At 34.7% G+C, this 144,179-nt stretch overlaps 1 pseudogene; it reads left to right on the forward strand.

Moving 5' to 3' along the window:
* Positions 1–3,279: 3,279 nt before the first annotated feature.
* LOC131857488 (sesquiterpene synthase Cad-like) lies at positions 3,280–5,040 on the forward strand (annotated as a pseudogene).
* The last annotated feature ends 139,139 nt before the right edge of the window (positions 5,041–144,179 follow it).

The following is a 144,179-nucleotide window of genomic DNA, read 5'->3' on the forward strand; positions in this document are numbered from 1 at the left end:
GAATTATCATATATATTATAATACTCTTTAAATAGTTAATCAAACTTGGATGACAATAATTAACACTCTATTTTGCATATTGAAGTTGTGTCAAAATTGTAATATTCTACTTAATTTTTAAATATAGAAAAATCATTAGAATTATAGTAACAAATCATTGTAAACAGAACCAAAATATACTAAAATTTTGAGTATTTTCAACACCAAAATAGATTCAGTTGCAATAAAATAACATACAGAATCATACATCCACTTGTACACAATTTTAGGGAAGGTGGGTGTGGGATGTTGTTTGGACTCATTCATAAACTTTCTTCATGCACATTAAATCATCAATTTATTATTTAAATATTTTGATACTTACATGCCTCTCATCTTGGAACTCTACACTTATATGGATATTTCATAATATATTTGATCTATACAATTAAAATCATAAGAAATTGTGTTAATCTTTAAAAATTACTTAAATAAATTAACAATTGCATGAAAGAAATAAACACCACAAGTTGAAACAATAAATGGAGCCTCCTTCAAGGATTTACTCTTTATCCAAGTGTTAAGATCACTTAACTATTACATGACAAGTTGAGAGGTCAAAGTCAAAAAAATTGACTAACTTGTTATATTAATTAATTATAGGAAAATTTTCTTGTTCAAACTAACTCAAACATATATCCCACATCAAAATGAAACTTAACAAAAACACTAATTGTTTATGCTGAATTTGAATCTATCTATAAACCCTAACAAAGCCAACCACCAACCTAGATCTACAAACAAATTCAACATGAAATCAATAGAGATCTACCATGCATGTAAATAATAATGAAATGCCAAATATTATACCATTCACAAATAAAGGCTTGTCTCCATTGTTCTCCTAGTATCCTCCATGATCTTGTATTTGATGTTGTTGCTCTTAGATTTGTGTTGCACTTGCACAAGAGCTTAATGAAGAACATATCATGTGATTGAGATGATGTTAAGCTATGATACAAAGATGATATGATGATATATGCTAGTGTGATTTTTTATGAAATTTAGGTGTGTTCTAAGTATGCTATATGAAAAAAGAGAGGAGGAAGCCTCTCTTATAGAGATCGCCCTAAGAATGGAGGGTTTAGATTAAGAGGTTAAAGATGAAATGAATTGGTATTTAGGGAGGCGTGTTGTCATGTGGATAAGAAAAAAATGTAAATGAATTAATTAACTGAATAATAGTGTTTGTTTAGTTAATAGAACAAAAACCACATAAGTTAAATAAATAAAATGTTAATTTAATTTGGGAAAGAAGGATGAGATTAAATAAATAATAAGTATTTATTTAAACTAAAAAGAAGAGGTTTGGTATATTAATTAAATAAACTAAAATATTTATTTAATTAATAGTAGAAAAGGTTAACAAATTAATTAAATAAATAGAAATATTTATTTAATCAATAGAGGACATAAGGCTAAAAGAATTAAATAAATTATAACTATTTATTTAATTAGAAGACAATTTAGGTGTCTACACTAATGAACATGCAATCTAAAGTTTTATCTATGTATACAACAAGCCTAACTACTAAATTATATTATTATAATCTAGTTAAAACTCTAAATTTTGCATGTCACAATCCTTGAGTTCTATTGATATTTTTATAACATTATTTCTTATAATGGGCTATTAAAGTTATTTGTAATTAATAGAATTGTAATCTCGATTAGAAGGTATGTTTTTTCTATTAACTTCTCATTTCTTCAATTTTTTAGTAGGTATGTAGAAGCACATTGCTATTCTCATTTGAAGATCTTCTCCACTTGAAACAAAATATGTAATAATCAATATAAATTCAATTGTTTTCTTAATTTGGATTTTTCTTCTTCAAAGTTCTCAAGATAAATGCATTATCTTGAGAGTTTTAAAAGCTATTCCTTGAGTAATAATATTATAATTACATATGGATAGATTAAAAAAATTCCTAGTTGGTTTGAGATCCTATGCTTGTATATAATGGAAGATGAAGTAAACATAAAGATGATAAATAATAAATAAATAAATAAGTATTATGATAAACATTTTAACATAATAGTTATTGAGATAAAGAATTTGAAATTTTAAAATAATATTATTGAGATTATTAATAAGATTTTCTATCTCCCAAAAAATACCCATGACCATATAAAATCATATGCAATATTTACGAGTCACATTTTAACAAATTTTAATTATAGACTTCTCATTTAATATAATAACTAAGAAATATGATGAAATGTTCTGATTATCTATTAAACTACTAGGAGAGGCCCAAACCATTGCATAACCACAAAAGCAAAGAAACCAAGGGTCTCACTACGAGTGAGAACCCCGAACTAGAGAACAAATTGACAAAAAGGAACAAAATCCAACTGACACCCAAAGCCAGACAACCAAAAAATGAGACTAAAGACTAGACTATAAGCCAAAGAAAATAAAAAGTAAACAACCACACCCACCACCAAAGACACGAACCAGTTGTCTACTTGGTGAGGCTCTTTTCAATTTTCTACTCTCATCTCATCACTTTCACTTTCTCAGAGAAGTACAACGTCTTGTTCGTTCCTTTTGCAGAAGAAATAGTAGGGGAGTACGACGTAGCTTTCACATTGGAAAACAACTACTCTTCACACTAGCAAGAGAGGATTTTGTTTGTCATTTCTTTTTATCATGCCTTTTGTCAATTTCCCCATTAATGGCTTGGAGAGTTGTAGAGTTCTTTGACACTTGGTTGTTCAAGGTCATCATCTCCTCCATCTTCCATTTGAGGGTCACCAAGTTATCATTCAATGGTTTTGGCATTCAAAATTTAAGCATATTACTAGATTATGATAATATAAAAATAGGAAGATTTATCATAGAAAATTCTTTAGATGACATATTCATTTGTGATTTTTATTAAGTTTAATCTTGATAGAGAATAATTGATAGTTATTATATGTGCATGAAGGTACTTTTAATCTTTGAATTAGTTAACAAAATTTTTATTTCTAAGTGATCCATCATCATATTAAAAGTTTGATATTGTAATGTGATTAGATGTGGATTTTCTTTTTAATAAAAAAAAATCAATTATTTTCTGAGAGCTTGAACTTTTCACCTTGTTATACTAATCAATTCATCTTACCACTTAACCAAATAAGAGGTCCTTAGATGAGGCTTCATTAATTCTTTCAACTTGTAGTTTGTAAATGTTTTCTTGAGTTATTAATTTAGTTTGATCATTGTTAAAATTAATATAATCTTATTTAATTTTGATTGTATAGGTTGAATATGTTATGAAGAATCCATGGAAGTGTAGAGTCCCTAGATGGGAGGCATGGAACTATATCAAAATATTTAGACAAGACATTAATGCTTCAATGTGCATGAAGGGAGTTTATGAGTAAGTCCAAGCATCATTTCATATGAACCTTTCTAAATAATTTACACAGTAAGCTTTCGTTCAATTATGCTTAATATAAATTTATTTATTTTTTCTAACTAACCAAGAGTATCATATTGTCTAACTAACCAAACGTAATCTAATTAGTAATAATATTTTTTACTTTGTCTTTCAGAATGTCAAGTGACAAAAGGAAGAAGATTTTGAAATTGGCAATACTAGATTTTAATATTTTGCAAAATCAACACCATAATGAGCTCAAAACTTTATCCAAGTAAGGGAACTATATAGAACTCTATCCTTGTTTTAAATAAATTTTAAATTAATCTATTTAAGGATTTCATTATGTTCCTTATAATGCTAATAGGGTCAAATATTTTGGTTTTTGGGATACAAATAAATAGATGGTGGAATGACACAAAAGTAAAGGAACTAAATTTCTTTAGGCAATGACATGTGGAGTTCTATTTTTTGTATACATGTGGACTTTATGAGAAAGAACTCTCTACAATTAGGCTTTGCTTTGCTAAATTGGGTACACTCATTACTCTTCTTGAATGACATTTTTGACACTTATGGAACCATCAATGAGCTTGTACCTTTTGCATCAGCTTTGATCAAGTATGTAAATATATTATACAATATGTTATTATGATAACCTTTTCTTGTATATGTTGGTATTATTTATGTATATATTATTTATTATAATTCCAATGTTAGGTGGGACATTTCAATGATGAATCAACTTCCATAATATATGAAAACATGTTTCCAATTTGTCCACGAAACATACATGGAAATAGCTATTGAGGCGGAGAAGATACATGGTCCACGTGTGCAAAAGTGGATGCTTGATAATGTAAGTTATTTGAATGTAACAAAATCTAATTTAGAGTTTAAATATCTAAAAAATATTAGTTCATTTGGATTTTGTTTGAAATTATTTTTTACCATAAATCTAATGGTATATATTTTTATTTTAAATTGAAGTGAAAGACTATTATTCAGGGACAACTTCAAGATGCCGAGTGGATCGCTAAAAATTATCATCCAAGTTCGATTGAATATTTAAAGAGTTATGTACCATCTACAATAGTTCCAGTGCTCTCATTATTTCCCATGCTTTTAATTGACACATTTTTTCATGATAATATTATTGAAAAAATGAATAAGTTCTAAAGTTGTGTTGCATGGGGATGTCGACTAGTTGATGACTCCAAAGATTTTCAGGTACATATCCACTATTATGTAAATAGTGTTGATTCATTATTTATTCAGTATACATTCTAATTAAAAAAGACATAAATATTTATTTCAATTATTTTTTGAAGGATCAAAAAGGGCATGGAGAGAACGCATCATGGATAGAGTGTTATATGAAGGACAATCCTGGAACAACAAGGGAGTAAGCTTTAGATCATATCAATATGCTTATTGAGTTAAATTTTGAAGAATTGGTGAAATGCCATATATTCTATGAGTATGACATACGAACTACTTATAAGAGATTATAATTTGATATGTATTGGTCAGTAGCTTTCATTTTTAGGGATATGGATAGATTTTCAAAATCTAGCAAGGGTATTAGGGACGACATAATGAAAATTCTAGTTGAACCTATATATTTTTAGAGTATAAGTGGGAAAAAATAATAGATTTTTTTAGTACCATAGATATTTGTGTATGTTGTATTATATGTATGAAAAATATTTGATAGATATAAGTTTTAAGATTGTAAAGGAATGTGACAATTATGTAATCATTAGCATATATTGTTCTTAGAAGAAAATCTTGTTTATCGCAATTGAAATCTATGGAATGTTTATTTTAGATATTATTTATTGAAATTTTTATTATTTAATTAACCTTATTTGAGCCTAACATATTTTCTTATTAATGAGATTTTTAATCTAAAATTGATAAATTGTTTTAATAAACCTAAATACTACATCATAAATAAAATATAACATAAATCATATTAGATTTAAAAAATATATTTTAAATTAATTCATTTATTATAATAAATAAATTAAATTTGAAAATAAGAATCTTTGATATAAATAAAAACTATATAAGGAGCATAAATTTTGAAAAAAAATCATTTGAATACAATATTGTTAAATAATTTTTATATGCTTTTTTCACATGGTCATAACTTTACATTTAATAATTCATTTTAATTATTTATAGTGTTTCTTGTCAACTTCTCAAAAATTGCTCACAATTTTGTTCTTATTATTAAATGTTTATTGTATAGTTATTTTTTTAATCATAAGAAGCATAAAGGGAGAGTACCCGATATAACAAAGAAAAAATTTGGAAGTGCATGCCCTAAGAATAGGATGCATAAAATAGCCAAAGCATGCAATCTAACAATTTGTCATTGGAACATATGACAAATTAATGTTAACATGAACACTAGAATTTATTGAAATTCAAGATTTTTTCATTTTCTAGGATGATCTGGCTTCAAAATGACTCACTAAGCTTCGTCAATCTTGGTATCATCAGCCTTGAAGATACTACAAGTCTTGACTTACTATCTAGAAAATGGTTATCCAACCCTTAATATGTACCAAAGATATATTATAATGAATTTGTAATGTATAAAAGATAATGATACCTTAATGCATTCTAGAAACTAAATAGCCATTCCCTTCTATCTATTCCAAGCCCCTCAGAACAATAACAGACTTGGAGAAGTTGTAGAGCCAAGGAATTATCTATCCCTATCACATTTGGTGAGTGCCCTGCGTTACCACCATTACAATCATCGTCATGAGAAGGTCTTGAAGATGGATCCTACAAACCTGCCAAAGGAGGATAATCTAATTTTGTTGTAGCCTTAGGAGTATCTGAGTGTGCTGAAGTAATATTTTGACCCTGAGGGGAGATGAAATAAAGGTGAGGTTCCATCCCCACCAACCAGATGGGTCCATCTCTTGAGGTCAGATCCCCTTGTGTAGAGGCCATTTTGTTACATTGTGGTGTGGTATGATTTATAGAGAAAAAAATTCTACATCAGAAAGGGATTCTCCCATATGCTACAGGCTGCCAACAATTTCTGTTACCTCCCTTTAAATCTATCTCAACAGGAAGACCGATAGAGAGGTCCACCATTTCAACACATAAGCTTGCACAGGTTGGGCTTGCATAGTTAATTGTTTTAGCATAGCAAAAATACTTCCCAAGGCTATTTCCCATTTCTCATAGGCTCTCCAATTCCCAATACTGTAGAGGCTAGTAAGCGAGTCAAACCCAAAAGCAAGTTGTGGAAAAAGACTCTAAACATCGATCGAAGGAAGGTAACCGACATTTCAGACATAAGAAATCTTCATTGAGAGACCATGGGCCCATATTCAACACCTTCCTCCAGTCTTCCAGTGAGTAAAATTCAAGGATAGGAAAACCGTTGGCACAAAGATAAATGTAAACTTCTTCTTCCATACCTCCTCACACAAATTTTGCCAAAGTCTTTTTAAATTGTAGATGAGGGCATGATCCTTTAGATAATCATCCCCGTCAAAAGTCTTTTTAAATTGTAGATGAGGGCATGATCCTTTAGATAATCATCCCCGTCAAAATGATCCCAAACAGACCTTTGGTATTACTTTTGATAAATGAAATGCTAAAGAGTCATCCATGTTGGTAGTCATCCCTGTGAGCTGAGGAGGAGAGACATCATAGGAATGGTGGGGCAGGAAACCAATTTGGCTTGCATGGGGAGAACTTATGCACCTTTTCTGGGCACGAAACATCCCTTAAAAAAACTCTTTGTATTTTTACATAAAAGTTTACCATTGTGTAGTTATTGAGTATGTAGCTATTAGTGAGCAATATGAGTCATAAATATATTAATGGTGGGGTAGAAAACCAATTTGGCTTGCATGGGAAGAACTTGTGCACCTTTTCTAGGCACGAAACATCCCTTAAAACTTTTTGTATTTTTACATAAAAGTTTACCATTGTGTAGCTATTGAGTATGTAGTTATTAGTGAGCAATATGAATCATAAATATATTATTATCATATTGTATGTAGTGAAAGTATATAACATGATTGATATTTATATTTTAAGTTGTTGAGTGGATAAGTGGAATCTATGAAGCAAACTCTCAACACATTGCTATAGTTTTCATTCACATGGGTTTCTCTTCATCCATGTGGGGGTAAATCTAAGTGAACGAGACCTACCATCATCATTTTTGTTTTCCAACAATTTGACCATCTAATGTATCCTTGAGAACTTCCTATAAATATGATTTCATGAATTTGTCCATAAAAGAACGTATTCGATTGTAAAACACTACACATAAATAAATATATTTTATCATAATGATCTATATATACAATAATATCATTAATTCTAACACTATTCAAAAGAATAGTAAACTTTAATTCAATCATGTGACATAGTAATTTAAACAATATATTTATATTGCATTTGACAATAATGCTAACGGTATACACATGACTTGACAAATATTGAATGAACTATTTCTATTATAATTAAAATAATAATATAAACAATATATGTTCAATAATAAAATTCTAATTTAATAAAGGACATTTTAAAATTTTGTTATTCTTAAATATGAGGACTAATATTAAATAATATGCCTATAGTGTGAAAAAAATTAATAATAAATCATAAGGACAACAACTTGAGCTTGCATGGGAGTAGACACCATTATCAACCACCATTAAGTTCAATTGAACATCAAACATCATCCACAAAATAGAAACAAAACAACGTGAGGCACAACAACACATCCCCTCTATGTTGTAAGAGTGCTAGTAAAACAAGAAAACGTGAAATCTCTCAAAAGTTAAGAAGGATCCAAGAATATTAAAGATGCATTTTTTAAGTATATCTCTATTTTTCTCTAAATTTCAGAATCTATAAGAAATGAGGGAAGATTTACATTTGATATTTAGAGAATAATTATAAATAATAATAGGAAAAAAGTTCATTAAATTAAAGATATTATTTTAGTTTTGCATTTTAAAATATTTATTGTTGGAGTAAAATTAATATTTTTAAATTACAAGATATTATTTTGTTATCATAGTGATTAATATAAATAGTATATTTAATTCACATTTTTGTGTAATATCTTTATGTTAAATGACTATATCTAATGTTTAAATTATTTGCAACCATATGTTTGTGACATTAATTATATAAATTGTCATAAAAACTTAAAGATATATGTTTTTCAAGAGATAAGAACCCCTACATGTAGTACCCCTCCTCGGTTGAACTTATTTAGGCTCATATTTTACTATTGCTTACTTTCAGTGGATACATTACTATGATGTGTTATTCAGACTTATATGACATTATTTCATGCTTTTATCTAGATATGAGATGCATAATTTAGTTGCGGTATTTTAGTACTTGTGATTTATGGCATTTTATGGATTATTGCTATGTACTGACGCTTTACTTTATCTATGCGATGTGAAATTATATGTTGTGTGTCTCTGAGTGTATTGGATGCAGGGGGACGATTTTCCTTCACTCATTCCGGTGAGACAGGGAACATCGTGATTCTCCTTCATCGATGTGCATGCCATGTTTTCTATATTGTATATATGCATGTGTGGTTCAGTGATGCAGGATATTGCAGGTACAAGTACTGGGTAGGTATGGGGTATCGTTTCCACCTGGCTCCACAGGTCTGAGCGTGCCTTATAATTGTCCGATGGAAGTGGAGGAGGTAGTAGTTGACCCTATTTTACCCTGTTACACTCTTGTGAGCGTCGTCAGTTGGTCATCCTGTCAGTTTGTTTGGCCTTCGTATTTTGTCGTTTGACTTCTTCTGGGTCTTTGCTTGGGGTTTGCTCAGTTTTTGTGTTTAGTGGATTTAATTAATTAATTAAATTTATGGAGTTATCTCATGGTTGGTATTTTTGAATATTGTATTTTATGCATTGTGATTTTAAATTTAATTAATTAAAAGAAATTATTAAATTAGGTTGCAAGTTGCATTGTATTAGAAATATATCTTTATTAAATTTTAGTAAAAAAATAAATTAGATTAATTTCATTTATTGTTTCCCAGAATTTTAAATAATAAATGAATAAAAGAATAAATGAGAATTAAAGTATTGCTTTATTTCTTTTTTAGAAAATTAATTATTTAGCATGAGAAAAGAAAAGGAAAAAAAAAAGAAAGAAATAAAGGGATTATGATTTTTGCATATTCATTTTAAGTATCTTTGTGGTGGGAATTAGAAAAGAAAAGAAAAGAAAATTTCTTTTTATTTAATAATAAAATATTAGGTTTTAAAAAATAATGTGCAAACCTAAAAGTTTAGGTTAAATGGTTTTTATCTTTTTCTTTTTGGGGTTTCACGGGAAGGAGGCAGCTGTGCATGAAAGGAATTTTAAAATTTTTTCGGAGTGCCTGTTCTTGAGAAGGGGAAGATTTTGGAGTTGTTTGGAAGAAGGCTAGGACTTTAGGACTAAAAGCTTGTTGAAGGATAGAATCTTTGCAACAAAGTTCTTCCAAGAAAGCTATATAGGTTGGGTGGCCTCTTTTGGTTGTTTTAAAGAAAATATTTTAGTTCTTCTCTCATTCTAAATGATGTGTGTGTTTTAAAAAAAATAAAAATAAATAGATGTTTAGAATGCATGCAATAGTTTTGGAAATGAATATTATGAAAGTTATAGAAAAATTTTAGCCTCTGTGTGTTAAGATTAAATTTTCAAATCTAAAACCCCTTTCTGGTTATTTCATGTTTTGGACTAAAATCCTTTCTTGAAAATTATTTTTAGTTTTTGAAAAGAAGTTATTTCCATGGGTGATTATAGATTTAAATATTTTGAGGAATTTGGAAAAGTTATTCTGGCAAAATTTTGCCAAGAAATTTTACTATGCATAAAAAGTTGCAAGTTTTGGGAAAAAGTGGGATTTCCCAGAGAAAACATTTCTTCTTGTTTTGGTATTAGTTTCGATAATTTTTTACCGCGATTGAGTTTTTCTCTTCCCTGTACTATCTCAGAGTTTTTTTTTAATCCAAAGATTTGATTATCTCTGTTATTGGCTATGGTTGTTCTTTAAATAATTATGCATCTCCGTGAAAATTGATTTTAATCTCTATGGAAACTGTTTTTTTTTTAAACCTTTGTGAAAATTGATTTATACATTTTGTGGAAATTGGTTTTTATATTCTCTGTTGTAAAATTTTCCTTTTTTTTTTAAAAAAAGAAAGGGGCTTTGTAAATTGGAGATCTAAGTGTTTTATTAAAATTTAATTTAAATTTAAAAAAAAAAAAATATTAAGGTGGGGGGGGGGGGGGGGGTCAGTAGTTGCTACTGACGGTATCAAAGCTACTGAACGGTAGCAGTACTACCAGCGGTAGTACCTGCTACCATAAGGTAGTAGTGCTACCTACGGTAGTATCTACTACCATGGGATAGCAGGGCTACCATTGGTTAGTATAAGTGCCATGCCAAAAAGTTAACTCGCCCCTGTGTTTATGCGTGCCTCTTGTACAATTCATGATTCAATTTCTTTTATTTATTGAAAATATGTATATATTTATATTTATATAATTATGTTTTAAGAAATGGCATCTTATTAATTGGGAATTATCGAATATTCTGCAAATAGTTATGTTTAATATATAATTATTTCAGAAATTAGTTTATTTTCAGAAAAGCATATAATTAGATTCCTGATTAATCATGGCAATATGTTAGGGGTTTATTTCAATGTGATAAATTTAGCTTTTGTAGAAATGGCAACTTGGAATTCCTTTATGATACAATGTATTATCTTACCTTCTGAAATCACTTAAATTGCAAGTTATTTATGCTTTCGGCTATTTTATGAAAAGATTGTCTGTTTTAGAATCTTAGTGTTAACGATATTTTCAGTCAAGCATTATTTCATTGCAATTTTGATTAATTTGTCATCATGTCATATATGGATATACCCCTTGGTCAAATGTTGTTGTGTAAACCTGTCGATGTGAGCCATAGTGTGTTCTATTCCTTATGGTCAATCCTGGTTTATTGATAGTGTACCTTTCACTTGTTATTTGGTCAAGATTAGTTATGGCTATCAGTTTCACCATAGTGTTCTCATAGAGAGAGACATTTCCTGTTAGTGTCCTATGAGAGAGAGTGGCTTTCAAGCGGGGGCCACGCCCAAAGTGGATGGCAGGATAACCCCTTGAAAGTCATTTAAGAAGTGATAACCTAATAATTGATTAGGGGGTGGGTAGCTAAAATATTAATTAAGATAATGTGGCTGAATGCTTGTATAGGCTCAGGATGTGGTGAGAAGGCCTAGAATGGAAAACCTACCACCTTGTCTTCGTGAAAGGATTGGTAGGGTCTGCATGATGCTTAGATGGGGCCGAGGGTTCAGGAGAAGTTACCAAGATAACCCAGGATGGGGGCCGGGACCTATGGAGCCCTACCTAGGGTAACCACCTTAAGCCATGCAATGACACTCTCTCCTTAGAATCACTAGTGTTTATGAGTTGAGTCACATGGATGTTTGTGGAGTCATGTAGTTTTGTCGTACTTGTCTTATTTTTCTTGCTTGAGGGTCTTCTACTATCTCCCAACATAGTGGGGTGCTTCCCTTTCAGAATCACATGGTCGAGTGGTAGTGCCACTTCCCATTGAATGTTTTGGATTGTATCTTTAGGCGAGGAAAGGCTTCACTAGTGTTTTTTAGTTCGTGGTTCATGTACAAGGTCTTGTTCATGATCATTGTTCAGTTAAGAGAATGCGTCATTGTATCAAACAATTATGTAACCTTGTAATCCATGGTATTATTGGAAACCATGTATTGATGGATATTGTAATATTTGATCATTGGAATGTATGTTAATTCAATTGGTTTAAATCTTATGTATAAATGAATTATGGATAAATAAATGCATTTGATTACTTTAATTCTTTCATTATGGAATTTAGATGTATGTGTAGGTTTTATCTTAAGCATTTAATTTTCCTAATTAGATGAACAATTAGATTAACCATGGTGTTAATATAATTTGTGAATTAATCTTCGTTGGTAAACCTTAGGAAATATGGTGTTAGACTTCCGTTGTGTTATTAAATATGCTATTGTTATAATTAATGCACTTAAATAAATAAATAAAAAAAAAAAAAAATTTCACCCATTAGTTGCATAGTTGTGTTGTTTTCCTTAAGGGTTTCTAGCGGGGCATTACACTACATCCAATAAAATGGATTCTAAAACTCCATAAGTAACACTTTCTAAATCTTATCTATTGAGAGGTAATAATTATTCTTCTTGAAAGAAAAAAGGTTCAAAATCAACTTGACTTTGAAGATTTGTAAGACATAAGTTTTAGAAACATCAATAAATGTGACTAATATAGAGATAAGAGGAATTGGTATGATAAACCCAATTAGAAGGTTGAGAGTTACTAATAATATTTTTTTTGTGTTTTAGATGAATTTTGTCTTCAAATTTACACATCCACAATTTCCAAAGCAATTTATAATCTCCTCAAGACAATATATATTTCCAAAAATAAGAAATAAATTGAAAAACGATTTTATAAGTTTTAAATATTAGGATATTATTGCAAGTTTAATATAGTAAATTATATCCCTTTACAATTTCACACTCTATTTGGGACCGACTTAAGTGCATTTTTCCTAAATCATTTTAAGCCTATTTGGGCCCTATTCTACTCTAGAACTTAATCATTAATTTTACAGTTTAACTATTGTTAAATACGTAAACTAGGACTAGATATAACAAAAAAAAAACCTTAAAATTTGTGTCTTTCTCTTGGGGATCCTATTTTGATGGGACCTAGGTTCCTAGATCACCAATCTTATCAAAATTCCCTAAAAGTATAGCTAGTGCAAATGTTTGCTTTCATAATTTGAATTTTGGTCTTAATTTTTGTACTTGACTATTTTATTTCAATTCTTTTTTAATCGAAAATACCTTGTTTTTATTAAGGGAAAATAGGTTTTGAGGGGACTAGAAACCATGCACATCAAGTTTTCAAGGGACCCGAAATCCTCTAATTTTGCTAGGATATAGAACCTACAAAGAAACTTCTGCCATAAAGATAGACAAATAAGATCAACAGACTAAAACAACAGATTTTGCTAGAACTAGCCAAAAGCTAGCACAACAAAAAATAGAAAAAAAAACAATGCCAAACCACCTTGCAGAACAACCTAAAGCATTAGATGAAGTCGATAGACTCCCACAGCTAAACATCAAGGATTTTCTGGGATTCCCTACTCATATTCTAAAAAAATAGGGAGCAAAAGGCTAGCCCATCTCTTAACCAAAAATAGCTATAGTCTGTGTTGGGCCCTTGAAAACTATTAGCATCCAGCTAGAAGTGATTACATAAAAGAAGCATTAAAATTTGAATCGAGACATAGGGGTTTTGAAAGGCTCCCATAACCTTCAAGAGATTGGGTTTTGCATGACTCCCACAACTAGAGGGTATATCAAGGCCCCTGCAAACCACAATGGGTTTTGAGAAAGCTCCCGAAACCAGCAACAAACTGAGTTTTGGGAAAGGTCGCAAAACCCACAGGTTAAAGCCAACAGAGAAAAATGAGCTGAAAATAATCTCCCTTTTGTCAGAGCACTTTTCCAGCTTTGAAACCCTAGTCCTACTCCCGCTCGCCATCGAAAATACCTTGTTAAGCGTATATGAAGAAAACCATTTATCGTTCATAAAGATAAGTACTAAGAGAAAGCATTATCCAATCAAATGAAATCAACATGTTTATGATTTATGTCTATCATGTTATTTCACTAAGCTTGCAAGACTTGTTCAAAAAAAATTGCATCATCACCTTTGTGTGAGATATCATGAGAGCATTTAATTTCTAAAGTATAATCATTTCATTTTAACATGCCTCTTGTACAATTCATGATTCAATTTCTTTTATTTATTGAAATATATATATATATATATATATATATATATATATATATATTTATATAATTATGTTTTAAGAAATGGCATCTTATTAATTGGGAATAATCGAATATTCTGCAAAATAGTTATGTTTAATATATAATTATTTCAGAATTAGTTTATTTTCAGAAAAGCATATAATTAGATTCCTAATTAATCATGGCAATATGTTAGGGGTTTATTTCAATGTGATAAATTTAGCTTTTGTACAAATGGAAACTTGGAATTCCTTTATGATAGAGTGTATTATCTTACCTTCTGAAATCACTTAAATTGCAAGTTATTTATGCTCTTGGCTATTTTAAGAAAATATTGTTTGTTTTAGAATCTCAGTGTTAATGATATTTTCAGTCAAGCATTATTTCATTGCAATTTTGATTAATTTGTCATCATGTCATATATGGATATACCCCTTGGTTAGATGTTGTTGTGTAAACTTGTCGATGTGAGCCATAGTGTGTTCTATTCCTTATGGTCAATCCTGGTTTATTGATAGTGTACCTTTCACTTGTTATTTGGTCAGGATTAGTTATGGCTGTCAATTTCACCATAGTGTTCTCATAGAGAGAGACCTTTCCTATTAGTGTCCTGTGAGAGAGAGTGGCTTTCGATCAGAGGCCACAACCAAAGTGGATGGCAGGATAACCCCTCAAAAGTTAGTTAAGAAGTGATAACCTAATAATTGATTAGGGGGTGGGTAGCTAAAATATTAATTAAGATAATGCGGCTTGCACATGGTTGAATGCTTGTATAGGCTTAGGATGTGGTGGGAAGGCTTGGAATGGAAAACCTACCACCTTGTCTTCATGAAAGGATTGGTAGGGTCCGCATGATGCTTAGATGGGGTCGGGGGTTCTGGAGAAGTTACCAAGATAACCCAGGATGGGGGCTGGGACCTATGGAGGCCTACCTAGGGTAACCACCTTAAGCCATGCGATGACACTCTCTCCTTAGAGTCACTAGTGTTTATGAGTTGAGTCACATGGATGTTTGTGGAGTCATGTAGTCTATTGTGCTTGTCTTATTTTTCTTGCTTGAGGGTCTTCTACTATCTCACAACACGGTGGGGTGCTTCCCTTTCTGAATCACATGGTCAGGTGGTAGTGCCACTTCCCATCGGATGTTCTGGATTGTATCTTCAGGCGAGGAAAGGCTTCACTAGTGTTTTTTAGTTCGTGGTTCATGTACCAGCTCTTGTTCATGATCATTGTTTAGTTGAGAGCATGTGGTCATTGTATCAAACAATTATGTAACCTTGACATTGCAACCTTGTAATCCGTGGTATTATTGGAAACCATGTATTGATGGATATTGTAATATTTGATCATTGGAATGTATGTTAATTCAATTGGTTTAAATCTTATGTATAAATGAATTATGGATAAATAAATGCATTTGATTACTTTAATTCTTTCATTATGGAATTTAGATGTATGTGTAGGTTTTATCTTAAGTATTTAATTTTCCTAATTAGATGAAAAATTGGATTAACCATTGTGTTAATATAATTTACGAAGTAATCTTCATTGGTAAACCTTAGGAAATCTGGTGTTAGACTTCTGTTGTGTTATTAAATGTGCTATTGTTATTATTAATACACTTAAATTTTTTAAAAAATAAAATAAAAATATTTCACCCTTTAATTGCCTAGTTGTGTTGTCTTCCTTAAGGGTTTCTGGCAGGGAATTACACTACATCCAATAAAATGGATTTTAAAACTCCATAAGCAACACTTCCTAAATCTTATCTATTGAGAGGTAATAATTATTCTTCTTGCAAGAAAAAAGGTTCAAAATCAACTTGACTTTGAAGATTTGTAAGACATAAGTTCTAGAAACATCAATAAATGTGACTAATATAGAGATAAAAGGAATTGGTACGATAAACCCAATTAGAAGGTTGTGAGTTACTAATAATATTTTTTTGTGTTTTAGATAAATCTTGTCTCCAAATTTACACATCCACAATTTCCAAAGCAATTTATAGTTTCCACAAGACAATATATATTTCCAAAAATAAGAAATAAATTGAAAAACTATTTTATAAGTTTAAATATTAGGATATTATTGCAAGTTTAATATAGTAAATTATATCCCTTTACAATTTCACACTCTATTTGGGAACTACTTAAGTGCATTTTTCCTAAATCATTTTAACCCTATTTGAGCCCTATTCTACTCTAGAACTTAATCATTAATTTTACAGTTTAGCTATTGTTAAATACGTAAACTAGGACTAGATATAACAAAAATAAACCTAAAAATTTGTGTCTTTCTCTTGGGGATCCTATTTTGATGGGACCTAGGTTCCTAGATCACCAATCTTATCAAAATTCCCTAAAAGTATAGTTAGTGCAAATGTTTGCTTTCATAATTTGAATTTTGGTCTTAATTTTTGTACTTGACTATTTTATTTCAACTTTTTTTTTAACCGAAAATACCTTATTTTATTAAGGGAAAATAGGTTTTGAGAGGACTAGAAACCCCGCACATTAGGTTTTCAAGGGACCCGAAATCCTCTAATTTTGCTAGGATATAGAACCTACAAAGAAACTTCTGCCATAAAGATAAACAAATAAGATCAACAGACTAAAACAACGGATTTTGCTAGAACTAGCCAAAAGATAGCACAACAAAAAAGAGAAAAAAAAATCAGTGCCAAATCACCCAGTAGAACAAACTAAAGCATTAGATGAAGTCGATAGACTCCCACAACCAAACATCAAGGATTTTCTAGGATCCCCTACCCATATTCTAAAAAAATAGGAAGCAAAAGGCTAGCCCATCTCTTAACCAAAAATAGCTATAGTCTATGTTGGGCCCTCGAAAACTATTAGCATCTAGCTAGAACTGATTGCATAAAAGAAGCATTAAAATTTGAATCGAGACATAGGGGTTTTAAAAGGATCCCCTAACATTCAAGAGATTGTGTTTTGCATGACTCCCACAACCAGAGGGTATATCAAGGCCCCTGCAAACCACAATGGGTTTCGAGAAAGCTCCCGAAACCAACAACAAACTGAGTTTTGGGAAAAGTCCCAAAACCCACAAGTTAAAGCCAACAGAGAAAAATGAGCTGAAAATAATCTCCCCTTTGTTAGAGCACTTTTCCACCTTTGAAACCCTAGTCCCGATCCTGTTCGTCATCGAAAATACCTTGTTAAGCATATATGAAGAAAACCAATTATCATTCATAAAGATAACTACTAAGAGAAAGCATTATGCAATCAAATTAAATCAACATGTTTATGATTTATGTCTATCATGTTATTTCACTAAACTTGCAAGACTTGTCCAAAAAAAATTGCATCATCATCTTTGTGTGAGATTTCATGAGAGCATTTAATTTCTAAAGTATAATCATTTCATTTTAACATTTTTATTACTGTTTAGTATTTATCGTCCCTAGGAAAAGCTTGCTTTTGCATCGACCATAGTTTATGTAGAGTTTCAAACACTTACACAAATTTTTATTTATGCAATCCCCTAGATAGTAGAACCATTCTTTCTCATTTTCATTTGTGTAGATTTAGATCTGAAAACAAAAAGTGTTACATGAATGCAAGGAAGATCATTATGGATAGTCCCATATTTTGAAAAGGTGAGAAACCATGGACTAGGGTGCTCAACATGTGTCCCAATTTTTTTGTGCTATGTTTTTGGGAGATAGGCCTACAAGACCTTCTAAATGTATTTACTCTTCATTCTATCAATTTGAAGACCCCTTGAACTAGGGCATCCAATTTACCAATCTACCATTTTTAGATCCAAATTCCTCTTTGTGTCTTATATCTAGATTTGGCCTATGTTGGTTTTATGTTATGTATCTTATTATTGTTATTAAAAATCACCACTTTTCTATAATTTAATCTATTTAATTCACACACACTTCGCAATCTTAATTTCATTGCAATAAACTTGAATATACACCCAAGTGTTCATCTCTCCAATTAGGAACTTAGTTGAACATATTTTTTGATTTTGATGCAGTAATCTAATCTATTTGTATAATATTTTTTATTTAGATGCAATTATTTATAAAAAAGATATTATGTACTTGCATTGGTTAATTAACCATAACATTTCTACACCAAAATTCTTAATCAATTGGTTAATTAATGACAACATTTCCTATTACTATTTTATAATGCTTAATTGGCTAACTAATTACATATATGATAGTTTAGAGAAATGTTGTTTCTTTGAATGTTCCCTTGTGTATTTAATTAGTTGATTAAATTAATTTCATAATGAATACATTGCATGGATGTGATGTTTTCTTATCTATTAATATGTCACTCCATCCCTATCATGAAATTCATCTTAGGTATAAAGACATTTTAAAATAAGAGGATGATAGCACTAGCACTTTTCTCAATTCTCTCCCTTATATAGATATAACCATTGATGGATCATGATTTTATATCTCCCAAAATTTCTCTACCCATGATAATATTTTAGAATAGGAGGATGATACCATTAACACTTTCCTTAATGACACTTTACCTTATATTCACTCCGATGATCTACCTTATAGAGATAAAGAATTGATGTATCATGCTTATCTCTCTCCAAAAATATTATCCTTCTTATGAGGATATTTTGATGCAAGAGGATGATATCAATTTCACTTGTCTCAATAATCTCCCATCTAGAGATGAAGCACTGTGAATAAAGATCCTATTCAATATCTAGTGAACACAATTTATATTTCCCAACCTCAAAATAAATGTTTTATTACTGTTAGAGGAATCCCAATTCCCCAACCAAAAAAGAAACCAATGGTTGTTGTCAAAGGTATTAAATACTCACCTATACCTCCTAGTGACTACTTAAACTTTGAAAAACAACCCACTCAAAGTAGTAGACTTAATCAAAAACTTTCACAATAACCTCATTATCATGTAGTTATTCACACATATAACACTCATAACAATAAACATGACACAAATTTTCTTCATCCTTCTCAACCTTTTCTTCCTCCTGATAGTTCTGATACTTAATATAAGTACAGATCCAATAGCCAACAAGATGAGAGGGGGGGGGGGGGGGGGGAGGGTGAATCATACAAACTTAATCATCCCTAAAAACATCAGATTCAACCTCGGTAACATATATTTCAGTAATAAAACCAGAACTGTCAAACATGCAAACTCAAAAGCATATAAACATCATAAACCTCATAATACCAGATTTAACATGGAAACCCAAATAGGGAAAAACCATTGTGGGATTTCAGGCCCACTAAGAAATATACACTTCTAGAGTATGCTCGGTTAAAAGCAAATCCTGTTAAAGATTACAAACACATTGCTAGATGTGACCCGATTAAGGGATTTCCCTCAGATCTGTTAGGATCTTCACTTTGTTAGAAGTGACCTTGTTAAAGGATTTCAAACACTCAATCAGAATGTCACCTTGCTAGAGGGTTTTACAAATAAGACTGTTAAGTCCACTTGGTTAAGAGATTTTCTATCACTTTCACAAAATAACAGTAATAAAATCTATCTGCAACTTCACATCTAAAATGCTAAAGTAGATTCCTATTTGTTCAATACAATCTAGACATAGAATTAATCTTGTCTATCTACTGGGCTTCTATACTCTATTATTCTAACAGGTCTTCAAGCTTCTGTGCTCGGTAATCACTATGTAGCATCCCTATGCATACACTTGCCCACATACATTGTTTATCAACAGTTTCCTATTTATAAACAATCAGGTAACCGCTTAATCTCCCTGATCACATTTCCCATGATCAATCATAGCCATCAGATCTTCAATCTTGTCCAGGTTCAATACATCTTTCAATCTAAAAATTCTTTACCCCACCTTGGAACTTGCATATTAGTCTTGGAACTTGTGCCAAGGTATTGTGGTTCAATCTGAGCTATAGATCTTCATGCCAACTTTTCATTGCCTTAGATTAGTTAACAAACTTCATTCACGGCTCACCAATCATTGATCAGTTCTAGCTCATCAGCTTCCTTCATTAAATACCGCATGTAAACATTTAATGCATTATGTTATAGCTCGATTACAACTCGGTAACAACTCAGTGAATACTAAACTTCACTCGGTAGACATTCCGTCTTCATTAATTGATAGTGATAACCTTAGGGTTTACCGACTAGGTTCCTTAGGGTTTACCGACTAGGTTCTTTGCTTGATAACATAGTATAGTATTAACCTTTATATTTTACAACATATGTATGATGTTAAAACAATCTAAAACATCATGATCTCATCATTTTCTGACTCGGTACTAGTTGCCCATTGAATACCTTATTCATCCCCTTATTCATCATATTCTTTCCTATGTCTTTTACCAACATCTTTATAATCTTCATATCATACTTCTCAAGATATGGAAACATCATACTGAATTAGAAAATCAATTTCTTGACATCAATGACAAAATAATAATATCAAGACAGTAAACATCTTTAGTCAGTTATATCCATAATCATCAACAACCTTCTTAATATCCTTATTGAAATGCCAACAATCTTTCATTGTCTATTATAAAGCTATGTTGCCAACAATCTCCCCCTTTGGCATTGATGGAAAAAACCAATTGATTTGACCTTAAAAGATTCAGATTGCTGTGATTCTGAAATGCTGAAATGCTCTCCCCCATACATTAGACTTCTCATGGTTTCAGTCTTCTTTCTAATATGTAGTCTGCTTAGTTTTCTTTTAGTCTTCTCCCCTAATAGATCTTCTTCCTCTATATTAATCTTCTCCCCTTTATAGTAGTCTTCTCCCTCTTTGACAACAATGCCAAAAAGTAAAGAACTAAAACATAATTACTTTATGTAAGAAGTTATTTCCAGCTGTTGTGTATGAATTGAGTCTCGATCAGAGCATTTGTCTTCAATTCCTGTTCCTTGTAATATTTCTTGTACACCTTTAGAAAACATCCTAAAGTGTATAAATCAACATCAACTCCCAAAAGATATTCATTAGAGTCATCGGATTGATGTTTTCACCAAACTCGGTCAGTGAGTAGAAGATAGGGGTAGGACCCCTAACCTACTTCTAAGATATTCAAAAGTGTCCCTTGGTAGTGGCTTGGTGAAGATATCTGTTATTTGTTCCTTTGTGCTAACATACTCCAACACCACTTTCTTCTCTTGAGCTTCTTCTCTAAGATAATGATATTTGATAGATATGTGCTTTGTCTTAGAGTGCATAATAGGATTCTTTGAAATATTAATGGCACTAGTATTGTCACAGAATATAGTTACTGGCTTGGTAACTTTCTCATTTATACCTTCCAACAGTTGTTTGATCCATGCAATGTTGGTACAATTCAATGTTGCAGCAATGTATTTAGCTTCTGCTATTGACTATGAAACACATCCTTGTTTCTTGCTAAGCCAACTCACTAGTCTTTCTCCTAAAAAGAAAGCTCCTCCACTTGTGCTTTTTCTGTCATCAATGTTGCCTGCCCAATCAACATCAATATAAACTTTTAAACCAAAATCATTTCCTTTCTGATATACTAAGCCATAATCCTCTATGCCTTTCAAGTATCTAAAAATTCTTTTGATTGCTGTCATGTGTGTTTCCTTAGGATCTGCAGATAATCTTGCAACTATACCTACTGCATGTGCTATGTCTGGTCTGCTATGAACAACATATTGTAGCTTTCCAATCATGGATCAGTAAAGTGTCTCATCAACAGATGCAGATTCATCATTCTTTGATAATTTACAGTTGGTAGTCATAGGAGTACTTACTGGTTTTGAATCCTCCATTCCAAATTTCTTCAAGATTTCCTTTATGTACTTGGATTGAGTAATGAAAATCTCATTTTTTAGTTGCAGTATCTGTAAACCTATAAAATACTTTATCTCACCGATTAATGACAACTCAAATTCTTTGCTCATTTCATTTCCAAAGTTCTTGCATAAAGAGTCATTTCCACAAAATATAATATCATTAACAAATATGGCTGAGATCAGTATTCCATTTTCATCATTCTTCATGTACATGTTGCTATTCTCACTTGTCCTTATTAAACCAATCTTAATCAAATAAGAGTGCAATCTTTCATACCATGCTCCAGGTGCTTGTTTCAAACCATATAAAGCTTTGTTCAATTTACATACCTGATCTTTATTCTTATCTTCAACAAATCCTTCGGGTTGTTCAATAAAAACTTCTTCTTCTAATATTCCATTCAGAAATGCAGATTTGACATCCATTTGATATACCTTGAAGTTTTTGAAAGAAGCATATGCCAACAATGTTCTTACTCCTTCAAGTCTAGCAACAGGTGCAAAAGTTTCACCATAATCAATTCCTTCTTCTCGAGCATAACCTTTGCAAACTAGTCTTGCCTTGTTTCGAATGACCTCTCCTTTTTCATTTAGCTTGTTTCTGAAAATCTACTTTGTACCGATTGCATTTTTGTCCTTTGGTCTTGGGATTAGTGTCCATGTGTCATTCTTCTTGATTTGATTAATCTCTTCTATCATAGCATTTATCCAATCTTCACTGTTAAATGCCTCTTTCACTATTCTCAGTTCAAATTCAGATATCAAACATGTGTTCTGTCTCAGTTTGTTCCTTGTCATCACTGGATCATCCTTATCTCCTATAATCTGACTTGGTGCATGATGTCTTCTGACATACTTGGCTAATACAGGCTCGGTAGGCTCTGTATGATCTTCTTCATCACTTGGTAATTACATATTCTCTTCATTTTCTTCAATAGTCTTCTCGGTAGGACTTCTCAGTTCAACATAGACAAATTCATCATAGTCTTCTGGTTCCTTGGAATTTCCTTCATCATTTCTTTCTGCAAATTCATCAATTTTCACATTTGCACTTTCTACTATTTTGTTAGATGATTTGATCAAACATTTAAATGCTTTGCTTCTAGAAGAATAACCTAGAAACGTTCCTTCTTCACTTTTCTGATCAAATTTGCCATTTCTATCATCTTTATGAACATAACATCTACTTCCAAAGATTTTAAAATAACTTACATTAGGTTTCTTATCATACCAGATTTCATATGGTGTCTTCAAAGTACCTTTCTTCAATTGAACTCGGTTCAAGGTGTAAACTGCTGTGCTTATTGCTTCTCTCCAAAATGTTTGTGGCACCTTCTTTTCAATCATCAGTGTTCTAGCACAATCCACAATATATCTATTTCTTCTCTCAACTATTCCATTCTGCTGCGGAGTTCTTGATGCAGAGACTTGTCTTTTAATACCATGATCATTGCAAAATAAGTTGAACTCATCAGATGTGAACTCTCCTTCTCTATTTGATCTAAGACATTTCAGTTGTCTTCCTGTTTCATTTTCAACTCTTGCCTTGTACCATTTAAACATTTGAAAAGCTTCTAATTTTTCTTTTAAAAACATTACTGACATCATCCTTGAATAGTCATCCACAAATAATATGAAATATTTATCACCATAATAACTTTGAACTTTCATAGGACCACAAAGATCAGTGTGGACTAGATCTAAAATTCCCTTAGAAGTGTAAGACTTACTTGTAAAGCTTGATCTTGTTATCTTACCCATCTGGCATCCTTGACACATAGCATTCTTAGGTTTTTCAAGACTCGGTAGACCTCTTACTCGGTGCTTCTTACTTATTTTGATCAGATTATCAAAATTGACATGACAAAACCTTTTATGCCATAACCAGGTATCATCTAACTTTGCATGCAAACACTTATTCCGAGTTGACTCAAGGTGTAATGTATTACCTTTTGTATGTGTCCCGGTAGCAGCTAACTTTCCATTCTTGTCATGAACTTTGACAATTCCCTTCTGAAATTCTATTTGGTAACCTATGTTGTTTAGCTATGCTACACTCAACAAATTGTATTTCAAACCTTCAACACAATAAACATCATTGCATCTTGCATTATCAAGAAGTGTTATAGATCCTTTACCTCTCACCGAACATGGTGCATCATTACCAAATCTAACATAGCCTCCATCATAATCTTCTAACATAACAAACTTGTGTTTATCTCCTGTCATATGATGTGAGCATCCACTATCTATAATCCAAGAATCATTAGTGTTTATGTGAGATATTAGGTCATACCTTTCTTCATCTGATCCATCCTTGATAGCCACATAAACTTCTTCCTCTGTATCAGTCTCATCTGATTTATCATCGTTGGATTCCTCATCAGCTATTAGGCATGTCTTTCTATCTCTTCTTTTGAAGTCTCGGTGTCCTCTATGATAGTCATCTTTTTGTTTGTCATCTCGGTAATCTCTCTTTTCAGTAGAATCTTTGTCAGGATAGTTAGAAGCCATATGTCCTATTTTATCACAATTGAAACATTTCAAAGGTAGTTTTCCTTTATACTTACCTTTGCCTCTCGATAACCTTTTGGCTAATATTGCTTCAAACTCTTCTTGCTTTCTGATTTCGTCATACAGTTTGTGTACTGCCTCCATGTTCTTACAGAATCTTTCACTTGCTCCACTATGATCTCCTTTAGAGTACTTATACTTTCTTTCATCGAAATCATTAGATTCATCAAGATGAAAAGAACTAAATGCAGATTCAACTTTATTTACCCAAGATCCACTGTTATCAAAATTACTTAACTCAAATGCATGTAGCTTACCAATAGTAGCATCTAAAGAAACTAGCATATTAGGTACAGACCTCAATTCATTGATTGTAGAGACTCGGATTTCCTAAGCTGGTAGAAGGGTTCTTAACAACTTACTTGTTATATCCTTTTCTTCAATAGTTCCACCCACTCCTTTGATTTGATTGACAATCTCCTTTAGTCTTGTTCTGTACTGAGTTATGTTCTCACCTTCATTCATCCTCATAGATTCAAGTTGGCCTCTTAGACTATCTACTTTTACTCTTTGAACATGTTCATCTCCTCCATATACTGATATGAGCTTATCCCACATTGCCTTTGCATCATTGCAGCCTTCTAGATCATTAAACTCTGAATCGATCAATGCAGATATTATTTCAATCATTGCTTGAATATGTTCTTGCTTTGCTTTTATCTCTTCCATAGTCAATGGATAGGTGCTCGGTGTGACAAAATCATTCTCCAGATAGTATACCGCATACTCTCCAATTCCCGATAGATGTAGCTTCATCCTTTTCTACCATGTAGAGAAACTTGACTTGTTCAACTTTGGTGCATCCCTCTTATACATCTTTGGATCTTTAACTCAAGTGCCTTTAAGCTTTCCTTCTAAAGTCCAGAGCTTTGATACCAATTAATAGTTTTGATACTTAATATAAGTATAGGTCCAATAGCCAACAAGATGAGAGAGGGGGGGGGGGGGGTGAATCATACAAACTTCAATCATCCCTAAAAACATCAGATTCAACCTCGGTAACATATATTTCAGTAATAAAACCAGAACTATCAAACATGCAAACTCAAAAGCATATAAACATCATAAACTTCATAACACCAGATTTAACATGGAAACCCAAATAGGGAAAAACCACTGTGGGATTTCAGACCCACTAAGAAATATACTCTTCTAGAGTATGCTTGGTTAAAAGCAAATCTTGTTAAAGATTACAAACACATTGCTAGATGTGACCTGGTTAAGGGATTTCCCTCAGATTTGTTAGGATCTTCACTTTGTTAGAAGTGACCTTGTTAAAGGATTTCAAACACTCAATCAAAATGTCACCTTGCTAGAGGGTTTTAAAAATAAGATTGTTAAGTCCACTCGGTTAAGAGATTTCACAAAATAACAGTAATAAAATCTATTTGCAACTTCACATCTAAAATGTTAAAGCAGATTCCTATTTGTTCAATACAATCTAGACATAGAACTAATCTTGTCTATCTGCTGGGCTTCTATACTTTGTTATTCTAATAGGTCTTCAAGCTTCTGTGCTCGGTAATCACTATGTAGCATCCCTGTGCATACACTTGCTCGCATACATTGTTTATCAACAGTTTCCTATTTATAAACAATCAGGTAACCACTTAATCTTCTTGATCACATTTCCCATGATCAATCATAGCCATCAGATCTTCAATCTTGTCCAGGTTCAATGCATCTTTTGATCTGAAAACATTTTACCTCACCTTGGAACTTGCATATTAGTCTTGGAACTTGTGTCAGGGTATTGTAGTTCAATATGAGCTGTAGATCTTCATGCCGACTTTTCATTGCCTTAGATTCGTTAACAAACTTCATTCACGGCTCACCAATCATTGATCAGTTCCAGCTCATCAACTTCCTTCATTAAATACCACATGTAAACATTTAATGCATTCTATTATAGCTTGGTTACAACTCGGTAAGAACTCGGTGAATACTAAACTTCACTCGGTAGACATTCCGTCTTCGTTAACCGATAGCGATAACCTTAGGGTTTACCGACTAGGTTCCTTAGGGTTTACTGACTAGGTTCTTTGCTTGATAACATAGTATAGTATTAACCTTTACATTTTACAACATATGTATGATGTTAAAACAATCCAAAACATCATGATCTCATCATTGTCTGACTTGGTACTAATTGCCCATTGAATACCTTAATCATCCCCTTATTCATCATATTCTTTCCTGTGTCTTTTACCGACATCTTTATGATCTTCATATCATACTTCTCAAGATATGGCAACATCATACTGAATTAGAAAATCAATTTCTTGACATCAATGACAAAATAATAATATCAAGACAGTAAACATCTTTAATCAGTTATATCCATAATCATCAACAACCTTCTCAATATCCTTATTGAAATGCCAACAATCTTTCATTGTCTATTATAAAGCTATGTTGCCAAGACCTCCACCCCCATATCTTCCACAACATTTCAGTAAGAAGTATGATCTTGTTGAGAAACTTGGTGCTACCCTAGCTAAGATCTCCCTTTGGGAATTGATTCAAATTTCACCTACATACCACAAGATGCTCCACTAAGCCTTGTAGAAGATAGTTGTCTCACCTTCTACAAGGACAAATAATGTAGCACTTGTGTTTGATTGTATGCATGACACAATGTCAAATATTGTGTTCTTGCAACATGAATTTCCTTTTCTGGAAGTTCAAAATAAATAGGGAGCTACTCTCATCATTAACTCTACTACCTATAAGTTCACCCAATTTCCCAAAACATAACAACTTCATAAAAGAAGATCCAAATTGATAAAAGTTGAAATTTCATAAATGAATTTATAATTCCACATAACATCCCATTGGAATTTCACCAAAATTACACTTTAAAAAAGTTCCAAAATTTATCAAAAACTAAGTGAATAGTGAAATCCACCTTTAAAGGAGTTTCAAAAAGTCATAAAATTCAAAGTTCAAAATTTACAAATTTAAAAGTTTAATTTTGATAAATAATTATTTAAAAAATAATTTAATAAAATTATATATAAATAATTACATGATTGTCACCTTCATTTATAGTCTTACAACTTATGTTTTCTAAATAAATTTCACTAGGGTAATATGACACATACTTATCGATAGCATTAAATTAACATATTATTGTATCTTTTTCTCTAGAAAAAGATACGTTCAACTAGAATTCTCATTATGTCATTTTTAATACCCTTGCTAGAATTTGAAATCTCATCTATATCCCTACAAATAAAAGTTGCTTACCGGTTGATTGCCGCTTAGCAGTTTGTTGTTCATCTCAATCTGTTACTGATTAGACTAAAATTAGATAACTTAGATGACATACCAAACATAAACAAACATGGTTGCCATCAATGACAACACAAATAACTACTCATAAAGCATCATATCACAATTATATCATCACCAACAGTCCATCCATATACTTATATTAACCTTTACTGGTATATCATCATCTCCATCAGTTATGCCAACAAGCCATATATATATATATATATATGCGCAAGTAGCATCCACTTGCACAAGTCAAAATAAATTAAATACAGAAACATTTATTAATTTGTAAGTATAATAATTTATTTAAATATTAGAATTAGTTCTAATGTATAGCCATTAAAATAAACTTTTAATAAATCAAATTTAACATTAAAACAAATATTGATAACTTGAATTAAACTAAACCAAATTGAACCCTAAAAACAAAGAAAATTGAATCTTAATAAAATTTTCATTCAATGTTAAGGATTAGAGTTTAAATAACACTATTAAGTAATTAGGATTAGAATTCAACCAATTTTGGTTATGGCTGAATTTGATTTTTGTGCTAGATCGAATGTTAAATTTCATTTATAGTTACAATTTAATTTGGTTTATTGTTATGGTTAAGATTTCATTTAAAATTAGAGTTAGGCTTGGTATTAATACATTAATCCTACCCTTTATTGGTTCTAGATTCGTGAAAAATCTATGGGTTTGAGGTCCCTTCAAAAGCTGTTGTACAGGGTTTCTGGTTCCCTCAAAACTTGCTTATCCTAATAAAAAATACATTAATCCTACTTTAATAATGGTTACAATTGAATTAGGTTTATTGTTTAATTATATTTAACTTTGGGATTCTATTTTGTATAGGGTTAGGGTTATGACTATTGTTAAATTTGATTATGGGTTAATCTTGTTTTGTGTTAGGATTAAATTTGGTTATGGGTGGGGATTAAAATTTAGTTTGGTTTTCTGTTAGTATTTAGTTTTGTTTAGTCTTAACTCAGGTTAAGGTTTAGTCTTCAATTATGTTTAAAGTTAACTTTTAATTTTGTATAGTTTAGGCTGGTGGTTAAATTTTGTTTGGTGTTAGTGTTAGGGTTAAATTTGGTTATGGGCAGGGATTTAAATTTAGTTTGGTTTTTGTGTTGGTGTTTAGTTTTGTTTAGTATTGACTCAAGTTAAGGGTTAGTGTTCAATTATGTTTAAAGTTAGCTTTCAATTTTGTATAGTTTCTAAGGTTGGTGGTTAAATTTGGTTTAGTGTTAGTGTTAACTTTTTTTATATGTTAGGGTTAAGGTTAAAATTTACTTTTAGTTTTAATGTTTAGTTTAGTTTTGTCTTAAATTACATAAAGGGATAGCATTTAACTTTACTTAGTTTAAAATTATGTTTAAAGTTAGGATTAAATTTTGCATTGTTTTAGGGTTAGATTTCAATTTGATTTAGTGTAAGGTTTGGGTTAATTTTTTTATTTTAAGTTACTTCATTTAAATTAACTATAATATCTCTAAACATGTTTAATTTAAATTAACAGTCAATTAGTATTATAAATAGTTTAATAGTCTCATTAATAAAGGTAAAATTTATTTGTCATGATAGCAACATTTATCAAATTTATGAAATTTTTTATATTATCAAATTGCACAAGGATAACTAAAATAAAGATATAAAAGATTTAAATATTTACTTATAGATTCAAAATAATTTGGAAAGAAAACTAAAAACATACTAAATATTATTTTGATGATCTAAAAGTTTGCCTAAAAAATCTCATGTAAACAGTGGATTTGAAAAATCCCATAATAAGATGCAAATTGTTTGAGCCAATTAGATTGAAGGAAAATAATTTATATAAATTGAAAACTTAAAAATCATGCATCTAACTATTGAAAAATTAAAAAATAAACATCAAAACAAAAAAATCATTGATATAATTGATGGAAAGGCAATTGAATAATAACTAGTTAATGAAAATTGGATGCAACCGATTGCTATAGTACTAGCCTAACGACAAGTGCTAACATGGAGACCTACTTCCGCCATTAAGGAACAACAAATATATGAAACTTAGAGACTCAATTCAGAGTGAATTATGGGAAAGAAACTTCACCTTGTGAGCCTTATATAGAAGAAAGTTGTAAGTAATATGTCATATCAGTCGAAGAGATTTTTTTGTAGAGATTTTGTGTGGTTCTTATTCATCAGAATTATCATGTAAGCAATCATTGTAAACAGGCGACTTAAGAAAAAAAAAAGTTCTTAGGTAAGAATTTATTGTCAGTTGGTGATTAAGGACAATTGAACGAATTAACTTTTATTTCTTTTTTCTTTTTTACTATGTTTCTTTCCTTTCTTGTAGCTTGTGTTGGAATGTGAAGTCTAAATTGGATTTTCATTTAGATGTGGTTGAGTCATCATGGATTCTCATTTAGTGCGCCACTAGGCACTTGCTATTAGGAAACATGCTGAAGGTGCAAATTTATTTAAGAATTACTATCGATAGTAATTTTTGTTAGGAGACTTATTAGAAATAGTAATTTCAACATGTGTTTAACATGTAGTTGTGCAAGTCATGCTTACTATATTTACTAAGATATCTTCAATTAGGACTTTGCAACTCATTTTTTTATGCAGCTAGAAGTCGTGTTTTGATTTATAGTTTAAATATTGTTGTAACTCTGTAAAGTTCCTAAGAATCAATATGAAAAATATTTGCCCATGGTTTTTACTTGTATAATTTTACTAGGTATTTCCAGGTAAAATCTATGTGTTATGTGGTATTGGTCTTCTCTGTAATTGTCTACACTTTTTAATTTTCTTATAGTTTATAAAATTATTTAATAATAACATGAAAGAGATGTTTGAAAATTAGATAAATCTATTAAATTTGACATCAAGTTAAGTAATACTAATAGAGTTATAGTTATGGGTAAAGGAAAACATTTTAACCTGTAAAGAGTAAGTGGTGAAAGAAGGTACATTTTTCATGTTATATTCTTGATGTTTTAGATTGTGTACAAATCCTAACATAATTTAATAAGAATGAGATAATTTGTGCAAAAATAATATAAATTTTATTTTGATGATGGAAAACACATAATAAGATATGGTTGAATAATTTAATTGAAAAGATTAGCATAAAAATTATAGAATGTTTCTATTAAGATTCAATGTGAAATTTAGGAAAAAGGAGAGTTCTTTGTTTGTGATAATTTAGAATGGGTTTGTATTAGATTTGGTTTCATAGCTTAGTTGTAGGAATGAACATGATTATAAAGGAATAGATGGTGGGGAAAGAAATCAAGAACACAAGAATGAAACAATGTCCTTAAACTATTTTCTTGGATTGGATATCAAACATGGATTGAAGTAAGAAAGAGTTCAATGAGGATATGGTGCTAGTCTAACAACCTCTCCATGATGCACAAGAAAACCATGTGCTACTACAAATACTATAATTTTAAGTTTCAATGCCTTGTGCATGTGAGAGATAGAAAATCCAAATGTTTCCAATGTGCACCTTCACCAACGAATTATGCAATGTGAAGTACTACTATTGAAGACAAAACTAAGGATATGCACCAAGTTTTTAGGTGAAAAAGCATATTCCATGGGCTAATGTACACAATAAAATGAAATAGGTCCCATCATGAATGAATTCACAACACTTTAGTCAATGGAAAACCAAAATATTATTATCAAATTTACAACATCTTGTATGTGTGGAAATCATTGGCTTAAGTAATGTATCAAACAAATCCATGGGACTAAGAATTTGTGAGTGTAAATCTTGTTAAATGCCATGAAACAAGTTCTATAACCTAGCAAATAAAAAAAGAGTAAAACAAGATATGCACATAATTGAGATTCTGGCCAATATGTTATGAGATCTCATTGCACCTTGAATAAAGGATTCACAAATAAAGGATATGCTGCAAAAAAAAAAATAAATGCTAACAAACATACATAAATGGGACAAAAAATAGCTTGTAAATTTTAAACCATGTGGAGAAATTAGGCACAATGGAAAAAACACAAGGATATGCACAAAATATGCATTGAGGTACACATGAGAAGAATCCCATATTGACTGTTAATGGATAACCTGAGAACTAAAAAAAGAGAAGGAATATCTTAATAATGCTTCATGTACTAGGATTCAAATATAAAATTAAGGATCTAACAAACAACCATTTAAGATTTCTCTAATTTTATCTATAATTAGCAATGTTGTTGTTATGCACCAAAAAAATAACAAAACATCAAAATTTCTCACATTCTTACAATGGAATTCACCTATTTTATATAGACATTTTCCTAATAACATAATGAGGAGTAAACTAACATACCCATATAGGTCTCCTAGTATTGTAATATAATACTTTACCCACTATAACTAAGATAAGGAGTTTATGTCACATGTTGGAATCTACAACCATCAAACTATACTATATTATCATATCCCCAAACACCATTCCATCCCTCAACATATTATGTTTGTAAAATCATAATAGACCAAATATTATGACCATACAATCCATTACAAATATGATCTTGTAACATGTAAAAGTTATACCTTTAAACCTCTATTATGTCAAAAATCAGTTGGGTCGTAAAATTGAAGTTTATAGGAAATTGATATACAAAATTGACAAACTGAATTCAAATTTGTAAATAACAAAAAGAAAGAAACTAGACACTAGAGGATCTAATTTACAACTTGATATAACTTTAGAGGCTTGTACAAATCACCAAGATAAGGTTCTAGAAAAATCATCATCACAACTAGATTCGACTTGGAATCATATTTCCAACAATATATGACTCATGTAAATCAAAGTTGTTAAGCCTAAGATATACCCATGTCGTAAAATTTGGCCACAAAAGAAAATAAAGGGCTAAAAATAGCTCATGTCACCTAGGAGACCACCACAAGGAACAAAGGGCTAAATTGACCCCCTAGTTTCTAATATAATTAGGAGCTAGTGTCTAGGGACCAAAATAGAAAGCATAGTCATGTAGGGAACCGATTCCAACAAACAAGTGGTAGAGGAGAAAGTGAAGGAGACACTGAAGTGGTGAGTGACAAGTGATAGGTGCTAGGAGATATGCATGTGTAAATATTCTTGGGAAAATTCTTGAATGAATATTCCAAGGGAATATATCATGACAACAACAACAAAAAATCATGACAATGCTCTAGCTTTTGTACATGCATCAAAATATAATGTAGATAGGCCAAAAATTGATGCCAAATCTCAAAAAAAAAATGCAGAGGACAATGATGGTATACAAATAGGTACCCTATATGAATCAAAATGATTATACACATTGCTATGATTGTACAAAATTTTTTATTTCTCTTCTCTCCAAAAAGATCACCCAAAACCAAATTCTCAAGTTATTGTGAAATGTTAATCGATCTTACATTTTTTGTCCCTTTGATTATAGTGGCAAGGTCTATTTATCTCTTGTATATAATTATTTATTTATCAATTCTATATCCCTAAAAAAATAGAAACTCGTAAATTTGGAGCTTGGATACCATGTTGCATTGATAGTGACCCCATAGCTCCTAGAAATCACCTACAACCAAAATACTTATCACAACTTAAGATAAAAATTCATTATTTTATTTTTGATAAAGATAAATGGGTTTTACATGGATCCGAAACCAAAAGTTTTACAATAGTCGGCCATCAGCCAAACATACATGAAACGACATCAAAATAGGGGAGCAACCTTGAGCAGTCACGAAAACAAAGGAAACACAGACAAACAAGACAAAACAAAAGAAAAATATTTGAGCTAAGAGAGAGAACCAGATCCTTGTTCTTTTGGATGGAAGTCTTGTTGATTTCCTCCAACTCCTCCATAATGAATCTGGAGGTACCCTTGTTGCTACTTCTACTCCTGGTTTTGGAACTGGGTCCAGTGGTTTCGCTGTCTCCAACCACCATATCATCTCCTCCAAGATCCTTCACTGGTTCATTGTGGTAGGATCTATAATCAACAACCATGGCATTAATCTTTACAAGCCCCTCAATACTGTTGTCCATGGCTTCTTTGCTTATCTCGACCAAATTCCTTGAGATTTTTCTTAATCTCTGCCATGGATTGCTCCACCATATCAATCCTTTGTTCGTGATTTCATTTCATCACCTCAACATCCTGGGAGAGTTTTTGTGCAATAATAATGAGTTTCTCTGGTTTGTTGGGCCAAGGGGAAGCATTGAAGATATCAATTATCTCTTTAACCCCCATTTTGAGGGTATCAATTTCGCGCTCAAACAAATTCCAATAGATCTCCTAGCTTTTGTTAGCTTCCATAACCAGATTCATCAAATTACCAGTCTTTTGGTTCCCACTGTTCTCTTCATTGGCTATGGTCCCTGTTTTTCTTTTAGGACATTGATAGGAATATCTAGTTTAATCCCCTAGTCTGTAATCTTCGGGTTGTGGTCCTTAGATGCCAAATTTTTTTTTTGGAGAGGGGCTCAGCCTTGGAGATCAATTTGCTTGTGGTTTTTTTATTTGCTAGCCGCCCATCTGGGAGGATTCTTGCCGCTGAACATCCCAAGGGTGACCATCATCTCCCCTTCATTTGCAGGTTCATATTCAGGATTTTGTTATAAAACCTTTAGAGATAAATAGATCCACAAAATCATCTTATATTTATATTAACTTGGATACAATTGGGTTATTAGAATGTATAATTGAATTCTTCTAAAAGTGACAAGATGAAACCCTAAGCAAGGATTAAGATAGATCAAGACAATTGTACTCATCTTATGTAATTGAGACAACATGACTTATTATTAGCTCAGTATAAATATAAAAAAACAATTCTAAGTTTATCTTAAGTGAATAAAGTAATAAAGAACCTAAGTAACCAATACATTAGTATACAAAATGGATTGTGGAAATCTCATAGCTTTAACCAATACATTGTCGATTAATTATTAGGTTATTAGCATATTTAGTCTTATAGATAATAATGGTCAAGCTCACAGTTTGGTCTTTCAACCTTCTGATGTATTCATATAGAAAATGGAGATTATAATTTTATTCTCTATAATCCTATGTCCATTTAGGAATAAGAACAACAAATTAGTTTAGTAAAACTATGAATATCAAATCCTAGGTCAACAAGGATTGATATACTATAGATTGTGTGTATAATATTTGATAAAAAGTTGGTGGTACTAACCAATAGATTTATCAAGGAGGATAGAGATAAATTGTATAGAAAGAAAATAATCACTATCAAAAAAAGAATTGAAACATGCTTAATAACATTACCAACCAATTGATGAAGAAAATATTGAGGGCATGTAGAGATGCTAATTCAATGTAATAATATTTTTTCTTGAGCAAGCCACAACAATGAAGTGTGCAAATAAGATATAAAATGTAAGAGAGATTTTTATTGTTATTGTTAATGGTAAGGAAGAAAAAATAAAATTATCTTGATAATGTTTACTAATTTTGAGATAGTAAGAGAGCTAGAGAGATTTTTATTGTTATTGTTAATGGTAAGGAAGAAAAAATAAAATGTAGTTTTGCAAAGAAGTTTCTTGGACTCTAAATGATAAGAGTCAAACGTAGCAAGACCTTTTTAAATAGATGAGTATTTTAGTAGATGATGGTAAGTAGATGAGTGGAAGAAATTATTAATATTTTATAAATTCCTGGGATGGTAGTGCATCAAATTCACCTTCACATATTGCATTGAATAGCCATTAATACCATGATACCACTTATTTTTATAATAACTTCTCTAATTTTGTGGCAACTTATTTTTGGATTAAGTTGACCAAGGCATTTTTAAGTAACTATAAACTTTAAATACTTTGATATTTGTTTGAATTATAATATAAAAAATGTATTGTTTATATTTATGCTATGATTATTTGTGTTAAAGAAAATGAAATTATCAATTAGATGTTGATTGAAAAGATATGCTTGTGAATTTATTATCTTGATAATGTTTACTAAAAAAATTATATTGCGTTATGACCCTATTGATTAATGGACTAACTACCTTGATGGTTGGAGGAGGTGGTTGTAGGAAAAACTAGTTCCCCTCTTCAAAGAGGAGGGAAAGCATCATCGAAGATAGGGAAGAAATTTCTATAGAATGACATGTGCATCACACGACTTAGAGAACTCATGCACATGCATACACTGAATGATGTCTTTGTGCATATATTGTTTTGATGTGCACCACGAGTTAGGTGAGATCACTTTGAATTTGGATTTTATTTGTCTCTTTTGGTCATGTTATCTTGATAAGTAATTTTTTACAAGTCTTGTCTTGCATATTTTCTTGTCATGTATGCATATAGATATAAATATACATATACATATACATATACATATACATATGTACATACATATATATGTATATACAAATGTATATATAAATGCATATATGTATGTATATATATCTATAGATACGTATACACACACAAATATATACATGTATGTATATATGCATGCATGTATATATATATATATATATATATATATATGTGTGTGTGTGTGTGTGTGTATGTACACGTACATGTATATACATATGCATGTACACACACATATATATATAGACATATACATATACACATACACACATATACATATACATATATAAATTTTGTTCCTTCCTTATAACATAAATTTTTACAACTTTTTCTTTTATGAATCATATTTATCCAATAAATACTAACTTTCCAAATGTCCCCTAGTACACCCATCCACTCAACATGAGTGAAAGATATATTTACATTTGATGACCTGCCCATTAAGTAAATGTCATTCTCATACGAGTCTAAGTCACTGCCAGTGGCAATTTTCCTGACCAAGCAACCTATTTAACCTATCCGCACACACAATCTTAGTTTTTTTAACACTTGCAAAACCTATAGAAACCTAATTCTTAAGTCTTAATCAACTACCAAGAAACAACAAAAGCTCTTTATCCTGATCGCAGACGTGCAAGAATTGCTTATCCAATAGAACCAAAAGAAATCTCCGAAAAATTAGGACGCAGAAAATTAGGGCACCGTGTCCACTTATAATGCCAGTGGGACATGCAGGTGTTACGTAATGGCTGAAGTAGGCCTCGACGATAATTCATATGTCATATGGGCTGGGTGACCGAGCTGTAGGTATTTCCTTCTGTTTTTTATCTACTGCTTCCATGCTAAAATCTCATATTGGCGCCTTCGTACTGCGAGAGAATTAAAACATTTACTGAGCAGATTAAGATAGATAAAATTATGTAAGAATAGTGAAATAAGAGACCCATATGCGTCATGTTTCTATCTTGTTTCTGTCGGTGATGTTGTTGATATTGTTTTGCTATTTTAAATGCCAGTGGGACATGGTGTTACGTAATGTCAATTTCGTCACCATGTGGTGTTACGTAATGTCAATTTCCTTTTGGTTTTCTTTGTGTTGTTTCCAGGCTAATATTTCATCTTGAAGCCCTCATACTGCGAGAGAGATGGATACATTTTCTGAGCAGATTAAGATGGATACATTTAAGGGTCTCCTTGACATTTTCGTGTGGTTGTAGTTCAGTCATTTTTGTATTTTTCGGAGATTTTTTTGTTTTTAGTAAGCAATTGTTATTGTCCATAGATACTTTTCAGAGTATTGGGTTAAGGGAAAAAAATTATATATGTAATTGGTGTATCTGTTAATTCATTCTTATTTTTTATATATTTCTTCAGGATAAAAATTTAGTTCTATTTTATATCTGTATACAGTGACCAAGACAAAAGGTGCCTGTTTCTTCATGAATGTCCTTCTATCACATTATGGTAGATTCTTTTCAGAGAATAGAATTAATGATTTAAAATTCTTATAAATGAGTGTGTATGCCCACTCATTTCTATTTTTAAGATATTTATTTTTTATCTATCAAGTATTGGTGTTTCTTGATGAACTGTTTTCTATCTTATGGTAGTTTTTTTCGAAGAATTGGATAAAAGATTTGCATTTCTTGATGAACTGTCTTCTATCATATTATGGTAGATTTTTTTGAAAAATTGAATTAGAGATAAAAATATCTTAGATAAATAATTGTTATATCTTTTAAATGAGTGGACGTGTCTACTCAGTCTTATTGTTGTATTTCTAGGAAGTTTCCTTTGGTTCTACTTAATAAGAAATTATTGTATGCATGTGATTGGGACAAAAGGTGGTTGTTTCTTGATAAATTGTCTTCTACCATATTATGGTATATCCTTTTTAGATAATTGAAGTAAGGATAAAAAAATATTATATAATTAATTGTTGTAACTTTTAAATGAGTGTGTATGCCCACACTCCTATTTTTGTATTTTTAAGATTTTTTTTTTCATTCTACTTATTGTTGTAATGACGAGGACAAAAGATTGATGTTTTATAATGAATTGCTTTCTATCATATTATGGTAAAAATTTTCAAAGAATTAAATCAAGAATAAAAAAATCTTGTATAAGTAATTGTTGTATCTTTTAAATGGCTGAACATGCCTACTCCGTCCTGTTGTATTTATAGGAAGTTTCTTTTGGTTTTACTTAATAAGTAATTATTGTATGCATGTGATCAGGACACAAAGTGGTTCTTTCTTGATGAATTCTCTTCTAGCATATTATAGTATATTCTTTTTAGATAATTGAGTGAAGGATAAAAAACTATTATATAGGTAATTGTTGTATCAATAAATGAGATGTGTCTGCTCAATTCTTTTATTGTATTTATAGGGAGTTTCTTTTGGTTCTACTTAATAAGCAATTAATGTATGTCAGTGACTAGGACAAAAAAAATTGCTTATTGACGAAATGTCATATATCATATTATGGTAGATTCTTTACAAAGAGCTAAATTAATGATTAATAACTCTTATAGAAGTAATTGTTGTATCTTTTAAATGAGTAGGCATGCTCACTCAATCTTATTTTAATATACAATCTTTTCTAAATTTTTATTTAATATTATTTTAAATTAATTGTATACATAATTTTTTCAAACTATCGCAAGTTTTAAAAGTTGTTTTAAGATTAGACATTAGGTAAATAAGACTAGAAAAGATGATTGATTTGAGCATCAATAATTTTCCTATATAAGTGAGTTATGTACCCTTCCATAATTTTAACATTTTGCTACATTTGTTGATGAATATTCCTAAAGGGAGGCCTTACTATCTCCACAAAATAATGGGAATTCTAAATGAATAATCTACAATGAACTGATTTTGTATCCCAAATAGCTTGACAAAGATTTATTCATATATCTAATGTAAAATTAGAGAAAAATGTTGATTAAATGAGAGGAGAATTTTATGACTTTAGATACCTACAAATTTTTATCCAAACAAATATCTTCCTCTTATCCATGAAAGAGGTCAAAAAATTCTAAGACCACTAGAGGCCCTAATTGCTTCTAAAAATCCTCAAATCCAATTATTTTATATTCATAACAAAGTCTTCACTTTTTTCATATCAATGTTTGTTTCAATATTATAAAATTATGATAAACACTTTGGATATATTTAAATTATGCTTGAATAAGACCCTAACATTCCATATGGGGGGAAATTGCGAAAAAATATACAAGATGATGTAGGAGCATCACTTGTTTTTGGCAATTTTGGATCAACCAAAAACATTTTCATTTCAATTTGATTTCTATTTTAAAATTTCAACATTTCTTTCTATGTTTCATTGAATTTGTTCACCCGATCCTGTGGAGATGGATTTTATTATTAGATATGTTTATCTACTTTATCCTAAGTTCACAAGATGTTTGAATCTTTTCTTAGCAATTTATTGCTTCCAGAATGTAAGACTATTTTTGACATAAACTCTGGAGCCTCTTGGACCTATCTATTAATGGGGAATCTTGTGGATCATTTATGTATCTTGCAGAGTCTAATTTCGTAGCCTCCAACATTTCTTGGTTTGTGACCGACCTTCCCTTGGGTCCACACCTCATTCTATGTATTTTTTGGAGGGATTCCTTTGGTAGAGGAAAACCTTGTTGTTTCACACGTTACAACTTCATAGTTATTTCTATCTTGGGCCGACATGGATCATCCTTGAGATATGAATATTGTATAAATCAATATAATTGAGCATCTTAGAGAAACTAAGCTAGAACAAGAAATATATAGGAGATTATTTTTTTAAGATTAGGAGATCCAAAGTTGGCTCACTTTCTTCCTTGAGCCTGGATACTGTATTTTGAGCATGTTGGTAATCAGACAAGCATGCTGAATCTCAAGCTTTCATGTTGTCAGCCAACTTGTATTTGAATTCCTTGATACAATCAAAGTCTGATTCTACATTGCCTCCATCACATTGTGTTGCTTTTGTTGTGTTTCTCTTGATACATTGTCCAAACTATTCTCTTTAAGGACTCTTTTCATGACTGCACCACAAGAGATATGCATGATCAATGTTGCCAAGTAAAATAAGATTTGCATTTTGTGGGTCTCTAATAAGCCCTAAATTAGGTGTGAAGTCTATTGTCTTACCCTAAATGACTACAAATAAAAGTTATAGTTGAGTAATATTAATTAAATAATAACCATCTCAAAAACTAATATCTAAAATAAATATTCAAGATTTTTTTTTTTGATAAATAATATTTTCTATTTATTTAGAGATAATTATAATACTAATGATTATACGTAACAATCACCTTCATTTATAGTCCCATAAACTATTTGTGTCATATACATTTCAAAAACTTAATAAGACACATAAATATTAATAGTACTAAATGTTAGGCCCAATATGGAAAGCTAATGTACTGAGAGGGGAGGGGTGAATCAGTACTTCAAAACCTTTCTTGAATAATAATCTTACTATTATGCATAAATAGAACAGTGTAGTAACATAAAATAAAGTTAAAACAAACAGACAACAATCATACATGATTCACTCCATAACACATATATTTTGGTTACGCAGAAACTCTTGGTTAGAGAGAAAAACTACAGTGGGGATGGCACCCAAAACTTCACTACTGCAATAATAAAGAATGCTTAGTTAGAGCTACATTTAGCTATTTTTGATAGCTTACCCTATTAGGAGTAACAAGATCTGTTAGATCTACCTTGCTAAAGGATTTTACAACATTTATTTTGAATCCTGCACCTAGTTAGAGGCTTTACAATTTATAGACTTGGTTAGAGTCTTTTACCCTATTAAAGGTTTCTCTTTCAACTTAACAATATTACAATAAAATCATTACAAACATCTGTAACTTTACATCTGAAATGTTATAGCAGATTCTATGTGCTCAGGATAAGATTACCTTGCTTATAGCATACCTCAGTAACTCATATAGTAACTTGGTAAACCCTTCTGTTTACTCTGTTCTTCGACTGTTCTCTAAAAACCTTCTCTATGACCTCTGTGTCTCTGTAACAGTCTTCCTTCATACATATATGCACACACCTTGGTCTTAATTCATGCTGTATAAATAGATTTCTTAAAACGGTGATCTAATTCATTGCTTTGATCTTACAAACAAGATTCCTCGAATGAATAACTAAAAAAAATATTTCATTGGTTAGATTGACCTCACAATCATACACAATCTTCTAGTGCAATTTCCAATGTAATAATAGTTAGATGTGCTTCGATCTTGTAACATGTTTTCATATGCATGTCCAGGTTCAATGTATCTGGTAACATGTTTCACTTGGTGAATATCAACTCAGTGTGTTAACTTTACTTCTTGGTAGCCATAGAAAAATACTCAGTAGACAGCTCGGTGAATACTGCATTCTGTAACTGCTTTCTTCTGTAACCGACTAGACTGTGCATACCGACTTCTCTGTTTATACCGATTGCATGATTTGGTAGTGCTAACCAACTAGAATATAAAGTATGACTTTGAATATAAAAACTAATGGCAACTTGATAAGTAGTAACAATCTCCCCTTTTGACATTAGTTGAGATGTTTGACAAAAACTACTTTCAAAGTCATAACTCAAAAATCTATATACTTTGCAAAATGACTACACTTGACAATATATACAATAGTCAATGAAATAGTATATGTAGATATACTCCCCTTATCATTATTATGTATATAACTTGGATTTTGCATGCTCGGTTTTGTTCTGTGCTTGTGTGCTCTGCTTTCTCTGTATGCTCTGCTCGATATACTCCCCTGTATACAATACTCAAAACTATATTACCAAAACTATATCACTCTCCAAGTATATTATTTCCCTTATGTAGTATTACTCCCCTTTTTTGACAAACATCAAAAACTTAATTTCCATCCAGGGGCTGTAACTGATCAAAAATAGATTTATACTTGTTCCGGGAGTCAGTGAGTGTGACTGAGAGTGCATCCTTTACACTTTCCATTAAAGAATTTTGCGCTTGAATATCAGCCAATAGTGATATTAAGCCATCAAGAGTGCTTCCCTCTTGTGTAGTAGATAGGCATGTAGCACGGTTAATCTTCTCTTGAAGTGATGATAGATGAGGAAGGAATAATGTTTGGAGGGTCATTATATCCATCCTGATCTTATGCTCTTCATTTCTGAGTTCTAACTACTGAGCCATGAGCTGTTGAAGCTTGGTATAAATTTTTTGAACTAAATTAGGCTCGGTGGTCAACTTAGTTGAGAGATCGATGATCTCTTTCTCAATTGCATCAGTTTTATTCTTGATATCTTTAATGAATAAGGAAAATGTACAATGTTTCTGAAATAAATAAAGAATATGCTTGAGTTGAGGGGACAACTCAGCAATGAATTTGACAAGCTTTACTTTTCCTATAGTGAGAGATTTTTGTACCTCTTCTATCATCTTTGCAATAAGCTCTTTATCTTTTAGCTTGCTCAAGTACTCAAATGCATCAACTCCAGATGTTTCGATTTGAGTAAGGAGTTCATCCAGTTGAATTTGGATGGCTGCATCGGTTGACACTATTGCTGAAGGTAGCATATCTGTTAGTAGTATCTTTACCTTCTATAGTACTTTATTCTTCTTTTGAATGGCCAATTGTTTTTCTTGTTTGACCTTTGCTTTGCATAGTTCACCGAAATCAATAAGTGCTTGCCCTTTTAATTTTGAGATATCCACATTGGGAAACACTATCAGTTTAGTTAAATCAACTTTCAAACTATGCTTTCTCACCTTCTTCTCTTTACCTTTGATTGGTTGTACTAAGACAAGTGCTTGTGAGGCTTGCTGACCCTCAGTAGGTTGCTTGGTAGATGCAACACTTTGGTCGATTCTTGTAGCCATTGTGGTGTCCTTGGGTGTCTTGGTACCAGGGGTCTCACCTATAATATTTTCAGTGCTTGATGGTGCTTGAGACGTCTCATCTTTAGTTGTATCTTCTGCTGCTTTAGACTTGTGATCTTTAGTGCCTTGTTTTGTATCCTTAGGAGCTTTGGTAGAGATAGGTGGCTTGACCAGCGGATAAGGCTAAACTTGTTCTAAGACAGATTCACTAGATACAAGTTTTGCATAGGTAGTGCCTTCAATCATTTCTTGCTCTGGTGCTTCTTCATCCATGGCATCTTCATCAATTTGAATAGTGTCAGTTGGGTTTTGCTTGATAGCATCAGGACCTTGCTCGGTGACATCAGGATCTTGCTCGGTGACATCAACAATTTCAACTTGAGATTGTTCACTGATATCCTTTATTTTGACGATTTCCTACCACTTGGATTTTGTCTCATTTTCTACATCAATTTATAGCCCATTCATCAATTTTAAGGCTCTCTGTTTGACAAGAAATTTAGAATTGTATGTTGTCAAAGGCTCCTTAATTTCTGCTATAGACATATCAGGAAATAGATGGACTAGACTTCTTTCTCTTATTTGTTTCTCTGAGTCCATTGCATATTTCCATCTGTTATCAATATGTAAGTATAATTCACTCGGAAGTGACTTTACTAGTTCTAATGGAGCTAGCCGAAACTTTAGAAGTGCACAGATGACAGCTTCTTCAATTTGTCGCTTCTCATCATTATTCCTAGTCTCATACTTGACATATCTAAATCCTGCAAATCCACCATATTCTTTAAGATTGGCACAAAAAATTTCAACACTATGAATGTTTACCTTCTTGCTTTTTACAATCTGAAATTTGTTTGCATCATCAGATTCTGTATCACTAGACTCTTTTGCCAAAATGAGTCTCTGAGTAGATTTCTTGTAGGTCTTGGTTACCTTGGGTATAGTAACACTCTTTTGTTTCTTACTCGGTGATGCAGCTGATGCTCTAGTGTTAGGTCTCTTTGTTGGTGGAGTCGGTAGGGCCTTTGAAATGTCTTGTTTCTTTCTTTTCAAAACTTTACCCTTAGGCAACTCAGTACTTAATGTTATTGCTGCCTCTTGAGCTTCTAATTCTTCTTTGGTAATGGCAAGAGTGCCTTTGACAGGTGTAGAGGAGGATTCTTCTCTGAATTTCTCAGATAAAACCTTTATAATCTTTGTAGCTTTTCTTGTAGCCTTGGGTACTACAATGCTCATTTTTACTTTTTCTTTCACCTCTTCATAAGTTCCATATCTTAGTTCGGTAGCATGCCTTGGCAATGATAGATAGGCATCCATTTTCTATTGTGTTATATCATAGTCAATCTGATAATTCATTGGTGGCAAAGATTAAGTCCTTGGTTAAACAACATTCATATAACAGTAATCGGTGTCTACCTCAAAACATATATCATCCTTATATTTCTCTACCAGCTATGGTAGAATCTGGTACCTGTTGTGCATCTTCTCTTGAAATTTGCTGAAATAGTCATCCATGATATCATTAAAATTATCTCCCAGTTTCTTGATAAAATCATTGATTTGATGGGTGATAGGTCGGTGTAGCTCTCAAACTACTTTACCGACTGAGGGAAAGAACTTCTCAAAGTAGAAAAACATGCATACAAGAAGTGAACTAAACTTCAGTGTGTTTGCCAAGTTGTTCTTCTTCGGCTTCCTTATTGTGTTCAGGTTCTCAAACAAGTTCTTTAGTAGTACTTTACATAAATCTACTTTCATTCCCTTTTTCACTATTTTATAGGGTAAGTCAACTGCGGCACATGGTACACTATTTTCCCTTGCTGATTGGAAGAAACAGTAACCAATTACTCTAATTGCAAACTTAAGTTTTGCATCAGTGACATTGTTCAATTTCAGTCCTCGGTAATCATATTCTACTCCAGTTAGACTGATTCACTCCTTCTATGATATCATTTTCTGCACTCGTGCATGATCATAGATAGGATACTCGGTGATCACATGAATGATTTCCTTGGTGATTTTGAATGGTTGCTCCTCTAGCCACATAAAATCATCATGAACTCTGCTTAAAACAAACTTAACCCACTGGGGTTTGAACACACGCAGTTAGGCTAGGGCTTCAGTTAATCCCTTGATTTTGATATGCTCGTACTTGCTATCCATTTTACTATTTGTACAAAGTTCATCATATGTGTCATTGATCTCAACATGACCGAGTTCTTCAACACGACATTTGGTGAAGAATCTAACATCTTCGATTAACAAGACTCGATCAGGGATGAGTGAAAATGTAGTTTTGTCATCTGGTTTAAAGATGAATTTAGGAGTCAAAGAGTACTTCAGCGAGGGCTTCTCCACATTTTTGATAACTACGGGATCTTGAATCTTGGGCGCCATTGTAGGTTTCAGGTAAAAACTTAGCAAACTATCCTTAGGGTTTGATGGTTTACAAATGACAGATGCTTCACACTCGGTAGATAATAGCAATTTGACAAGATCAGAAACTAGCTTAATAGTGTGAATAGATTTGATGTCAATACCTTGAAATTCGCTCTGAATGAAGTTTGATTGCCTTGATTTGCTCTACTCTGCTCTCTTGAAAACTTGGTGAATGAAAATGACTGTGAAAATACCTTTAAGTACAAAATACCTTATCGGGTTTCGCGCGAGTTAGGTCAAAACATTAAATGCACTCAGTTCACCTTTAACTGATTTACTCCCTTTTTTTTTGTTTTAACCGACTAACCAAATTTCCTTCATTTACCGACTTGATAGGCTTCCTATATACACTGACTTGATAGGTTTCCTGTAAAGTACTTTGATAGAATTTCAAACTTACTAATTGCATCTTAACTATGCAGATTTTGAATTTTGTACATAATAGAATAGGAACTGTTATGATTTAACCTTTAGAGAATGCAGTCCCTTCATACCTTTTTTGATTAATTTGGAATTGGTGCACCTAACTTGGTAGGTAAGGTGCTTTCTTCATCTGACATGTTTTCCTTCTTTTTCCAAATCATCTTAAATTTTTCTTTTATCTCTTCAGTGTCTCTTCTAGGTTGATCTCTGCAATCTTCAGCTAAATGTCCAACTTTGTGACAATGAAAACATGTCATACCAGGATTTCTCCATGATCTTCGGTTGTTCATTCCAAACCTTATAAAATAGTTGGCATTAATATGTCCATATCTTCCACAACATTCGCACCATATCCTTGTATTGTAATCCCATGGTACTATTGCATATTGTTGGTAAGAATCTATGTGAGTTCGGTAACCTCTAGTGTTTGCTCGGTGTGGACACCACATGTAGTTCTTTTTCTTAGACAAGCACTTCTTGGTACTATGTCCATATCTAATGCAGTTTCTACAAAACCCTTTGAATTTTGCCTTTTGATAGTTGTTAACAGACTTTGTCCTACATTGATTAGATGTGTGACCATATTTATTGCAATTGTAACAATATCCATTGGACTTAGTGATATTCAGTTGCTTACCTTTTCTAATCTGGCATATGTTGGTAGTATGACCTTGATTTCCACAGTAGTAGCAAATAGGCTTCTTCCTTTTGACGTTATTCTTGTTTCCAGCTTGCTTTGATGATTCTCCTTTCTTGATAGTATGAATTCCTTTCTCGGTTGATTCTTTTCCTTTGTAACCGAGTCCTGCATCTTTATTGGGTCTTCTTGTATTTAGTTGCTCATCCAACATCTTTGATGCATCATAACTCTTCTTCAATGTTTCTTTGGATTTCTTCTCTGTTTCAAATTCATTAGTCAACCTTGATACTTCAAGTTTCAATGCTTGATTTTCATCATTCTTTAGAATTGCTTCATGATGTGCATAACTGAGTTGATCTGTCATATTTTGCTGAATCCCAGTTAACCTTATGATTTCATCATTCTTATCAGATACCAAGACTTCAAGTTGTTGTTTCTCTCTTTGTAGATCTCTTGCTTTATCCTCTGCTGTCCTTAATGCATCTAGGTTTTCAGTTATCTATGTACTGAAATGTTCATGTTCTCTTTTCATTGCTTTTAGTTGATTAGCCAATGCTTTGTTCTTTTCTTTCAATACTCCAATAATTTCTTCAATTTCTTCAGATATACAGTTCTCAGATGATGTCTCAATTTGTTCCACTAACTCTTAAGAATCCTGCAAGTCATCGGATAATCTTCTTCTTACTTTTAGAGATTTTTGCATTTGCCTTTGCATGCCTGCAATCACTTGATTTGCATGATCCATCTCTTCTTGCAGATACACAATCCTCCAAGATTGTTTATAGCCTTCCATTAATAAGATCTTTCTCTTTAGGTAGTTAAACCATTTTCCAAGATTGAGGCTCTGATACCAATTGTTAGGCCCAATATGGAAAGCTAATGTACTAAGAGGGGAGGGGTGAATCAGTACTTCAAAACCTTTCTTGAATAATAATCTTACTATTATTCATAGACAAAACAGTGCAGTAACATAAAATAAAGTTAAAACAAATAGACAACAATCATACATGATTCACTCCATAACACATATATTTTGGTTACGCAGAAACTCTTGGTTAGAGAGAAAAACTACAGTGGGGATGGCACCCACAACTTCACTACTGCAATAATAAAGAATGCTCGATTAGAGCTACATTTAGCTATTTCTGATAGCTTACTCTGTTAGGAGTAATAAGATCTGTTAGATCTACCTTGCTAAAGGATTTTACAACATTTATTCTGAATGTTGCACCTGGTTAGAGGCTTTACAATTTATAGACTTGGTTAGAGTCTTTTACCCTGTTAAAGGTTTCTCTTTCAACTTAACAATATTACAATAAAATTATTACAAACATCTGCAACTTTACATCTGAAATGTTATAGCAGATTCTATGTGCTCAGGATAAGATTACCTTGCTTATAGTATACCTCAGTAACTCATATAGTAACTCGGTAAACCCTTCTGTTTACTCTGTTCTTCGACTGTTCTTTGAAAACCTTCTCAGTGACCTTTGTGTCTCTGTAATAGTCTTCCTTCATACATATATGCACACACCTTGCTCTTAATTCATGCTGTATAAATAGATCTCCTAAAATGGTGATCTAATTCATTGCTTTGATCTTACAAACAAGATTCCTCAAATGAATAACTAAACAAAATATTTCATTGGTTAGATTGACCTCACAATCATACACAATCTTCTAGTGCAATTTCCAATGTAATAATGGTTAGATGTGCCTCGATCTTGTAACACATTTTCATATGCATGTCCAAGTTCAATGTATCTGGTAACACGTTTCACTCGGTGAATATCAACTCGGTGTGTTAACTTTACTGCTCGGTAGCCATAGAAAGATACTCAGTAGACAGCTCGGTGAATACTACGTTCTGTAACTGCTTTCTTCTATAACCGACTAGATTGTGCATACTGACTTCTCTGTTTATACCGACTGCATGATTCAGTAGTGCTAACCGACTAGAATATAAAGTATGACTTTGAATATAAAAACTAATGGCAACTTGATAAGTAGTAACACTAAATAAATCTATTGTTCATCTCTCTTTTGTTCTAAATTTATGGGTTCAACTAGATTTTGAAAGTACATTTATACCATTATGGCATCCCTCCTAGTGAATATTATTTATCTATATATAACAAAATATAAATACCCATAATTTTTTTCCTCAATTATTCAAAATTTAACTCAATAATCATGTTGACATGATCTAAATCTGACTACCAAGTACTTCTAGGATTGTTCTTCATACAACCCTATATTTATGATGCATTCTCTAAATGCTCTTTTGAATCCTTAAAAGTTCATTGAAAATAAATAATAATATCATGTTTTATTGGAATGTATACTTTATATGCAGTGAATCAAAATTATTTATAAAATACTATATCTATATTGGAGTCGTCAACAAATCAACAATTCCATACTACATGACTTCAGAATTTTTTAATTTTTTTCAATAATATAATCGAGGAAAAATATATGAATTAAAAGCATGGGAAAGAGATTGACTTATATAATTATCTTATGTATTATTATACTCTTTAAATATTTAATCAAACTTGGATGACAATAATTAGTGCTCCTTTTTTCATCTTGAAGATGGGTCAAAATTATAATTTTTCTCTTTAATTTTAAATAATAGATAAATCATTAGAATTAGAGTAACAAATCATTTTGAATATAACCAAAATATACAAATATTTTGATTATTTTGAACACTAAAATAGATTTAGTTGCAACAAATAACTTACATAATTATACATTTACTTGTACACAATTTCAGGGAATGTGGGCATGGAATGATATTTGAACCTATTCAAAAACTTTCTTCATGTACATTAAAACATCAATTATTATTTAAATATTTTGATACTTACAAGCCTTTCATCTTGGAACCCTACAATTATATGGATATTCTATAATATATTTGACCTATACAATTAAAATAATAAGACATTGTGAATTTTAAATATTACTGAAATTAATTAACTTTGGAAGACATAAACACAAGTTGAAATAATAAATGTAGCCTCATTAAAGGATTGTCTCTTTATCCAAGTGGTAATATCACTTAACTATTATGACAAGGTGAGAGGTCAAAGTCATAAAAATTGACTAACTTGTTATAATAAAAAATCTCATATATTATAACTTTTGAATACCTGCTTTCATGATGATAGATCAATTAGAGGGAAATTTTATTGTGAACTAACTTAAAAATACTAAGAGTCATTGTTCACATGGAATCACTAATATTTATCCCACATAAAAATCAAATTTAAGGAAAAGCACCAATTGTTTAATATGAATTTGAACCTATTTGTAAATCCTAGAAAGACAACCACAAACCTAGATCTACAAACTAATTCAATGCAACATCAGTAGGGATCTACCATGCATGTAAATAAAAATGAAATAAAAAATCTTAAACAATTCACACACAAAGAGGGATTGTTTCCATTATTCTCCTATCCTCCATGATCTTCTATTTGGTGTTGTTGCTCTCAGATTTGTGTTGCACTTACACACGATCTTAATGAAGAAGGATTGTGGTTGTGATGATGTAAAGATATGATCCAAAGATGATCTGATGATATATGATAGAGTGATTTAAATAGAATTTAAGTATTCTCCAAGTATGTTATATGGAAAAAGAGAGAATAAAACCAATTTTATAGAGATCATCATAAGAATGGAGGGTTTAGATTAAGAAGTTAAAGATGAAATGAAGGGATAAAATAAAAAAGTAAGTATTTAGGAAAATGTGTTGTCATGTGAATAAGAAAAAAGGTAAATGAATTAATTAAATAAATAAAAGTATTTATTTAATTAACAGAAGAAAGACTGCATAATTTAAATCAATAAAATATTTATTTAATTTTAGAAAGAATGATGAGATTGAACAAATAATAAATATTTTATTTAAACTAGAAAGACGATGCTTAGTGAATTAACTAAATAAATAAAATATATCTTTAATTAATAGTAGAAAAGCCTCATGAATGAATTAAATAAATATAAATATTTATTTAATTAAAAATTAATTTTAGGTGTCTACACTAATAAACATGCAATTTGAAGTTTTATCTATGTACACAAAAAGTCTAACTACTTTTATATTATTATAATCTAGTTATAACCCTAAATTTTGCATGTCAAAATCATTGAGTTTTACTATTTATATGTTCAAAACATTAAATATTATAATCGGTAATCAAAGTTATTTGTAATTAATAGAATTGTAATCTCAATTAGAAGTTGTGTTTTATTTGTTAACATATAGATTTATCAATTGTTTAATAGGTACGTATAAGCACATTATTTTTTCTCATTTGAATATCTCCTCTACTCAAAATGAAATAATTGATGATCGATATAAACTCGATGAGCTTATTAATTTGGATTCTTCCTCTTCAGAGTTCTTAAGATAAATGCATTATCCCTTTTTATCTTCAAAGTTGTAAAAGTTGTTCCTTGAGTAATAATATTATAAATACATATGGATACACAAAATAAGGTCTTCCTATCTGATTTGAGTCCTATACTTATTTATAATGTAAGATGAATTAAACATAAAGAGGATACATAAAAAAAAAGTTTTTTTTTTTTTTGATACTAAGGGTATTCTCATGACCCAACCCAATAAACAAGGTGAGCTGAGGCGAGACTAGTCCCTGATGGTAGGATCCATAGCTCACAAGTAGTTCCCCCTCTTAAATTCGAGATGAGATTCGAACCTGAGATCTATGGGAAGAAAACTTGCTAACGAAACTTGGAACCCACCCGCTCATTCAAGATAATAAATAAATAAGTTTTATGATAAATGTTTTATCATAATAGTTATTAAGATAAAATATTTAAAATTTCAAAATAATAGTGTTGAGATTAATGATAAGATTTTCTAATCCCAAAAACTACCCTTTCCATTAATTTGTTATCTATGTAACAATATAAAATCATGTGAAAGATTTATGAGTCATATCTTAACAAATTTTAATTATATAATTCTTCTTTAATATAATAGCTAAGAAATATGATGCAATGTTTTGATTAGATTAAATTGGGAGAGGTATGAACCATTACATAACCACCAAAGAAAGGAAAATAGCGGTCTCACGGGGAGTGAGAACCTTGAACTAGAGAAGCAGTTGACAAAAAGGAATAAAACCCAACTAACACCTAGAGCCAAACAACCTAAAAACTAGACCATAAGCCAAAAAAAATAAAAAGTAAGTCACATTTCCAATTGAAGACATGGACTAATGGTCTATCTAGTGGAGGTGTTTTCAATTTTCCAGTCCCAACTCTTCGTTTTCACATTCTCAGAGAAGGAGAGCCTCTTGTTTGAACTTTTTCCTAAAGAGACAATAGGGGACTCTGTAGTAGCTTTTACCCTCAACATTGATGACTCCATCATAGTAGTAGGAGACGATTCCATGTGTCATTTCTTTTTAGCATGCCTTCCATCGATTTCATCCTAAATATCCTAGAGAGTCATACAACTCATTGACATTTCATTGTTCAAAGCCATCATCTCCTCCATCTTTCTTGATGCAACTATGTCCAGTGGATCCTCAAAGAGAACAAACTGGCTCATGCAGCAAGAGTTACACAATGGAGGCAATAGGAAAACATAGAAAGATCACAAATTTAGATCATATTATCATCATATAACATCCGGTAACCAACTGATTATCATCATACACTCATAACAAAACATCTGGTAACAACTGGTTACATGTCAGCTAACACGCTAGGTTACAACCCTACTAGAACTCTCAGAGTCATCCAAATTGTTGATCATGAAAAACTACCTCTTAATCTTAATAATTCTCTTTTCCCTCCAAATGATCACATAATAACATATATATACTCTCTGGAACATTTCTGGGTTGGACACAAAAGATTACATTCACCAATGTAGGAAAATGAAATGTGTAACTAGGTCAGACCTAAGAATGAAATAAATTCCTTCAGAAAATAACAACCAAGAAGTATGGATCAACAAAAAGGTTGGCCACCTACCAAAGAACATCGAACAAGACCCCAAATAGATCGACATGCTAGGAAACCACTCCGGAAATGAAGGAAAACCAACTAGTAAGGTCAAGAACTATCTCAGAACCCAAAAATAGTCAAATTGGGAGTGATAACTAGCGGGGAAAGAATCCAAACAAAATGAGAATCAAGAATTAAGAAAATGAACCAGCCTGGAAACTGAAACTATGATCTGCAATGAAAAGTAAGCAACTACCGACACCTACGAAAAGGAATAGAAAAAACTACACACTGAACTGAACAAGAACTAAACAAAAAAGAAATATTTTTGGTTGATGCAAGATTGCTCATAGACCGGGGATGCTCCTGCATTAGACACTCTAGGTAGAAAGAGATGTTCCAATAGAGGAAACTCATGAACATCGAAAAAGATTCAGGATATAGATCCCATGCTTTTTCCTAATCCAAATATCCTCCTTATCTGCAAACCTCTTCCTTAGCTCCTTCAGAACCTCCACCAGATTTTCTAACTTATGTCTCTCTATATTTCTCTTCCATAGCTTTAGATCTACACACTGTCTATCCTTAGTGCTCTTTTTCTTCTATAATTCTGACTTATTTCTGCCACAAGCCTTCATCTATGGTGCAGGAGCACCTAGTTGAGTAAAACTCCCATTTTTGAGTTTTTAATGCTTTCATGTTTGTAATGTCTTGTGATAAGTTTTTTATTTTGTTTTAGGTTGTTATGAGTAATGTGTAGTGGTTTTGATCTCGTTTTGGGCCTAAGAGATCAAATCTTGGATTTCAAACCTTGAGTTGACAAATTTTGGCAAAAATGTGCAAAGTTGCCAAAAAGGTCTTCTAATGCTTTCCAAAGAATTGTAAAATGTTTTTTAGGTGTTTTTAGGCATTTCTAAGTTTATTATACAAGTTGACAAGGTTAGATTGTCAAAAATGCCTTTTTGAGCAAGAAATGTTGTCATTTGGCTCAAAAAGTTATCAAAATTCTCAATTTTTGTGTTTTTCTTGCAAAACATGGTTATGGAAGCTTTCTATCCATACTGAGCTTGATAACCACCTTAGTGGACTATAAAAACACCTCTCTTTGCTTTGAAAATGGTTGGTTATTGTTAAAACCAAAGTTTCTTCAATAAAATTAGAAAATAATGACTTTATGACTGGTTTTTTTTTGTATCCTTTAGTGAAATGGTCCATACTATACCTTCTTAATCTGTATTGTACCTTTGGGGAAGTGTTAATGGTACTTGTTTAATGCTTTTAATTTTATTGTGGCATTGGTTTCTTCAAAAAATTTGATTTTACAAAATTATTTCTAAAACTGGATGCTTGCTGCCCTGTCAAGGGTTTGAAGCTCCAAAATGACTCCACTTGACTAATCCATGCTTGGGATCCCACAATATGGATTAATTAAAGTTATAATTCATTTATATACTGTACATATTCTTTATTTTGTTCCAAGAGTGTGGTTGGAAGAAGAACCTGAGTGAATACTAGGCAAATATTGGTTATTTGGCTACTAGCATGAACAAAAACTCAAGATTTGCACCCAAAAGAAAATTGGAGTGAACAAATGAATGAGGCAGAGGTCTGGACATGTGACTAAGGGTGTTGAGAATCATTTTTGTTTATTATAGTAGCTTTTCCCTTTTAAAAATATTCTCAATTTGTAAGCAAACAATGAGTTCACTGTTTTTGCAACTATGTTTGTCAAAATGCCAAATGGAATGCTTCAAAAGCATTATCCAATCCTTGTAACTTTAAAGGAAATTTAATAGGAAGATTGATTGTTTTTTTTCAGACCTCATTGAGATATATCTCCAGTACAAACTCCTTGATATTCAGGTCCAAAGAAGTGGCAGCAGCTGACTGGTAAAAGGGCAGTTTTTGACAGTGAAAGTGTCAATTTTTTTTCTACTTCCACAAAGGTTTGCCAAATGTTTGGAAAAATGACAATAGAAAAAGAATTTCATAGTGGTCTCTAGGTTGGGGCAGACCTACTTGGTTAGTGTTAGGCCTTGATACATCAAAGAGTTGGCAAAACAAGCCTTACATCCTCAAAACCCTCATGAAACCCTATGCTTATGCCTAAAATAGTGGACAATCACTAACCACCCAAAACCACACAAATATCTTAGCATAGACTTATTAAACACCATCCAAATCATCTCCCATAGTCAAGAAGCCCATCATTGGGTAGGGTGAGAAAAACTAGGCCAATTAGGCCTCCATGGGCTAGTAGCCCTTTTTGTTGCATAACACACATTTTTCTAGAACCTGATTGCAAAGAGGAGTTTGGGGCTCTTGAGACTTGGTGTGAAATTTTTAAAATAGTAAATCAAATGACCAATAGGACCTTGGAGAGTACATGGCCTTAGTTGGAGTTTTGACCCTTGGTTGTTGAGTTGAGTAGGCTAAGGCTATGGGCCTTCAACTAAATTGTGAACACCAAAACTTGAACAAAAATTTGCTGCCCCTACATGTACATATAAAATACTCCTAAAGCACTTTGAAATAGAGGGTTGAATGCCAAAGAACAAATATTGAGGGTGTGTAGATGGATGGAGTGAGCAATTTGAGTAGATTTGGAGCATGGGTGTGAGCCAACACCAATAGGGGAGTTTGTTAGTGAAGACTTGGAGAGATACCTATCAAGTAGGACTAAACTAGATGTTTGCAAACATAAGGAGCAGACAAAAACTATACATCTTGTTTCCTTTTATGGCCTATTGAGCAAATTGGCCTTTTGAGCACTTTCCTAGCAAACTCCCTATCATAGTGGTATAAGAGCCAACAAAAGATTCGGGAGGAAAGGAACACTAGGCAAACATGGTGACTAATGCAAAATTGGCCAAGAAGGTTGAAGATCAAGAAGAGGAAAATAGGGCACTAAGAGACAGATTAGATCAACTGGCAATGAAACTAGTTGAAGTAGAAGTCAAAACTGAAGAGGTTCATGATAAGGTTGGTGATAAGGATAAAATGGCAGCCATAGAAGATGAGGTTCCCATACCTAACCCTGTCATTGAGAAAGAACAATTCTTGAAAGCCTTGAGAGCAATGAGTGGTAAAACCTTAGAAGGAGTGGCCCTTTTCAGTGGGAAGATGGATCTAGATGCTCTAATAGAGTGGATTGAAGGGTTAGAAAACCACTTTGAATGTGATGGAGTGACTGAAGCACAAAAGGTTAAGGTGGGAAAATAAAGGCTGAGAGGGGCAGCCTTAACTTGGTGGAAGTTAATCCAAGAGGAAAGAGTGAAAGAAGGTAAGCAACCACTAGCCACTTGGAAAGCAATGGTAGCCAAAATAAAAGAGACCTACCTTCCTGAAGACTATGAGATACAACTTCACAAGAAAAGATAAAAATTGAGACAAAAAGACCTAGATGTCAATAGCTACACTAAAGAGTTTCAGAAATTGTGCATGAGATCCAGAGTAGTAGAGGATGAGAGTATCAAAGTGGCAAGGTACTTGAATGGGTTAATATGGAACATCCAGGAGGAGATGATCTTGTTATGCCCACAAACAATACACAAGTGTTATCAACTAGCACTTAAGGTGGAAGAGAAAGGTAGGAGGAAGCAAGAACAAAACAATAGGGGAAGAGGTAGGGGAAGAGATGGTAGAGGCCATAGAGGCAGTTTTGGGGGAAGAAACATAGATCAATGATCCCAGGGAGAGTCTAAACTTATAGAGAAAAGTGGGGATTCTCATAGCAAACCCAACTATAGGGGAAGGGGATCAAGCAACCTGAGTAGGGGTAGATCTAATGGACCAGGGAGAGGGTCCTACTTCTCAACCATGAAGTGCTATAACAGCCAAAAGTTGGGCCACCCTGCCTATAGATGCTTAGAGAAGCCTAGTTCATCCTATGGTGGTGAAAAGAGAGTAAACTATGTTTAAGAAGATGGAGGTAATACTAGAACTTCAACACTGAATAACCTAGCTTCAGAACATGGTGAGAGCTTGATGATCAAGAGAGTGTTAATGAAGAAGCCACATAGTACAGAGGCCTCACAAAGAAGAGCATTGTTCAGAATCAAGTGTAAAATCATGGGAAAGGTGTGTAAGGTGATCATAGATTCAGGATCCACAGATAACATCATATCAGAGGAAGCAGTAAGCAAATTGAAACTACCTAGGATACAACACAAGGAGCCATATAAAGTCACATGGTTGAATAAGGGACAACATGTGTTAGTAAATGAGCAAGCCTAGGTAGATTTCCACATTGGGGGATATGTAGATAGGATCCTATGTGACATCCTTCCTATGGATTCTTGTCACCTGCTGTTGGGTAGACCATGGCAGTTTGACCAAAAAGCATAGCATGATGGGGAAAGAAACTCCTATTCATTTTAGAAAGATGGAGTAGCCTATCAGATTCAGTCCCTCACTGAAGAAGGAGAGAGCACCAATAAGGTGCCTAACATCCTGTTAGTGAATGACAAAGAGTTCATAAAAACACTAGAAGAAGGTGAAGGAGTAGGATTTGCACTCATAGTGAAGCCTGAAAAAAAAGGTAGAAAAAAAAGTTGAAATACCATATGAGGTGTAGAAAATCCTTGATAACTTCAAAGCAATAATTAGTGATGGTACATCTGTAGCTTTACCATCTCCTAGAGCCATTAGCCATTAGATTGACTTCATTCTTGGAGCCTCTTTGCCCAATAAGGCAGCCTACAAGATGACCCCTGAACAAAACAAAGTGGTAGCAAGAAAAATACAAGAACTCTTAGACCAAGAGATGATTAGGAAAAGCATTAGTCCTTGTGTAGTACCTACAGTGTTGGCACCTAAGAAGGGTGGAACATGGAGACTTTGTATAGATTATCAAGCCATAAATAAGATCACCATCAGATACAAATTTCCCATACCTAGGATAGAGGACTTGATGGATTGTTTGGGGGGTGCACAATATTTTAGTAAGATTTATTTGAAGAGTGGTTACCATCAAATAAGAATGAAAGAGGGGGATGAGTGGAAGACAACTTCCAAAACAAACGAGGGTTTTTATGAGTGGCTTGTCATGCCATTTGGACTCTCTAATGCTCCCAACACATTCATGTGACTCATTAATGAAGTTTTACATGATTTCATTGGCAAGTTTGTTGTTGTGTATTTAGATGATATTCTTATTTTCAGTAAGACCAAAATAGAGCATCTAAAATATTTAGCTATTGTTTTGAGAAAGTTATCTGATGAACAACTAACCATTAATCTTGAAAAATGTGATTTCTTGAAGCAAGAATTGGTCTATCTTGGTTTTGTTTTATCAGGAGGCAATATGAAAATGGATCAATCTAAAGTTGCAGCAATAACCAGTTGGCCAACTCCTAAGACAACCAGTGATGTCAGAAGCTTCCATTGTTTGGTAGAGTTTTACAAAAAATTCATCAGGGGATTCAGTGAGATTTGTGCTCCAATGTTGGACACCATCAAAGGGGGTGTAAAGGTAAAGTTTCAATGGACAAGTGCAGCCAATAAGGGGTTTGAGTTATTTAAAACTAATGTAGCTACTCAACCAGTGCTCATTTTACCTAGTTTTGATAAGATTTTTACTATTGAATGTGATGCTAGCAATATTGTAGTAGGAGCTATTTTAAGTCAAGAAAATAGACCAGTTAGATTCTTTAGTGAAAATTTAAATGGTGCAAAGAAAAAGTACTCTTCCTATGATTTAGAACTCTATGCATTAGTACAAGCACTTAGGAAATGGAGACACTATCTTCTTCCTAAGGAATTTGTTGTTTACACAGATAATCAGGCACTCAGTTTCTTGAACTCGCGGGATAAATTGAATCATAGGCATGTTAAATGAGTAGAATACTTACAAGCTTACACTTTTACTCTTAAGCATAAGAAGGGTAAGTTGAATAAAGTAGCAGATGCTTTAAGTAGAAGGTTGTTAACTATTCATGAGATTCAAGTTCAGAGCATTGGTATTGATAGTTTCAAAGACATGTATCCTACTGATGATGATTTTGTTGAAGCTTATAAAGTTTGTCAAGATTTTAAGAATAATTTCCATGGTGCATATGCTGATTTCATTTTGTAGGATGGTTTGTTATTTAGGGGTGGATAGTTGTGTGTTCCAAAGGGTTCTATGAGAGAGAACTTCATTCAAGAGAAGCACAATGGGTGCTTAAGTGGACATTTCGGTCTCAATAAGACCTTAGAGCTGGTTCAAAGGTTATATTATTGGCCTAAGATGCAGCGAGACATCAAGAGGTATGTTGAGTAGTGCTTGGTATATCAGAAAGCCAAAGGTAATTCCTCTAATGCTGGTTTATATCAGCCTCTTCCCATTCCACATAGGCCTTGGATTGCATTAGTATAGATTTTGTGGTAGGATTACCTAGAACTCAAGCAGGGTTTGACAACATTTTTGTAGTGGTTGACAGATTTAGCAAAATGGCTCACTTTATTCCTTGTAAGAAAGCACATGATGCAAGTCATATTGATTATTTGTTTTTCAAAGAAGTTGTTAGAATTCATGGTTTCCGTACTAGCATTGTTTCAGATAGGGATGTTAAGTTTCTTGGTCATTTCTGGAAAACATTGTGGAAGAGATTGGGTACTAATCTCTCTTTTGGTTCAGCTTATCATCCACAAACTAATGACCAAATAGAAGTTGTGAACAGGTCTCTTGGAAACATGCTTAGATGTTTGACAAAGGAATATGAGCAGAGTTGGGACCAGCTCATTCATTCAAGCAAAATATGCCTACAATGACAGTGTTAACCTGTCCACGGGTAAAAGTCCGTTTGAAGTTGTTTATGGAATGCATCCAAGGGGTATAATGGAGTTGAGGGATATCACTAACTTTCAGCATAATAATGGAACAACAAATGACATGGCTCACTCCATGAAGGAGGTTCATGAGCAAGTGAGACAAGCTCTCTAGGATACCTCTCAAAAAGTAAAGGCAAGAGTGGATGCTACAAAGAGAGATGTTCAATTCTCCATAGGTGATTATGTGATGGTTCATTTGAACAAGGCATGTCTACAAAAGGGAGTTCCAAGAAAACTTTGTATGAGGAGGATAGGCCCTTGCAAGATCTTGGCTAAGTATGGGTCGAATGCTTACAAAGTTGATTTTCCTACTAATGTTTCTTTGTCCCCCATTTTTTATGTTGCAGATCTGATTGCTTTCAAAGGGAAGCCACCTAAGGAGATTAAAAGAGCTTTAGATAATTCCAAAACCCTTTCTGATCTATCTCTCCCTTCTCTTTCTTTTCCCCAAGCAAAACAGGTTCTAGACTCCAGAATTCTCAAAAAGACAAGGCATCACACCTACATGGAGAATCTCATAAAATGGAAGGAGCAGCCAATCTCAAAGTCCACATAGATACCTAAATCTTAATTTCAGATAGTTTGCAGTCCTTCTTCTTTATTGCCTCAAGGAGTCACGTGACTTCTTTGTTTTTGGGGGAGTATGGTGCAGGAGCACCTAGTTGAGTAAAAATCCCATTTTTGAGTTTTTAATGCTTTCATGTTTGTAATGTCTTGTGATAGGTTTTTTATGTTTTTTTAGGTTGTTATGAGTCATGTGTAGTGTTTTTGATCTCATTTTGGGTTTAAGAGATCAAATCTTACATTTTAGGCCTTGAGTTGACAATTTTTGACAAAAATGTGCAAAATTGCCAAAAAGGTCTTCTAATGCTTTCCAAAGCATTGGAATATATTTTTTAGGTGTTTTTAGGCATTTCTAAGTTGATTAGACAAGTTGACAACGTTATATTGTCAAAAATGCCTTTTTGAGCAAGAAATGTTGTCATTTGGCTCAAAAAGTTGTCAAAATTGTCAATTTTTGTGTTTTTCTTGCAAAACATGGTTATGGAAGCTTCTTGTCCATAATGAGCTTGATAATCACCTTGGTGGAATATAAAAACACCTCTCTTTTCATTGAAAAGGGTTGGTTATTGTTAAAACCAAAGTTTCTTCAATAAAATCAGAAAATAATGGCTTTATGACTGGTTTTTTTTGTATCCTTTAGTGAAATGGTCCATACCATACCTTCTTAATCCATACTGTACCTTTGGGAAAGTTTTCATTGTAATTTTTTAATGCTTTGTAGTTTATTGTGGCACTGGTTTCTTCAAAAAGGTTGATTTTACAAAATTATTACTAAAATTGGGTGTTTGCTGCCCTGTCAAGGGTTTGAAGCTCCAAAATGACTCCACTTGACTAATCCATGCTTGGGATCCAACAATATGGATTCATTCAAGTTGGAATTCATGTATATACTATACATATTCTCTATTTTGTGCCAAGAGTGTGGCTGGAAGAAGAACTTGAGTGAATAGTAGGCAAAGATTGGTTATTTGGCTAGTAGCATGAACAAAAACTCAAGATTTGCACCCAAAAGCAATTTGGAGTGAATAAATGAATGAGGAAGAGGTCTGTACATGTGACTAAGGGTGTTGATAATCATTTTGGTTTGTTATAGTAGCTTGTTCCTTTTAAAAATATTCTCAATTTGTAAGCAAATAGTGAGTTCACTATTTTTGCAACTATGTTTGTCAAAATGCCAAATGGAATGCTTCAAAAGAATTATCCAATCCTTGTAACTCTAAAGGAAATGTAATAAGAAGATTGATTTTTTCTTTTCAGACCTCATTGAGTTATATCTCCAATACAAACTCCTTGATATGGAGGTCCAAAGAAGTGGCAGCAGCTGACTGGTAAAAGGGCAGTTTTTGACAGCGAAAGTGTTAATTTTTTTTCTACTTCCACAAAGGTTTTCCAAGTGTTTGGAAAAATTACAAAAGGAAAGGCAATGTGTAGTGGTCTCCAAGTTTTGGTAGACCTATTCAATCAGTCTTAGGACTTGATACATCAAGGAGTTGGCAAAACAAGCCTTACATCCTCAAAACCCTCATGAAACCCTATGCTTATGCCTAAAATAGTGGACAATCACTAAACCAGGTTGAGGAAGCCCAAAACCACAAAAACCTCTTAGCCTAGACTTATTCCACACCATCCAAATCATCTCCCATGGTCAAGAAGCCCATCGTTGGGCAGGGTGAGCAAAACTAGGCCAATTAGGCCTCCACGGGCTAGTAGCCCTTTTTGTTGCATAACAAACATTTTTCTAGAACCCGATTGCAAAGAGGAGTTTGGGGCTCTTGAGAATTGGTGTGAAATTTTTGAAATATTAAATCAAATGACCAATAGGACCTTTTAAAATGCATGGCCTCAGTTGGAGTTTTGACCCTTGGTTGTTGAGTTGAGTAAGCTAATGCTATGGGCCTTTAACTGAATTGTGAACAACAAAACTTGAACAAAACTTTTCTGACCTTACATGTACATGTAAAAGAATCCTAAACCACTTTTAAATAGAGGGTTGAATGCCAAAGAACAAAGATTGAGGGTGTGTAGATGGATGGAGTGAGCAATTTGAGTAGATTTGGAGCATGGGTGTGAGCCAACACCAATAGGGGAGTTTGTTAGTGAAGACTTGGAGAGAGACCTATCAAGTAGGACTAAACTAGATGTTTGCAAACATAAGGAGCAGACACAAACTATACATCTTGTTTCCTTTTATGGCCTATTGAGCAAATTGGCCTTTTGAGCCCTTTCCTAGCAAACTCCCTATCAATCTGGTTCACTATCAAAACCATATTGTCATTCGATTCCATCCTGCTATCAGACTTATCTATCAGATCCTTCTGCAAGTTCATGTCTCCTTCTGGTATAACCTTGGCGACTAGTTTTTCAAAACTACAACTTTTCTCAAGACTCAAATTCTTCACCTCCTTCCCTCTCTCCTTCAAAGAAGCCAATATGAACTTTTGCTCATCCTTCTCAATAATGATCAAGTTTCTTCTATAGTCATAAATAGCTCTTCTATCAAGTTGCCAAGGTCTTTCCAAGAAGACATGACAAGCACTCATAGACATAACATCACACAAGACGTCATCCCTAAAAGGACCAATATTAAAACTCACCAAATAATTCTCCTGTACCTCCAACTTATGATCGTCTTGTAACCAACTTACCTTGTAAGGAAAAGGACACTCAAGCCTCTTCAATCCAAGTTTCTCTACCATCTCCTTAGATACCAAATTATCAGTATTCCCACTACACAATAACCTTGCAACACTTACCACCTGATTTGCACATAGTCTAGAAAATACTCCTCCTCTCAGTAGATCTGGTATCTTCACTACTCCACTCCATCGAGACTCTTTTGAACATAAGGGACTCTCCTTGCTCAGGTGCACACTTAGTTCCAGTAATTCAACCTTATGGTTCCTCATTAACCATACAACTTCTTTCTATTCACTACTTACATTCATAAAATCTATGTCTAGTTTCGCCACACTTCAAACATTTACCGGGAAAGTATCCGTTGCTATTGCCTCTTCTTTTTCTTAGACTTTTCTGATCCGGTTCTTTACTCCACTTAGGTTTTGATTCATCTTCCATAACCAACTTCTCTATACTATCATTCATCTATCCTTTGTATTTCACCTTTCTTCTAGGGTTATTTTGATGTCTTCATCTCAACTTCTCTTCAACCTTCAAAGCATACCAGTGAGCTTATTGAACTGTGTAAATCCTCAACATAATCATCTCATCTTGAATGTTAAATGCAAGTCCATTTATGTACCTCACCACCTTTTCTTTATCCATCTCTCTATGTCTAGATCTGATCATCACCTTGTATAATTCCTTAGTATATTCTTTCACACTCATGTTTCTCTACTTCAGGTTCTGCAACTTCTTTAATAATTCCAACTCATAGTCTCATGGTATGAACTTAGCATTAAATATTGCAACCATCTGTCTCCACCGAGTGATCTTCAATTTACCATTCTCAACTCTGTCTCTCTACAGTTGTTTCCACCAAAAGGAAGCATGCCCCTTCAACTTAGTCTATGTCAACCAGACTCTCAGTGGGTCCTTGATATCTTGAAACTCAAAGTAGTATTCCAACTCTCTGATCCAATCAATCAGATCCCCCGGGTTCAACATTCTGGAAAATTTTAAAATCTCCACTTTATGAACTTTACTCGCTTGTTCCACCACTCTCACGAATCTATCCTCTCTTTCATCTTTCAGTCTCTCAACTTTCTTTGCCTCAAGCTCTTCATTGGTTGCTTCATACTCATCCTCAGATTTCTAATTTATCTGCAAACCAACTAATGTGTTTCAGATCTCATTCCTCATCTCATTCTTGAAATCCTTCATCATCTGCTCCACCCTTCGGGGTTTCATCCTTCTAGGCAACATCTCCTCCTCTTCTTTGATGAATTGCCTCAATTCGACAATCTGGCTACTTATTTTGGTTGCCTCTCCTTGGTGATCTACCAGATCAACCTATAGCCTACCTTGAATTAATGATCTTTCCACCCAAAGGAATGACTCAAGGTTCACAATCTCCATCAACAAGTTCACAACAACCTCTGATACCACTTGATACAACCATGTCCAGTGGATCCTTAAAAATAATGAACCGTCTCATGTAATAAGAGTTACACAATGAATACAATAGGAAGACATAGAAAGAACACAAATTCAGATCATATTATCATCATAGAACATCCGACAACAACTAGTTACATACCAGCTAACATTCTAGGTTACAGCCCTACCGAGACTCTTAGAGTCATTTGAGCTGTTAATCATGCAAAATTACCTCTTCATCTTACTAATTCTCTTTTCCCACCAAATGATCACATAATAAAATATATAGACCCTCCCGAACATATCCGGGTTGGCCACAAAAGATTACATTCACCAATGCAGGAAAATGAAATGTGTAACTAGGTTGGCCTTAAGAATGAAAGAAATTCCTCCAGAAAAATAACAACCAATAAGTGTGGATCAATAGGAAGGTGGTCCACCTACCAAAGAACATTAGACAAGATCCCAAATAGATCCACATGCTAGGAAACCACTCCACAAATGAAGGAAAACCAACTGGGAAGATCTAGAACTATCCTCGAACCTAGAAATAGTCAAATTTTTACTTGGAATCATAACTAGATTCGACTTGGAATCATATTTTCCACAATATATGACTCATGTCAATCAAAGTTTGTAAGCCTAAGATATACCCATGTCATAAAATTTGGCCACAAAAGAAAAAAAGGGGCTAGAAATAGTTCATGTCACCTAGGAGACCACCACAAGGAACAAAGGGCTAAATTGACCCCCTAGTTTCTAATATAATTAGGGGCTAGTGTCTAGGGGCCAAAATAGAAAGCATAGTCAAGTAGGGAACCGATGCCAACAAACAAGTGATAGAGGGGAAAGTGAAGGAGACACTCAAGTGGTGAGTGGCAAGTGATAGGTGCTAGGAGATATGCGCATGTAAAAATTCTTGGGAAAATTCTTGAATGAAAATTCCAAGGGAATATACCATGAGAACAACAACAAAAAATCATGACAAGGCTCTAGCTTTTGTACATGCATCAAAATTTAATGTAGATAGGCCAAAAATTGATGCCAAATCTCAAAAAAAAATGTAGAGGATAATGATGGTATACAAATAGGTACCTTATATGAATCAACATTATTATACATATTGCTATGATTGTACAAATTTTTTTATATCTCTTCTCTCTAAAAAGATCACCCAAAATTAAATTCTCAAGTTCTCATGAAATGTTAATCGGTCTTACATTTTTTTCCCCTTTGATTATAGTGGCAAGGTCTATTTATCTCTTGTATATAGTGATTTATTTCTCAATTCTATATCCCTATAAAAATAGAAACTCGTAGATCTGGAGCTTGGATACCATGTTGCATTTATAGTGACCCCATAGCTCCTATAAATCACCTACAACCAAAATCCTTATCATAGATTAAGATAAAAATTCATGATTTTATTTTTGATAAAGATAAACAGGTTTTACATGGACTCGAAATCATAAGTTTTACAACAACTGACAATCAACCAAACATACATGAAACAACATCAAAAACAGGGGAGCAACCCTGAGCAGTCACAAAAATAAAGGAAACACAGACAATCAAGACAAAACAAAACAAAAATATTTGAGTTAGGAGAGAGAACCAGATCCTTGTTCTTTACTTACAATCAAATTTGAATCAATATTCAATGACTGGTCAATGAATGGATATTACTTACAAGAGGAGCCAACACATGTAGGAAGGCCAACTGCCTAGAGCTCACTGCTCAATTACAATGGAAGTATCAATGACTTACAAAATGGATTATGAAAATCCAATATAGTGTACTGCTACAAAACAACATCTGCAATGCCAAATTCAGTACCGGTGTAAGCTCATACAATAACCATAAACCCTTCTACAAAGTCTGCCTTAATATTTGCTCTACATATCCATAATATATGTCTCACAAATGATCTACAAGATCTCATACTCATATATGAGTCTTATTACAACATGTCACGTCGGCTTACAAAAAGATATTACAATTAAATACAAAATACAATAATCAAAATCCCATCGGCTAGGATGCCAATGTAGAGTTTGTTGGTACCAGTGCTTGCCGGTGCCATAAGATTGCAAGGTTACCATCAATGACAACAACTTCAATTACCTTTAACTACCATTAGAGTGTGCAATGCCAACAATCTCCCCCTTTGGCATTGATGACAACACTCATGAGAAAAATCCAAAAAGTGTCCCCAAAATTGAAGTCCAAAAATTCTTACCAAAACTGTGTGCTCCCCCTGAGTAGATGATCTCTTCTGAAAGTCATTTTTCTCTCCTACTACTCCCCCTTTGACATCAATGACAAAGGCTGTCAAAATTGTCAAATGAGTGCAGTTATTAGCTAGAACCTTGTAACCGGTTGTTTACAATTTGGAATAGGTCTGCTAATACCAAATTCAAGTTCTGACCTAACTTGTTGCTATCCTTTAATGCTGCCTTTGTTCTCTGAATAGTACCAGTGAGGTGATGCATTTTATCTTCCGGTGTCTTCTATCCTAGAGTAAGTTCCTCAAGGATCTCTTTCCTCAAAGAGATGAGGTTATCCAATTTAGGACCGAGTCTACATTTAAGTTCTTTTGCCTTGCCTTTTATTCTTTCCTTCTCTTTCTCCAATTTTTCAAGTTTCTCCTCAAATCCAGCTATCTTTTGTTCTATAAATGATATGGGTTCAGGTGAGCCAATGATATTATCAGCTATGTTATCAATTTCCTTTTGTACTTTACTGATCTCCTTATTGATATCCATTGTATATTGCTGGTGATGTATTTAGACAATGTGTCTAACTAACTTAAAGAATCCTTATTATCTAGATTACACTTGGTTGCAATCAATTTAAGAATAGGAATAGTATCATCTATAGGCTTATAAGACAATACATTACAATTAGTAATTTTCTTAATAGAATCCAATAGTACTTTAGTTATATTTGTTGGTCTGAATTCTATCATGGAAGTACCAGATGACTCTCCAACTACCTTAACAATCTCCATGCTACCGGTGGGAGTAACAACTTTGCTTGTCTCGACCTCTGGTAGGTCAATTTGTGTTTTCATTTCAACTAGCAAAGGTTTAGGGTTCTCAGCATTTGCTGGTGGCACTATCTCTGTATGAACCTATTTCTCAGCTTGTGTCTCGGTCTGTTTCACTATGCTCTCTTCTACCAGTTTTTCTAATTGTTCTTTAGTGTTATTATCTGGTTTTTTTGTCTGTACCTCTGCACTGTCCACTACCAGTGACTTAATGGGTTTCACTGTATTCTCTGCAGCCAGTTTCTCTATCTCTATCGATTTTTCAATGTTTGCATCAACTGTACTATCACTAACCATTTTACTAACCCCAATCTCAATGTTATCAATTGGTGTTTCAACTTCAACATTTTCAACTTGTGTTCCAACATTGTCAACCGGTTGCTCAGTAGCAACATCTTTCTTCTTTTCCTTAGTACTTTCTTTATCAAATATAATATTGAGCTCCTGAGTGTCTATGTTCATTGTATACAAAATTTCAGACTCAGGATTTGTATCCTCATGTGGATTCTCCACATTCTTAGTAGTCGGTATACTATCAGACTATACCGGTGGAGTAACTGAAGGTGATGGAAGGTTATCTATCACTTTTATATTAGGTAGTCCACCTACCTTGCCTTTTACTTTGTCTTTATCCTTTTGGTATACCTTGAATGTTTTAGGTCTATTTAGTTCTTCTTGTTTCTCTTTCTCCACAAATAAAATATCCCATTTGTCAGTTGTCTCTTCTGAGATTTCATTAACTCCGTTGGCCATTAGACTTAAATGCTGGTGTCCACTAGAAAAGAATATTTTGTTAGCTTCACTAGTTAACTCATCAATTTCTTCAACTAATTTCATAGGGTGAATAACTAGCAGTTTCTCAATCTTGATTTTCTTGTATAGCTCCATAATGGCTAACCTTTTAGCATCTAGCCGTCTATACAAATCACTAGTCAAATCATCTACAATGTCTATCAAAACTTTCTTATAAATATCAAAGTGTAAGATGATGCTTTTTTCAACACTTTCCTTCTCCTCAATTGTAAAAGTATCATACAATTTACTTACATTTGATAGGTTACCATCATCTATTATCTCATTTAACAAGTTGTCGAGTGGAGGAATAATATGTTTTTCCTTTCTCTTTCTAGGTGTCATCTTCTTAGCTGGTGGCCTTACTTCTTGTTGCTTCTACCTTATTGTCCTGGTTTTCTTGGGAGGAGGAGAGGGTACCAGTGAGGGTTTTCTCTTCCTATCTACTCTTTTAAATTCTACAGGGATTTCACTTTCTAATGAAGTTCCAACCGGTGAGAGATGAGATTCCAGTTGTAAACCTTCCAAGTCTCTTTCTTGATACCGGTGATATTCATTATGTTTTCCTTTATCTCTTTCACCTTCTTAGATGCACTTCTTATATATTTTTCTCTTCTCTTCCTTTGTTTAAGTGTCTGCACACCACTCTCTATTGTTTTAGCATTACCATACACTTTTTCTTCCAGTTCTTTAGGGGCTTCAAGTAGGTCTTTGGCATATGTTTCAATTATGTTTACATCAGCCTCATATCCCATCTTTGTCACCCAAACAGGTCTAGGAAGAACTACCTCCATCCAGATCTCATCCTTCTTAATCATGAAACAAATTTCTTTCTCACACTTGTCAACAATACTTTGGAGTAACCTTTCCCTAGTCTTCATCTTTGCTTTAAATGCTTGGAAATACTCTGTTATTTTGTTTTCCTTATCTATCCCCATACCAGTGAATTTATCTAATAGTTTGTTCCTGTAGGATTTTGCCAAGATCAAGGGCACAATGAAAAGCATAAAAAGAGAGACAATAGAATGATAAGAACAAACTGTATTCTCATCAATATGCAAATGATCAACTGGATTAACCAATACAATGAATATAGGCTTGCTTATATAGGCAAGGCCATATGGATGTATGAGCACACAATTATGACATGTGGCTCAATGAGAAACAAGGATAGGTAAGAAATACTAGGGGTAGGTAGGAGAAATAATATAATATTCCACAAGAGGTGGATGACCCACCGAATGTGGAATGTAACAGCAAAATAAGACCATAAAAGGTGGAATTTCTCCTACAAGCTCTATCCCTATGTGCACACTTCCCTAAGTGTCTCAAATCTAAACTACGAAGAGATGCATTATCCTAAGTTAACTTAAGTAAAGTGTAATAATATCCATAATGAATATTTATTTACACCAACACCCCCCCTTAAGTGCAACTTAGGGGAATGAAGATTCAAGTCAACAACGCAAGATGGGTCCCGGCTATTAGGCCATGATAGGTACCCATGTACAATATGCAAATGCAAGAAAAAACTATGTAATGTAATCTCTCACAAACGGAGAAAGGGAGAAAACCCAGTGGGAAAAAACTCTCCCCCAAAAGAGAGATGAAAGTACAAAAGACTCTTAAAGAAGGACAAAACCCCAAAGAGGAAAAAGTCCCCCCCATAAGAGAGGAAGGAGAAGTCAGCTGACCCCCCCTAATGACACATCCCGCACCCCCAAGAGAGCTTGCAACTGCTGGAACTTACTCTCGGTGAAAGGTTTGGTGAATATGTCAGCAACCTACTCCACTATAGGATAATGCTACAAATCAATGACTTGCTCCTGAATGAGCTCTTGGATATAGTGCATATGAATCTTGATGTGTTTGGTCCACTGGTGCTAGATCAAGTTCTTCGAGATTGCAATAGCACTCTGATTGTCACAATGTAGAACTATCGGTCGTGGAGTGGTGAATCCAAACTTTGTGAGAATCTTCTAGAGCCAAATGGTCTCAGTCGCTGTGTTAATAGTGCCTCAATACTTAGCCTCAATCGAAGAGAGAGCAATAGCATGTTGCTTCTTGCTCTGCCAATAAATGGAGCCCGAACCAAGGTGAAAACTATAACCGGAAGTAAACTTACAATCATTAAGATCGCTAGCCCAATCGGAGTCTGTGTAACCAACCAAGCAAAGTCCTGTGCCTACTGCATAGTGAATCCCATAGTGATGTGTACCCTGGATGTAATGAAGGATGCATTTGGCGGCTTTCCAATGAAGCTCATGTGGTTCCTGCATGAAGCGGGAAACCATGCCAACTACAAATGAAATATTAGGGTGTGTATGGGTCAAGTAGATGAGACTACCCACAAGCTGACGATACAAAGTGGCATCAACTGGTGGAGAAGAACACTGAGCCTCAAGCTTGACTCCTAAAAGAAAGGGAGTCAGGGCAGGCTTACAATCAACCATATGAAAGCATGCAAGTAGATCAAGAGCATACTTGGGCTGCGATAGTGTAATCCTAGAAGGTGACTGTGAAATCTCTATCTCGAGAAAGTAGTGCAAAAGACCCAAGTTAGTCATAGAAAATCTGTCATGCAAAGTAGATTTGACCTTGCTAATGATGGATGGGGTACTCCTTGTAATGATCAAGTCATCAACATAGAGCACAAGTATCAAGTGAGAGTCATCCTATCACAAAATGTAGACATTTGGATCGGAATGACACCTGGTGAACCCTGCGGAGAGAAGAAAGGAATCCATCTTGGCGTACCAAGCCCTGGGGGCCTGCTTAAGGCCTTAGAGAGATTTCCTTAGTTTACAAACCAAGGAAGTATCCTGGATGAAACCCTATGGCTGCTCCATATAAATCTCCTCATCAAGATCACCATGAAGAAAAGCACTCTTCACATCCATCTGATGTACAGCCCAACCATGAGCTACAACAATAGAAAATGTCAAACAAATGGAGTTCATCTTGGCTACGGGTGCAAAGGTCTCAGTATAGTCAACACCTGCAACCTAAGAGAAACCTTTTGCAACAAGCCGAGCCTTATACTTATCCACACTACCATCCATTGCAAACTTGGTCTGATAGATCCACTTACATTAAACCATCTTTCTCCCCTTAGGGAGATGGACTAAATCCCATGTGTTGTTCCTCATCAAGGAACTATACTCTTCCTCCATACCTTGGTCCCACTCAGGAACCCCTGATGCTTCCCTAAATGTCTGTGGATAGGAAGTGGTAGCAATGAATGCATGTGGTAGATCTTGATGCTGTGATCGAGTTCTTAGTGTATCTGAAGGATCCCCAACAAGAGAACCTACGGACTCAAGTGTCTGTCGAGCCCAACGAGGTCTAGGTGGAGGTGGAGAATGAGGCTCCTCAACTACAAGTGGGCCCTGTAGAGGTGTAACCCTATGAGTCGGAGTTGTAGGAGTCTCATCATCTAAATCACTAACATCACTATCCACAATGGAGGAAGGTGGATGAGGTAGAGAGGTTAAGCTAGGAGAGCTTTCCTCAAAGTGAACACTCCTCTCATTGAACACCTCATGTGTCTTAGGATCCATCAATCTATATGCCTTAACACCCTCAAGATATCCAACAAATATGCAAGGCCGACTTTGAGGTTCCAATGCCTTGCATTTCTGTGGAGGTATGCAAGCCCATGCTGGACACCCAAAGACTCTGAAATGTCTCACAATCGGTTTCCTACCAGCCCAAGCCTCAAAAGGAGTAATACCTTGCAAAGCTTTGTGAGGAACCTGATTCTGGATGTGTGTGGCACAACTGATAGCCTCTGCCCAAAAAGCGGGATCAAGAGAATGTGCATGTATCATATAGCTATCCATTTCTTTGAGAGTTCTATTCTTGCATTCTACAACTCCGTTCTGCTATGGAGTATATGCAACAGAATGCTGAAGATCAATTCCCTCAAGTGTACAAAAATCCTCAAGCCTCTTGTTCACATATTCCCTTCCATTATCTGTACAAAGAATCTTGACCACTTTCCCGGATTGCTTCTCCACACGAGTCTTGAAGTCCTAAAATCTGTCAAATACTTCACTCTTATGAATGAGAAAGTAGACCCAAGTGAAATAGGAGTAGTCATCAATGAAGGTGAGGACATAGCGGGCCTTGCTAAATGAAGGTGTTGGAAATGGACCTGCTACATCACTGTGAACAAGTTGAAGAACTTCCAAAGCTCTCCAAGCTTTCCCCTTATCAAACTTCTCCTTGGGATGCTTGCCCATGGAACAACCTGAACATACACCCTCTGAAAAACTAATTCGAGGTAGACTTGTGACCATGTCTTTAGTACTGAGCTGTTGAAGATAGCGGTAGTTGAGGTGACCAAACCACTCATGCCATAGCTTACTTTCTGAATTTGAATGAGTAAGCAAGGCCCTAGAAGGTGAAGTTGGCACAAAGTGGGAGAATGAATAAAGCCTTGAGTTGTCATTGACTTGTCCTGCTACTACCAAGGCATCATCATCAAGTTCCTTTACCACAACTGAATCTCGTGTAAACTCAACCTTTTTCCCATTCCCATAGTGAGTGATTTGGTAGATAGAGAGAAGGTTAGTAGACAAGTTAGGAACATAGAGAACATTCTCAAATGTTCCATCATCCATGTCAACTGAACCTTTCCCTTCAACCTCTACTTGCGTATCATCACCTATGTAAATGTGAGGTACCTTAGATGGCTCCAATGAAGAAAACTGCTCCTTTGTAGAACCCATGTGGTATGAGGCACCCGAGTCAAGTATCCATTGTTGTGAAGAACCTATTGTAGCCACAAATGCTTGCCCTTTTCCCTTAGAATGTGAGGAAGAGGAAGGAGATGAATCCTTCTTTGTGTAGGCAGATGGCAAGTTGATGTTGTTTTTCTTAAGAAGATTAGTTAACTCATCAACTTGCTTTGTGTGGCATCGGTGCTCATCATGACCATACTTCTTGCAATATGCACAAGTTGGTTTATCCTTCTTAGGTGGTGTCCCCTTCTTGGAAGAGGATGAAAAATTGCCTTGTGATGGAGAGGATGATTGTCCTTTTTCCTGTTGTGGCTTAGACTTAGAGTGCTTCTTCTTTTTGTTGGAATCTTTGCCTTGACTTCCTTGATTCCCTTGATTAGCCACCAAAGCCTTGGACTTTGAAGACTTGAGAAGTCCCATGTTCAATAACCTAGATTGTTCCAATATCAACATTTCTATGAAAGCATCAAATGAAGGCATAACATAGGAACTCCCCACTATCAAATGATGAGTTTGGAAGCTAGACACAAATGCTGCATATTCTGGTGCAAGCTTGTCTAATAAGTTGAATATCAACTGAGCATCCTTTTTGTCAATTCCACAATCCTTAAGCTTTGCTCTTAGCTGATTTGCTTTGGTGACATAATCTTAGATTGTATCAAAACTCTTGGCACCCAAGTTGGTGAGCTCATTGTCAATTTTGTAACCTCTAATTTCATCAACTTGACCATACAATTTCTGAAACATATCCCAAGCCTCTTTGATTGTTGTACACTTCTCAATGTGAAAAATGAGGTCATCTGATACATACTTGCACAAAGTTCCAAGAGCCATGCAATTCTTTGTGAGCCATTCTAACTGAGCATTTGGATCAGCCTTAGGATTAGGTGGTGCTGCTATTGTTCCATCTATGTAATGTGTGAGACCCTTTTCCATTAATTTACTCTATACTTTAATTTTCCATGATGCATAATTATGTGGAGTTAAAGGTGGAAATTTATGAGGACTCATTGCAACAAAAATGAAAGAGCATAAAGAGAGGCACAATCACAAAAGACACCACCCCAAATTTACTCAATCAAAGAACCCCCTCAAAAGTGATGATTTGGCACTTTATAATTAGTGCGTATACAATGGGCCACTTGCAAAAAATGGCAAAGTGGGCTTCTGATTACAATTTTAAAACTGCCTCAATAAGGCCAAAAGAGACTCAAACTAATAATGCAAGAGATCTAAACTAAGATCCAAGCACTTTACAAGTACCTAATAGGCCAAATAAGACCAATGTCTGAAAGTACAACTTCCACTCAAAATATCTAAAATCTGATCATAGATTATGAAAGCAGACAAAAAAACATGCACTTTAAAAAAAAATGGCACTTGAAAAGGAGGTCGTATGAGCTCAAACAAGGCCTTTGAAGTTGCAAAATTGAGGATTGGACAGGTACAACTGAGAGAATCTGAAAATTTTGAAAAACCTATGCACCAAAATTAGAAAATAACCACACCACTGCAAAGAACATGAAATTTTAGCCCATTCCAAAAAAATTGCACCAAAAAAGGAGCAAAAATGAGCAAGATATGGCCTTTCAAAGTTGAACTACAAAACTGAAAAGCTTAATGAAGAGGGGGTCAAAAAATTTCAAAAGTCTGCTGATGTGGCGCTAACATCAGAAAATCATAGGCTTAAATTTGATGCCTGTCTGCCTGTCAAAATTTTTTTTTCCTCCTTGCCATTCGATGTCCCTACCGTACGGACTGATGACACGTGGCAAATATGCTGACTGGTTGTATGCTGACACGGTACAGGTGTCTGATGACGTAGCACTGTGTTGATGAGGTAGGTGATGTGGCGGTGCTAAGTGGCAATTGGGGTGGGGGCCACGCAAGAGAAATGGCTATCGAAAGTGGAGGGGCCCGACTATCCAAAGTCCGACAGCTACAGGAGGTGCCGGCGGGAGCTTTGCAAGCGGCGGGGTTGGGCCAACGGATGGTTTGTTGGTGGTGAGGCGAGGGAGTGCCGGAAGCCAGGGAGGTCGCCATGGAAATCACCGCCGGGGAGGTCACCAAGGCACGGGAGATGGACGGCCGGAGCACGGAACCAGCGCTAGAAGGAAGCCGAGGTTGCAGGGGTTGTTGGAGCGCTGAGGAGGGTATGGGCAGCGGGTGCCCCAACTGCAGGGTATGATGCACGAACCTGCAAACTCTGCGAGTCTTGAAGATCACGGGGGGGGGGGGGGGGGGGGGGTCTGCGGACCCCCCAAAAACAATTTTTTTTTTGATTTTTGATTGCCTTTTTTGAAATTTTTTCTTTTCTCTTTTTTTTTTTTTGAAAAATAATTAATTTTTTTTTTGAAATCCGTACAATAATAGCCAAAATGGGCAAAAAAAAATTCTCACCAAAATAGGTCAACTTTATAGTCAAAATTCATGGAAACGGCCTCCCGGATTCAACGGTGATGTCCAAATCGCTATACGATGCCCCCAAAAAATGAAGATCCCCAAATCCAAAAATTGAGGCCTCCAAAATGTCTCCAAAAAACTAATCAATGAAGCCCTATAGGCTCTGATACCATGTAGGATTTTGCCAAGATCAAGGGCACAATGAAAAGCATAAAAAGAGAGATAATAGAATGATAAGAACAAACTATATTCTCATCAATATGCAAATGATCAACTGGATTAACCAATACAATGAATATAGGCTTGCTTATATAGGCAAGGCCACATGGATGTATGAGCACACAATTATGACATGTGGCTCAATGAGAAACAAGGGTAGGTAAGAAATACTAGGGGTAGGTAGGATAAATAATATAATATTCCACAAGAGGTGGATGACCCACCGAATGTGGAGTGTAACAGCAAAATAAGACTACAAAAGGTGGAATTTCTCCTACAAGCTCTATCCCTATGTGCACACTTCCCTAAGTGTCTCAAATCCAAACTACAAAGAGATGCATTATCCTAAGTTAACTTAAGTAAAGTGTAATAATATCCATAATGAATATTTATTTACACCAATACTTCCCTACCGATATATCATAACCAAAGTCTTTCTTGCCAATACTGGGAACCTCTTTTGTAAGATATAGCATTAAGCATACATGAAGATTACCAAAACGAAAAGTACCATTCTTATCTCCTTTGATTTTCTTTAGATTATCAATCAACTCATCTTCAATCACTCACATACATCTATCTTGGCATCATTGTTAACCATATCATATGCACTTTTGATACATAGACTGGAAATTGAGTTCAGTTAGTTAGCATGTGTGGCTTTGTATCCTAATATCATGCTAATGATTCTAACATTTTCATCTTTTACATCATTAACTCTCAAAGATGTGTTGTCATAGGTTGCACCAGTTAAGGTCATCACATTATTATTAGGAACCTTCTTAGTTTTATTTGGCCTGCTACCGATGGATGGTAAGCTAGTCACTGCCCTAACTGCTTCTCTAGTAATTTTATGAATAGAGTCAAGCCAAAAGAATTCTCCATGAACTCTACTGAGTACAATCCTTACAACTTCCTTAGGAAATTCTAGAATGTCAAGGATTACCACAAAACCTAGGGTCTCTATAACCTAATCTCGGGTTTTATAGTTCCATTTTCATCACAGATAACTTTTTTGTACATTTTCATGATTTCTTTAGAACCTAATTCTTCAATATGACAATGTATGTAAATTCTAGAGTCTTCTGCATATGCAGCTCCTTTAAGGATTTTTGAAAATGTACCTAGGCTATCATCCTGCTTCGCTACTTTGGGGATAATCTTGAAAACGGGCCTAGGGAATTTAATTACTTCTATAACAGTAGGGTTTGCAATGAATTTGGGAGTAGAGGAGGAATCCATTGATAAATACCTTAATTTGCCTAATAGGTTTGGATGCTTGAAAGAACTTGCTTCACTTCTCACTAAGGATGCCTTCACTCGGGTTTTTCACGCTCTTTGAAAGTTTGAATGCTTGGTGAATGAAAAAGAGGGAAAAACATTGATTTATAATGTCTTTTCCTTCAACAACCTCAATAAATGCCTATTGGTTAAGTGAAACTTAACACATCTGGCAGTAAAGAAGAAGTTCATCTTCTCACTATAAACCAAGGGTAAACTTGCATGATTTTCAATTTGCTGCAATACCCCCAAGGATTACTTTTTAGTTGGATGAATAATCTCTTTCTGGTGGAGTGATACTCTATTCTACCGATGAAGGAATAGTTTCATCAACATTCTGATCTCTCTTTCTAATCCATTATTTTGAAAATCATTTCTTTACCTCATCTACCTTCTCTTTGCCTTTCAAACTAGGTCCTTTGTTATTTGCCGGTGAAGTCTTGCTTCTACAAAATTTTGTAATATGTCTAATCTTGTTACAAGCATAACAAGTCACATTATTTTTTTGAATAGCCTTTCCATATCGGTTTGTGTTCTGCATTGATTAGATAAATGTCCAAATCTTCCACAAACATAACATCTTACATTCATTCTATAATTTTCTGAATTGTGACCAATTTTGTTGCATTAGGAACATTGACCAGTGGGTGCATTAGTGTTATGATAGTTTCTAGATCTACACTGATTTTCTCTATGACCATACTTGTTATAGTTAAAGCATTTATCATTAAATTTATAATAATTAGGCTGTCTTACTGGTTTTCTATGATCATGATTATTTACAGTACCGGAGCTTTCACCAACTTCAAATCCAAGTCCATTAGTGTCTCCATTAAGTTTCTGACTTTTTAGCATATCATCAAGTTCTTCTGAACTTTTCTTGAATTTATCTTTATGTTGCTTTGCAATAGCCAACTCATTTTTCAAAATTCCCTTCTATCTCATAAGTTTAGTTTTATCATGTTCCATGTGAATCAGATCTATCTTCAACATATCATTTTCATGACTGAGTCTTAGATTTTCAATTCTAGCATCATTAAGTCTCCTAGTCGAGTCATCTTCATTCTTATTTCTGTCTTCAATGTCTTTACAAAATCTCATAGTCATGTCTTGCATATCATTCCTCAAGGTCATTTTTTCTTGCCTCATCTTTCTTACAAGATCATTAAGAGTTTCCTTTTCATCATCATCATTCTATATCTTCTCATGAAGTTTTCTTCTTTTATTTCTAGCAATAGTAAGATTCTCCTGAAGTCCTTGAATGAATTCCTGTTTAGTCTTTAGATCATCTTCAAGTTTGATATTCTTTAACTTTTCTGCATCAAAGTCTGCAAGAGCTACTTCCAATTGCTTTCTCAAGTTTTCCATATGTACCGATGTCAAAATCTTCCTCAAGCTATTAGGCTTTTGAAAATAGAGGACTAGGCTTTGATACCAATTGTTAGGATTGATGATAGTCCCAAAGATACTGAGAGGGCGGGTGAATTAGTATCTAGCCGGTTTACAGAATATTTGACCTTATTAAGTATTTTGCATTCCAAAATAGTGTACCGGTAAACAAGAATTAATGCAGCAAATAAGAACAGTAAAGAGAACATAGAAATCACACCATAACACGAGATGTTTAACAAGGAAACCCGGTGTAGGAAAAACCTCGGTGGGATTTGTGACCCACAATATTCACTCACTGACCAATGAATGGATATTACTTACAAGAGGAGCTTGCACATGCACAAAGGCCAATTGCCTAGAGCTCACTACTCAATTACAATGGAAGTTTCATTGACTTACAAAATAGATTATGAAAATCCAATATAGTGTACTCCTACAAAACAAAATCTACAATGCCATATTCAGTACCGGTGTAAGCTCATACAATAACCATAAACCCTTCTACAAAGTCTGCCTTAATATTTGCTCTACATATCCATCATATATGTCTCACAAATGATCTACAAGGTCTCATACTTGTATATGAGTCTTTTACAACATACCATGTCGGCTTACAAAAATATATTACAATTAAATACAAAATACAATAATCAAAATCCTGTCGGCTAGGATGTCGGTAAACAATCTACCGGTGTAGAGTTTGCCAGTGTCGGTGCCTATTGGTGCCATAAGATTGCAAGGTTTCCATCAATGACAATACCTTCAATCACCTTTAACTACCATTAGAGTGTGCAATGCCAACAATTAACCGATAAATCATTTGGAAAGGCTATATGGGATAAGTTGGAGACTCTTAATGAAGGTGACTACAATGAAGATTGCTTAACTTGATGGTTACCACGTGAGATATGAAAACCTAAAGATGGAAGAAGATGAAAGGATTACTGCATTCATAGAAAGGGTAAATGAGATTCTTATGGGAATTCAATGTTGTGGTGGAACTCTGAGCGAAGATGAAATTATTTCTAAAGTCCTGAGAGCCCTACCATAGGCTTACAAAATGAAGGCTTCTACTATTAATTTGTTGAGAATAATAGAAAATACATCTTTCAACAAAGATACTTTGGTTGGGAAACTATCTAATTTTGAGCTTGAAGAATTTGGACCTTCTGGAGTTGTAAAGTCTGAACATTATTTTCATGCATCTATATCTACAATCTGTAAGTAAGATTGGAAAGATTTATATGCAAAGGAATTGGAAGATATCAGAAAGTTGAAGCAATATTTGCTAGAAGAGTACCTAAAGGACTAGTAGGAAGTAAGTATGAAGGAAAAGCACCTTTTAAATGTTTTGCATGTAAAAAGATTGGTCATTTTGCATCTAGATGTCTTGAACGAAGTTCAAGATTTTAAGATTTAGAGTTAGAAGATCATTTAAGGCCAACCCTGGATATCAGAACAAGTATAAGTAAAAGAAATACAAAGAAAAATCATGCTACATAGGGGATGAGGAAGGAGTTACTAATTCTAATGATGAACCGACAAAAGACTCTACTAGTGGTTCCACAATGGGAAGGAATGGGTGTTCCTGGCTATTAAAGAAGATGATCCGGCACTAGAAAAGAATGTACCTGAAGAGAAGGCACTTGGTACTAAAATTGAAGACAAGGATGAATGGGTAATTGACAACGATTGTTCACATCACGTGACTGGAGATAAAGGGAATTTTCTATCTTTGCAAGAATTAAATGGCCGTCTAGTTAGATTTGGAGATGTAAAATCATGTATGATCAAAGGAAAAGGAATTATATCATTGGATGGTAAGAAAAATAATGATAATGTTTATTATGTTGAAGTTTTAAGGCATAATATTTTGAGTGTAGGACAATTGGTACACAGACAAAAGGTAATCTTCTTTGCTGCGGAGTGTTTGATAGAAGGTTTGTATGCTAGTAATCATTCGATTGGTTTCAAATGTGAAGGTGAGTTTTGATTCCTATCTTATCCAATGATTTTTTAAGTTGTTTTTCTCTCTTGTAATAAAATTTGCTGGGGAAATAAGGGTTGTTATTTATGAATTATGAAGTCCACTTTGCACCTTTTTAGAAATATTTTCAGTCTTGCTTGCACAGAACCCATTGTCAGTGATACATACCTGAAGGGAGAGAATTTAGAGGTCTTGAAGGAAAGGGTGTTTAAAGGAATTGATGGTTCTTTTGGTTTAGAAATTCTAAGTAGTGGCCTCGTACAGGTGGCAACCTTTCCTCCTGCTATCCCTTGCCCAAAATTAGTTAGGGAGTGCATCAAGAGGTATGATCCTATCTCCAAAACTATCAAGAGAGATAATGGTGAAACCCTTCTCTCAATTAATAGGGAAGTTATTTCTTTTGTTTTCAAATTGCCCGATTATAAGTTCTAAAATATTTCTCCTGCCCAATCAGTCATTAAGTTCAACATAGATAAAACTAGACATCGAAACAATATAGCAAAGCATTGGTTGAAGGTTCCTCAGAGGGGTGGCTCTAGGTTACCTAAATATCCCAACAAAAATCATATGATTTCCCACATCCATGATGTTATATTATTGTTCCACCGAATTAGGGGTTCAGTGAAGGCTTACAACTTTGACGACTGGATTTAATGTTATGTGCAATTGGTGTTGGAAGGAAATCAGTATCTTGATTGGGCAGAGCTTATCACTGATTCCATGAGGGAACAATTGAGCATGGTGAAGAAGTTTAAGAAAAACTTCTTTATGTCCTCGTATTTGATATATTTCTTGGCATGTGTTAAAGAAATAATGGGCATACCTAGGCAACTTGCTGAAGGAGATGTTTCTGTGTTTGACTTTTACCCCATGTTTCAAAAAGATAATGCATTGCAGGATTTTAGGAGAGTACATAATGCTTTCCTGGGAGACTTGTGCTACAAGTTAAAGAACATGAAATCTAAAAGTATATCTGAAGATTCCCGTGTGTTAGTGAAAAAATATGGTAGTTTCTTTGTTCAGTTTCCTTGGTTTTGTTACATAAGGGTAGGTAGTTTCGAGGAAGAGCCTTTCAAACTTCCTCATTTTTGTTTTGATTGTTTTGTCCTTGTTGAGATTTGTAGGCAGATGTCTACCATAATTAAGAAAGCTCAACCCAGAGATAAATGGGAGGATCATTTTCCTATTCAATTGGGAATTTTATCTTGTAGTTCAATGTCAGATGTGTTAAGCATAGGAGCTAACTTGAAGAATTTCAATTTTTCATTGTATCATGAAAGGAAGGGCTTTGATAATAAAGGTTTCTCACAGAGTCTTGTTTTGATGTCGTACCTTCCAATCCCACACTTGGAGGACTTTTGGGAAGATCGTGGTGATGACCTTGAAGTTTTCAAAAGAGAATATATGAGAATGGTTTTGGAACAAGTAATTTCATTGCAGGTGAAAGTTGATATAAGTGGGCTTGAAGAGGATTATTTGGAGCTTTTTGAACCTGGATATCTAGACCAAGCTGAACTTGAAACGTCTTGCATTAATTGGGGTGTGGAAGAAGATGATGATATACAACTTTGAACAAAGAGAGTCTTGGAAAGAACCACAGACTGGGTTAATAAGAAAAGAGCAATAAAATTAGGCATCAAGATTGATCATGCAAGGATTAATGTGGTTTCTCTATGTTCCCCAAAATGTTTTTCTAACCCCACTTCCATGCCTATTCATGTAGGTAAAAATAAGAAGTCATCTCACACCAAGCACAAGCCTAATCCTGCTTTGAACTTTCATGCCTAATCCTACTTTGAACTTTCATGCCCCTCAAAATACAAGGTCACAGAGTGTTGCATAGAGGAAAATGGATCAGGTCAAAGACACAAAGGTAAAGGACAAGATCCTCGATACTCAAATTTTTGAGGTCGAGGACCTTGACAGTGATATTATCAACACTACGGATTCTCATGCAATCACTATAGCCATGACACCCTCACCTAAAGCAACCAGAGGAACAACTAGTTGAAGTACAACTCCCAAATGGTTAACTACTTCAGTGAGCAGGAAACAGAGCTTCATCCCAGTGTCCATCCTGATTCAAGACATGGTGGTCAAATACATGGAGAAGGTTCCCAAATAGAAGAAGTTCAAAACAATTGCCAGATTGGATGTTGATGAAAAGACCGGGAGGTGGGTTGCTAAAATTTCTTTCTATAAGCCCAAAGATGAGAATAAGGAAATGAATGCTGAGGATTTTGAGGTTAGTAAAGTGGATCTCGGGAACATGAGAAGAGACTCTGAAAATCACCTTTTTCAAGTGTCGGCAAAGAAAATGCTCACTAGGTCAATAAAAGATTGCCAAGAGAAAAGAGAACTGAAATGACATATCAAGATTCTACCTCAATTCATTGATAGCATAGGCTATTTTGGAGCACTTCCCATATCACATGCTTTGGAAAGTTTCAACCTACTTCACTAGAGAACAAGAAACTGATGAACCAAGTTCAGCAAGCCAAGAGCATCACTGGGGGCATAGAGAAATGGATTAAAGGAGTAGTAAGAGATGGTGAAAAATATATTACAAACTCCAGGAAGCTATGTGATGAAATGCAAAACCTCATTGCAGAGATTTAGAATCAGATTGTGCCATGGGAAAAGTAGGAGCATAAATGGGACAATGTATTACCCATGCTCACCAAGATAGAAGAATATGGAGCCACAAAGTTTTTAGCAAAAAATTCAATTAAATTGGTACCTGATGAGTGCTAGCTCTTCGTATTGAAGAAAACTATAGCATGGCAGGTAATCACATTCAAGTCTATGATTTATGATGCCAGGGCCTCTTTTTACGAGCTTCAGGACCTTCACTATAGCTTGGTCTATTACTACTTACCAAGGTTGGCATTAGTCTTATGTTCAAAGTTATTCTATATACTCTAGTCGGTTACCTCTACCAAAATATTCAGTCGGTATGCACAGTCCAATCGGTTATAGAAGAAAGTAGTCACAGAGCCCAGTATACACCGAGCTATTTACTGAGTATCATTCCATGTCTTCTAAGGAGCTAAGATGACACACCGATTTGATATACACTAAGTGAAACATGTTACCAGATTCATTGAACCTGGACATACATATGAAAACGTGTTACACGATCAAGGAACATAGAACCATTATCACATTGGAAATTGCACTTAAAGATTGTGTATGATTTTGAGGTCATCTAACCAATGAAATATTTTGCATGGTTATTCATTTGAGAAATCATATTTGTAAGATCAAAGCAATGAATGGATCACCGACATAAGAGATCTATTTATACAACATGAATTGAGATCAGATACACACATGTAGTATGATAGAAAGGAAGATATAGAAATATATGAAGCAAGACATGTGAAAGCACTAAGTGTTATGACTGTTACAGAGACACAGAGGTCACTGAGAAGGATTTCAGAGAACAGTCAAAGAATAGAGTAAACAGAAGGGTTTATCGAGTTACTAAATGGGTTACCGAGGTATGCTATAAGCAAGGTAATCTTATTTGAGCATATAGAATCTGCTATAACATTTCAGATGTAAAGTTATAGATATTTGTAATGATTTTATTGTAATATTTTGAAGCTGTAAGAGAAACCTTTAACAGGGTAAAAGACTCTAATCAAGTCTATAAATTGTAAAGCCTCTAACCAGGTGCAACATTTAGATTAAGTGTTGTAAAATCCTTTAGCAAGGTAGATCTAACAGATCTTGATACTCCTAATAGGGTAAGCTATCATAAATAGCTAAACAGTAGCTCTAATCGAGCACCCTTTATTATTGCAGTAGTGAAGTTGTGGGTGCCATCCCCATCGCAATTTTTCTCTCTAACCAAGAGTTTCTGCATAACCAAAATATAAGTGCTATGGAGTGAATCATGTATGATTGTTATTTATTTGGTTTAACATTATATTATGTTACTGCACTATTCAGTTTATGCTTAGCAGTAAAGTTATTGTTGAAGAAAAGTTTTGAAGTACTGATTCACCCCTCCCCTCTTAGTACATTAGCTTTCTATATTGGGCCTAACATGGTCAATGACAACAAAGTGGTTAACCTAGACCATGATTGGCAATTGGGACTTTGTGGGCTGAACATACAGGACGCAGTAAAGGCTTTTAGGCTGCACATGGAGAAAGTTAAGGCCTAAGGCAATTTTACTCCCGAAGATATAACGCAAGTCGCTTGAATTGAATCCATGAAATTTATCGGTAACAATCAGTTACCTAAGCATGCCGATAAAATGGTGAAGCACGAGTGGGACAAAGAAGCCGTAAAAGAAAAGATCAATACCATGAAAAATCTGAGTTAGTGTATAATTCAGGAGCTTGCAACCACCTACGATGCGCAGAAAAGTGGAGGAGAAGATGATGATGGAGAAGAGGCATAACATGATGATAATGCTTTGTTTTTATTTTATATTCTTTTCATAATCTGGCAATGACTTTAGGACATTTGTCCCTTAAATACTCTGTTGGTTTTTATAACTATTTTAGAGGAGGTCGGGTTTTGAGGGAGACCTCCTCTATTATTGAAAGACTACTATAAATTAGATTAAGATAGATAGAGAAAGGGTTAGAATAAGATACTTAGATTTTTAGAAGTTTTGTTTGGTTTTGGAAGGAAGTGATCAGTTTTTCAAAATCCAAAATTGGAAAGAGAATATACATGTATTGTTATGTCTTTGTTGCATGGAATACATATATAAAGATCATTTGCATTTTGAGGAGGGAAATCTTTGAGTTTTGAATCCGTGGAGTAGTATTTCTTTGCAAATATTAATCTAATTAAAATGACCATGATTACCTTTCTGATGGTAGATGTTGTCATTAATCTGGGGCTCCTTTCTATGTGGTTTTAAAAGGATATATGTTTGAAAAGAGACTTTATTTCTCTTGCTTATTTTTACGAAGTGCTGAGTCAGTGTTTTTGAACTTTATTTTGATTACCTTTGATTTTCATGGTGAAGCGTCTTGAAGAATAGTTTTTCTAAAATATTTGTAAACTATTAGCCTCTCATCTAAGAATGAAGTAGGCAGCCTTGCGTACTTTCAGGTTAAAAGCATACCAATTTTATTTAATTAGATTATTCCCTAAATAACTAATGGAGGGAGTTGTACCTATCAAAAATTCAGAGGGAAGTGATGTATGTCACACTTACCCAACTCTTTAGTTGAACTTTGTCTTTCAAAGAGGGTAACAGAGCTTTGAATCAATTCAATTATCTAAGAAGGACAAAATCTGTTCACTAACAAGATGATAGAAGGATTGAAGGATACAGAAGGAAGTAGAGGAGCCAAAGAGGTAAAGAAGGAGAAGGGAAAGGTGAAGAAAAAATGGGGTGATGACACTGATGAAGAAGTGGAATATGGAGAGGAACCAACATCATTAGTTATGCCTTGAGACCAAAAGTTATTCCTAGATGCAGTCAAATCCATTTCTAAGGACAATCTGGATGGATTACCCATATATGGAGGAAACCTCAATGGAGAAGAGTTGCTAGATTGGATAGAAGCTCTCAATAATCATTTTGATTACAAAGAGGTAGCAGAAGAGAAAAGAGTTAATGAGGCCAAATCAAGAATGAGAGGATCAACATTGGTTTGGTTGAATATGATGCAAGAAGAAAGGATACAAGAAGGCAAAAAGAAGATAACTTCATGGGAGCGTATGAACATCAAACTTAAGGCACAATTCCTTCTAGGAGATTATGAAGTTCAAATTCATAAGAGGCTACAAAATATGAAACAAAGGGAGCTAGATGTCAATGCTTACACAAAGGAATTCCATAAACTAAGCCTCAGAGCTAAGAAGCATGAGAATGAGGTGGATAAATTGGCTAGATACATGAATGGATTGAGAAAAAATATACAAGATGAAATTAGTATCCTTACTCCTAATACTATTCATAAGTGTTTTCAGTTAGCATTAAGGGCAGAAGACAAAATCAAGAGGAGGAGTGAACAAAATCAAAAGTTTAGAGGTGGTAGATCCTTTAGAGGAAGGAACACTTTTAGTAGAGGACAAAAAACATCAAGGAAAGAAGGTGGTGGAGACTCTTCAAGGGGGCCATTTAGAGGATCCTTCAGAGGAAGAAACAATTCTTGGGGCAGATTTGGAAGCTCAGGAAGAGGAAATTCAGTTTTTATTGGTAGATGTTACAATTGTAATCAAGTTGGCCACACAATGGGAAGGTGTTCGGAGAAAGAAACCAGCTCTTCACACTCATACATGGGTGAGAGAAGAACACAATTAGTGCAGGAAGAGGACAATCAAAGTGTGTCTTCCCCTCTCAGCAAGGCAAACCCAACAACAGATGGTGAAAGACTAATGCTAAGAAGGTCTTTGTTGAAGATTCTTCAAGCTCAAGAGCCACCACAAAGGAAGAGTTTATTTAAAACAACTTGTAAGTCTCAAGGAAAGATTTGAAAAGTTATTGTAGACACAAGTTCAACTGAGAATATAGTTTCAACTGAAATGGTGGATATACTCAAGTCAAAGAGGCTGCCACATCTCACTCCCTACAAGGTGTCATGGCTCAACCAAGGCCAACATGTCTTAGTTGATGAGCAAGCATGGGTAGACTATGAGATTCGTGAGTATAAGGACAAGATTTTATGTGATATATTTCCTATGGATGCTTTAAATTTATTGTTGGGACATCCATGGCAATTTGATGTAAAGGCTCAGCATGATGGAGAGAAGAATAGCTATGTCATTATCAAGAATGGTAAGAAGTATCAAATGGATCCATTAACTAATCCAAAAGAGGAAAAAAAAGTGGGATCAAGTGTGATGATGATGAGTGAGAAAGAGTTTCTTAAGGTGATGAAACAAGAAGGAGATCATGGGTATGCTATTGTGCTCAAACCTAGTGAAGAAGGTAAGGCAGATCCAAGGGAAGAAGTGCCACAAGAGGTGAACGGTCTACTCAAAAAATATGCAAAAGTAATAGGAGAATATCTAATTGATTCTTTTCCACCAATGAGGGATGTAAATCACCAAATAGACCTGATTCCAGGGGCAAGTATTCCTAACAAGGTACAAAATGACACCTAGTCAAAATGAAGAAATTGCCAAATGAGTGCAGGAGCTCTTGGATAAAGGATTCATCAAAAAGAGTTTGAGTCTATGTGTTGTACCTACTATCTTAGCACCCAAGAAAGGGGAAAAATGGAGAATGTGTACAGATTCTAGAGCAATCAATAAGATCACTAGAAGGTACCGATTCCCTATGCCAAGGATAGAAGACCTGTTGGACAATCTTCGGGGTGCAAGCTACTTCACAAAGGTGGATTTAAAATCAAGTTATCATAAAATAAGAATCAGATGAGTGGATGAATGGAAGACAAACTTTAGGACCAATGCTAGCCTCTATGAGTGGTTGGCCATGCCATTTGGCCTTACCAATGCACCTAGCACCTTTCAAAGGCTCATGAATGGAGTCTTGGTTGAGTTCATAGGTAAATTTATAATTGTATATCTTGATGACATTATAATCTTTAGTAGTTAAAAAGAAGAACATATCAAGGATGTGGAAATGGTCTTGAAGAAGCTGAAAAAGGCAGAACTCAAAATCAACCTTGAAAAGTGTGAGTTTCTCAAGTCTAAACTTTTATATCTTGGTTTTGTCATTTCACAATGTTGTCTAAAAATGGATCCTAGAAAAGTTGAGGCAATCCTTATTTGGTCTACACCTAGGAATATTAGTGATGTTAGGAGCTTTCATGGGTTAGCATCCTTTTACAGGAAGTTTGTAAGAAACTTTAGTCATGTGTGTGCTCTTGTGCTCAATACTATCAAAGGGGGAGTCAAGTGTCAGTTTAGGTGGATAGAGGAGGCCCAAAAGGGATTTGAGTTGTTGAAAAAGAAGATAGCTAAGTTACCTACCCTTAGGTTACCTGATTTCAATCAGTTATTTACAATTGAGTGTGATGCTAGTTAAAGAGCAATAGGGGTTGTTTTGAGTCAAGAGGGTCTTCCCATAGCCTTTTTCTCTGAAAAGTTGAATGAAGAAAAACAAAAGTACTTTGTGTATGACTTGGAGTTGTATGCCATGGTGCAAGCCTTGAAGAAGTGGCATCATTAATTTCTTCCTAAAGAGTTTGTGGTCTATACTGACAACCATGCCCTTAGTTTTCTCAATGGACAAGAGAAGCTGAATCAGAAGCACCTCAAGTGGGTAGAATACCTACAATCTTATACCTTCACTATCAAGCATTAGAAGGGTACCTCAAATAAAGTTTCTTATGCACTCATTAGGAGAGTCATGACCATAAAAGAGGTCAAATTTCACAGTGTGGGGTTGGAGGAGATGAGAGACCTCTACAAAGAAGACAAAGATTTTTCTAATATATATGCTACATGTTCTGATTTTTCTAACACTTCACATTTTTCCTACTCAGAGTATATGATACATGGAGGTTTTTTATTTAAAGGACATCTTCTTTGTATACCCCAATGCTCTATGAGACAAAACATCATTCAAGAGAAACATCAAGGGGGTCTAGGAGGTCATTTTGGCAATGATAAAACAATGGAGCAGATCAGTCAATTCTATTATTGGCCCAAGTTGCAATTAGAAGTAAGGAGATTTGTTGAACAATGTGCCATATGTCAGAGAGAAAAAGGATCAACAAGTAATGCAGGTTTATATAAGCCCTTAGTCATACCCCAAAGGCCTTGGGAATGTTTGAGCATGGACTTTGTGTTGGGTTTACCAAGAACACTAAGAGGATTTGATAGTATTTATGTGGTGGTAGATAGGTTCAGAAAAATGGCTCACTTCATCCCTTGTAAGAGTACAATGATGCCATCTATATTGCAGGTCTTTTCTTCAAAGAAATAGTAAGAATCCATGGACTTCCAGTTAGCATTGTGAGTGATAGGGATGTTATGTTTTTGAGTCACTTCTGGAGAACCTTGTGGAAGAAGTTGGGTTCTAGACTCTCATTTTCATCTACATACCATCCAAAATTAGATGGTCAGAATGAGGTGGTCAATATGTCCTCAGGTAATCTCCTAAGGTATCTCACTAAGCAGCATGGTTAGACTTGAGACTTGGTGATCAACCAAGTAGAGTATGCATACAATGATTCAGTCAACCAGAGCATAGGTAAAAGTCCTTTGAAATTGTTTATGGAATGCATCCTAGAGGTGTCTTAGAACTTAGTGATATCAGTACAATGACCCACAAGAGTGCTCAAGGAGAGAGTTTTGTTGAAGGTATTAAGGAAATTCATTACAAAGTACGACAATCCTTGCAACAAAAAATAGAAAAATATAAGGAACAAGCTGATCAATCAAGAAGGAACTTGCAATTTAAGGTTGGAGACTTAGTTTTGGCTTATCTCAAAAAGGAAATAATTCCAAAAGGACAACCAACCAAGCTGATGATGAAGAAGGTTTGGCCACTCAAGATTGTGCATAAGTTTTGCCAAAATGCCTATGATTTTGAACTACCTCCTTCTTTGGCCATATCTCCTCTTTTCAATATTTGTGACTTGTTTCCCTAGAAAGGGGAATCTCAAACCTCTCAGATGGATACCACATTGAAATCCAAAGAGGAGTGGGTGAAGGATTTACCAGTTAGTCAACTGGTTTAGTTGGAAAGCATCTTGGATACCAAGGTGATCAAGAAGTCAAGAAAGGGAATCTAAAAACATTATCTTGTGAAGTGGGAGGGTATACCTAATTTAGAGGCTATGTTGATTTCAGAGGCTGACATAATTCATCATGGAGTGCAACTAGCAAACTTGATAACTCAAGGGACTTGAGTTCCTTGCCCCACAGGAGTATGGTGCAGAGCACTTAGCTCAAAGTTGTCTTTTCTTACATTTTAGAGTTTTTGTGTGATTTCAAGCTATTTTATGTTGTAATAATGTGGAAGAAATCATATGATGCTTTTTGAAGCCATAGTTTGGTTGTCCACACTTTTGTTGTTCTCAGGATCCACAATTGTCATTATCTTGAAATGTTGTCAAAATGTCAATATTTGGTTTGTACCAGGTGGGTGCCTGGAAACTTGCTAGAATGTTTGGAAATGGTTTAAATCCATTGTTGGATACCATTTGAGGGATTTTTTAGGCCTTGATAGCCTTGGAGTGTGTTTTTGCACTCATAGGTAAAAGTTGTCAAAAATTGCTCATGACAACTTTTGCATTTCTAGGCAAAAGTTGTCCATGAAGGAAATGGCGTTGGAAGTTGGTTGGAACCAACTTAAAATGGTTTATAAAACCTTCTAAGAATCTCCAATAATATGTTAATCAAATTTTTGTTTGCATTCAATTCATTTGCCAAGGGTTTCTATGCTTTTTCTCATGTTTGGACTGTTTTCGCTTTGAATTTCTGCTTTTGTATGACTTGTACGGTCTAGTATGGTGATCATAGTACTAGAGGAAGTTAGGAATTTGTTTTATCTTTCCAAAAAGTATAATATGAGGTATTAAGTGCTTTGGATCAAAATTTATCACTATTTTTATAAAAGTTTCTCACAAACCTTTGAAACTTCAGGTTTTGATTGTAAAAATGCATTTTACCTGAGCATCCACGAATGGCACAAGTTGCAATATAGTGGATGGATGGCTTGGGTAGGATATTTAAATATTTTTAGATTAGGTGTTTTATGTTTTTTCAGGCCACAAGGAGGAGAATGGGTGAGATGAATAACACACAAGCTTGTAGCTACTGTGTGGGGGCAGCAGAGATTGCTCATTTTTAGTGCCATGGAGAAGTGAAACCCCAGAAACCCATAGTGTTTTGGAAATTTATATGAGTGTACTAAAATAATCCAAGTTTTTTGGGTTGGTAATTTTGACTGGTGAAGAGTTTGGAGCACATCTTTCAAAACTGTCTGGAAGCCCTAAACCCCTTAAAAATAGCTATTTTTTAGTAACCCTAGTTTTACAACAAACCCAGATGGGAAACTGAGTGATCTTGTTTAAATTCCAAATGGGTATCTGAATATGTAAAAATATCTAGGGGTTTTTAGGAATTTTTTGGGAATAACACCAAAAAATAGTCCAAGAAGGGCTAGTCAATTAGGCCTAATAGCAGTTGATAGAAGCAAGTTGAAAGCCTAGGGCTTGGGAGGAAGGTGAAGATATTGTTAGTGAATAAAATGACCTTGAACATACCTGCACAACATAACCACAACCTTTAAACATGCTATTAGAGTGAAGATCCTTGGTGGAGGTCTTTGGAGCCTAGTTGGAGCTTTGGGAACCTAATAGGAGACCATCTCAAAATCAGAGATTTGGGTCAGAACCAACAAGAAAAATCAAGAGGATATACCTAGGAGTAAATACAATAGAGTTTAAGCCTTGGAGGTCTAAGGAGTTTACCCTAATAAGTTACCTTGGAGGAGCTTGAGTAGAAGGGTGAGTTGAGGAGTTGGGGTGAGTAAGGGTGAATTGGAGAGCTCGACACAAGACTTCTGCATCAAGTCCCAAGGAGAGTCGAAAATTATAGAGAAAAGTGAGGAATCACATAGAAAGAGAATATATAGAGGAAGGGGATCATCTAGCAACTCAGTAAGAGGTAGATCTAGTGGACCAAGAAGAGGGTCCTACTTCTCCACCATGAAGTGTTACAATTGCCAAAAGTTGGGTCACCTTGCCTATAGATGTCTAGAGAAATCCTCTTCATCTCAGGAAGTGAAAGAAGAGTGACATATACACAAGAAGATGTAGAAAGAAGCAAGACACAAGGTGTGAGCTTAGCTCCTGAAGATGGAGAAAATTTAATGATGAGAAGAGCCTTGATTAAGGAACCAATCAAAGAAGAACCAACTCAAAGAAGAGCTTTGTTTAGAATCAAATGCAAGCTCACTAGTAAGGATTGTAGAGTGGTGATAGACTGAGGGTCTTCTATCAACATTATGCTAGAGGAAGCAGCAAGTAAACTAAAGTTGAAAATAATTCCACATAGTAATCCATATAGGGTCACTTGGCTCAACAAGGAGCAGCATGTGGTAGTGAATGAACAAACATGGGTTGAGTTCAACATAGGTAGTTATAAGGATAAAGCCTTGTGCGACATCTTGCCTATGGATGTTTTCCATCTACTTCTTTGTAGACCATGGTGGTTTGATAGAAAGGCCATTCACAACAGAGAGAAGAACTCTTATTCTTTTCAGAAGGATGGAGTTACATACCATATTCAGTCCCTAAGCAATGAAGGAGAGAGTAGAAAAACTAAAGGCCCAAATGCATTATTGGTGAGTCAAAAAGAGTTCATTAACACTGTCAAGGAAGGAGAAGGAGTGGGGTTTTCTCTTATAGTGAAACCAAAGGAAGCAAAACAATAAAAGAAGGTTCAAATACCTCATGAAGTGCAACAAATACTAGACAATTTCTAAGCGATCATAAGTGATGGAGCACCAACAACCTTGCCACCTATTAGAGCCATAAGCCATCAAATTAATTTCATTCCAGGAGCATCATTACCCAACAAATAGGCCTATAAGTGGACTCCCTAACATAACAAGGAAGTGGCTAGACAAGTCCAAGAATTGTTGGACCAAGGGCTGACAAAGAAGAACATAAGTCCTTGTGTTGTACCTACAATGTTAGCACCCAAGAAAGGAGGAACATGGAGGCTATGCATAGATTCAAGAGCCATAAATAGAATTACTATTAGCTACAAATTTCCTATCCCAAGAATTCAAGACTTGATGGATTACTTGGAAGGTGCAAAGTACTTCACTAAGATTGATCTCAAGAGTGGATACCATTAGATCAGGATAAATGAAGGTGATGAATGGAAAACAACCTTCAAAACCAATGAAGGAATTTATGAGTGGCTTGTTATGCCAGTCAGTCTTAGTAATGCTCCTAGTACATTCATGAGACTCATGAATGAAGTACTGAAAGATTTTATTGGTAAATTTGTTGGTGTATACCTAGATGATATCTTGATTTTCAGTAGAATTAAAGAGGAAAATCTAGAGCATCTTATTATTGTATTAAAAAAATTATATGATGAGCAACTAACAATAAACTTGGAGAAGTGTAATTTTATGAAGCAGGAAATTGTCTATCTTGGATTTGTAGTTTCAGGAGGAGATTTGAAGATGGACAATCAAAGGTGGAAGCCATCACAAATTGGCCAACACCAAAAACAACAAGTGAAGTAAGAAGTTTTCATGGTTTGGAAAAGTTCTACATGAAGTTTATTAGAGGGTTTAGTGAGATTTGTGCACCCATGTTGGATACCATCAAAGGAGGAGTTAAGACTAAGTTTCAGTAGACCAATGTAGCTAACAAAGGGTTTGAACTTTTGAAACAAAAGGTAGCTACACAACCAGTACTCATTCTTCCTAGTTTTGATAAGTTGTTCACAATTGAATGTGATGCAAGTAATATAGCAATTGGTGCTGTTTTAAGTCAAGAGAATAGACCTATAGCTTTCTTTAGTGAGAAACTTAATGATGCCAAGAACAAGTATTCATCCTATGATCTTGAGTTGTATGCTCTTGTTCAAGCTCTTAGGAAGTGGAGGAACTACTGGTTACCAAAGGAGTTTGTTGTTTACACAGATAACCAAGCTTTAAGTTTTCTAAATTCAGAAGATAAGTTGAGTCATAGTTAAATGGGTTGAGTATTTGTAGTCATATAATTTTTCTATTAAGTATAAGAAAGGATAGTGTAACAAAGTAGTAGATGCTTTGAGTAGAAGGCTACTAACAATGCAAGAAGTGAAGATTCAAAGTATTGGAGTTGATTACTTCTAGGAATTGTACCCCAATGATGAAGATTTTACAGCCATTTACAAGGTTTGTCAAGAATTTTAGAATCACTTTCATAGTGAATATGCTAACTTTACTTTGTATAATGGTTTGTTGTTTAAAGTTGGACAACTATGTGTTCCCAAAGGATCGATGAGGGAAAATCTGATCCAAGAAAAGTACAAAGGATGCTTGAGTGGCCATTTTGGCCTTAATAAGACATTGGAACTTGTTCAGAGGTTCTACTATTGGCCCAAAATGCAGAGGGATATCATAAGGTATGTTGAGAAGTGTATGATTTGTCAGAAAGCTAAAGGTAGAGCTACTAATACTGGTCTTTATCAGCCATTACCTATTCCTACAAGGCCATGGGAATATGTCAGTATGGATTTTGTGGTTGGATTACCCAAAACAAAGCTTGGCTATGATTGCATTTTTGTTGTTGTTGATAGATTCAGTAAGATGGTACATTTTGTTCCTTGTAAAACTACTCATGATGCTAGTCACATTGCATATTTGTTTTTCAAAGAGGTTATAAGAATACATGGTTTTCTAGTTAGTATTATTTCAGATGGAGATGTCAAATTCCTTGGACATTTTTGGAAAACTCTTTGGAAAAGACTGGGAACTAACTTGTCTTTTGGTTCAGCTTATCATCCCCAAATAGATGGTCAAATAGAGGTGGTCAATAGGACACTTGGAAAAATTTTAAGGTGTTTGACAAAATAATATGGATAGAGTTGGGATCAAGTTCTTCGCTAGATGGAGTTTGCCTACAATGACAATGTCAATAGGTCTATTGGGAAGAGTCCTTCTGAGATAGTCTATAGTATGCACCCACGAGGTGTTATGGAATCATGAGATCTTGGTAATATGCTGCATAGAAGTGGTCAAGCTAATGATGTCTCTCAATCTATGAAGGAGGTTCATGACCAAGTTAGGTGAGCTCTCTAGGATTCTTCACAAAAAGTTAAAGCCAGAGTTGATGCCACATGGAGAGATGTACAATTTTCAATTGGAGATTTGGTGATGGTACATTTGAACAAGGATCGACTTCAGAAAGGGGTTCCAAGAAAGATACAAATGAGGAGAATAGGCCCATATAAATTTTTAGCCAAGTATGGCTCTAATACCTATAAGATTGATTTGCCATCTGATATTACTTTGTCTCCCATTTTCAATGTCGCAGATTTGGTTGTCTACAAGGGACAACTTCCCATGAAGGATGTGCCAGTTTCTGATGTTCAACAGTCACTTGCTAACCTGCCATTACTTTCTCCTTCCATGCCTCAGGCTGAGAAAGTGTTGGATTCCCATGTTCTCAAGAAGACTAGACAATAGGTCTACATGGAACATTTGGTCAAGTGGATGCATAAACCTGATTCTGAAGTGACCTGGGTCCTTGAATCAGACTTTGTTAAGTTGGGAATTGATCTTTCTTTGCTGCCGAGCACATTCACTTGACTTCTTTTTTGGGGGGGAGTATGGTGCAGGATCACCTAAGGGTTGAAATGCCCTTAACCATTTTTGGCTTGCGATACCTTCTAGTGGTCATGTAAATACACAAGGATTGGATCTAGTCCATTTGTATAGTTGTTTAATTACATTTTTTGATATTTTTCTTATCGGTAAGACCATCGCCAGAGTATGGAGTGGTTGTGTCAGGTATCAAAAGGAGCAGTTTCATGTTAGTCCAATGATTAACTTGACCTGTATTGAGATGGTGATCGCAAATGATCCAACGATTATCACAAGCCCGGGATGCTAAGTTGATCACCAGATACTCCTCACCCCTTGGCGACAAAGCACGTGCAAAAAAAAGAGGCAAGTTAACAACCATGTAGGTTGAAGGTGGATCAACGATTGTCCTTATTTCACAATGGAGAGATGCACATATGTTATTCCCTACGACTTGACAACCAAGGTGGGGCCTGACAAAAGAGCAGCTCAAGTGAGTTAACAAGTGAGAAAGTTTAGGATGATGGGATGATTGTTGCTATACCGCTATGGCGAGATGCACAAAGGTTATTTCCTGCGACTTGGTGACCAAGGTGGGGCCCAAAAAGAGAGCAGCTAGGTGAAGTTAATGGGTGAGTGAGTTTGAGATGATTGAATGGTTGTAGCTATTCTACATGATGAAGATACTCGCTAGTTAACCATCTCAGCTTGGTGACTGATGAGGTGGCAGTCTAGTGGTAGGTCAGGTGGCGCCTAGCTAGATGTGCAGACGAACCAGAAAGTAACACCATGGCAAATAGAGATTGAGTAGATCAAGGAAGATCAAATGATTAGGCTGGCTATTTGGTTATCTTGTCGACGACCCGATGTGGTCACCTTCAGGGATCAGATGTATGCTCAAACCAGAGTCCAAAAGATCATCGCAGACGGTTCAATTTCAAACCATTGGAACAAGATTTATCTCATCCAATAGGAGGAGTTCCAAGCAGAGGATGTATGTATAAAAATACCCAACGGGCATCTATAAAAGGCTGATGGTTGATCATGGATCATTGATCATTGTTTGTCGATTGCCTTGGAGAAGACATTTTGTTTTTCTGAAATGCAATAGAGAAATTCATTTTCTAGTCTTCAATTAGAGTTTAATTTATGTTCATTTCATGTTTGTTGTTAATGTAATTGTTCCTTTTCTCTATTCTGTGAGTTACTATTTTTGAACCTGTGAATAAACTCGGGAACTGTAGATAAAGTTTTCTTTTTCTATTTTGTTCCCCGTTTCGTAATAATCATATGGCTTTGACTTGAAACTGAAGAAGATCATTGGATATTGTTAAGAAGAGCCAGAAATGTATAGTAGATTTTCATTTCAGAGAGACCAAGAAAAAAGTAATCGCCATCTCTGCATATTGAGCCTAGGCAAGCTTGGTGATAGTCTGGCTAGGTATCAGTAATTTGAAGGTGATAACTTGCAGGGGAAGGAAACTACTCAGAACTGGGAAAAAATCTAGAAGGCTACAAGCTTGAAAATGAGACATTGTGTAACCATAGGGAAAAAATTTCTAAACCAAACAAGATGGGTGGTTTTGCAAAGAGAGAATGAAGATACAATAAATGAGAGACTTGAAAAAGCCAAGGACAAATTATTTGATGACACCATAAAGAAGTGTACATAACACCTGAATACATTATTACCAGCATTGAACTCTACAATTTTGGAGTACAAAGAGCTATATAGGGAAACATGCAAACCTCACCTTCTAACAGCGAACATAGATAAGGAGATCAGTAAAACACAAAAATAAATCAATGACATAGTTGATAACATAATTGGTTCATTCGGACACATATCAATTTTTGAGCAGGAAATGGTAGGTTTTGTAGAAAAATTAAAGGAACTTGAGAAAGATAAGGCAAGGATAAGGTCTAATGCTTGAGAGCTTAAAAATAAACTTGGTCCCAAGTTGGACAATCTTATTTATCAGAGAATAGAAATATCTAAGCCATTACTGTGAGGACAGTGATCACTGGAAGAACACATACACTATCTCACAGACACGATCCAACCAACTGAGAAAACCTTGAATGACAACAAAAGGTTTATGTAGAGTCTAAATCTAGTTTTGATAGATATCTTTCAGATTGTAATGCACCGGTTACAAACTTTGAGGTAAAAATTTTGCACTCGTTCGACTATTTTTGACAACCTTTGTCATTGATGTCAAAGGGGGAGTAGTGGAGAGAAAAATTGTCTTATTCAGAGGAGATCATTTGCTCAGGGGGAGGACATCTTTTTGGAAACTTTTTGGACTTCAGTTTTTGGAATGGTTTTTGGATTTTTCTCATGAGTGTTGCCATCAATTCCAAAGGGGGAGATTTTTGGAATTATACACTCCTATGAGAATAGTTCATGTTGTCATTAATGGAAACAAACTAGCAATCACCTGGTATCCCATTGGTAGTTACTGACACCAACAATGGACTTCTACATACATTGGCAGACCCTTCACTAACATCAGCAATAATGCATACCGGCACTCAAGCCGACATGGAATAAACTTTTGTTTATTGTTTTATAATGTAATTATCTCTTGTAAAAGATGACATGACATATTGTAAAAGATATATATGTATGAGATCTTATAGGTCATTTGGACACACATGAGGATATGATGAGAGTGAGAGAATATAGATAATATTTTGTATAAGGTGATATAGTTGATAGTAAAGGTTTTGGTTATAGACTGAGCTTAAACCGGTACTGATCTAAAGTAGTACATTGTATTGGATTTTGATAATCCATTTTGTAAGTCAGTGAGACTTCTATTTTGTAGTTGAGTAGTGAGCTCTAGGCTACTAGCCTTCTTGCATGTGTAGGCCCCTCATTGTAAGTAATATTTATTCATTGGCCAATGAGTGAATATTGTGGGTCATAAATTCCACTGAGTTTTTTTCCACACTAGGTTTCCTCATTAATATCTTATGTTATGGTGTGTTCTCTATGCTGTCTTTGTTATTCTTATTTGTTGTATTAATTCTTATTTACTGGTACATTATTTTTGGATACAAAGTTCTTGATAAGTTTAAATATTTTTCTAACCGGTTAGACATCAATTCACCCCCCCTCTCAGTGTCTTTGGGGTTGTCATTGATTCTAAAAATTCCTTGTGAAGTTTTCCAAATTCCGCTCTGAAAAAACAAAAAGTCTCATCTCAGATATTCATGTTAGTTTCTTGTGATCATGTTGATGCTGATGCACTGAATCATGTAATGTACACACAATGAAGTATAAAAGCTTAAGGATATATGAAATATGCTCAAAATTGTGATGGTTGTAGGAGGTCCAAAAAGGCTTTCAAAATTTCCTCATAAGCACATCTTGTTGAAGTAAAAGAGTTTTCAAATCATGAAGTATAAAGCTCAAGATTATGAATATGCTCCGATGATCGACACTATACTTCCAAAAGTTCTCGATACCAGAATAGGACATATCAACCTGTAGGACATCTGAAAGTCACTAACATAAAGAGATAGATCAAAATTGTCTCACAGGATAGCTGATAGCGGGTTGGTGGATGCATCTTGTTTTCCCATAGCAATGCAATGTTCACAACTAGTGGAAGAATGTGCAAGAGGATATAATCCTGACGCCTGAGAAATAAGGAATCTTGATGGACATCTTATGGCTAAGTTATATGGAATTTCCATTGCCATTGTTCTCTGATTACCATGCAAGGAAAAATTCACTTGCATCGATAAGAAGGCATACAATTGACAATAGAAGCAAATATTTGAATAACTTAGCCGAAGAATGGATGGTAACATCACAAGAAGGAAAATATTAGCTGCCTAAGACACTTCACCGCTCTCTTTTTATTAAAGAGATCTTTCATCTGATATTCTTACTTGAAAGAGTAACAGGCATCCCTAATTCTACTGAATTTGAAATGTGGATGTACCTTTTCATCACAGGCATATCTGCAGGAAAACAATTCATTGATTGGGGTCATCTTATTAGTGATTGCATACACAATCAATTGATCCATTTTAAGACAAGTCAATGCTTTCACATGTTTTCTTATTTGATATATGCAATTGCTAATTTAAGATCATGGCCAAGTTTAAGTACAACTGGTATTTTGAGTCAGGAAACACAAATTTACGACTACTACAAGCAGCTACAGATGGAGGAGAGCTTCATGTATTTCAGACTACTACAAATTATGTCACCTTGAATACTCATTTAATCTCCTCATCATGAAGTACAAGACCCTACTTCAAATATGGAGCCCTCAGAAAATATTTCTCTCCCATGGCTAGAAAAAAGCCTATTAAAAAAGAGAAGATTGGAGCAGTTAGTGATTCCTGAAATCAACACAATATCTAATCTTTTCAGGAGACCTGAGAAGCCAAACAAGATCAAAGTGTCTTCAAGAATAAAGACTGATTTGAATTCAGGGAATATGTGCCAAGAGATAGCTTAATCCATCATTGAAAAAGATGTGAATGAAGCCACTCCTGCAAATTTTGTTATGACCAAAATTGATATGGGTCCACCTTCTCATGAAGTTGACATACAAAATTTCAATGTGGTAGATGCAAAGTTAGTGGAAAGAATAGAAAAAGAAAAGCAATCAAATGATCAAATGAAGCAACAAGTGCAAACTTTTTCCTCTTACTTGAATTTCATAGTTGATACTTCTACCATTTCACTCAATGTGGCTCACCAATCAGTTATTTTAAGTCCAAAAGGATATGTTGAAAGAGATGTTATTAAAGGTCTTCAAAATTATCAAGTTTATGGGAAAGTGACAGAAAACTGGGTGGTGAAAGTCAAATCCCTTGCATTTGATTTATTGTTAAGGCTAAAGTTGTTCATGATGAAGCCTTAATCAAGAAAGAAACCATTGAAAAGGACTTGAAAAATGTTTAGAAAGAAGAATTGTCTTGGAAGGCAATCATGAATGATTTCAGGCAAATGATGGAGATGAAAATGGACATCCTTGTAGCAGAGAAGATTCTACCTAATATTGAAGAGAACTACTTGGAGATATGGACAGAAAGTATAAGATGGAAATTAGTGATCATCGATCAAGTTTCAATAGAGAAAGAAAGGCTTATGCTTTCTTGTGATAATGTATGTGCAAAACTTCAAAGTCATCTCACCGTCGTCCTTCCAAGTACATCATTGATGGAAGATTCACAAGTCTTACAAAATGGTTTCCAGAGCATGGTTGATCAACAAATTTTAAATAAAGAGGTCTTCAATGAAGACACAATGGATAAATTTATTGATACCTACACATCTTTCAAGATTTATATTTCTCAAATACCTGATATGGTGGTAGAATTGAGTGACATCTACAAAAACATGAAGATTTGGAAGATGAGGATATCCAACATCCTTATTCCTAAAGGGAAATCCATTAGTCCACCCATCAAAATTTTCCATATATTTAAGGACAAAGAATCCGGTCAGTGGAACCTGCTTTCAAAATCAAAAACTTCATTAGCGGTGCCCTTAGCTGGTGTAGAATAAATGCAGTGATGCATATTGTATAGTTTTCTTTTTTGTCATGTGTGTGTTGTTCGAATCATGTTTTTGGCTTTCCTTTGTGAATAATTTTAATGATTGAGTTTTCTTATTTGAATCATTTCTTCATTTATTTTTGTAAATTAGGTTTACCCTATTTCTTTCTTTAAAGGTAGCTATTTTAACTACTCAACTTAGGTGGTTATTCCAAGTAACTAATATTTCAAAAAAGTTAGTTATTTCAAGTGGTTACACTTAAAGTGAGTTGGTTATTTCAGGTAGTTATAAAGGTGGTTAAGGTAGTTACCCTAAGTGGTTACTAACCTCGCCTATATATACCTCATTGTAATTCAATCAAAGGGGATTCCAGTTTTTCACAAATATTGTATAAAGGACTTGAATAGTACTATTCAAGCAAGAAAGCAATAGAGAAATGTTTTGGATGTGTGTTCAAATTCATCTCTAATGTTATTGTTAATGTTCTTATGTCCTATTAATGATAACCATTTGCTTTCCTTTTACATTGCATGTGAAGAAGATTATCATTTCAAGTTTTGGTATTTTAACTTGGATGTGTGGAATTTAAAAATTAATAAGTTTATATCTTATTTCTCAATCAATTTTGATTGTTTATGTTTCTATTTAAATTTTACAAAATTCATATACCCCTATCATATGAGGGAGATGCCCCTCTCAAATGCAGAGAGGAATTGTTATCTTTTTGCAATTCTTCAACTGCTGTGAACAATCTGTTGGTAATTGCAGGGTGAAATGGGGTTTTTCAAAAGATCACTTAAAGCAACAAATTTGTTTACCAACAAAACCCTAGATGAAAGCCCAAGTTTTGATTATGATAGATCATGAAATGTGTCCTCATCTTATAAAAGGAGGCAAAATGACCTATAATTAGCTTATTCTAAATATATTAAATCACCCGTAAGTTTATCTAAAATATTAAATTAATAGGGGACTTAAGTAATTAACTAATGATTAATTAATTATGAGATGATTAACTTGTTTACTCAAACACCCCCTTAAGATCAACTTACGGAGAAGCTAAAATGCAAGTATGAATGTAGGGATGGATGCATGGATGAGTCCTATCTACAAGGTCTGATGAGGTACCCATGCATAAACAAATTAATCTCTCATAAACAGAGAAGAGGACAAAACCACAAGGAAAAAATTCCTCTCCAAAAGAGAGAAAATGAAATAAATTCACTAAGAAGAGGGATAATTATTTTACTAGGTATCTATTATTTTTATTAGATCATCTTTGTATAATACATGTTATGACTTTTGTCAATAAGAACATTTTAGTTGATCCTTGTTAGATGATTCCCCCTTACAAGAGGAATAATAATTAGATGTATCATATAAGTGTGATTCATTCGCATGCTCATTACTCTTGGAATTCTTGTGATTCATTTTCTTACGTTTACCATTTGAATCATTTTGATCTTGGTTGCATTGTGTTTCAACAAGAGCCTATGGTTTGTAGGTGTTCTTGATGTGGCCATCTATATTAAATTTTCTTATTCCCTAGCAAGTGATGAAGAAATATCATCAAGTGAAAGATTAGTGAATTTGGTACCAAGTACATCTTTAGTGGCACAAAAATTAAAAATAACATTCTAAATAATTATTACTAAGCCTGACAACAACCAAAAGAATTAATAGAGAGTCTTCTTTCTTACTACCACACTATGATAAATGAAATCTAAGATACTTGAGTTTTATGACTGAGTCCTATATGTTATCCAAATCCACATGGTTCCTACCAATAAGATAATTCTCCAATTAAAATACCCTCAAGATATCTTTTTTGACAAATAAGGACTCTAATTTAGTCAAGATCTAATTGGATATGGTGCATGATTGAATGTCAAAAATAAGATCAAGGGATGTACACATGTATAATATCATAAAAGACACATCACACCTATTGAACTATTTTCTCTTCTCTATAATTCTTTTAGGCTTAAGTTATGTACCCATAGTCACTTTGTACAACCCTTGTTTATTTCAATTTATCTCCATTTATGTGAGTGAAGAGACGTGAGTTGGACCTTTTATGAGTAAGTAATTAAATTACATAATTTATGAGAAAAGAACCAAAAACTAAAACTTAAGATCTGGAAAAAATAATAGGTACCTAGTAAAATTTTAGAAAAAAAAATTTTGAACTAAGAAGAGGGTTGAGTTATATTTTTGATATTAGACGAAAAAATTGCAACCCTCTAAGAGAAAATAACCTAATCTAACTTTAGGGGATTGTAGAAAGCACCAAGAGAAGATTCTAGAGAAATCACCATTGGCTTGGAATCATATTTCTAAAAATATATGATGCATGAAAATCAAAGTTGGTAAGCCTAATATTTACCCATTTCATAAAGTTTCCCAATTTGGCCTCATAATAATGGGATAAAATAGATATATCACTAGGGAGACCACCACTAGGAACAAAGGGCTAAATTGTCCTTGTAGTCATTGATATTATTAGGAGCTATTGTGTAAGGTCTAGAAGATAAAGTACAATAATTTAGGGAAGTCATGCTATCCAACAAGTGGTAGGAGGGAGAGTTAATGCGATGCTCAAGTGGTGAGTGACAAGTAATAAGCTCTAGGAGCAATGCACATTTGAGTAATCTAGGCAAAATTATTGAAGGAATATTCCGAGTAAATATAGCATGGCAAAAACAACATCAAATAATGAAAGTATACTAGATTTCATCCATGCAACAAAACATATTATAGATAGGCCAAAAATTTATATCTAGTCACCAAACAAATTCTAGAAAATGGTGTAGAGGAAAATGATGGTATACAAATAGCCACACTATATGAATCAATGTGATCATATAAATATATATGATTATATAATTCTTTTTATTTATTTACCCTCCCAAAAGATACCAAAAAATCAACTTCTTAAGTTATCATGAAATGTCAATTGATTTTTAGGTTTATGGTCACTTTGATTATAGTGGCAAAGATTTTTATCTCTTGCATGAAATTATTTTTTCCTCAATGCTAGATCCCTAACAAATTGAATAGGAACTCATAGATCTGGAGCTCTAATACCATGTTAGAATTAATAGTGAACCCACAACTCCTAAAAATCATCTACAACAAAAATTCTTTCACATTTTAAGAGAAATATTTGTAATTGTTTTATAAAACATTGAGAGATAAATTGATCCACAAAATCATCTTATATTGATATTAACTTAGATACAATTAGATTATTACAATGTACAAATTAATTCTTCTAAAAGTAAAATGATTAAATCATAGATAGAACCGTAGAAATGGATTAAGATAGACTATGGAAAGAGTCATCATCTTAGGTAATTGAGACAACATGAATTATAATTATCTCAATATAAATATTAAAAATCACTTCTAAGTTTATCTTAAGTGAATAAAGTAATAAATATCCTAAGTAATGAATTGATTATCAATTAATGATTAGCTAATAAACTATTAACTCTTGCATATGAGAATGGTCAAGCCCATAGTTTGATCTTTCAACCTCTAGATGTATTCATATAGAAAATGGAGATTTGAATGGTGTGTGTTGTTATCCTATGTGCATCTAGGAATAAGAACTACAAATAAAAATAAAAATATGAATATCAAATCCTAGGTCAATTTGGATTGATAAACTATCGTGCGTATCATATTTGATAAAATATTGGTTGCAGTAACCAATAGATTTTTCAAGGAGGATAGATATATTTTGTATAAATTTTTTAAAAAATCACTATCAAAACAAGAATTGAAACTTTCTTAACAACATTAGAAACTAATTTATGACGAGAATATTGAGAGCATTTAGAGATGCTAATTCAATGCAATAATTATTTTCCTTGAGAAAGCCTAAACAATGAAGTGCATAAATAAGATATAAGAAAGTAAGAGAGATGGAGAGATTTTTATCATTACTATTAATGGTAAGGAAGAAAAATCAAATATAGGTTTTCAAAAGAATTCCTTGGAATTTACAGGATAAGAATAAAATGAAGCAAGAATTTTTAAATAAATGAGTATTGTAGTAGATGTTGATAAGTAGATGAGTGGAAGAAATGTTTAATATTTTATAATTTCATAGGATGGTAGTGCATCAAATGTACCTTCATGTGTTTCACTCACACCTTTGATAAATCAATCAAAATTGAGCATATGATCTCATGTGAACAAAAGGAGTAACAATTTGATAAAGAAATGTGGTGATTTGGTGAAGAAAAATACTAAAGATAAAATGATCCCTAAAATATTCTAGGGTAATGATCACTAAAGCTAACCCAAAAAATAACTAAATATCACAAGGCTATAAATTTTATGACATTGTAGATATATTGTCCGATTGTGCAACCATCGAAGTTGATCTTTGTGGTTGTTATAGGTTAATGGTATCTAGATCCTATTATTTCACTACACCCATCTAATCTCATTATTTATCATAATGTGTCATTTTATGTCATGAACAGTCATTACTACCATGATACCACTTACTTTTATAATCACTCCTTTAATTTTATCACTTTATTTTTTGAATTAAGTTGACCAAGGAAATTTTAAGTGACTATAAACTATAAATACTTTTATATGTGTTTCAATTATAATATCAAAAATAGATTTTTTGGATATTTATACTATTATTATATGTGTGAAGACAAAGTGAATGTTTTATATTATGTTATGACACTAATGATTAATGGACTAAATACCTTGCTAGGTGGATGTAGGAAAAAATAGTTCACTCTCCTTAAGGAAGAGGGAGAGTATCATTAAAGAGAGGGAAGCAAGTCTGAGATAATGACATGTGCATCCTGACTCTAAGAACTCATGATCACACATACACTAAATGATGTCTTTTTGCTTATATTATTTTGATGTTCACCACGAATTCTATGCGAGATGCTACCTTGTGATGTAACATAATTTTAATTTTTAACTTTATTAGTCTCCTTTGGTCATGTTACTTTGATAAGTCATTTTTTACCTCTCTTTTTTCATATTTTCTTGTCAATATATCCTAAGCTTGACATAATATTATCTCAAGAATAGTGCATAATTATTCATTCATGAAAGATATTAGAATATGTGTATACACACACATTCACATAATATGTATGTGTGTGTGTATACGTATGTGTATGTGTGTGTATGTATGTGTACATGTGTGTGTGTATGTGTATGTGTATGTGTATGTGTATGTGTATGTGTATGTGTATGTGTATATGCACATGTATGTGTATGTGTATGTGTATGCGTATGTGTATGTGTATGTGTATGTGTATGTGTATTTGTATTTGTATGTGTATGTGTATGTGTATGTGTATGTGTATGTGTATGTGTATATGCACATGTATGTGTATGTGTATGTGTATGTGTATGTGTATATGCACATGTATGTGTATGTGTATGTGTATGTGTATGTGTATGTTTATGTGTATTTGTATGTGTATGTGTATTTATATGTGTATGTGTATGTGTATGTGATGTAGAGTGCATTGTCTCTCACCGGTTTGTGCTACCTTGTCTAGGTATCTCCTCCAAGCTACACAAGAACCATCCAATAATTCTACACCTCACACCCTCCAAGGGTCTGTAAGACTTACCCTCTCTGACCTTCCTAAGGTCCTTAGGCTAGGATAAACTATTTTTGTTTTGTGAGTTCCATTTTCTTGGCTAGGAGACCTTGTTTTTCCACTTCCTTTCACACTCAACATGAGAGTTCAACCCCTCTACCACAAGCTTTTCATTCCCCACACTACACATATTAGGATGGATTCTTTTTGGAAATATTCCCAAACCTATTCCTTATTCAAGAGCTTTGACACTTACCACTTTTGTGTTTTACAAACAAACTACACTTTTAGGCCTAACCAAAGACCTAAATCTAGTAGCCCTATCAGTGGGGTATTCTGCATTTACCGGTTAAAATTCCTTAACAACCCTATGAAATATTTTACATTATAGACACCCTTTTGGGGTTTACATACAATATTTCAAAACTGGAAGTGGGTTGTGTCACTAACATTTCTAACCCTTACTGGTTGAATTAGGCCTAATTACACCTTCCTAGGCCTTAAAAATAGGGATTGATAAAAAATCCTTCACCGGTCCATTTTCTTGAGTGAGTTAATGATAGTTTGGGGTTTTTCCTTCCATATTGAATTCCAATCCAATAATACTTTGCCTTCACCCACCAGATTCACCCAATTAGGGCATGTTATCCATGATTCCTAACGCTTGCCAACTCAACGTGTCAAACTTAGTGTATGGTGGCAAATATTTGATTTGGCTTCCCCTATCTCAAAATAAAAATTAAACATAAAATACATTGCAACCTAACATACCACAAGGTTTCAAAGAGGAAATCCACCATGGAACATTATTTTGGAGCCATTTTTCTCTCAAAACCCTAGTTTTTTAGGGCTCTTGAACCCGCCTCCAACAAAATGAAATTTATTAACAATGTACAACACTTCAAGACTCCAAATCAAAAAGAAAATGAAGGTAAGACACTAGTCTAACAATCCATGATCCTTTTTTGGGATTCCCAATCCATACAGGTTGTACAAACTTACAAAGAGCAGCAAAAACTTGGAAGAACACACATAAATGGGAAACCAAAATTGTTTATTTGCTTCAGATCATCAACAACCTTCAGCAACCAATTATCATTGGCTTTTCCAAGCCTTATACTATACTTGGAGTAGTTACAAACACTCACAACTGATTATGTCAACCAACTAACCGTTGGTGTATGAAAATGTTGCGAAGTTGTTGTGAGCAACTTTTGCAACTTTTGCAATTTGTTGCATAGGTGAGAAACTTTTCTCAAACAAAAACTTTGTCACTCTCAAATGACTTAGATGACCTTAACAATCTTAAAACAACATCAACCAACCTACATTACTCACAAGGAACGTATCCTATTAAGTTCTCTACGTGGCACCCTTAAGAGCTCACATGCCAAGATTGGCCAAACAAAGGCTCTTAGGTCCCTTAAAATCATTTGAGCACACACTCAAAGGCCTCTTGGCCTTATTCAAAAACTAAAAACATGATTCCATCATCCTGAAAACAATCTCAACAAAAACAAATTGCTAAGTGCCCCTGCACCATACTCCTAGAGTAGGAAGAACTCCAGTGCCTTTAGTGGATAGGGCTTAAATAGTGGTTCCATGTTGTAGTATATCTTCTTCAAACATCTATGTAGCTTCAGAGTCAGGGAGACCTATCCATTTGACTAGGTAGTCTCTATAGACTCCTTTTCTAATCCTTTTGACAATCTTGGAATCTAAAATGTGCTCCAATATCACCAATTGGCTTGGAGGTAGGTCTTGTACCCAATCTACATCTTTAGTAGTAGTAGACTCTTCTTGATTTGTAGTTGAATGAGTTCCTTTATACTAATACAAATCACACATATTAAAGATTGGTGATATACCCAAGTTTGGTGGTAGTTCCACCTCATAGGCATTGTTGCCAAACTTATGCACAACTTTAAGAGGTCCAATATTTTCATGGATAGCTTGATAGGCTGTCCCTTGGGAAGTCTTTCCTTTCTCAGATAGGCCATAACTAGATCACCTACCTTGTAGTGTAATTCTCTTCTTGTTTTGTTTGCCGTTCTCTTGTATTTCTCATTGTTCTATTGCAATGTTTTCATGACTTGTTCATGGATCTCCTTCATATTCTCTACAAAGTTTTCACCTTGAGCACTCCTATTATCCATGGAATTGAGATCTTTGAGTTATTAGATACCCTTTGGATGATATCCATATACAATCTCAAATGGACTTGGCATGTGCTTCTATTGACAGAGTCATTGTAGGCATATGATGCTTCCCCCAATACTAGATCCCAAACTTGACTATGTTTTTTGGTGAGACATCTCAGTAGATTACCCAAGGACCTATTTACTACTTCAGTCTAACCATTAGAGTGTGGATGGTATGCAGATGAAAAAGAAAGGTTAGTACCAAGTTTCTTCCACAAGATTCACCAAAAGTGGCTCACAAATTTTGTATCCCTATCACTCACAATGCTAAGAGGTTAAAAACCACAGATCCTCACAATCTCTTTGAAGAACAACCCTACTATGTAGGAGGCATAATTAGTGCATTTTCAAGGTAAAAAGTGTTGCATCTTGTTGAGTCTATCCACTATGACATAGATACTGTCATATCCTCTTGGAGTTCTAGGTAAAGCAAGAACAAAGTCCATACTCACACACTCCCATGGCCTTGTTGGTATGGCAAGAGGATGATATAAACCTACATTGTTGGAAGTACCCTTATCCCTTTGACAAATAGCACATTTCTCCACAAACTTCCTAACATCTGACTATAGTTTAGGCCAATGGTAGAACCTACCAACCTGCTCTAAGGTCTTGTCAAGACTAAAATGTCCACTTATACTGCCTTGATGCTTCTCCTTGATGATATTGTCTATCATAGAGCACTGTGGTATGCAAAGTAGGCATCCTTTAAACAATAATACTTCCTGTAATATAAAATCAGAATAGGCAACATGACAAGCATTAGCAAACTTTGATAAAACATCATATGCTTCACCAAAATCTTTGTCACCTTGGTAGAGGTCTTTGAGGTCATTTAACACCACACTTTGTAGCTATACTTCTTGAATGGTTAGAACCCTTCTACTTAAGGAATCTACTCCTTATTGGTGACTCCCTTCTTGTGCTTGATGGTAAAGGTGTAGGCCTGCAAATACTCAACCCACTTGAGGTGTTTTTGATTCAATTTCTCCCACCCATTAAAAAAACTAAGTGCATGATTATCAGTGCAGACTATGAACTCTTTAGGTAACAAATAATGCCGCCACTTCTTGAGTGCTTGCACCATGGCATATAACTCTAGATCATAGGTAGAATACTTTTATTTGGCCTCATTGAGCTTCTTAGAGAAAAATGAAATCGGGTGACCTTCTTGGCTCAAAACGCCCCCTATAGAAAACTTGCTAGCATCACACTCCAAAGTGAAGAGATGATTGAAATCAAGGAGTTTAAGGTAAGGGATTTTTCCTACCTTTTTTTTACAACTCAAACCCCTTTTCTTCTACACTAGTCAACTTAAACTGACATTTTATCCCACCTTTGATGGTGTTCAGGATAGGTAGACACACATGGCTAAAACCTCTATTGAATTTCCTATAAAGAGAAGCTTAACCATGAAAAATTCTTATATCTCCTATTGACTTCAAAGTAGGCTAATTCACTATTTCTTTCACTTTTGATGGATCCATTCAGCCTTGAGAAACTACAAAACCAAGATACACCAATTCATTTTTGAAAAACTCAAATTTATCCAAGTTGATCATCAACTTTTCTTTATGTAGCTTCCTCAAAAAATGATTTAGATATTTTATATGCTCCTCTTTTGACCATTCATAGAGCCTTTCATTTGTTTGAAAGGATTTCTTCCATTCATCATCAGGTCTGATCCTAATTTGATGATAACCTGATTTCAAATCCACTTTAGAAAATTAGCAAGCTCCACCGAGGTATTCCATGTGATCCTCAATCCTTAGCATTGGAAACTGGTATGTAATTCTGATTTTGTTGATATCCCTTTAATTAGTGCACATCCTCCACTTGCCATCTTTCTTACGTACCAAAATACTAGGCACTGCACATGGACTTAAACTCTTCTTTATCAACCCCTTATCTAGCAATTCATGTACTTGCTTTGATATTTCCTCATTTTGAGTAGGTGTCATTTTGTAAGAAGTTTTGTTTGGCAAAGTTGAACCAGGTATGAGGTCTATCTAATAATTAACATCTCTTATAGGGGGTAAGGCATCCAGAATCTCATTGAAAACTATGTCTTTATACTAGTCTAGTAATGTCTACACCTCTTGCGATATCATTGGTTTGGTTTCAGTATTTGTCTCTTCTTTGGGTTTCACTATAAGAGAACATCCTTGGTTCCCTTCATGCTTCTACAATTTCAAGAAATATTTCCCACCAAGCAACATAACACTTGTTCCAACATGCCTTTCTTCACCCTGATCAATAAAGGGATCCATTTGAAACTTTCTACCCTCCTTGGTGATAATATAAGAATTATTCTCCCCATTATGTATGGCTTTGATATCATACTGCAAATGGCGTTCTAACAACAAGTGGCATGCATCCATGGGTAATATGTCACATAGAACTCTATCTTTGTAATCTCCTATTTCAAAATATACCCAAGCTTTCTCATCTACAAGTACATGCTGACCTTTACTCAACCAAGATACCTTATAGGGGGTGGTATGTGGTAACCTTTTCAATTTTAGTTTGTCTACCATCTCAACTGCTACAACATTCTCAATAGACCCTGATTCTACTATAACTTTACAAATCTTACCATGAGATATGCAGGTGGTTTTGAAAAGTGTTTTTCTTTTAGTAGGTTCTTTGGATAGTGGTACCTTAAACAAGGTCCTCCTTAGCATCAGGTTCTCTCCATCTAGGACTGGTCTTGCCTTGCTGACTAGTGAGGTAACACTTTGACAATCCTCCTCTTGTACCAACTAAGTTCTCCTATCTCCCTTATGAGAGATTGAATTCTTTTCAGGACACCAGCTCATGGTATGCCCCACTCGATGACAATGGTAGCATTTTCTAGTGAAGACTATGGTTCCTCATCCCGAATTGCCAAATCTACCTCTATAGTTATTTCTTCCTCTAGAGTTGCCTCTAAAGTATCCTCTTTGTTAGGATTATTCCCACCATTCTCTGATTGATTGCCTTGTTCATTCTTGTTAGGGTTATAGCCCCTTCCAAAGGTGCCTCTTCCTCTATAACCTCTGCCACCTCTGCCCCTTTGATTATGTTCACCTTTCCTTTTGATCTTATCTTCTACTCTCAAGGCTAACTGATAGCATTTATGGACTGTGTCAGGTGCTATTATCCTGATCTCATCTTGAATGTTTTTTCTAAGGCCATTTAAGTACCTTGCAACCTTCTCCACTTATTCATCTTGCTTCCTAGCTCTTAGGGTAAGTTTGTTGAACTCCTCCATATAGGTACTCATATCCATTTCTCTTTGTTTCAAATTTTGTAACTTCTTGTGCATCTACATCTCATAATCTACAAGTAAGATTTGAGTTTTAATCTTGATCTTCATTATTTTCCAAGAGATGATCTTCTTTCTCTTGGTTTTGTAAAGCGGAAAAAAATATCGCAATCGAACCCTAGTTGCACTCCCCTCTTCTAACTCCAAGGAGAGAGAAGGGAGGTTCGCTAGGATTAGATGGTTTTTTTCACTTAGGGGAGAGACTTTACATTCAAAAGAGGGGTTGAAACTCATGAGATCCAATCCCACACAATGTAAGATTGGATGCTAAATGAATTTCAAGGGTTAGGAAAGCAATGCTACCCTCTTTTGTAAAGAATATTGAATTAGGGGAATTAAGCTAGGAATGCATAGAAAGTCACAAAGATTCGCTTATAAACTGAGTTTGGGTTATAGGATGAAGCTGCAGACCTGGAATTAGCAGTAAAATGTCGATACAACGTTGTCTTGTAAATTTGAGCAAAAGTTGTTAGGACGATGGCGCCCGGCGCCATGGTCCTCCGAAAAATCCGCGAAACGAAGGGGGATCTGTTCGTCTCTGCACAAGGATTCCAGATCTTCAATTTCAGCCGCATACCTGCAACCTACACATAGAAAAGCGAAGATGATTGGGGGGTTAGGGATTAGAGGTTTGCCTTTAGGTCAAACCCCGGTTTTGGAATTAACCAAGAAATGAGCAAGTGCTGTAAATGTAAATGACTGTAATGTAAAACAAGTACTAATACCTTGTTCTAAGGATGTTTGTATCCTTATGTGCGAAGGTTTAGATGTTGTTGTTTGTTGTATGTTGTAGTAGCATGTAGTAAGTGATCTCCTCTTCAATGGTTGAATCCTTGACTTGAATGCAACACTTAGCCTTGAATGGAGACTTGAAATGATCAATTGCTTGAATGCTTGAATGCTTGAATGCTTGAGTATAGTTTCCACGCTTGTACACATATCCTCTTCATGCCAAATGAGAGAGAAAAATGTAGTTTATATACTTGTCATTTAGGGCTGATAGACTGATTTTCCCGACCTTAGGCCGACCAGGAAAGTTAATTTCCAAATTGCAAACAAAAAGACCCGCAATCTCCTTAGGAGACCGGGCCCAAAATAGGACCCAGGGACCAGGGCGCTGGGTGCCATGGTCCTGGGGACCAGGGTGTTGGGCGCCCTGGTCCTGAGGGACCAGGGCGCTGGGCGCTCTGGTCCCACCTCCCAGGACAGCAGGGTGCAAGGAGGTTCAGGCCAGGGTGTTTGAAAAATGCAGTTTTCAGTGTCATAATCAGGTTTCGGGGTCTCCATTCAGGTTGCGTGTTGCGTCGCCATCGTGAAGACCGAAATGCAGTCGAAATTGCAAGTGTCGCAATTTTAGGACGCTACATTTAGCCCCCACTTTAGCGGGAGTATGTGTGCTCATACTTCTGGTAAAGTACAAGGAAACAACATTGAAAGACTTTCACCACGTCAAGGAGGCAAGACACACCAAGCCCCCAGTGGACTAAGGATCTTACGACTTTGATTGACAAAGTAAAAGGGAAGATCATGAGGGAGAACCATGACTGTCAGTAGTAAGTTTCCCTCGCTATGAGTCATGCAAGAGAAATACCAAAAATTTTCAAGGCAAAGCTAAGTTCACCAAGAAATTTTCAAGTATCTTAAAGGAATAGATAGGGTGTATGCCCCCCTATGTTAAAGTGATCGCACATGCCTCAATGGGGGTGATTGTTTTAACGTAGTGATACACATAAGAAATGACAAAGGAAAGGAGCACGTTATCGCAAAGATTTAGCCCCCAAGTGTGAGATAAACCCAAGGATAATAGACACAAAACACAAAGCACAAGGTGACTTCGCTTTCCTTGGGGTCAGTATGCTGTATGATAAGTCATGTATATATATCATATGTATGTATGCATAATTGTTCTTCATTCCCCAATCAAGGAAAGTCACCTAGAAGAAGGGAACACATGTGTCTTTTGAGTCAACATGAGAGAGACCAGAAGAGATCTCAATGCTTTGCATCATCCTCAAGTAGACAACACTAAGGATGACAAATAGAAGAATGAGAATAACATATAGAAGAAGTAACAAAAGAGAGGGGGAAAGAATCTGCTATGCTAATGTAACTAGTCTAGCACGTCATCTACCCCCCGATCTTGCTGATCAATGTTTCGGGAAGGCAGGGAACACGCTAGAGGAGGAACATCCAACACAGCAGATGGAGCTATCACAAGATCCAAACAAGGGCTATGTTCATGTTCCAAGCCACGTTGTTCTTGTCTAGGAGCTAGGATAAGTGCTTTAGAAAATTCATTAGATAAATGGTTATCAACATCAACAAGTTCGTATTCACTATCAGAAGCAGTAGGAGTAACATTTTCATCATGAATAACATTTTCATCTATATCATCATCAAGATTTCTAAAAATAGGATCTTTAACTCGCACAGGATCAAGACCATCATGCATCTTATGTTTAGGAGATTTAGGCTCAATTTCCGGCTGAGGAGAAAATGGAATAATACTTGTTGAAGGTGTTTTTGGAGATTGTAAAGTTTGAGAAGCAGCTGCTTGAGCCCTAAGACGATGCTTTCGCCGGCGTTCACGTGCAGAACGATTTCGTCTAGTTTTAGTAGGAAGTGGAGAAGATAGAGGAGGAGGAATGTTCTCATCCTTATCACTTGGGTGTTTAGGTTGTGGTCTCTTAGGCTGGATAATAGGAGAAGAAGAAGGTCTCTTCTCTCTATAAAATGAAGAAGGAGGAACTGCTCCATATAAAGGAGGAATTTTCGGTTTAGGAAGGAGACCAAGTTCATCATGACGAGGAGGTATAGGTCTACTCTTAGAAGGTTTATTAGGCATACACATAGTCACATCCATAGGGACGGGTTGGGAATCTTCTTGAGGAAAGACATTAGTTTTATCTTTCAAAGGGAGAACTTCCTTCTCAAGAACGATAGGAATGTCAAGTTTAGGTGTTCTAGGTTCACTTAAAGATAGGATCATATCTGTTTTCCACTTTTGATAAGATTTGAAAAGATGATCACTTCGCGGAGGAAGAGACTGGAATTGTTTAGGCCAAAAGTAATCAATAGGAACACTAGAAGTTCTTTCAGCTGGTTTAAAGAGACTATGATTGACAGTAACAACTTCACCATTATGGGGAAATTTCAAACACTTATGAATAGGAGAAGCAATAGCTTTCATGGAAGATAGCCAAGGATAGCCAAGCTTCACACGAAATTGTTCGGAAGAAGGGATAATAGCAAAGTTCACATCAAGAGATTTGTTATGGACCTCAATAGGCAATGTAATAGAACCAATTGCAGGAGAAGAAAATGCATCAAATAATTTCACAACCACATCTGTTTTGTCATAGATCACTTGATTTAATTGCAAAGTAAAAAGAAATTCTTCAGTAATAACATTAACCATGCACGAAGGATCAATAAGCACTCCACGCCAAGGTGTATTCTTGACTTTTGCAACTATGTATAAAGGACCATTAGGTGCTCTAATGGTTTCACTAGAATCAAATGTGATGGAAGGTTCTTTAGGGTTTTCTTGCTGCTCTACAAAGTTAATCACATTCGGAGTCTTAAACACAAGACCATCAGATGAGAGAGAGGAATCATTAGTCTCAATCGCATTAGAGGTATGAGAAGTATGAGAAGGTAATGGATCAGTAAAAATCTGAAGATTTTGGTTAGGAGGAGCTATAGATGTGTTGCCTTTATCATTCACTCCAGAAACAGAAATAGTATTATTATCAATCAAATCTTGAATTTTACCCTTTAAAGAAAAACATTTCTCAGTATCATGACCAGGCTGACGATGAAAGTGACAAAAAGCTTTGTGATCAAAATAAGGTGCAGTAATTTTTGCAGGATCAATTTGTCGTACAGGAGGAAGAGTAAGCACATTTTGTTCCAATAACTTATTCATAATACCATGCAATGATTCATTCAAAGGAGTATACTTTCTTTCTTTCCTGAAAAATTTAGAAATAGGAGGCACACCTGATGCTGCATTCACATTGTTGTTGATGATGTTTTCATTGAATTTGATGGAATCTCTGTTCGGTTTAATCTTCCCAAATGGTTGTTGACTGCTATCACCCTTATCACTCGGAGCCATAGGATGTGATTGTTCCATTTGACTCATAGTCAGTTGATAATTGTGAAGAGTGGCACACAACTGGTGGAAAGAAGTAAACTCAGAAAACAGAAGTTTGTCTCGAATATCTTTTTGTAAATTAGAAATAAAGATTCTTTGAATATCATTGTCAGGCACTGGAAAAGAAATTTGAGCATACAAATGCTTATATCTACCAATGAAATCAGTCACTTTTTCTTTAACACCTTGTTTACAATGTATTAAATCAATCAAAGTAACTTTAGGACTTATATTGTTTTGAAATTGTTGAATGAAAGCATTTGCAAGTTGTTCGAAAGAAGTAATAGAATAAGAAGGTAACGAGCAATACCATTGTAGGGCTTTGTCTCTTAATGTTCTAGTAAACAGTTTTGCAAGCAACCTCGAGTCATAAGCAAAATCAGTACAAATTGTTTGAAAAGTCTTAACATGTGTTAGAGGATCTCCTTTACCATTGTAAAGCTCCAAATGCGGGATTTCAACATGTTTAGGAGGGATAGCTCGAACAATGTCAAGAGAAAGTGGGCTCGCAACATCAAATGTGGGCACACTAAACTTAGATTGATTCATAGAGGCAATTTGTTGCTGTAAAGAAGAGACAGTTTGTGCAAGATTGTTAATGGTCACTTCAGTCGAAGAGTTCATATTAGGTGTGTTAGATCGAGATGGAGGTGTTATGTTATTGAAAGAAGGTAAAGAGTAAGGTGGTGGGACCCTATGATAGTCAACCATAGGGGATGTTTGGATAGGAGGAACACTACAAGGAGGAATGGCATGGTTAAATGAATTGCCCCCTTGCGTCATGTTCATTTGTGGAGATGTAATAGGAACACTCATTGAAGGAATGAATGAAGAAGTTGGATTGAATGAAGGAATAGGGTTAACTGAAGAAGAGGGATTGCCCCCATGACTAGTGATCACAGGAGGAATGTCTTGTATAGAAGTAGCCATTATATTTGATGTAAAAGTAGGTATGCTAGCAATAGAAGTTGTCAAAGGAATAGAATGATTGTCTTGTGTGGGAGGTTGTGTATAACCTAAAGATTCGGCACAACTCTTCATAGGCATCGCGTTCGAATTCACAATGTGTGAAATACCACGCAAAATATCAATTCCATTCTTATCACTTTGAAGCATGCGTTTTAGACCCTCAATTAAAGGAAGAGCTTGACTATCGGGATACTCATGAGACATCCATTGGTGAAAATCATCAAATTGGTTATCCAATTTCGAAAGTTGTTCAACAGAAACCTCATGGAGAGCTTCTTCATCATTAGGAGGATTAGAGGAATTTCCCATGTCCTCGTTAAAAAGGCTACTCAAATTAGGTTCCATCTCCTCGGTAGTTAAACCTCGGAAAGACTTAATTCTACGGCTTCGTCTAACGGGAATAGTGTAAGTAGGGCTTGTTGTTGTAAAACTCATGCACTAGAGAGAAAGAGAAAATTTTGAATTTAGAGGTAGCAATTTTTAGTAAAACCAGCCAATCTTCTAGATTTAAGCTGTTAAATGCAATCACGACAGTCTCCCGAAATTTCAGAAAAAATGTCCGGGACCGTGGCGCTCGGAGTGCAACACGGTCCTTGCAAATTTTTTCGAAATTTGCAGGGATGAAAGGTATGATGATTTTAGAGCTAATCTGAAAAAATTGAGGGATTTTACGATCTGTAGATAGGCCAAATTAAAGTTGCAATCTCAAAATTGAACCCTATCAAGATTGTCGAAAAATGCAAAATTTGAATTTTGAAAAAGAGAGGGAAACTGAAATTTTGAATTTTATGATTTTAGAGGGAATGCTAAAAGCAATGCAAATTTTGAATTTTAAAAATTGACTCAATTTCACGCAAAATTCAGTTTTGAAAGCGGAAATTAAAGTTGTTGTAATTAAGCACTTAATTTCAAAAGTCACAAATTGCAAGAATTTGAATAAAGCACTGAAATTTCAAATGAATGCCAACACACTTTTCAGATTTAGGACAGTAAGAAACACAATTTTGACATGAATTTCAGTTTCAATGATTTTTGAATGTTTAGAAGCCTTAAACCAAGCAATCACAAGACCAACTTTGACTGTAATTTTGAAAGTGTTATAATTGATAAAATCAGCCAAAATTCTGGATTTTAGCAGGAAAATACAGTAAGATCTCGCTCCCGAAATTTCGGAAAAAATGTCAGGGACGATGGCGCTCGGAGTGCACATGGTCCTCGCAACTTTTTTCCAAATTTTCAGGGATGAAAGATATTGTGATTTTATTGCGGAATCCAAAGTTACAGCTGATTTGGAAATGTTTTGATCAGTGAAATTGTCAGACAAAGGTTGAATCAAGAGGGTTTCAAAAATTAGGGTTTTGACACTTAACCACTTAATTTTCAAAAGTAAAGCACAAATATGAATTGATAATTTGTAATAGAAAAGAAGATCTGAAACAAGCATTAACAATTAAATATTTCACAAGTTCAATTACTAAAAAGAAATTTTAGGGTTTTTATGCAATCACCTCTAAAATTTTGCAAAAGATCAAACATGGAAATTTAATCAAGGAATCAATTTTCAGATCTAAGCATGAAAAATCAGAAAGGATGTTCACATCGGGTTCACCAAAATGTAAAGCAGAAAAAAATATCACAATCGAACCCTAGTTGCACTCCCCTCTTCTAACTCCGAGGAGAGAGAAGGGAGGTTCGCTAGGATTCGATGGTTTTTTTCACTTAGGGGAGAGACTTTACATTCAAAAGAGGGGTTGAAACTCATGAAATCCAATCCCACACAATGTAAGATTGGATGCTAAATGAATTTCAAGGGTTAGGAAAGCAATGCTACCCTCTTTTGTAAAGAATATTGAATTAGGGGAATTAAGCTAGGAATGCATAGAAAGTCACAAAGATTCGCTTATAAACTGAGTTCGGGTTATAGGATGAAGCTGCGGACCTGGAATTAGCAGTAAAATGTCGATACAGTGCTGTCCTGTAAATTTGAGTGAAAGTTGTTAGGACAATGGCGCCCGACGCCACGGTCCTCCGAAAAATCCGCGAAACGAAGGGGGATCTGTTCGTCTCTGCACAAGGATTCCAGATCTTCAATTTCAGCCGCGTACCTGCAACCTACACACAGAAAAGTGAAGATGATTGGGGGTTAGGGATTAGGGGTTTGCCTTTAGGTCAAACCCCGGTTTTGGAATTAACCAAGAAATGAGCAAGTGCTGTAAATGTAAATGACTGTAATGTAAAACAAGTACTAATACCTTGTTCTAAGGATGTTTGTATCCTTATGTGCGAAGGTTTAGATGTTGTTGTTTGTTGTATGTTGTAGTAGCATGTAGTAAGTGATCTCCTCTTCAATGGTTGAATCCTTGACTTGAATGCAACACTTAGCCTTGAATGGAGACTTGAAATGATCAATTGCTTGAATGCTTGAATGCTTGAATGCTTGAGTATAGTTTCCATGCTTGTACACATATCCTCTTCATGCCAAATGAGAGAGAAAAATGTAGTTTATATACTTGTCATTTAGGGCTGATAGACTAATTTTCCCGACCTTAGGCCGACCAGGAAAGTTAATTTCCAAATTGCAAACAAAAAGACCCGCAATCTCCTTAGGAGACCGGGCCCAAAATAGGACCTAGGGACCAGGGCGCTGGGCGCCATGGTCCTGGGGACCAAGGCATTGGGCGCCCTGGTCCTGAGGGACCAGGGCGTTGGGCGCCCTGGTCCCACCTCCTGGGACAGCAGGGTGCAAGGAGGTTCAGGCCAGGGTGTTTGAAAAATGTAGTTTTCAGTGTAATAATTAGGTTTCGGGGTCTCCATTCAGGTTGCGTGTTGCGTCGCCATCGTGAAGACCGAAATGCAGTCGAAATTGCAAGTGTTGCAATTTTAGGACGCTACAGGTTTGTTCTCTTTATTCTTGCATCATGTTCCACCATACTAGGGTTGATCCCTTCAATCTTGACTTGGCCAAATTGACCCTCTTTTCTTCTATAACTTCCTTGTATTCAAAATGATTGTTCAAGGCTTCTATCCAATCCAATAAATCTTTGCCATTTAGGCTTCCATTGTAGATAGGTAAACCTTCTATGTTGTCCTTATTGAGTGACTTGAGGGCATCCAAGAAGATCTGTTGATCTTTTTCTAACTCTTTCTTTTCTATTATGACTCCTATCACATCTGCATCTTCATTATTAGTTTCATCACCACATTTAGTGACATTTCCCTTGCCTTTCTTGGTTTATTGCTCCCGAGCTTCACTAATCATATCTTGGACCAACTTTCTGGTGGCCTCTTTATGAATTTCCTTTGGTGGCATGTTGCTGTGTGAGTCTACCTCTAGGTTTGACATACACTACTTTGTTCAATGAATTGGCTCTGATACCAATGTAATGTAGAGTTGATTGTCTCTCACCAATTTGTTCTACCTTGTCTAGGTATCTCCCCCAAGCTACAGAAGAACCATCCAATGATTCTACACCTCTCACCCTCCAAGGGTCTACAAGACTTACCCTCTCTGACCTTCCCAAGGTCCTTAGGCTAGGATAAACTCTTTTTGTTTTGTGAGTTCCATTTTCTTGGCTAGGAGACCTTGTTTTTCCACTCCCTTTCACACTCAACCTGAGAGTTCAACCCCTCTACTACAAGATCTTCATTCCCCACACTACACACATTAGGATGGATGGTTTTTGGAAGGATTCCCAACCCTATTCCTTATTCAAGAGCTTTGACACTTACCAGTTGGGTGTTTTACAAACAAACTACACTTTTAGGCCTAACCGAAGACCTAATTCCAGTAGTCCTATCAGTGTGGTATTTTGCATTTACCGGTTAACTTACTTAACAACCCTATGAATTCTTTTACATTCCAGACACCCTTTTTTGGTTTACATATAAAATTTCAAAACCAGAGGTGGGTTCTGTCACTAACATTTTTTAACACTTACTAGTTGAATTAGGCCTAATTGCCCCTTCGTAGCCCTTAAAAATAGGGATTGATAAAAAATCCTTCATCGGTTTGTTTTCTTGAGTGAATTTATGATATTTTGGGGGTTTTTTCTTCCATATGGAATTCCAATCCAATCATACTTCTCCTTTGCACACCATATTCACCCAATTAGGGCTTGTTATCCATGATTCCTAACACTTGCCAGCTCAATGTGTCAAGCTTAGGGTATGGTGGCAAATATTTGATTTGGCTTCCCCTTTCTCAAAACCAAAAAGAAAACATAAAATGCATTGCAACCTAACATTCCATAAGGTTTTAGAGAGGAAATCCACCATGGAATGTTAGGTTGGAGCCATTTTTCTCTGAAAAACCCTGGTTTTAAGGGCTCTTGAACCCACCTACAACAAAATGAAACTTACTCACAACCTATAGCACTTCAACACTCCAAATGAAAAAAAAAATGAAGGTAAGACACTAGTATAACAATCCATGACCCTGTTTTGGGATTCTCAATCCATACAAGTCGTACAAACTTGCAAAGAGCAGAAAAAACTCGGAAGAACACATGCAAATGGGAAACCAAAATTGTTTATTTTCTTAATATCATTAGCAACCTTCAATAACCAATTATCATCAACCTTTCCAAGCCTTATATTGGCCTTGGAGTAGTTACAAATGCTCACAATAGATTTTGTCAACCAACTAACTGTTGGTGTATGAAAATGTTGCAAAGTTGTTGTGAGGAGCTTTTGCAACTTTTGCAATTTGTTGCATAGGTGAGAAAATTTTCTCAAACACAAACTTGGTCACTCTCAAATGACTCACATAACCTTAACAATCTTAAAACAACATCAACCAACCTATATTACTCACAAACAACTTATCCTATTAAGTGCTCTACCTAGCACCCTTAAGAGCTCACATGCCAACATTGGCCAAACAAAGACTCTTAGGTCTATTACAATCATTTGAGAACACACTCAAAGACCTCTTTGGCCTAATTACAAAACTAAAAACATGATTCCATCATCTTGGAAACAAACTCAACAAAAAAAATTGCTAAGTGCCCCCACACAAGTATGTGTATGCGTATGTGTATGTATATGTGAATATATGGGCATTTGTGTATGCGTATGCATATGTGTATGTTTGTGTGTGTGTGTGTGTATGTGTATGTGTGTGTGTACATACATATATCTCAAGTTGAGAGAAATCATAAAAGAATATATAACTATATGCCCCTATATATGGTATGTGTCTATATGTGTGTCTGGATATTGTTAAATGATTGTTATTATCTTGTTTTTGAATTGTGTTCTCATCAAGTGATTAAACACTATGTAATGGAGAGTAACACATTTAATGAATTTATTTACTTCACCTGAAGTGAAGTTAACTGGTCATTAAGGACTCCAACAAATAATGAAATGTGGAAGTAGTGGCAACATGGAGAAAATTAAGGAGAAACCTAAAGGTTTTGGTAGCATAAAGAAAAAAAGAACCAAAAGGATCAGAAGGTGAGAAAGTGAAGAACTATATAAACTTTGGGGAAGATTGTCGAACGAAATTGGTATATTACATTGTGAATAAATTAAATTTTGGTATTCATTAAATAGCATATAAATATACACAAGAAAGGATTTTCCTTTGAAGAGTTCATTGTTTCAAAATGAGTAAAGAGTGGTGTTTATCATTGTATAATAGTGGTTATTTTTGTCATATGGTTTTATTTAAATGCATTAAGTTTATTTTATTTTTGACCACATGATTTTCTATTATCATACATTGGTAATTCTAGTATTAAATGAATATATACTATGTTAAGTTGTGAGTCTTTATTAGTTTCATCAATTATTGTAAGCCTATGTGCATGATTGTATGGTCATTTATGTATACTTTTATTTATGGGTAATGTATTTATCTTTTAAAATTATGTGGCTACATATAGGGAATTGGTATTAGGAGTATATGTTAGTTTTATTGATCATCGAAGGTCTCCATGTATAAAGAATAATCTACTAGAGTTTTTAATCCTATATAGTTCTATGGATATTGTTATTTATCAAAATGTATGGAAATAGAATCATAGCCTAGTGATGCAAACTAAGATCTCAAATATCATTAAAAATTAGTAGAACAATAATAAGGTTCATCTATATTCCTAATAGGAGAGATAAACAATGTGGTTTGTGTTCCTTTGTTGCAATGGATTTGATATTTTCGAAGTGTTCATTCAAGATCTAGGTTTAATGTTAGAAAAATAATAACCTTCAACAATTAAAATGAATTATAGAATATAACTCTAACAAAGTAGATCAGGTCAAAAAATAAGATACGAAAAAAAACCTATAAATACAAGTTGAGCCTGAAAATACCATACTAGTGTCTTGAGTGTCCTAGTTTGAGGGTGTCTATGCAAATAGAATGAAGTAGATTTTGAGGTGGGAGGTTCTCTAGGTTTGTCTATCCAAAATTCAACCAGAAATTGCTATACACATTTGTTGAGTGCTCTACTCTAGGAGTTTTTACTTGTTCAAAATCAGAGAATTTATGACATTGTCTACTCAAGAAGAGCTCTTACCCCTCAGCACTCTAGTGTTAATTGATTTGGGAGGGAAACATGACAAACAAATTTAGGAAAATTTAAGCCCAACAATATTTGTAGTCGCCACATACCAACAATTTCCTCCATAGTTGTTATAGAACCCTTTGATCTACTTGTAGTTTATAGAAACATAAACCACACTCTTACTTCACAATCTCATTTCCTTGCTTTGGTGAACCTTTGTGAAACCCCAAGCTACTTGAGTCCTAGTTTCTAAAATCATAAATTATATGTCCACCCCTGATTTGTGTAACTTATATGAAACTCTCAAACACTTTGTATAGTTTTTAAAACTATAAATACTTTGTAGAATTCATTATTCTATTTACAATTATATAAAATTACTTTCCTTCTTTTTGGTACTAGTTTGATTAATTGGGATGTAAATAAGTATGCTAATTGGTTGGCAATTATTTCAAGAAATGATGGGAAGTTCAATGGGGTTAAGAGGTTACTTACTAAGTCACTCAAAAGACTCACAACTTTTAATATTTTTATGTACATGACAAATACCATGGAACTATCAAAGGCCAAGTTTTAGAATCTAATTAGTGATTGCATTGTTAGAGCGCATAAAGATGAAGTCAAGCATGAGCACACCTAGATGTTCAAACAAATGGAGAACCCCAACTTCCCTAATGATCTACAGAGGTTTCAAAAGAGTTATAATGAAAAATCAGTAGGAAATAGGAAGGCCAAAAAACCAATGCATGGTATGAGAGGTAAAAAGAACTCCTTTAATACTTCTCAACCTCACATTTTGACACCCATTTTTTTTGTAAAATTGTGTTTCTATAACTTATAGACCTTCCCTAATTTTCTACACTGCATTTCCACTTTGTTTCTCTATCTTCTTTTATTGTGGATTTTCATTACTTCCTTATTTCTAGCTTCAACACTTTTTTATTTTATCAATCATATCTATCCAACCAATACTAGCTCTCCACGTCCCATCTTGCACCCATTGAGTGAAAGACATATATTCTGTGTGATTAAATTTGATGGCCTACCCATTAAGTAAATGTCATCCTGATGCAAATCTAAGTCATTGCCAATGGCAATTTGCCTCATCAAGGAACCTATATTTAACCTATTCACACACACAATCTTAGTATTTTTACACTTGCAAAACCTACAGAAACCTAATTCTTAAGTCTTAATCAACTACCAAGAAATAACAAAAGCTCTTTGTCCTAATTCCAGACATGCAAGAATTGCATATCCAATAGAACAAAAAGATAAAAGATTGATATTTTGTGATGAATTGTCTTCTATCATATTATGGTAGATTATTTCAATGAATTGAATGAAGGATAAAAATATCTAATAGAAGTAATTGTTGTATCTTTTAAATGAGTGGACATACCTGTTATATCTTATTGTTGTATTTGTAGCAAGTTTCCTTTGGTTCTACTTAATAAAAAATTATTGTATTCATGTGATTAGGACAAAAGGTGGTCATTTCTCGACAAATTGATTTCTATCATATTACAGTATATTATTTTAAAATAATTGAAGTAAGGATAACAAAACTCTTATATATAAGTAACTTTTGTCCCTTTAAAGTCAATTAATGTGTCGACTTAATCCTATTTTTGTATTTCTCAGAATTTTTTTCTTAATGAACAAGCAATCGGATTCTATTAATTTAATAAATAAGATACTCCACCCATCAGGAGCAGACAAAGAAGAATGCCAATGGTGGAAATCTCAGCCACCAGACCGGCAGTGAGCCTGAGACTGCAAGATCTAAGAGCGGTAGGAAGAAGAACCATGTCAGTTGTGCCACCCACAAGGTGGCGACTGACCCCTTGAAGGGGGATGATCAGGAGGCACTCTAGAAATTGTATAAGGGGTGTTTCCCTAATGCACAAGAAGTTCCTAAAGGTGGCCCACCTCAATGATGACCTTGTTGGCTTGTATTTGGATCTGCAACATAACATAAATACATATATAAGCTTTAGCATAAAGCAAAACCTATGTATCAATAGACTTGCAAGAAAATAAAACAAGATTTCTATCTTTCCATTAGGCAAAGAGAATTCTCATCCTAAAAGCATGCCATATCTAGGTGAAGGAATGAGGGAGACCAAGAGGGTTCCTTAGCAAGGCCATGTGCCAAGAGAAAGGTTCTGGCTTGAAAGGTTTAAAGAAATAATGAACTAAATTACTCCAAAAAGTTTGAGTCCAATTGATAATACCAAAAAAGATGCATAAAAGACTGACGTTTCCCACAAAAAGGACCTAGAGAGGATCCCAAACCGCTATGTGCCATAGGAAAGAGCTGAGAGGAAAGCCATCGAAAAGAATACGCTAGGAAAAGTGGGCAAGTTTTGGTTCCATAATGGTATACTGGATACCAAGAGATTTGTGCCACCAAGTGGAAGAAGTCAACTGTAAGTTTCAACACAAGTTCAAAGTCGACACCATAGGAAGATGAAAAGAGATCCATCTATAACTCATAGAGGGTTTGTGTTAGGAAAACAAATTCTACAAGTACTACAACCAATCTTTCCACTAGGGCCTCACAGAGTGTATTTTCAATTTGTGAAGCATTTCCATAGTCAAAGTTGATAAGACAATGTAAAATATTTGCTAATTTGATCAAATGAGCTGATACTGCACCTATAAATATTCTCAAGATCGAATTCTCATGGAAGCTTTGGATAAGATATATTTTTGAGCACAAATGCCATGCTTGTGAAAGTGTAAAGCACTCACCCTAGGGACTTTAGCTAAGGGAAGACCTTGAATTTGGATGAGGGGCGACCACCAAATGTTATGATGGTTAAAAGAACAGTCATAAAAAAAACCAAAGCCTTTCCATCTAAGCCACAACTTAATAGCTTCCTATGTATGCCATATGCTTTTAGAGACAAAAGTACCTTTGATGCAAAAAAAAACCCTCATGATAAGAAGGGTTTGAAACCAATCCCCTTCCAAGTGGGCTTGTTGATCGGATAACCTGAAGATATACAATGTTTGAGAAGAACTTTCCAAGCCTCTAAGCTAGAGATGGCTTGTATGACCCATTTGGCAGTTAGAGAAAGCCCTTATTTCTGGGTGGAGAGAAGACCAAGACCAGCGAAATCCTAAGGAAGACAACAGAACTCCCACACAACTCTGTGAAAGCTAGAGTGTGCAAGAGAATCCCACAAAATATCCTTCAAAAGATTCTCAAGCTTCAAATATGAAGTTTGAAGGAGCCCAACAAGGAGAGTAATAAACATGGGTGGATGCAACACCTTAGAGAAGATTTGAAATTTCCCAACAAGAGAAAGGGGCTAAGTGATCCAATAGGACAACCTTTTCTCAATTCTAGAAAGGATTGAAATCCAAAAACTTCACCATGATCTAACCACTTCTAGCCAAACTGGAGAAGCTATGAGGGAGTAGGAGGAAAAGGCTTCCTGTAGCATTGTGTCTTGTGCCATTGAATGGTAGACCTGAAATCTAAACAAAATATGCCATGGTAGTGAATAGCCTTCCAAAAATCTTACTCATCCTCAATGAGAGTTAAAAAAGAATCTTCTACGAAGTGGTTGTTGGTCAATTCAGAAGACGAGTTATCATTAGCCCCCAAAGAAGGTGAATTGGGTTGCAAAATACCCCTAACTTTGCCACTTGCAATGGCATTAGCAAGAAAATATCCAAAACCCTAGGCAGCCAAAACATAGAAGTTTGGGACGAGGGGGCAACCCTACCAAATAGACCTAAACAGACCAAAAGTAGAAGATTGATGATCAATGGTAGTGATACACACAGAAGCATCCCCAAATAACATTTCAACAAAATGAATAAAATAAGAAACACATCCAATATCTTGAAGCATGGCAATAATAAACCACCATTCCATTATGTCATAAGCTTTAGAAAAGTCAATCTCAAGAAAAATGCACTCTTCTTGGAGTAGCGGGCCCACTCCATGCCCTCTAAAACAACAATAATATTATCCAAAATGAATCTAGATTTAATTTGAGGGAGAAGATGTCTAATTTTTAGAGCTAAGGATTTTATAATAATGTTATAAGAAACATTGAGGAGTGTGATGGGTCACCAATTGTAGATGTCTTGTGGGTCCCTGAATTTAGGTATGAATTTAATATCCCCTTAATTAATAACTTTACCATGAGAGAGAGAATGGTAGGATTTTTGGTAAACCTTGATCAAATTAGGTCCCACCCAAGGCCATAGAGCCATATAGAACTCACAAGGGAAACCATCATATCCTAGAGCTTTATCATCTACCATGGAGATGACTACTTCTTTCAAGCCTTCAAGGATGAGAATTTGACCATAAAATGTTCGTTGGGCTTCAAAGAGCCGAGTAGGAACCACCAAAAGGAATTCCTAAAGAGCACCATCATGCTTAGGAGAAGGATCTTGAGTAGTTTAAAGACCTTTACATAATGGTGGAAAAAGGCTTGAATAACATCTAGTAGCTCAGAAAGCACCAAATTTGACCTTCCCTTATGTTCTTGTTACCGAGTGAGGAGTGACAAGCCTGAAGGGGTAGAAAACATTCCTTAGAAGCACTATCCTCCACCTTAAGCCAGTGTAACCTAGCTTTAATTTTAGCCTCTCTAACAACATGATTGTCAAGAATTTGCTTCTAGTGTCAAGGCTTTGCAACCCTAACCTGTAACATAGGCAAGAAAGGGTTTGTGGCCAAATCCTTGGTGGCAGGGCACAAATCCATCATGGTGGCTTTGTAAGAAAATTAGTGGAAATTGGCAAGTTGTTAGCCATAGAATCTGAGAAATCACGTCGTGTACTAGATTGTAGATTACCACCAATCAATCCACCTACAATGCTAAGGAGGATGACCCTCCAAGTTCTAGATTTTCTAAATGTGGGCCATGGAGGGGGGATGACTCGATAAGGAAGTATTTAAAAAAAAAAATGTTCGAGGCAGACAGGGGTGGCCCACTTTGTGCTTAATAGAAAATTAAATTAGAAATTGATCTGACAGGGTCACATTTGTTAGTGGCCTAACTCGAGGATTATGAAAGATACCAAAGGATAAAAAAAAAGACTAAGCTATGATCATAGCATGGTCAATTCTCTTAAAGACTCTGTGAGAACCCTCATAAAAATTGCACCATGTATGCCAAATGCTAGTAGGGTGAGACTATTTGATATTGGGATCATAAAGACCCAATTTATTGGGCATGTAAATCCATACTTCCCTCTCACCAATTATCCAATAAAAAGGAATTAAAATCTCCTTGTCAGAGGCCTCTTCTATCATATTAAAGTCCCTACACATAACCCAAGTGGTGAGAGGCAATGAGTCAACAACCCACCGCCAAAGACAAGATGTTTCAATAGCATCATTGGAAGCATGAACATTAATGATCCCAAAGGAATGATTTTCAACTAACAAGAGAACTCATACCACTTAGTGAGTGGGATCTGAACCATTAGCCACAATGCAAGGTTGCCAACGTGGTGCTAAAATGGAGACAACACTTTTGTAGGTAAGTTCATGGTCTAAAGCAAAAACCAGACCAATTGGCCAAATAACATAGCAAGCAACACACAACATAAACACAAAAATTTTAACTTCCTACAAACATAGAACATCTAATTTCCAACAACCCTCTATCTAGTATTCCTTACGAAGTACTTTCTGGAGAGGTCTTACATAGAAAATTCATGGAAAAACTTCATTCATGTCATCCTCATCCTAAGGAGAGGAGAAACTATCCTACAAGAAGTTGATATTCTTTGGTTGAGAAACCTAGCTCTTTTCTCATACCTATGTGTCTTTCTTTTTACTCCCAAAAGGGATACAAGAAAGATGAAGATAAGTTGGTTGTGTTGTAACTATGGAAGCCAAGAAAGGAGTGTGCACCCAAGTTGAGAATACACCACCATCCTCAACTTTATCCTTCCCTTACAATTTAGGGTTTGAATAAAATAACAAAATGGGTTGAGAAGGTTGCTCATTCTGGGCTTGTGGTTGTGGCTACGACTAAGAACCACCAGAAGTAGAAGACTTTTGAGAAGACCTAGATTTTTTTCCTTTGCAATTAATGGTTGTCCAACCTTCTTGATGCATCCATAACTGGTGAAACCCTCAAAAGAGAATTGATCAACTTATGTAGCAAGAACAACACAATGAAAGCAACTAGAAAACATAGAATGATTACATAAATAGATCATGTTATGGCTTTAGAAATTTTGGCAACCATCTGGTTATCTTCATATAGTCATCAAAGAACATCTTGTAGTTAACTAGTTACATGTAGGCTTCAAGCCAGATACAATCCAACTGGGACTCTAAGAATCAACTAGATCACTAAATGTGAATCTCAATCCTTATTCTCAATTCTACTTCCTTTGCCCTTATAAATGATTACATAATATCATATTTATACCCACCGAAACATATCTGGGTCGGCCTCATAAGACTACATTTACCAATGCAACAAAATGAAACGTGTAATTAGGTCAGCCCTAAGAATTAAAGAAATCTTTCCAAAAAATAACAACCAAGAGGTGCGGTTTAGCAGGAAGGTCAACAAAATACCGAAGAACATCAGAAAAGATCCCAAATAGGTCCACATGCCAATAATTTCTTCGGCAATGAAGGAAAACCAACCGGTAGGCACAAGAACTATCCCAGAACCCAAAAACAGTCAACTGGAAGTGATAACTGATGGGAAAAGAATCCAAATGAACTAAAAATCTAGAATTAAGCACATGAAGTAGCCCAGAAACTAAAAATAAGATCTTCCATGAAAAGCAAGCAACTACTGGTATCAATCAATAAGAACACAAAAAATTGCACAATGAACTAAACAAGAACAAAACTGAAAGGAAATATTTTTGGTTGATGCAATATTTCTCATCGACTGGGGATGCTTTTGCATCACTTCTTCAGCCTTGGGAGCCTTAGAAGAGGATGAAAACTCTATCTCCTTTGAAGGAGAACAAACTTTCGGGGTTGTTAGAGAGCAATCCTTAATCTTATGCACCAAAGATTAGCAATGAAAAATATATATTTGGAAGGTTCAATTAGAGGACCTTGTGGGTGTGACAAATTTCACCAATTTGAATATCAATAGTATCTTTTAGGTTGTGAGACAAATTGACCTCAACACAAACTCACTTCTATGGGTGAGCAGGATAAAAGCTGTTGGGATCAACACACACAACTTTGCCAAGAGATAAGGCCATGGTTTGTAAAAATGGGCAACAAGACAAAGGTAAACTAGGAAATTTAACCTAGATGGGGACTTCAAGATTTTTTTCATCAGAGATTTAAAATTCTTGTGACCATAGTTGAAAAACCAAATGAGAAAACCATACGAACCAAGACCCATGTTAAAAAATGGCTTGGACATGATTAGACTTGACAAAATGAAAAAGAAAAAAATCCTTGGTGAGGTTTTGGATTCCATCTAGGTGAACCTCATGAGGGGCCCAAGCCTTGGAAAACCCATTCATGAATCATTCTTTTAGGGGGAACCCTCCCAACAAAGTATCCAATCAAAATAAACTTCTCTAGCCAATGACAAGCACTATCAAAATCCTGAACAAGAAGAACAAACATCAAGGGTAGAAATACCTCGTGAAACACCTTGGGAACAAATTGCTTGGGTTGTTTGTTCAGGGGTACCATAGTCTCCCAACACCAAATGTCCAACACTAGCATCAACTTTTTGGTCAAGGTTGGCTAAGGCCATATCAAACTATGAAAATTCCACAGTAAATGAGATATGACGACAGAAAGATGCAAGGGAAACTAGCGCAAGAAACATGTAAAACCTTAGTAATTCTATCAAAAGGATTTTTAACTAGGAAGTTTCTTTTGGTTTTACTTAATAAGCAATTATTGTATGCCTATGATTAGGACAAAGTTTTTTTTTTATTGATTAATTGCCTTATATTATATTATGATAGGTTCTTTTAATACATCTAAAATAAAGAATAAAAATTCTTATATAAATAATTGTTGTATCTTTCATATGAGTGGACATGCCCACTCAATCCTATTATAATATGCAGTCTTTTCTAATTTTTCTTTAATCATATTTATAATTAATTGTATACATTATTTTTCCAATCTATCATAAGTTTTAGATGTTATTTTTGTTAGAGTATTCGAGTATTTATTTTATTAATTAAACATTATTTGTTTAATTATTTAAGTTCCCTTTATCTCTTTTACACTTAAGCTAACTTTAGCTGCATATAATTAATTATTATGTGCAAACCTAGGTTTTCCCTTTTAGGGTTTCTTGACCTATTAAAGGTTGAGTTCTTTCTTTTCATTGTATGAAGAAGGATTATTATTGACAATACATTTTGGAGCATATTTTCCTGTGTATTCTTTCCTTATGTGATTTGCTTCATTGCTTTTCCTTGTAACAATTTTTTCAGCTTGCAGAGATTATTTGGGCTCTTGTGGTGTTGTATTTTCTCAACTCCTATATGGTATCAGAGCTTCAGATTTGCAGCTGCCTGTTCTTGTTTTGAGAATTTTTGCTTTGGAAGCAGATCTGGGGTTTCAAGAATTTTTTATGTACCTAGGGTTTGATGTTTTTTTCTGAGCACTTTGGGCCTAAATAGACCTCACCATCGTGCTTAGAAGGTCCAAAAACCCCTATGGTCATATAAAATTCAACCTATTTTGGTTCCTGAGCCTCTGGGAGAATTTTTTTCTTAGATCCAGGCCGTACGACCCTGGCATGTAGATCGAGAAATTTTTTTTGAAAAAAATAAAAATATTTTGCCTTTTTATGGCATGCAGACTGAAATTTGCTTTTAAAAAAATTTCTTAAAAAAAGCAAAAGGCAAAAAGCAAGGTTTTTAAAAATTTTCTTTTGTTTTTTACAAAATTTTGGGGGGGGATTCCCATGGTACGTAGGGTATCATGGGGCCCCCTATCTTCACACAGGCCCATACAGCTCCACGGCCCCCGGCCACCGGCCCTTCAGTCCCTCCACCAGTTTCCGGCCTCCTACCAGCTCCCGGCCCCCCCGCCGGCCTCCCTGCGTTCCCCAATGGCCGCCCAACAGCCCTCACACTCTACTTCTAGCCACCACCCGCGCCCATCACCTGCAACCCACCACAGCTCCTTCTTGTGGCCACCTCTTCGGTCTGCCACCCTAGCGGCCCCTGCTCTGCCCAAACGCGCCGCCACCGCACAACCCAGCTACAGTGTAGCACCTCCCCACCCTCGGCCGACGCTCAACTTCCCAGCCCACCGCCCAAGCGGCCACTACTCTGCATGCAAGTGCTTTCTACCATCAGAGCACCACCGGAGCACCGCTCCCTAGCCACCGGACCACCCACTGGCCACCAAACCCCTTTTTTTGCTTTTTCAGGGGAGGTTTGGTTTTTTGGCCCTATCTTGGGCATACGGAGTCATTTTTTCAAAAACAAATAGGCGTCGGAAAGCTGGTTCCGAGATGGACCTCATGGTGTTAGTATTTGTTTCCAATTTTTCTATTTGACTATGTTTTTTTTCAGTCAAAGTGAGGTCTCTTTTTTGCACTCCGAGAGCCATAGAATGAGCATCTGATCTCCGTTTTTTGAAAACTTCATATTTTTGGAAAGCATGTACTGTGTACTTTCTAGCCATATGAGTTTTTTTTCTAGATTCTGCTCCATGCATATTTTATTTATTTATTTATTTTTTTAGCACTTTGCTGGATATCATGGTTGTTTCAAGTCCTAGGATCTCTTCTCTGAGTAGGATGTCTCTATTTTGGTTCACGTTTCTATTTTCCAGTCTTCTTATCATTGTAGCTTGTATTTATGCAAACACATTGAGATAAAGTGCCATCATGCATTGTTTACTTGGAATCTTGCATATCTTGTGTCTTGTTGTACATGCACTATTGATCAAGTGCCATGAGGGGGTTGATGTTTGCCTATTTTTTGCCATCTTCCTTTGTCCAGTGAGTGTTCCTTCCATGACATTCACCTCATGATGATATGTCTTAGCACCTTTGATGTTCTTGGTTCTTCATCATGCAATTATTTTTGGTTGTCCTTTTCAGTGTTCCTGTCCCTCTCCCACTTCCGCATTATGGGGAGGTTTATCCTATTGGTTCTAATGCTTCCATGGTTCGATTGATCAACTCTTCAGGCTTTGGTTTCTCATGCCATCTGTATCTTCGATTTCAGTTGTTTTTGCCTTGTTTGCCTCCTGATTCGAGTAGTGTCATTTGAGGGCACTCATACAGATTACAGTCTTCTCTACCTAGTCATGTTCTATTTCAGTGGAGTTTCTTCAGATCAGCAGTTATTCTTCGACAGAGTTTACAGGTTCTTCATGCTTCAGTGGTGTTCTTTTCCATCTTTTTTTGGACTAGAGTTTTGTTCCCATGTGGTTTTCTCTATTTCTCCAGTTCATAGATATTTCATTGTATTTGGGTACCTCATCAGGCCTTGTTGCTGGGACCCATCGTTATTGCTTTCAGTAGCTGTTCTAGGTTTTAACTTCTCCCTAAGTCTAGCTTAAGGGGGCGTGTTAGAGTATTCAGGTATTTACTTGATTAATTAAACATTATTTGTTTAATTATTTAAGTTCCCTTTATCTCTTTTACACTTAAGCTAACTTTAGGTGCATATAATTAATTATTTTAATTAATTATTATGTGCAAACCTAGGTTTTCCCTTTTAGGGTTTCTTGACCTATTAAAGGTTGAGTTCTTTTTTTTCATTGTATGAAGAAGGATTATTATTGACAATACATTTTGGAGTATATTTTTCCTATGTATTCTTTCCTTCTATGATTTGCTTCATTGCTTCTCCTTGTAACAAGTTTTTCAGCTTGCAGAGATTATTTGGGCTCCTATGGTGTTGTATTTTCTCAACTCCTATAATTTTAAGATTGGACATTAGGTAAATAAGACTAGCAAAGATGATTGAATTGAGAATCAATAATTTTCCCATATAGGTAAGTTATTTACCCTTCCATAATATTAACATATTGCTACATTTTTTGATGAAATATTCCTAAAGGGAGGCCTTGCTAGCTCCAAAAAATAATGGGACTTCTAAATTAACAATCTATAATAAGCATATTCTATATCCCAAATACATTGAAAATTATTTATATATATAATATAATATTAGAGAAATGTTAATTTTATGAGTTTTCCTAAATACATGGTATATTTTAAAGAATAATTGTTATTTACATGATCTTCGACTTATTTTCTTCCCCCAAAAGGATTGTCATAAATAGATTGTTACTATGCAATTGCTTCCACATCACTTGTAACTTTGACACATTTCCATTATTTATATTTGTACTAAGATTGATAATCTCCCCATTGTTTCAACCAAAAGAGTAAAAATAAATGGGGAAATGGGATCTCTTTGATAGAAACCATGAGAGGATGAAAAAAAAAGGTGCATGGGCTCCCATTCATAATTGATAAATACCTTGGAGGGGAGATACAAATGCATACTTATTTTTATCTAATGGGAGGAGAAAGCATATATTGCCACCACCTTTGTTACAAATTACTAATTAACTCCACCATAGACCTTAATAATTTCTCATTTGATATTCATGAGAGGAGAAGGAATAAATATTATAACATTGTTTTATAAAAAATTAACAAAAATATTTCCACCTTTGTTACAAATTACTAATTAACTCCACCATAGACCTTAATAATTTCTCATTTGATATTCATGAGAGGAGAAAGAATAAATATTATAACATTGTTTTATAAAAAATTAACAAAAATATTTCCAAAGTGAATCTTATTGCATTTGTTGATATTTAGCCTTTTCACTAATAGGAACATTTTGAAACTATTCAAGCTTATAATGCCTTACACCATATTTCAATTTATTTTAAAATATTTTTATGATCTTTAAATAAAGTATTATTGAATTTGAAAGTAATTTCTAATCATATTTTATTATTGAATTTGAAAGTAATTTCTAATCATATTTTATCTTTTGATATTGAAATATGGATTGGATAGTGATCAAAACATTGAATAGGTTTGATCACTCTTTCACAACAAAAAAGCAACACTTGGTCATTAGTTAATACATAAAAATCCATCTGATTTATTTTTTGTGTTACTAAAGGTGATTCTTCAAATTGTCCAATTGAAATCTCAAACCTTTGGAGGAACCTCAAAAATAGATTATCCTTTTCTACAAAGCTCATATAGTCTTATTGAGATTTTTTTACATTCAATATAGGATTAAATTCCCCTCCTACGATTTGTGAAACCTTAAGGGAGAAGAAAGGGTGATGAGTATCCATATATTCCTATGAGAATAATGATAAATTGGAGGAGAAATTTATCACCTTAGATACCTATAAAATTTTTATCCACACAGATATCTCCCATTCATCGATCAAGGAAACCAAATAATTCTAGGACCACTAGAGGCCCCAATTGTTTCCAAAAATCCTTAAATTCAATTGTTCTTTTTTAATAACAAAGTCCTCACTTTTATTATATCAATTTTAATTTCAATATTATACATTATGATAAATAATTTGGATATATTTAAATGACACTTGAATAAGACCCTAAAATTTTATAAGGTTATTCCTCAATTATTATTATAATAAGAAGCCTTAAAATCCTTTAGGTAATGGGCAAGAGAACATGGGTTAAGGATGATGGTAGAGTTTCTAGGGTGGTTGTTGCAAACACTACATATGAATAAAATTTTGAATTTGATGCTAATGAGGATGGTGTGGTTGTGGAGAGGTGGGTTTTCTTGATGGTGGCTAGCATTTTTCTCTTTCATCTGGGCAACTAGGGTTTTGATGATGCCTGGCTTTGCTATGGCAAGTTCGGTCAAGTTTGTGGCACATCTACAGTCATGGAAGGGTCTTTATTTCTTCTACCTTTCCTTTCAACTCTATTGTTCCTATTATTTCTAGTATTGTGGAGGGTGATGTTATTTCCAAAGAGAAGGTAGATCTTGTGGATACATAGGGAGGTGGGGTTTTTTAGTTCTTATGGTCTCTCCTAGGGATGATTATGATTGTTATGTATTTGTTAGGGGTGTTGTGGCTTTGGGTTATGGTAGCAGAAGTTTTTATTGTGTTATTATGGGTTTTCCTCTCCAGATGCTTTCATGATCTTTTTTGGCATGTCTAACCACTCTTGAGTCAGATAATGTTGTTTTGGCAAGAACTTGTGGTTTAATGAGATCCCACTTTGGTGATTTGTGTGCTTTGTTTCCTTTTTCCATGGTGAATTCGGGGTTACTTGTTCCTTATGGAATAGCCTCTTTGATGAGTCCCTTCTTTTGTGTTGTGATATGGTGAAAATTAGGGTTTCCACCATTGAATATTTTAAAACCACTAATTTTTCTTAGGAACCATTACATTAGAGAAATATAGAAATTTGATAGATTTAAACCTAATAGATCTATATTATAATCTTACTATAGGCCCTTTTGACAAGGCTTTCTTTCACTTGAATTGCATTGATTTAGTTGAGGATGTTGAAATTAGGGTAAATATGTGTAAATTGAAACAATTATGCATAAACAATGAGCTACAATTGACAAATGAAGCCACAAACCTAGATCTGAGCGGTATAAGAAGGATAGGATGTATTCCCAAAAGGTCAACCTGAATTGTGAGGAATGGTTTTGATTGCCCTAGTCCTCCAAACTTTTTGTCATCCAAAAAGGTGTTGGAACTGTGTAAATGTTGTCATTGATGTCAAACCTAGTAATCCGGTTAGGACTGGATATGTCAAGTTATTGGAAGGAGTTTTGGTATTTTTGGTCAAGCATCAATGAAAGATATGTATATGAACATGATATGGAGTAGTAAGGCATGGATGATCTACTAGAATCATTTGTAGAAGATCCTCATCTTTGGAATCCTATGTTGTGCTTCCCTTGATTTGTATTTAGCTCTTGTATCAGTTGTGTGAGCTCTAGTATCAATGGTATCAATGTTATATCAATCTAAACAGTTATACAAGTTGTATTAGTTGTATCATGTATCAATTTGTATTTTGATTCAAATGATTATTCTTTATCTTTGAGTTGGAAGTTACTATGCTTGGAGTTATAATACTTATGGTTCTAATAGACCCCTATTTTGTCCTGGTTGTTAAGGCATATGTTTCGGTAAATGAAGTTTGTGAAGGAAGCGTGTAAGTGATTGGTATAGGATAAATTTTTTATCCTATTTTTGGTTGAGGTGTGTCTTGGATAACGTGTTGATTCAAGAAAGCATATTATTGTGTAAACCATTTGGGCTTGGTTGACATATTATCTTTATGTATGTGCTTAAACGTATATATATATGTATATGTATATGCATATATGTATATGTATATGTATATGTATATGTATATATATATGTATATGTATATATACTTATATATATGTATATACATATATATGTATATATATATGTATATATATATACATATATATGTATATATATATATATACACAAATAGTATATGTATGTATGTGTGTGAAATGTATGCGATAGAATAAAGTAGAGTAAGTGGCATACGAGCAACAACACAGTTGTAGTAAGTGTATATGGTGAAAATGGATACAATAATAATGATATTGAAAGGCTAAATGAATTCAACCACAAAAACCCTAGCCTAACAACAACAAAGATCCACCATAACATATGAAGATTACCTAAGACAATGCAAATCAAATGAAATCATAAAGATTATACCATCACATGTCCAATAGGGTTTGGATCTCCATTCTTCCTATCTCCATTGATCTTGTTTGATATATTTGCTCTCAGATTTTATGTGCACAAGAGCTCAACAAAGAATGAAATGTGGTTGCAAGTAGGATCACATATGCCAAGTAGTCAATTGATCAAGTAGTTAGGATAATTGATTAGCTAGGGTTTGATAATGAAGGAAGTATCTCCTTAAATAGAAGACACTATATGAAATGGAGGGATAAGATTGAGAGGTGTAAAAGGAGGTCGGCTATGATTAGAGGGTAGGTAAAAGAAATAATAAAATAATGAAAGGGGTAGGTAGTGTATGAATTAAGAGATGAATGACATGTGTCATGGGTAGAAAAGGATAATGAATTAATTAAATAAATAAAGATTTATTTAATTAATAGAAGAAGTGGGATAATTAAATAAATAAAATATTTATTTAATTTAGGAAAAGGGTAATTTAAATAAATAAATGTATTTATTTAAATGAGAAATAAGGCTAGAAGAGGATAAATGAATTAATTAAATAAATAAAGATTTATTTAATTAATAGAAGAATTAAGCTTAGATAATTAAATAAATAAAATATTTATTTAATTAGACTGGACAATTTTGGGTGTCTACATTTTGCCCCTCTTTGAGACAATGCAGCTTGTTGCATTGTTTCAAAGAAGATAATATGAACTGATACAAAGTTGCCCCAAGGTGGGAATGATATACCCCCTTGAGAGATTGGATGAAAATGTGTGAAAAAACCATAGACAATCTCTCGATAAGAAAGAAAGGCTAGAATAGATTGACCAGATTAAATGACAAAGTCATGGGATAATGAAGACTGACTTGGGAAACGAGGGCTAGGGTAGTCTATAAGATAGACCACGAGGGGAAAACATCCTCATTGTCATCTACACATCCAAGAGATCAGAGTGCAAAGCAAGAATAGAGCAACAACAGTCAGCAATGATGGCCTCTGTTCACAGATATGACTGTGTTTGCCGATTCCAGAGGCCAGCAGAGGCAGGAGAGCCGGTAAGTACCACAAAACCTCCTCATACTTTGTTGCATTTATTGTTGTCATTAATGCATGCTAGATAGGGCAATGAATATGCTTTAGGTTAGGGTCCAAAAAATGTCAAAAATGTCCAGGTGCATCTGCGTTGGTGCCAGGCGCGTCTATGCTCGCTAGGCGCGTTTGTGTTTGTGCCAGGCGCGTCTGTGATGGAAAATGCGTCTGTGCTGAATGTGGCCGCGTCTGTGTTGTGTAGGCACATCTATGCCAAAAAGGCACATATGTGTCACCCAGGTGCATCTATGCAGAGCATAGGCATGTCTGTGTGTTTCAGGCATGTCTGTGTAAAACAGGTGCGTTTATGCAGTCTTCAAGTGCATTTTTGTCAGGAAAGCGCGTTTGTGTCCAAAAATGTGAATTTGTGTCTTCTAGGTCAAATCGGCAATTCTGTGATGAACATATGCTATCGATTGGATAAGCTGCTAAGAGGATACACTCAAGCAGGTCCTCTAGGGAAGACTAAAATAACAAATAGGGCTAGGATTGACAATTTTGTGATAGAACATACATTGCCAATTGGGAAACTTCTCAAGAGGATTCACTCAAGTAGAGGCCCTAGGATAGGATAGATCAAGGCACTTTGTGATGAATAGTGAGTACCAAGATATAGTACTTTGTGATGAACAGGGAGTACTAAAATATGAGCAGCACTTTGTGATGAACAGTGAGTGCAAATGTGAGCAGCACTTTGTGATGAACAGGGAGTGCCAAACATGTAGTACTTTGTGATGAACAGGGAGTACCACTAAGATAGAAGCAACACTTTGTGATGCATAGTGAGTGTCACTAGGACTGAGATGATTGATTTGTGTGACTGTAGGAGTATTTGCCTATGCTGGAGTCACGGGAGAGATTCCCATCGACTCAAAGGTTGCAACCTGAGTTGACAGTCAAGGACTGAGTTGCGATTGAGGCTATGGGATTGAGACATATTCTATATGTGCCTGAGTTTCTGGTGAACATGGGATTGCTGACTGCACTGGCAGAGAGGTGGCACTCTGAGACTTGCACTTTTCATTTGCCGATGGGGGAGGTGATAGTCACCCTGGAGGATGTATATAGGATTCTACAGATACCGATTGATGGGGAGCTAATTCTGTATGATTGAGACGAAGACAGGGATGCCCTTAGATGAGTGTTCTAGGATCTGAGACTAGATATGAGGGTCGGACACGTGGTATGGGACACGATGACAAAGATAGGATTGGCGCTAGTGGTGGTGCTAGTAGGAGGAGTGATCAGTGGGTTCTTGTGTCCTGATAGAGTGACATGAGGATTGGCTGTGGGCTGGGGAGGTGCATTGGAGACACTGGTGACACAACACACTAGATATGCTTGGGGACCATGTGTGCTAGCACACCTGTATTACAAGCTGCATCAGTTTGTGTACCACGGGTCAGTGGGATTGGGCTGCGGGGTCACATTGTTACAGGTGTGGGCCTATGAGCATCTGCCAATGATGAGACTGATACATTTCAGGGGTAGAGGTCACGGACATAGTTTCATACACTTGTACGACATAATCACCTCACAGCCATGGATTGGTAGGTTAGAGCACTAGCGGTGAGTGATTGATGACATTGATATGCTTATATGGAGGCCATACCTGAGATGTGAGTAGTGGGAGGATGATGCAGTGGAGCTACCCTACATCTTCCAGAGTAGGTATCTAATTGGGCGGATGCCCTATGTACTAGAGAGGCAGTTAGTGGACAGGGTGGGTAGGCAGTTCGACAGGATCCAACAGATGCCATGGGGTTCAGGCATGTATGCACGGACTGTCAGGGATCAGGCACAATTTGGGCCCTTATTATCATATGATCAGGATGTTACACAACTAGTAGAGATGATTCCCCTACCCTGGGACATGTGGCCAGAGATCGAGGATGTCGGCATGGATGCCGAGTACACAACATACTGGGTCAAGCATCCATTCCCACGCCTAATAGATCCAGGAGAGCTATTAGATGGAGATGGTGGTGGGGATGGTGATGATGATGGAGATGATGGGGGTAGAGGCTGATGGAGGAGGAGGGGGGTAGTTGGAGAGAGGAGAGTGGTGCTACGGAGGGAGGGTGGAGAGGATAGGCAGGCTCGGGTGGTGAGGGGTCTGTAGACACCCAAAATTGTCTAGTCTAATTAAATAAATATTTTATTTATTTAATTATCTAACATAATTCTTCTATTAATTAAATAAATCTTTATTTATTTAATTAATTCATTTATCCTCTTCTAGCCTTATTTCTCGTTTAAATAAATACATTTATTTATTTAAATTATCCTTTTCCTAAATTAAATAAATATTTTATTTATTTAATTATCCCACTTCTTCTATTAATTAAATAAATCTTTATTTATTTAATTAATTCATTAGCCTTTTCTACCCATGACACATGCCATTCATCTCTTAATTCATACACTACCTACCCCTTTCATTATTTTATTATTTCTTTTACGTACCCTCTAATCATAGCCGACCTCCTTTTACACCTCTCAATCTTATCCCTCCATTTCATATAGTGTCTTCTATTTAAGGAGATACTTCCTTCATTATCAAACCCTGGCTAATCAATCATCCTAACTTCTTGATCAATTGACTACTTGGCATATACGATCCTACTTGCAACCACATTTTCGTTCTTTGTTGAGCTCTTGTGCACACATAAAATCTGAGAGCAAATATATCAAGCAAGATCAATGGAGATAGGAAGAATGGAGATCCAAACCCTATTGGACATGTGATGGTATAATCTTTATGATTTCATTTGATTTGCATTGTCTTAGGTAATCTTCATATGTTATGGTGGATCTTTGTTGTTGTTAGGCTAGGGTTTTTGTGGTTGAATTCATTAAGCCTTTCAATATCGTTATTATTGTATCCATTTTCACCATATACAGTAAGAAAAATAATATATGAGCGAAGGAGTATATAAAGGAGTCAGAGTGTGCATAGTGTTGTAGTAATCCTCTACCAAATCTAATCCAAGTGATTCGTTCAACAGAATAGTGCAATAATCCCTTACCGAACTTGCTGTAGGTGATTGTGGATAGTGGTACAGTGATTTCTTACTGGATGTGTTGTGATTTTTTGTGAGTTGTTATTTGAGATTAATCTAGAACTAACCTCATACATTAGGAGATTAAATTTTCCTCAAATAAACTATTTTATATTATAGTGATCATTCGAACAATGAGCCCTTTTTGTATTCTGGCAGTGAGCCACCCCATTTTGTAAACACCATATAACTAGTTATATTATCTTGAGAGCTAAAAATCTCTATGGTCTTTCCCATTTGGGTTTTCCATGTATAAAATTTGGTTTTCAATTTGTGATTATGTTATTTCTTTATCATGCATTTGATATTTCATGTTTATGATCTTAATTGATGAAATTGATATAGCAGTAAAATTTTTAGAAACTATGGGAATACAAATTCACCCCCCTCTCGATATTCTAGTCTATTCAACCAATTCAATAAGGGAACCCATTCATCTCTGTGAATTACGTTGATCTTATGAATTAGAACTTGATAAATGTTCATGCACACAAAGCAGAAGGGAAATGTTGGGAATAAGGGTTTACCTAAGGCAAATCTTGATTTAGGAATTAACCTTAATAAAATAATACAAATATTGAAATAAATAATGAAAAGATATACCCCAAATCTACAATTGTTGATGGTGATGCTTTGCTTCTTGAACGTAATGACATATGTTCTATGAAATAGTATACACATGACAAAAACCTAATCAAACACACATGCTTGCATATAAATAATGTAATTTTTCTCCACAATGGTTGAATCAAGAATATGCAGCCTTCAAGACCTTTGAAAATGCTTGATAATGAACACTTCATGGATGCAAGGATGCTAGGAGATTGATTGCTTGGAGTCATAGATTAGAATGAATTGATTAAATTTATTTATATATGGGTATCTAGGTCATTTATTTATTAGGTTGACCCCCAACAACCATGTGGAGCCTCAAAGTTGAATTCTTGTTTGAGAGATAGGACACTTGCTCCATTTCCAAAATGGGCCCAACTAAGAGGGACCATGGCAATGGGCACCATGGTCCTTCTCCAAAAGGGACCTCAATTAAGCCTTAGGGAGAAGGATACCCTTCTAGGAAGCTCATTAGTGGGTCTACATGGCATCAAAACTAGAGATTGGATAGAAAACAAACCTATATTGGTGTAATGAGTGGAAAATTTAGGGTTTCCACCAATTAGAGGGATGAAAACCACTAATTTACCATTACATTCAAAAGAGGGTTAAACCCAATAGATTCAGTCACAAATCAGTAATGATAAGGATTGAATGTTTACTAGATTCAAAGGTGTGTGACTTGATTTGCCCTCTTTTGTGAGTTGAAATGCTGAAATTACGGAAAAGTGTTAAAAATGAAGATAAACATGTGGAAACAGTGAGCTATAGTCATCAAATTGAGGCATGCACTTGGATTTGAGCAATATATGTAGATTCAAACCTAATCCCCAAGAAAATTCAAAAAATTTTAGGACCGGAGCGCTCATCCCTCTAGTCCTCCTAACTTTTTGCACACCAAAAATGGTTGATTCATCTTTGCAAATAATGCCTATTTTGAAGATCACAACTCTATTACCATTTTCTGCACACAGAAAGAAAGGGAAATAGGTTGGGAATAGGGGCTTACCTAGGTCGAACCCCAGTTTATGAATTAACCTTGAATGAAATTATTGGAGTTGAGTAAAAATAAACTCCACAGCTCCCAAAGATCACCTGCATGCAAACTTGTCACAAAAGGAGAGAAGCAAAAAAGCTATGGAGGCCAGAATTAAGAGATCCAAAAAAAAGGAGTCATATTGATTGTGCAACAAGAATGCA

This window comes from Cryptomeria japonica, chromosome 8 (genome assembly GCF_030272615.1).
Source record: "Cryptomeria japonica chromosome 8, Sugi_1.0, whole genome shotgun sequence".
In the NCBI taxonomy this organism is placed as follows: Eukaryota; Viridiplantae; Streptophyta; class Pinopsida; order Cupressales; family Cupressaceae; genus Cryptomeria; species Cryptomeria japonica.